Source organism: Gouania willdenowi, chromosome 2, assembly GCF_900634775.1.
Source record: "Gouania willdenowi chromosome 2, fGouWil2.1, whole genome shotgun sequence".
NCBI classification, from domain to species: domain Eukaryota; kingdom Metazoa; phylum Chordata; class Actinopteri; order Blenniiformes; family Gobiesocidae; genus Gouania; species Gouania willdenowi.
This window is the reverse complement of record NC_041045.1, coordinates 5,699,699-5,801,916: the sequence shown is the minus strand read 5'-3', so window position 1 is coordinate 5,801,916 and position 102,218 is coordinate 5,699,699. Positions and strand designations below refer to the sequence as shown.

General features: G+C 39.2%; 4 protein-coding genes across 18 annotated transcripts; all 4 read left to right on the top strand.

The window, feature by feature from the left end:
* Nucleotides 1-1,100: 1,100 nt before the first annotated feature.
* On the top strand, nt 1,101-72,664 carry LOC114476067 (muscleblind-like protein 2a). Of its 15 annotated transcripts, none has more exons than XM_028467387.1 (10): nt 3,026-4,177; nt 9,678-10,530; nt 29,424-29,588; nt 30,901-31,104; nt 33,464-33,694; nt 36,645-36,698; nt 37,032-37,182; nt 38,956-38,991; nt 39,898-39,950; nt 45,113-45,970. In XM_028467387.1, exons 2-10 carry the CDS (start codon nt 10,357-10,359, stop codon nt 45,125-45,127), a joined length of 1,083 nt encoding a protein of 360 aa, XP_028323188.1. In that variant the 5' UTR covers nt 3,026-4,177; nt 9,678-10,356; the 3' UTR covers nt 45,128-45,970. The 15 variants fall into 15 exon arrangements, 13 of the variants coding, with proteins under 13 accessions (XP_028323134.1, XP_028323145.1, XP_028323188.1 ...); XR_003675524.1 differs by lacking the exon at nt 39,898-39,950 and adding an exon at nt 72,628-72,664 and having other exon boundaries at nt 3,027-4,177; nt 45,113-45,315; XR_003675525.1 differs by lacking the exon at nt 39,898-39,950 and adding an exon at nt 63,937-63,958 and having other exon boundaries at nt 3,027-4,177; nt 45,113-45,315.
* On the top strand, nt 49,474-62,129 carry LOC114476142 (ras-related protein Rap-2a-like). Its single transcript, XM_028467443.1, has 2 exons — nt 49,474-50,109; nt 61,265-62,129. The coding sequence occupies exons 1-2, from the start codon at nt 49,796-49,798 to the stop codon at nt 61,500-61,502; spliced, it is 552 nt and encodes a 183-aa protein (XP_028323244.1). The 5' UTR covers nt 49,474-49,795; the 3' UTR covers nt 61,503-62,129.
* Nucleotides 63,457-72,911, top strand: mrpl39 (mitochondrial ribosomal protein L39). Its single transcript, XM_028467433.1, has 11 exons — nt 63,457-63,520; nt 63,612-63,662; nt 64,678-64,884; nt 66,384-66,523; nt 67,691-67,790; nt 67,866-67,933; nt 68,020-68,132; nt 69,209-69,274; nt 69,356-69,509; nt 70,972-71,019; nt 72,785-72,911. The coding sequence occupies exons 2-11, from the start codon at nt 63,626-63,628 to the stop codon at nt 72,833-72,835; spliced, it is 984 nt and encodes a 327-aa protein (XP_028323234.1). The 5' UTR covers nt 63,457-63,520; nt 63,612-63,625; the 3' UTR covers nt 72,836-72,911.
* A 2,136-nt stretch (nt 72,912-75,047) lies between these two features.
* LOC114476060 (junctional adhesion molecule B-like) lies at nt 75,048-91,256 on the top strand. The gene is given in 11 exon segments (XM_028467316.1): nt 75,048-75,472; nt 75,475-75,561; nt 82,245-82,310; nt 82,448-82,558; nt 83,811-83,960; nt 84,898-85,085; nt 85,776-85,878; nt 85,963-86,070; nt 86,184-86,196; nt 90,956-90,989; nt 91,075-91,256. Coding segments are annotated over 11 exon segments (1,323 nt in total). The 5' UTR covers nt 75,048; the 3' UTR covers nt 91,114-91,256.
* Nucleotides 91,257-102,218: the final 10,962 nt, after the last annotated feature.

The window sequence follows — 102,218 nt, the reverse complement described above, 5'->3', positions numbered from 1 at the left end:
AGTTGTACAGTGTACAGTTTTAATTCTAAACAGTAAAGAACATACCGATCAACTGTATATTAGGAATCACACAAGTTTGAGGAGTTGTTTGAGGAATTTACAAAATGTAGTTCACGATATGTCACACAATAATGGGCTTGTGATGATTATGTTTTTGGAAAAGGAAAAAAGACAAAAAGAATTGTTGTATGAACGTTCCTACACATGTATTATCAAACTATAGTAAAAAAACAAAAAAAAAAAAAAAAACAAAAAAAAAAACAGAACAACCACACAAAATGAGACAAAAATATACAAATTGACAGAAAAATATACAAAATGACAACTAAAGTACAATAAGCAACTCCACACAATAACAAAATAACAACAAACACACACAAAATGAGAGAAAATTACACAAAACAACAGTAAAAATACACAAAACGACAGAAGAATATACAAAGTGATTCCAAAACACACAATACAACAACAAGCGCACACAAAATGAGACAAATATATATAAAACGACAACTAAAATAAACTAAATGACTGCAAAAAAAAAAAAACTCAAGGTCACAACAAACACACACAATAATGGTCTTGCGATAAGGATATTTTTGAAAAAGGAAAAAAAAAAAAAAGACCAAAAAATGGTTGTTTTAACTCTAGGTTTAACCTTTTTTTTTGTATGTATGAACACTCCTACACACATATCATCAAACCATAGTAAAAAAAAAAAAAAAAAAGCTTTAATAAAGTCAGCTGAAGGCTACTTTGACTGACAGATTTTTCATAACTCTGTGGCTACATCTTTCCCTGAGGGAGATTCACTGTTGTTTCCTTGGTAACAGCTACTCTCCCGCCTCCATTCCGCCCCGTCACTAGACTGTACCACTTTCACTCCTGGGTGAGTTTACACTATGTTTACCAATTATATCTCAATTAAAATGCAAAAAATTATAAAAGTAGCATTGGTACGTCGTCAAAAAAATAGGCTAATTAATGCATATTACACGTTAACTGTCACAACAGTTGCATAAATAGTAATTAATGTGTTAAGAAATGTGTAATAACCCCGACGGCCGAGCTAACTTAACATTTCCTTGAACTGTCAAAATCGCTTGTTGCTTCCTACCCTGGCCTTAAAAGTAGTTAGCGAGCTAGCGTGTGAAGACTGGCAAGCAGTGGGGACACGTCTCACGGCGTTAAAACCACCGACACGCAGCCAAAGTTTGCCATTGAATACGAAAGGCTTTGGGTGCATTAGCTCTCTGGAGGAGCCGAGGTGCGAGAGCCGCGCTGTGCGGGAAAGAGCTGGCGACGTCGGAGGTGCAGCTGGACGTGACACTCCGTCATCAGGTAAGAGACAGGTCGTTAGCTTACTAGCAGGTGTAGCCCTGACGCCCAGCTAGTTTTTAAACAGCTGGAAGCGACTGATATTTCAATGTCAACACTAACCGCACATGTCTGGGTTTGCTGTGTGCGAGATGGAGAAGCACATCTGCTATAAATCAATCACTGATTCAATGCTGCTGCCTCCATGTGCTTTAGTGCATGATGGTGATGATGATGATGCTGCAGCTTCTTCTTATGAACATGTAATAATAATAACCTGATGAGAGCTTTGCTGCTGGGTGTAGCTTTATTATTAACTCGTCTTTTGTGCGTAAATGGCCAAATGTCGTCACCAAACTGCGTGTTATGTGTATTTCCCAGCATTTGAAAGGCAGATACAATTTGAATTGTAGTCACGATTAATGGATTGTTGGGCCCAATTGCTAACAAAATAAAGCAGCTTCAATGAGACATAAGTGGAAGCACATTTTCACATCTGCTGCAGCTAAGTGAAAGGCTTTTCACCTGGGTGAGTGTAATAAGTTGTAATTAGGTGATTTGCTGGGTCAGCTGTGATGACATCATGTCTGTGAAGAAGTAGCATCTGAGAGGAGAATTACACCCTTGGGGTATCCACTTAAATGAATCCTTCGAACAAAAAAGGGATGAAATGAGAGATTGATCAGTATCAGTAAAATATAATTCAAAAAATTGTAATCTCTGCATTTGATAAACATCACATCGACCCTTCCTGGAATACAGCTTGCTTCTAATTTCCTGCAGCTCTCCTTAAAGAATCAGTACGAGTTTGATTACAGCTAATAATAGAAAAAAACACAGCTGTCTTTTTATCGATCCATCTTCGCCGCCTGTTTTCTGAGCTCTGATATATCAGACAGTATTCTGTGCTGGTTGTAGAGTTTCTACACATTGGTCTGCTATTTCTCTTATTCGATTAGGGGTTGTTTAAGCACGCTCCAAAGATGTAGAATCTGATGTGTGTTCGTCAGGGGTCAAACAGGACAGGGATAATGCGAGGGGAGGGAAGGAAGTGGCTCGGCTTTTGTTTGTTTTCCTGTTGGACAAATCTATTTTGGAGCTAGGCTACTCGAGGTCTGCAGAGGAGGGCTTGTTATCGACATTTACTAAGTAATGTGTTCATTTGAAAGGTATGTGCCACCAAATGACAGATTGATGATGAGCCTTATCCGTCCTGAATGATTCATCGTATGAAGTCGTGTTTTTTTTCTTCCAGTCAGTCCTCATCCTGGACTCATCTTCTGGGATTGAGTCTTTGGAGCATTCCGGTAATCTTTTGCATCTACAATTGAGCCACTTCAGTCTACTTTCAATGAAGGTGTATGGCTACACTTTTGCTTTTTTAATGGAGCCTGACAACCCCTGCCTACTTTTTCATCAGCTGAGCTTGAGTCCCTGCCTGTGTTTTTTTCCTACAGGTGCCCTGATTCCTTAAATTACGTCACTGTTTAATGTCCTTAATGTCAGAATGGTCACTCTGGAATCACCCCCGACTCTTTAGTTCCATGTTGCTTTGAGAGCACGAGCAGGTGTGGTTATTAGGTATGTTTTGTCATTAAACTGCCTGGCACGTTTATTCTCATTGATGTCAACGAAACGCCCAGGCTGCCACGTCATTCCCAACCATTGTGTGAGACAGAGGGAGCAAGGAAGGGAGGGGTTTGAGGGGGGGAGGCTGAAAGAGAAAAAAGGGAGAGACAGTACAGCTGTTGTATTGAATATGGATCGAAAAGTCATGAAGCTGGATCTCTGACTCATCAGTTCTGTGACGCTTTGGTTTTCACGGCTCACATGAAGTCAACCAGTGTGTCGTCATCGGGAAGGGCGGATGGATGGATGGATGGAGATCTCCTGATTTCTATCCATCATCGTATTTTATTTCCCTGTTCAAATGTTCACAAATTGGATGTTGTAATGTGCATGTGATTTTCTGCTCTGTCAAACAAGAGCATTTGGTTGATAAGGTCCTTAGAGATCTGTGGGAAAGCAAGCAAGCAAGCAAGCATGCAGGTGAGGGTTTGAGTTGGAGCCAGACTGAGTTTAGAGGACAGATTCTGAAGGGAGGTCGAGGAGAATCAGGAGAGGGAGGAGGTGTTGCGCTTCTTCTTCCTGGGGGGGATGGTGTTAAATATGATGACAGAACATAGACAAGGACAGGGCTGATGGCATGCAACTGCAGCATCACTTTTCAAGATCACCTCTGGAGAAAGATCTTGACCATTTCAAAAACCCAAGACTCTCTGTTTTTGTGAGCTTTTTTCCTTTTTGAAAAGCAGCTCCAGTGATGAAGGCAGAATGCAAAGAAACTAATGTGTATTGAAATTGGGGAAATACCTTTTAGGATCAGCATTTAGGGGTGGTTACTGTAAGCTGCCCCATCATTTAGTCTGCTGTCCTCCAATAGGGAACCTCAGAAAGCTGTGATTCAATGTAGCTGTTTTTTGATTGGCTGGAGCTGTTAAGGGGCAGGGCCATTTCAAAGCCTAGTGGGCAGGAAGAGGCTGGATTTAGGGGTGGAGGGTTGCTGCTGCTGCTGCTGCTCCTGCTGCTGGTGGAAGCGTTTCACTCAGATAGTTGGAGTAGCCGTGCTTCAGCTTCCTGCCCGCCACCTTACCACGAGAGAGATAGAGACTCGTAGAGAAAATCCTTGTCAAGGCATGGACCTCCGGCTGCAGCAGTCGGCAGCTGGTGAGGAATGACAACAGCTCACATGGTCATTAACTCCAGTCAGTGAGCCTGAAGCAGGGCTCAGAGTCACAGGAGCACTGGGAGCCTCCAGACAGACAGAGGCACACATCAGAGCGACGGGATCCTGTGAAACCAGGTGGGAACCAGTCATCATGTTAGCTTTCTGTTTCTCTTTTCTGCTTGAGTTTTTTTTCTTCTCCAGAGTTTTGCTGCAGTGTGCTGCATACCAGCCTGTCTGGATGGGGGGTGGGGGGTGGGGAAGGGGGGAACTGGACAGAATGTTGTATCTGAACTAGAGATAGGAGTTTGAAAACCATAAAAAAATGACATTTTCAATGTGACTTCAGGATAGCAACGTTCAATCCAGCTTCTAGTTTCGTTATGGACTTTCTTTTTTCAAATCCAGAGAAAGAGCAACTTGCCCTTTTCTCTGTGCAAATATCAGGAGCTCTCCTTTTTGCCACATGGGCTCCATATTCTTAACTTGCGTGAGAAAAACACATGATGTGTCAATGCTGTAGTTTTCCATGTGGTTTCTCCCAACTCTTGGTGTCGAAGTCCCAATAAACCCATCCAAGGTTTTAGAATGGTGTTTTTATGTATAGACACAAATAACTATAAGATTACAGCTGTAAGGTCCATCTGATATTTAACCTTTTAAGTGAAATAATGTTGACACCTCACCAGCTTTCCACTGTCTGTCTCAATTTAGCTTTGCAGTCTGGACCAAACTGGGTGGGATTGAGCGTAGGACATCATTAGGTGCTTCGGAAAAGGCCAGAGTAGTTTGGTACGTCTGGCTTCTGATCAAACAAGAGTGGGCGTTATCCGAAATTAAACATCAGTTCAGCCCTTCCTGTCGAGAGGAGAATGGGGTGAATTCTTGTAAGCCAGAAATTCCCCTTTTGGGAAAATGCTCCCATGTTAATAGTACTGATGATATTAAACAGATTTAATAGGTTTTTCAGGACAGAAAGAGATCCTTGGATCACTCTTTTGACCTCAGATTTTCTGATTCCAAAAAATGTAAAAAGCCGCATCTCCAATCACACGGCTGCGCTGGGTTTTGTGCAAAACGCGAGGGAGATTTGGCGGTAATTAAATTTATATTATATATATATATATATATATATATATATATATATATATATATATTAACATGACGTGGTAATGGAGATTTCCTGAAGCAGAATTTTGGAAATCTTGAAACTGATAACAGATTTAGTAGGTTTCTCAGGGCAGAAGTCTAATCATTTGTTCACTCATTCAAGATCTTTTACCACACTGAGACTTGGACTTTAAAAAGTTGCTGTAACTGCAAACAAACGCATCGATGAGGAGACAAGAGGAAAAACCTTGCCTGAATATCAGCACCAAGGTTAGTCGGGTCACTGCGATCTAGGTAAAGCTATTATGATATGGGCCACGCCCACCTGCTGACTTGACAAAGAGGTTTCGTGTCGCTCTCAGTAGCTTATTGCTGATATATCCCCAGCTCAGCTCGCTCACCCGTTCTTATCGCTAATGGTACTTGATGTTATTAAACTTAAGTGTCCATACTAGCTTACACCAAAGACAATTTTATAATCATCTCAGCCTGCTTAGCATTAAATTCAAATTAGGCTATAGGTTACTAAACTGTCTTGCTCAGTTCCTGTCTGGGCAATGCAAACGAACATTTTCCACACTGGTGAGTGGTGATGTCATTACCTGCACTGCTATTGGTTTTTTAGAATAGGGACATTTTGATAAAGCCTTGACTATAAGGCTCTCTCATGTTCCATGAGTCACTGGAAAGAAAACATTTTCCTATTTCCACTCTGCAATGAGCCTTTCTTTCCCCAGCCTTGAAAAACATTGACCACTTGTTCCTCTTTTCCATGCAAATGACTGTACAAATGGTGTTTGCTGGCCTTAAAGGGTAATAAATGGAAATGTAGGTACTGAGATGCCTCACTTAGACGCTTGCCTCTGATATTCATTCAGGTTTTTCGGTTGGTTTTTTTTTTTTTTTTTTGCTTGCAACACCTGCCATATGCCCCAGGAGACACTTTCCACAAGCCGATGGCCAATAGGAATCAGGTAGCTTATCACCAGTGTTGAACAAATACAAGCAGCTAAGGTAAACTGCCCCATGCAGCCAGAGCACAAAGATACCAGACTAATGGGTTACATACGTGGTATTCAGAGGTCACGCCAATGACTTTCACTATAGACGCCCCCAGTCCCGCTGAGTCTCATTCAATTAAGCAGGCTGACCAAGATAATGCCCCTGTCAGCTGGCCTCTGTAAGCGTTGGTAATCCATAAAGTCTAGCACTGTGATGATTTTCTTCACATCTCTGTCCTGCTTTGACGGGTCAACCTGTCTGCCTACTGTTTGTACATGACACAGAGGGGACAAAGTCTTGACTGATGCGTGACCTCACAGTGTAGCAGTGTGGAGCAACCAAACCAAATAGAACTGATAGCTGGTGTATTTCTCTGGCACACATATTCCTTTTCATGCCAAAGTAGCTGAATGATTCTATCCTGCACCAATCCAAGTTCAGAGAGGAATTTCCATACCGGAGCCAAACTCAGGTTTGAATTGGCTCCAAGGCAGGATTGACCCTGGGATGGTATTCAGAGGATTTAGTGCTAGGTAGACAATATACATCCCCGCATGAGAGAGGTAATCAGAACATGCTGCGTGGCCCTTTCCTACCTGCTGACCATCCGTCGCTTCATCCTTTCATATCAGCAGCCTTGTGTAAATGAAACCATGCTGCAGTGAAGCTAACCTGTTCTATGCACGCCTCACTTGTAAAGCAGTTCTAAGCCCCAGTGAGTTTGAATTCCTCGCACTCGTTTCAAGGTAATGTTGCTAAGTGACAGTTGTAACACTTATCCCACCAGGATGACAGTCCATTTTACAGCAGGGGCTTTACTTTGCTCAGCTTTGGGTGAGGAAAATGACTCGAGGTGTCACTTTTATGTAGTCTACGATGTTGTACGTACATGTTTCCACTGTGAGTACATGTATAATTTTTAATTATCCACCACCTCCATGTGGGTCAATTTGGTTTAGACTTAAAAAGGGCTTGAATGAAGACCAATGAGTTTAAGATTCATTGATGACCCTAAAGTGCTTGACACACATGCAAAGCTGCTAAAGACGATCATTTTTTATCAGATGAAGATGTAGCGAGACATTCAATTTTAGCTGGATTCTGATGTTTCCATGGAAGCCACAGGTTCTGCTGCAACTTTCAGAAATCGCAGTAGGAATAAAGTATTAACACTTCTTTGTAGCTGTCTATGGGACTCCACATCCCACAATGCAATGTGCAAAACATTTCCAGCAATGTCAATAAACTGAGCTTTTGCAGTATAGTTAAAAACTAAATTTTGAGCACCAATTTTAACCCTGAACATCTTTGTTTTTTGAGAAAATGACCCTTTAATTTATTTATCTACAATATGTGTTTATCTGATTATATTTTTTGTCTCCAGCAGCATTAAATAACATCTTTACTGTTGTCATCCTTTTGGTATGATTCAAGATGTGTCAGTCTCATTTTTCATAAAAGTGTCACCCATTGCCTACTCTGAAGTAGGTTAGCTTGATCCCAGACTTCTAAAAATAAGATGAGATTAATTGTTTAAGGTCCGATCTGACATGATTCTTACCTGATTGTCTCCCCTGTCACGCTCTCCCTCGGGGTAGATGATATGAAATTGAATCCTGCCTTTCCTGAGCATGAGTATGATCAGCCAAGGAAGCATCTGATCTCATTTCACATGATCAGTGTTTAAGTAGGGCAAAATGATTATTGGATTGTATTAGGGAGGCATTATAATTACCGGTTTTATCCCAAAATGACAAGATTCTCCTACTTTTAGACGCATGTTCTATATACTACACTCCTTATTCCTAGATTATAATTTATTCATTAAAAAATTTTTTTTATTGGTTATTAGATCAGTAGTGTTTTTGAACAGTGTAGGGTTTATTGCTTACGTACCAGTACTTCCAAATGCACCTTTGGTCCAAAGGATAATGGCACTCTGGAAGCGTTTAAAAGTCAAACTTCGCAAAGGATTTGGTCTTCTATAAACAAGTCTCAGCGTGCCATGATTACAAAGTAAAGCCTGCCTCAAGCGGTGGGTCAAGGTGATGGATTTGTAGGATTTTCTGAAGGTATGTTCAAATATGAAACTGTAAAAGGGTAATCTTTAAACCAGAGCTCTTTTTTTTTTTTTTTTTTTTTTTTTTTTACAACCCCTTTTTTCCTCCTGTCTCTGTCTGTTTCCTTATTCCCACCCCCAGTTAGCAGCAAAACATTTCCAGATGTGCTTCATGAAAGAGCTCCCTGCACAGTAGCTTGGAAGTGATTCTCGTATGCTCAAGCTAAAGGTCACTTCCTCCTAATTTTGGTCTTCTGACTGTCCTTTCCCGTCAGACAGCCATCAGACACTCGTGATGTGGCAGGGAATATACATTCTTCTCACAAATGTAAATTAACCAGCAGAAGTCAATGAGGTAGTGTTGCAGTACCACATTTTGAAGGTCTTGGTCGTGTTTTGAACTCGCAATTTTCTGTTAAGACCAGTTGAGACCAGCACTGATCTGCTATTCTCTTCACCTTCATTAATGTGATAATATGGCGCAGCACTTGGAATTATTCCTAATTAGTTAATGTTGATATGAGTTAGCATTAGCTCACTGATTGGTCCTGCTTTCTAGTGCCTTAAGTGTTGATACATACTAAAATTCTTCTTCTCATCAGAAATAATACCTCTGAACACTTACTTTAGGTCTCATTCACCTGACCAACAAACATCATTATTTAAAATAATTCTACATAATATAATAATAATTTTTTGCAAGAATTTAGCGGAACAAATTGGTCAAGATTTGAGATGTTGCATACACCTTGTTTTTGTCTGCCAAATGTATTTCAAATGAAAGAAAGCATGCTCTTTAACTTTTCAACCTTGCCATAGTTTTTAAAATGGATTCTTATGGTCTTGGTCTTGTCTCAGTCTCTGTGCATTTCTGGTCTGAAATAGGGTGGACATGAGCGCAACACTGGGAGACTGTTAAGGATGGTAGCACACTGGGCAGCATCATAATCATGTGTGCCATTAGCATATGCTTCTCTCCTTCTCTCTCTGGTAACTGGACTGCTGCCTGAAATAAATACAGTGCTTATTTGAATGCTTTTCTATTGGGAAGGTTTTACCTCTGGTTTAAGTCACTATTGGGCACATTGGACCCCCCGGGTTTTTTCCCCAGCCTATCTCTGACTGCGTGTTCACTGTCTGAAAGTACAGAGCCCTTTGCAGTATACACACTAATTCAATATGTTTGAAAGCCAGTGGGCTTTTAGTCACCTCGAACAGGCTCACAACAATAACTCTGGGACGTGCACTCAAAGTGGCTTTTAAATGACCCCATAAGTGCCTTTTTCTGGTGTATTATAGCTAAACTCTCTCAAGCAGTATGTAGTATGTGCACTGTTCTAGCTTGAAGTGCATAAGCAAACCCTGTCAACGTTGTTGAAGAGTGTTTGCTAAATTGTTGCCTGTCAAATTCTGCGTGTAGTTGCCTTGCTGTTAAATTAATCTTTTTGTTTCTCTTCTCTATTTCAGATCACGAGAGAAAGTGCCTTGTGAGACATTATCCTGTTTGAAGATACCAGAGTGTTGTTCCGCTTTCCTCCACACCCATGAATCCCTGCCCTTTGGTTTGACTTTAACTCTTCCCTGTCTGGAAGTGAGGTGCTGCACCACTGGAAAAGCGTGCCCAAGCTCAGACTACAGAATGCAATAGAAAGCCTTTGTTTTCCCAACGTGTGCCGTATCTCAGAATAGCTGCAGTTTTGCATTCGCGCACACAAAGGCATCATCCCTCATCCCGGGGACACTTTGGGGGCGTCGGTACAAGCGGTCGAGCTCTTCTGAGCATGTCCCCCATGCTCTGACAGAGGTCTGCGAGTCGCTGATTGATGAACAATTAGCTGTTTGAATAAGCAACTCGACACAATAACACAGTAGTGCAGTTCCATGCTCATGTCAACGAGACATTGCCAGTCCATTACCTTGGCTTCCCTCCCTGCAAGGACAAAGCTCACCTACTGACCTGAAACCGAACATTTAAAGCCACATGTTCCATTAGTCTCAGACGCTGCATGCTTTATTTTATTTTTTACCATTTTCCCTTTTTTTGAAAAACTGGAACACACTGAAACTCCTCCTCAGAGAATTGCCTTCTCCTTCTAAAAACTAAGTGGCTACACTCCGCCCCGGCTCTGCAGCGTACGCTGTTGACATGGCTCTAAATATTGCCTCCATACGGGACACAAAATGGCTGACTCTGGAAGTGTGCCGGCAGTTTCAGAGGGGGACTTGCTCGCGCAGCGATGAAGAATGCAAATTTGCTCATCCTCCCAAGAGCTGCCAGGTGGACAACGGGAGGGTGATCGCCTGCTTCGACTCGTTAAAGGTAAGAACACTACGTTGCCACCGCTTCGATACCACATGGTGTGCAAGTGTAGGTTGTCTGCTCAAATTAGCATGTGTGTCAGGTCTCCATGCCACACTGCAGTTAGGAGACTAGTCTGACCTTGGAATTTAAAGGCCAGTGAGCTCTGCTGTCATGGTAACTGTGGTCACAGATGTGTATGCGTGCATGTGTCTTAGTTCCTCTGGTGTTACTGGGCCTTTACTCGTCCATCATCTCTACTTGAACATCTGATCGCCTTGAGTGGTGCCAGGCTTTCTATTCCTGGATGGATGTACAAATGACAGTCTAAGTTTGTTTTGGTTCTTGTATGGACAAGAGAGGAAAATGTTTGTTTTTTTTTTGCAGTAAAAGTTAAACATTTTAAAGATTTCGATGCCTACACATTTTTATTGTAGTTTTATGCACATTAATAAATTCACGTAAGTGTCTCAAATTGTTTGTTTTGTGCAACCTTGTAAACTCGACTGTCGCGTAAACTCTTCTATCTTTTTAAAGCCAGTTTTCTCATTTTCTCATCATGTTGTAGTTTACATGCTACTGTGTTTTGGATGTTGCTCCACCCTACAAGATATTCAGGACAATGTGATGTTTCCAACATGGTGGAAACAGTTTGGGCCTTCTCGTCCAACAGCCGTGCTTGACCTCATAAATGGTCTACAAACTGAATGGGCATAAATTACCACAAAAAGACTCATCATCAACATCTGATCTATTAGAGCTCATAAGGACATGCGACATACTGAAGTATATGGATTTTAAACAGTTTCTCTTTATTAGTCCAAATACTTTAGTCCACATAGTGCATATCTTTAACAATAGGTTTTTACACTTGATCTATCTTTATTTATAACAAAAACAGTCATGACAGTGATAAATAGCTTAAGAACCCAGAGCAGAACATTTCCAAATGTTACTGTGAGTTATTTGTCTTTTTTTCAAGTTGTTGCACTTGTTTTGTATCCAAAGTTTTTAAAAATTGTTCTAAACACGGTTAGCACAAGTCTTGGTGCCATTAGTAGCTACCGACTTGATTTGCTCCAAGGCGTGCATAATCTCACCGTTGTGCACTGAGTAACACCCTGTCCCAGCTGTCAGATTTCGTGATATGTCCTGCTATTGCACTTTTATGAGCAAACAGCTGACTCTTAACAGGAAGGGATTTGGTGTGGCTCCGTGCTCATGGAGAGCTAACTTTCAGCCTCTGCAGATGCAGTCGGGGCTTCACTGACTGTTCCAACAAAGCACCTCTGGCTAAACAAAGCCAATAAAAAGACCTTGCATGAGTGCCACATTTCAAATGAGTGACATTTCATTTACAAACACTCTGGGGCATTCCCCCGGCAACTCGTAAACAATCTGTACCTGTGCCATTTCACACAATCAAGCAGCTTTTAGAGCCTGCAGGAAGTGCCTTAAGGAAATCACGGTGAAGAACTTGAAGGTCTTTTTGTCTCAGCTTGCCCATGTCTGTCATATTTAGGGTTATTTATTTACTATTCAATTTATGAAATTGTAAGATATTAGCATATCTAAGATTACAATTTTTGTAACCGATTTGGTTAATAATAAATGGATCAGTGACTGCTGACGATCGTTCCCTTTCCTTTTTTAAAAAAATATCACATGATCAAGCCTTTTCTAACATCCCACACGATGGAATAAGTAATAAAAGTATCTCTGACTCATGCTGATATCATATCAGATCGACAGCAGTATCATCCAATCCTTAAGGCAGAAATATCGGTATTGTATCAGAAGTGAAAAAGTTGGATCGGGACACCTCTAATTATAGCACCTTCTGGCGCTCCGAAATGTAGACTTCGTTTTCTGCCCGTTTCTGAATTATTTCCGCTAACCCTCGTGACCAGTAGGGTCATATTTTCTGTCTGGTGAAGGGTGTGTCAAGACTTTGTCCTAAACAGGAGCTGGACTAATTGCCAGGACAGAAATTTAGGGCACATGTTCTTTCCTTCCGTTACTCCAGCAGTGTCTAAAGGAGAATACAGGATTCTCTGTATTTTAAACACTCACCCACCCCCTTTGCTCACAGGCTCTCCTCGTGACAGTCAAGAGAGTGTATGTGTTCTAATGCTTAAGAAAATGTTTCACTCCACGGCCGGCTGATTTTCACCCCATTACATCCATATCATCTTTCTGGCTCTTATTCGATAGAGGTCATCTAGCCAAGGTTGAGTGCCGCTTTAGGGGCATCTGGGCCAATGACGAGTACTGTCCTTTTCATAAATGCCCGAAAGGTAAAGCTCCAGGAAGGAAATGTAACTGTTGTCGTGTTTGTCTGCCAGTGGTAAACAGTGCTGCCACTTTGGTGGAGGAGCTGTTATTCTTGTCAGGATGGAGTTGAGATTGAGAAACTCTGCTTGTAATCACAAATGTTTCTGTTGATTTTTGTCAAGTGTTATCATAAATCCTACCCCCAAAGGCAAAATAAGAAACTCATCTGTATTTTCTGTACTGGGGTGTGCTTTGGATATATGCTGCTAAATCACTGTGACCTTTGGTCAACCCTTTCCTGACAGATATTGCTGCAGTGTATTTCACACTCTTAGATGTTTTTCAACTTAAGTTACGAAGTGGCTCCCTTCACCCGTAGTAGGAACACGTTTATCTTTCAGGGAATAAATGTAATTGGAAGGCTTGATTTAGTGGCTGCTAGACTTAGAAAGAACCATCAGGTTTTCAGCGTTCCCTCCAGAAGGCTGTCAAGTCATCCCAGCTCAGTAGCAGGAACATGCGTGGCAACGTTCGGGAATTGAATAGGGGTACCTGCTTGACTGTTCGCTCCTGCTCTTCTATGTTAACGCTTACCGCATCCCAACACCTCGCTGCTCTCAGCATTTCTATAGTGTAATGTCTAGGAGCTTATTTTTGTCCCCTCAAAAATAGTCTCTCCATGCTGCGTTTGTCATCTCTCAAAATAGGACAAGCTGCTTTATCTCTGTCCAACTCAATTTCTGTTGGTAGGCATAGGGTTACCTCCAAAATGTCATTCGTTTTCATTGAGACAGCACTCTGAGATGTGACAGTGTTGACCTCTGAGGTAGCAGTGAGAGCAATTCAGGTGTGTCAACAGATTTGTCTGGCTTATGCTTTAGTTTTTTCTCACATGAGACAGGTTGCTGTTTGGTCATGCTGCTGTAAAAGGTTTGGCAAAAAGGGAGAACTGTTGACATTCTGGACATCTTTGTGTCTCTGGTTAGAGTCAATAGTCAAGCCTCCAACCAGTGTTAACTTTTACAACCCAAGTTGATTTAGTCTTTCTTATGACATGTTTTTAATTCTTATTTTAATCCTCAGACTTGTTTTCAGTTTAGGTCTAGTTTCAGTCCAATTCCACTTTAGTCAGCGAAGAAGTTGGTTAATTAAAGACTGCTCATTTGTAATTTTAGATATCCAAAATTCCATTTGACTGGGCAAAATCACGTTATAGTCAGATATCTTGAACTTCAATTTTGTCTTGTTAAAATGGCGTTTGAGATATCTTAATTAGAGTTTTGACCAGGCGAAATGACAAATTTACAGAGCTCTTTAACATTTATTTTATTTAATCAAATGTAGTTACAGATATCTATAATGATGTACTTCACACTCACGAATGGGAAAATGACATATCTGGTCAAAATGATATTAGAGCTATCTCTGTTACATTGACTAGTCAAAATGACCTTATAGACATCTGTAATGTTAGTTCCACATGGGCGTTTTTGTATTTGGAGCCTTTTTATTGGTCGTGCTGTCATTGTTTGCAGTTTTTCCTAATCTATTTTAGTTGTGTGAAGAAGTTCTGTCAAAAAACATGGCTAATAATCCAGGATGTGTTATTCTTTTACCCAGCGCCACAACAACATTTTTAACCTAATGTAAAACTAGAGAGCGGCGTTGAATCAGTAGAGGCAGCACCAGCTGCTTCACAAATCAAAATCGTTTTCATCGAGTATCCTGGATACTTGTTGCTCTGTGACCAATGGAAACTGTGACTGAGAGGGGGAAGGAAAGGGTGGGAGGAAATGAGCGGTAATACCCACCTTAATGGAGTAAATGAAATTACATTGGTCATGTGATCATGTCACACTGACTATGCCGCTGCTTCTGTAGATGCCTATCTCTATTTGTTCTTTTCACTGCTAACACTGAACACATTGACAATATCAGTCTTTGTGTCTGAAATGATTGCCTCAATGAATTTTGAATGCTTTGCTTTGTGCTCGATCCTAAAAACCGCAAAACAAGCATTCCAGTTCTAGGACCTGAGCATGAGGACATCCTCTTTGCTTTCAGAGCAGACACAAGATAATACTTCCTGTTTAAATTTTCTCCCGTATCTGTGTGCACTAATCACATTCAACCATCTGACCATCACGGCTGACTGAGAGTCAGCCATCTAACAGGTAAGGAGAGAGGGGGTTGCGATCATGTGGCAGCAAGTTGTCAAAAAGAAAGTTGTGAAGCAAGCGAGACAATAGAGACAACTTTCAGGTGTGCAGCGTGTTGTATCATTTCAATCGCCTGCTCAATGCCTTCCCCTTGGTGTGAGGTGCCCTGGTTTACCCTCTTCTGGTATGGCCACTGCCTCAAAAGAGATCATTGTAAATGGTTTTTCGTAGTGAGGGGCATTGGATGTTAAAAACCAGGGAATAGATCAAATAAAAGGGTGAAAAAAGGGATTCAAGAGAAAAATGCAAAGAAATAATAGCGTTGATTCACCCTTTCCGTCTTTGTGACTATATTTAAAGGAATCTTTGCATACCTTTGTTGCACATAAAATTTCTGCCCGTATCCTTCAACGTCATCCTTTCTCTTGTTTTAAAAGATGTGCTCAGCGACATTCCTCAGCGTAATCCTCCTGAACTGGGCCACACCCTGGGCAGAGCAAACATTCGTAGGGGAATGTGCGCGGCACGGCGGGAGCCCACGTTCCCCCGGGGTCATTCACTCAAACACAATGAGGCACTGACTTGGGTGTAATGCGGGGGCGGCAGTGGACGCGGCACGCTTTGATGAGACCCCAACCTCTGCCGCTCCTCAAACAGGCCTCCTGTAGGCGTGCACGCTCTGTCTTTCCAGTGTAAACCATGCCAAAATATATTTGATCCATGTGATTTCACATCCCCAGCCCTTCAGTTGAGCTCGACGTGATATCTGCAGGAGAGAGAAGAAAAACGGAATAGTTCACCAACCTTTGATTCTGATTGTTAGTTAAATAATACATAGAAAAAGCACAAAATTATCTATTATTGTTTAAAAACGCTCTTTACTGAACTCAAGGGTTCATTTCCAGGGACAACTAAGGCCAAGTGTTATGTTGATTGAATGGTGCAAACCATTCAATCACAACCCAACACTTTGTGTTATTCAATCATAGAGGCTCCGATTTTACGTTTCAAAATTTCCCCGATTCCGTTTCGGATTTAACCCATTCCTGTCTGTTTACCCTTTTCCATTTTGTTTAGTTTCATCAGCTTTCCCTATTCTGATACTTTCTTAATACTGTTAATTGACTTGTACCTATTGTTATTAATTTCATAATTCTCCGCTGTATTTGCGTCCAAGGCAATGCTGAAATCACGCAAAATTTTGCACAAGATTTGATGTCTGTCTGTTTCTACAAATTAGGTCACACGTTTTTCAGTGGAAAATTGCACATAAATGCGTCGGTAAGGGGGGGTGGACTCCCTCATATTGTCCCAATAAATGCATGTGAGGCTCTATTCCTTGTCATGTTGCAATTACTGCTTGATTTTGTTCTTAAAAATTACTGAAATTATTACAAAAATACTAATGATATTGGCATTTCCATTTCAGGACGTGAATTCCCTTGTTTCCTGTCTGTTCTCTGCGATCATCCGAACTTTATAAGTGACATCTCTAAATAGCTGTTTTGTATATAAATTGATCATGTGCTTGTTACATTCCTGCTATTGATCGCTGCAATTGATGAATGTACTGTAGGTTGAAGTTGGCGTGCTAACTAGGCCATTGGTTTGACCCACATCAGTGTGTCCCTGTGCACGATCCTCATATTCCAGCACTAGTGTGTCCATTTTACTATTATTTCTGATAACAGAGCTAAAATACAGTAACACACGTTATTTATGCGAGAATCACTCATTTTGTACCTTGAGGCGTGAAATTTGGTTTATTATTTTGCTTTTTAACATCTTCAGTTAGTTCTTTTTTCTTTTTCTTTTTTTTTGTTTAAAGGCATACAGCCTATTGAGAATAGCATGGCACATTAGCATTTTTGTGTCTGGAAGAAAGACTATTTGAGATATTATGGAGAAAATTTTCATGTATGATGTCAGAAATGGAGGTTTTGCTGTACCGTTTGGGTTTGAAGTCACCGCTGTTGTTTTTCAGCTTGTATAGTGGGTGTTCTTCTGCAACATGACGGAAAGACTGAGTGCTGAAAATCTGCCCATCTGCCGCACCAGTATTTCACCTGGTCTCTGTCCACCCACAACCTCTGAGTCATCCTCGGTTTTCATCGCTCGCTGCTGCCCACAGTGCTGAGTGCGGTTTGTCTCTGTTAAAAGGGGGTGAAAAAAAGGACCCTCCATCTTAAATCAACCCTACAGAATCAATGCCATTCTCACATATGAGGATATCAAAGCCAGCTGGACTCAAAGCGCCTCCATCGCTGCAGCAGTTTGCTGCCGGTGTACACCTCTGCAGTGAAGCTGAAGGCAGATCTATGGCGATGCTGCCTGTGTGCTTGACCTTTAGTATTAGTCTCATTAATTATTGATGCACCATTTTATCATCGCGCAGAGCTCAGTTTGCCTTAGGGCCAGCATCTAAATATCTTTTCGTTTTTGCCGATGTCATTTCATTCAAAAGTGTTTGTCATTCTTGGTAAAACGTTGCCCTCTGCGTGTTTCCCTCTTTCCTGCCGTCTGTTGGCTGCAGTATGTTTCTCGTATTGCAGTATATCGAAGCATATGGCCTTAGCTGAAACAGAATCTAATCATTGCTCTAAAAATGTGTTGATTGCTTCCCCTCAGGCTTTTTAACATTCTCCTCTGATTAGGGCGAAAAGGACAAACTTCCAAAGATGCTCCGCTCTTCCCGTCCTGCTGCTCTCAGCTTATCGGCACACACACCTAGGGAGCTACAGTTAGACTGACAGGCCCAGCTGTCTCCCAGGGGCCAGCCTTTATAATGAGACAGGGATCTTCTTAATTGGCTCCATCTAATGAGGCAACAGAAATGCAATCTGTAGGGGCCCGACTCCAAAATTGGATCACTTCGCTGTCTTTTTTTTCTTTTTTGGGGGGGTCTAAATGGCTATTGGTCTGTGTCTGACATGCTGTTGCGAGGCAGGCCTGCGATGTAGTCCCATGTGAAGACACTTGTGCACTGAAAATGTCACAGCGCTACATGTCGGTATGTCAGTGTGACGAATGATGCTGCTTATAAATTGAGGAGTGTAAGCTGACAACGGCTGGGATGAGCTTGTCATAAAAAAGAACGTCAATCTATCATACGCAGTGTAAACTTTGCCTTTAGTCTCTTTTGTTTCTTATTCTGATTGTTTTCATGCGTACAAGTGTTTTTCTTTCAATCTTACTGTTGTTGGCATTTTTTGGCCACACAAGAAGGAGAGTGATTTGCTTTTTCCCGGTATTCCCTTGTGATAGGACCTCACTCCTCGAGATATTCAATTTCATCCAGATTTGGATCTTTTCGTGTAAACCCCAAAATAAATTTACACCGTTATTTTGCTGCAACTTTTAGTGAAAACACCAGAAATGTGATGGGCAGTCAGTCTGGCTTTGGGAGTTTTTGGTGCAAACACAAGAAATCACGGTAAGAATGAAGTAAAATCACTTCTATGCAGCCGTCTAAGGGACTCCACATCCCACAATGCAATGTGCAGAGCTATTCCGACAATGACAAAAAACAGTGTTTACAGTGGAAATCAAAACAAACTTTTCATGTAAACTTTTCATGTAAACTAATAAAAAAAAAATGGTTGAAAGTCACTAAAAATATGGTTATAGAATCTTTTTCAATTATTGAGTAAATAAATTTTCTTTTGACAAGTTTGCCAATAATTTGACATTAGGTTTATTTACACAAAATAAGAAGAAATACTTATTTATATATTATATAATATATATATTATGAGTGTGACTAATGCTTTCTTTGCTTTTCTCCAAAACCTGATGTTTTAGAGGCTAATTTGTAATTATCACTATCCAGGACGAGGTGCTCCACAACATTAAGACGTGCACTGAACCTTTCACAACTCAATCTCTTGGAAAGATTGTCTTTTTTGTGTGTGTTTTTCTAAGAAATGGCTCATCCTAATACACAAAAAGGCAAAAGCACTCGCAAGTACACAATAGACAATTTATTTAAAGTTAATGAAGCCTTCCTCTCAAACATTAGGCTTTAACAGGCTGCACCATGGCTGCAAATGGGGGCTAATCTAATAGATCGTGGATTGGAGTCGATAGTTTTTATATTTGTGAATGAAAGGCCTGATAATAACAGGGATGCTTTGGGATATTGATGCCACTTCATAAATCAGGGCTTTGTTTGTAGTGCTTGTTTTGTTCAACAGAGCATCTAAGTCATACAGCTTGTTAAAGAATGAAAATTTGTTTGTATTCGCTCTATTATTTCTGTTTAAATGATGCAACCAATCCAAAGCTTTTTGCCATTTCCGATCGGGTCCAAACACAAATTTGATTTGTATTCTTTTAAATGTTTGAAGGTATTCTTGGCATCACACCTCTGCCCCTTTCACTTGGCCTGTGGGGTGGCCATACCACAAAGGTCAACGTGAGGTCAAAAGCTCTGCATATCTGTGTGTGTGTGGGTTCGTGCATGCAAAGTTCATGGACGAAAGTGAGACGCTCAAATTCCCACCCAGCAGATGCCTGTGCCAGTGACCCATGGCGACAGGTGGGGGACATTAATTGGCAGCGCGCAGAGCTGGCTGACCCCATGGAGGGTGAGAGACTGAAGGTGTGACAGGAGGACAAATGCAGCAATACCGTACAAAACAAGCAGGAGAATAACATAACATGGGTGACGTTAATAAAAATCAAACCACAGTTCAGATTGTGACTTACTCTGGGTTTGTTGATCTCATATCTTTGAGCAAAGGCCAGTGTTCAGGATAACCAAGCTGGAGCCCTCAGCAGTACCTTACCTCAACATCTCCAGCCCTTTTCATCATCTCCATGTGGGATTGGATGCTCTTCAGCTCAGCCTCAGAGGCCTCAACACCCGAGCCAACAAACAACAATGCTAATCCAGTCCCCTTTGGTTGCATATGAAACAAAATGTAATTGCACAATCCACCATGTGGGCACTGTCAACATTTGTGTAGACTGTTACACACCTGTGTATGAAAAGGTGGACAATAGCTAAATCCGACCAGTCACTAGGTAAGGATATACAAGAGACTTATGCACTACTGCTGCAGCTCTTTTTCTCTTCAACCAAAGCCCTCAAGGGTTTACGATTCCAGCTTGCATTCCTGAAGAATTGAAAATAACATTGCATGTTACAGTTTAAATTGGTAAGCTTTTATTACCCCCTCTGAAAGAAAAAATTTGACGCTGCGATACTACTTTTACAGAACAAGTACAAGTATTCAGATTTGTGTTCTCTCTGATGCAAATACAGTGCTCTGATTGATTCCCAGGTGAATAAACAGTTTATAATTTTTGTCACTGCTCGACTCGTACAGTTTGTGTTTTTAGGTAAACACAATCGCACATTATTTTTGCTACACTGTATTTCTTCTACAAGCTGCTTGTCAAGGTACTGTACCACTCTGGTCCGTTACCACAGCAACTAGCTGCACTAACAGAAGCCAGTCACTAGTTAAATTGGTCCCCATTTAAACCATAACACCAGCTGCCCCTTGTCTTAGTAAGTTCAAAACCGGGGTGTGAAACACATTCTGTACTTTTTTATTGTCAGCAAAGCTTTAATCTCTGAACTGGGGAGTAAGCAGCCATACGACACTTGTGCTGGTATCTGCTGAGTGTGTTCGAAAGAGGCTTTGATGAACAGATCTGCTTTCTCCCTTCCATCCCATTATCCACCTTTATCTGTTTTATGGATTTACACCACTCCTCCACGCGCTCTGACGTGTGGTCGATCGCATCAGCTGTGGAAGAAGATGTCACCTCACCTTTTTTTTTTTATTTCTTTGGTTTTCTCGTGCTGCTTATTTCCGCTCACCTGCCGGTGGAGCAGGTTTGAGCTATTTTTGTTCCACTGTGGTGTGACTTCAGCTTTGATCCCTGTCGAGTGAGTGAAGTTGTAAAACAAGGACTATTGGTTATCTGCTGTTTATTTCTCTTGGGGCTGTGACACACTTTTTTCCAAACTAGGCCATCAATACCCACTAACCTATTTCAATGCCATTTTTGGCTGCTATAGCCAGTTGAAGTCAACCACACTGCAGGACTGGCTTTTATATCCTTATTAGCATCTAAAATGGCAGGTTGTTGAAAGCAGACGGAGACGTGGCACTGTCACAACCAAGGCTGGTCCCCTCTCTAACTCTGTTTGTGTGCGCAGATTAAATGAGCTCTAAAGGGTGGGTTTCATGTCTCAGCAGGTCACAGATGATCAGATTAACTCAAGCAGGGCTCCAGCCTCCAGATGGATTAGCAGTGGAGACCAGGACCAGGTGCTGCACAGCAGTGCCTTTCAGAGCTTGCTTTGAACGCTCCCCTTCTCAAAAGGTGGAGACGAGTACCTCGGGCGTTAGCTGAAGACCGATCGCCAAGTTTGGTTATATTTAATTACCCTTGGATTATTTTTTGGATAAAACCCATCACTTTGGAGACAGTGGGTTTAAACACTAATTGCAGAAGTAGAAAAGAAGAGTTTGTACCCTGTTAACAATTTTCTGTAGAAGAAAAAAACACTTAAAAATCAAAAGACCGTCCCTTTGCAGAATAGGAGTACTTTTATGATTATGAAAGCTTGCAGCGCACAGTTGGTCCCTTGTACAATACTAAGTTCTTAATAATACACATTTGCTTGAAAAAACACCAATTATTCATGCATGTCATTACCTACAGGTGCTGGCATTGTTGCGTGCAGTGCATTCTGGGGGTAATGACGAATAAGAGTTGTCACTTGACAAAAGAGCTGCTTGTTTTGGGGCACTTTTGACAGGTGGTTTGAAAATTTTTTTTAGTACTATCTTCTGTTCACACTAGTCTTATTAATTATTTAATTCAATTCAATTCAACTTTATTTGTATATTTAAATAAATGATACAAAAAAACTTTGCTTTACAAGTTTTATTTTTAAAACCACAAGAGGTATGATTATTCGCGCAAATGCTAAAGCCATTAGCCAGTATTTCAATTTAAGATATTTGAGTTCGTTATGATTCCTATTTTTCGTAAAACAATATAAACTATTGTTTGATTATTTTACCAGTAAAGAGGAGTGGACCTTATAATTACCTTCACCAAGAGGGGAATATTTTTACTGGTTCTTGTTTGTTTTGTCTTTTACCATGATTAGGTCAAACAACCATTTACCAATTTTAAACACTGACAAATTTGCCTTTATGCATTTTAATGTATTGCAAACAAAACACATTTTTGCATTTGTGACCACCGTTTTGTCAGATACTGTGTGGATTTCTGCTTGCGCTGGTAAGCTAACAGGCATCGCTGTTAAAACCGCTCATTCCAATCCCCACATCATTTTGTCATCTTTAATTGTTGTTTTTCTGCCATTGTGATCACCTGAATAAGTTCATGCAGCCCAAAAACTAGAAAAACCAAATAGTCACTTAGATTATTTTTGACAAGACATCCATCCAGCCTGAGTGTTCACCCATGATGCTTTGCTCTTATCTCTTGTATTTTCCAATAAGCATCTGATAAGTGATTCAAGCTGCATGGTTTAACCAGGTTTATGGCGATAAAACCATCATGTGATTTGCAGCTGATGCGTAACTATTTCCTACAAATGAACGGAATGATGAACTAGTTTTATTCTAAACAAAGTAAATGAGTCCTGTGTGCATGTCTCCTCCTCACTGGCGGTATTTACATTTAGGGCATGTTGCACAGAGGCTTACAAAGACAAACGAGCAAGAGACAAAACAAGACACTTTGTCTCGTCTTGCTGTGGATCTCTTTCTCTGTATTTTTTCCACTCCTTGGGCAATCTTGGGCGTGTTCGCTGCTCTAGCACTCCTTCATCTGAGGGATTACAGTCAGCAAAACAAAGGTGCATAATTATAGCTGAGACAACACACTCCTGTGTGTCTGCTTGGTGTGTGTGTGTCCTGGAGTTGGGGGTAAAAAACATCTTTGTACAGTAATTTACTAATTTACCTAATTGCTGCCATTTTCTTGTTTGTAATCAGTCCAAACTTTTAAAATTGTGTAATGTGTTGAAATAACAGCCGAGTGATGCTAACTGAGTTAGAAGGTTCTGTTGCTGCCCCATTTTGCCACAGACCCATTAGTTCAGAGTTCCATTAGTGGCAAAAAAAACAAGACGTGCTCCTTAAGAGGGAATGTTCTCCTTGTGTTCAGATAAAGGAACTCCTGTTCATGTGTATCCAGAGGTGAGCTACTCTACCAGGTGCTGGGATCAATGGGTCGGCTTTTTTTCCAGTCACGTGAGCACCGGAGTGCCTGTCCTGTCCGTGTCCCATGGCGGGAACTTACATTAAAGTGGTTTTCTCCAGTAGTGGTTACAGTCTGTAGGAAAAGGAAAAAAAAAAAAAAAACTTTTTGGCACACAAACGTAGAAACGAGAGGAAAGAGAAGTGCTTTTCATGTTGCTTCAGAAAAGACTCAATGTGCTCAACGCCGGGGATTCAGAAGAAATCAACTGGAGCTGAGACTGCTGTCAAAGGAAAATTCTCGTGCAACTTCCTGAAACGCATCATTTCACTGACACTTCCAATTGGTGCTACCATCCTAAAAATAGTTTTTCAATGTAGATATTAATAGAATACTACCGTTTGTCAATGGCACACACACACACACACACACACACACACAAAAAGGCAATAGTAATGCATTCCCTGCAAGATATAAATGGCCAGAAATGATAGAAAGTAGAACCTCAAACCTCAACTCGACTTTTTTTCTCGGTCAGATGGGATACACTGTGTTTGTGGGCGAAGGTGTAAGGGGATTACACGTATCACAGGCTTCCTGTCAGAAAGATTTATGTCAGTTTCTCAAAGCAGTTTTTCTTCTTTTACACCAAGGACAATTGGACACAGAGCAAAGTGGACTCAACTACAGTTTCTGGAGTTGTTCACAAGTAGTTTTTATTGTTAATAGGAAGAATTATTAGTCACAGTTGTGGAAATCCCTTCCAGTCTTGGTCTGGGCTCAACCAATTGTCGGCCTTGTTTTTTCCAGATAACTGCTTGTCGATACTGCCATTTCCTCAGTTATTGATCACGTCACTGAGCGCTGTGTTAGCATTACAGAGACATCAGAAGAGCCACGATCGAGGCAACAGAGGCTTAATGGAGAAATGCATGCACGCACGCACTTCTCGGACACCACCTAATTTGTCAATATTGCCGTGTTGATGTGGGAAAGGAACGCAGTGGCCCAATTTTCGCAGATGTGCTCTGGATAAGTACAAAGGCGCGACTTTTCCAATAACGTGTGTCGGAAAGCACAGCAGTGATAAAGGCCAGCCTGCAGTGTCCTTTATGAGAACGTTTATGGCTCCTCTGTCGACTGCAGCCTATAGGCAGTCGCCACTCTGTGAGGATAGAGCTGCCATTGAGGGCAAAATGCAAATGTTACAGTGGTGAACGGAGGGGCCCACAAGTGAAGCGCTATTCTGCAGAGGGGGAGGAAGACAGGCTCTCTGTGTCTGTGCCACCCACAGACACACAACGGTCATCACTCCGGTCATTCAGAGGCTCTGATGAAGGAGACGTGGGGGTGGTCATGGAAGGGGTTTGATGAAGATGCCAGGGTGAAGCTGAGGAGAGGGGATGCTGATGTCAGCTATGCGTGAACCAATGGAACCAACGGTGGTTTGAGTTTAATACATCTAAGAAGAAGTGGAGTCATCGCTACTTTGTGTAAAATAATTGAAAACAAACAAAACAGTATTTTAAAAAAGTCAAACACGAAGTCAACGTCTCAAACTGACTTAAAAGCCAAAGAGGAAAAAAATGTTTGAAGAAGATTTAAAAACTGGAAGTGATTTAGCATGTATCTATATTTTCAGGGCTACGACTTAATGTGTGGTCATCTCTCATCTTCTCCTTTATCTTTGGAACAGCTAGTATTAACTGATCTGATTTTCCAAACTGATACAAGTTATAAAGGAAAAGTCAAAAAAGAAAAGTTGCAATTTTTAAATCACAAGCCATAGAATCAACAGACGCAAAACTGAATTTTGTGGAGACAGATGGCAAGTAAAACAAACCAGTGCCATTGAGGACCGTAAAAGCATGAAGTTACTTAGAAATACAGAAAAGTACAAAAACAATACACAAAATGACGACCATCCTGGAACAGCTTTAATGTGAAACACAAATGTATTAACATTTTGACGTAATAATACAGTATAAATTTGTAAAACAGTCGGTGCTGCTGATTCGAAGCCCGTTCCAGGAGGGATGAAAGGTCTGCTTGTCGGTACGAGTGGCTGTTTGTATATCGTAGTTAGTGCTTGTTTTACACACTGATACTTGGAGGTAATTATCCAATCTGAATCAAAGCAGTCATTAGTCTACCCCGACACGTGGATTACAGTGATTGTGCACGTAGGAGCACCTCTAATTTAAGAAGGTGGTTAGTGATGAACGCTTGCAAAATGTATAATTGGCCAGTGTAGAAGTGGCCACACACCAGTGTTATGTCAAGAACTGCTCCATGCCATTTACTGTGTGTGTGTGTGTGTGTGTGCGTGTGCGTGTGTGTGTGTGTTTTCATCATTTCTTCTGCTTAGAATTCTCAAGTCTGACATCTTTAAACTACTGCCTAAGCTCATGACTATTAATCATTCTAATTCCTCGCCAAATGGACTATAATTGCAACATCGCTATTGCTGTGTCCTTCTTGTAATTAGCCTTCTCACATTTTGTTAAAGCAAGAATAACTTCTGCATCAAAGCAGACGGTAAATGGAAATTTTACTTCAAGCCAACCAAAAGCAAAAGCTAAAGAGGCGGAGTCCCCTGAATGCACTATTGTACTGATAGTCTCTTGTTGACAAACAGGCTTTGTCCGTGTCAGTTTAGATAATGATGCTGATATTATTGAGATTTGTGACTGAGTCATGTATGTTTTTTTTTTGTTATTTATTTAGAACATCATTTGCATGTTCTCCTTTTACTTGAGTAGATTTTATTATTGACGATTATTGATGGATTCTTAAATTTCCAAGCATTAAATATGATTCCAGAGGCTGAAAACCCAATGATACTTCCTTATTTGAAAAACACAATACAATATTGAAGGTGCTGTGTGGTATTGCTCAAAACAGAAGTCAAATAATTTTTACAGCTGATTGATGTTAAGTGGAAGATCCACAATGAAGTCTATTTATTCTATTCTAATCAAAAATCAAAAAGATAATCGTTAATAATCAAAAATCGGTTTGTAATCGAATCAACGCTTCAATAATCACAATAAAATCAAGACATTGGGCCGATTAACCCCAAAGAGATTCACACTTTATTTTTCTTATGAATATAAAAAAAAATCACTTTGTTCTGAAAAACGTGCACTTTGACGAGATCGCACGGAAGCCTTGGTTTCATCATCGTTTTTCAGTGTACGACTTTCTATCACCATGGCAGCTATAAGTGAAAGTACTTTATCCAGCTCTTAACTAGACAAGGTTAATTAAGCCTCATTTGTGCAAAGACTGGACACAATTGAACAATATATCATTAGTACATCGGTAAGAAAACGCTTTCGAACCAAGTTTGACAAAATGAAATGTGTTCCAGCGTGACACTCGAGTAGCTTCTCCACGAGTTCCATCATCAGTTAAAATGAGAAAGCATAATGATGAGCGAAGGTGAAGAAGCAGACGTCAATCACTATTGTGAGTTCCATAGCTCCATGTGACTGACAAGGTGTGCACAGTGAGTCAATTGTATGCATCTGCACCCGTGTGGGTCTGTGATCTCGGCGGGACTCTGTGGCGTTCCAGGCCTGGTTTTGGGATGCTGTCCAGAGCTCAGCTTCAGCACCAGCCGCCTTCTCGCTCACACACGGTCACACCCACCCACTCGCTTCTCTCCTGCACGCGTACGCGCACGGTCACTCACTGCCTACACACCAACATTTACCACTTTTGACAAATTTATGAAGCTCCAATTAGTCTTTCCCTTTCTGTGGGTTTTCCATTATTCCTCCAGTCTGGACTGGGATAACCAGAGCTCTCTGTGTGTGTGTGTGTGTGTGTGTGTGTGTGTGTGTGTGTGTGTGTGTGTGTGTGTGTGTGTGTGTGTGTGTGTGTGTGTGTGTGTGTGTGTGTGTGTGTGTGTGTGTGTGTGCGTGTGTGTGTGTGCGTGTGTGCGTGTGCGTGTGCGCGTGGGAGTTGGTGAGGCTTGTTATGTTGAAGAGATTTTTGCAATGCTACGTGTGGGAAGGTGTCACTTAGAGCGTGTGAGCCATGCTGCAGGAGGGAGAGTGTATCATTAAAAGCCTTGACAACAGGTTGATGTCATCTGTCTGATTTGGCTCAAAGCTGTTTTCATGCAACATATTTACAACAAGGTCTACTTTCTATCTTTGAGTTAATATTTTAATAATTTCAATGTTGAGTGACATCATGTTATGCTTTCCTGGGTCTTAAATTTGCCAAAAAAAAAGTAATCGCAGCAACAAGAATCCATAAATCCATGCAGTAGGTACAAATGTATGGGGATCCCTATTTTTTCATATAAACACTTAAAAATGCACAATCCACATCTGATTCAGATACAATGTGGTGGAGTAATTGAACAACAAATCCAGCATAACTGAGTCCAATTTCATGAAAATCAATCAATTACAAACAGAGATATGAATTTTTGAAATTTCACAAATGATGAGAGATAGGGATGGTTCGATTTGTCATACTGATCCAGAATCAGTATATTCATCCGGAGTCCCTCCAAAATTTTATAGGATCTTGCATGGCATAAGGTCTGTATTTGGTAAAAAATGTCAAAACTCATTAAAACTACTAGATAATATAGAATATTAACTCCTTGTTCTCACATTCTCAACTCTGTCGTCAATAAGAGTCGCGATGAACTGCTTTGATGAGTTTTTCCCTTTGTGAAATCTATGAGCGGCGGGTTGTTTACACTCAGGGCCAGGCTGATACCTTGAGCTGCGCTTGATTAAAAAGGTTCCCCACTGTTTGCTCGCCCAACCGTTGGGGAGAAACAAAGTCCAGTCGACTCCAGCAGCCTCTGTGTCATCTTCAAATCCCTGCTAGGTGGCGAGTGACGCTCGTATCTCACAATCCTTTGTGTGAGCATCCATATCATACCTTTTTGTTCTTCTGCGTCACACAACCACCCCCCCCCCGAGGGATGTGTTCCAGTTAGGTGCTTCACAAAGAGTAAGAATAATCTACTACTGGATCCATGCGCTGCTGCAGAGACAAGACATCACAAACACTAATAATTATAACTTGTACACAGACCAACGTTTAGAAAACAGTACTTGGATGGAGGAAAGTGTTTCTGTCAAATGTCCAATAGATGCATAGATAGATGTCATTTTACAAAGTAATACAACACATTTGTAGCAGCTTGGAATAGTGTTACGACATATACAAATGGAATAACAATAAAATAATAAATTAAAACACAAATATTTACTTGAGAAGAGGTTAAAGGTATTTATGCATAAAAGGTCAAGTAAAACAGTGCAAAGGCTACATGGTGCAACTGCGCAATGAATGTTTTTGTTTGTAATTCAACAGAAATAAAAAATAAAAGGCTTGTTAGATGTAAAAAGATAAATAAAAGAACTTAAAAGTGTATGATTAGTGAATGAAAATTAAAAAAATCGAAATAATAATAAATACATAATTAAATATCATAACTAATCATTTTAATATAATATATTATAATGATACATTCTTGTCATGTAATTAATATTAGAATTAATTATTAATTAATTGAATTTAATATTATGAAATATTGTATTATTACAATGATATTTACGTAATTTTTGACATTAAAAAAGCTTTTTCTCTTTCAATATTATTAATTTGAATACATTTGCAAGAATCCAGCTGCATATATTTTTTAGTTTTTTTGTCCTTCAGTTTGCACGCTACTTTCTCTGATGTTAATAGTCGAGACTTTGATGCACGTAAACGCCCTTCAATGTCTTCATGAGTCGTTGCCTCTTCAGTCCAGACCGTGCTACATGTAACATCACAGACTTTGTACACAACAGATTGTTTTCTGTCCTTGCATCAGCAAGCAGGAATGCTACAGGGACAAATCTCAGCATGATTTCACTTAATGTCTCTTTCCCGTCGCTGATGTTCTACCTTTTGTTCCTTTCTCCTGACCTCCTTCTCTCCCCACTTTAAGACCTGAAATCGGCCTCCTATTGTTTGCCATTAGCCGCTTTGGTTGACAGTGTAATTGCCTTCATCCTCTGGACTCTGAGTAAACCTGACCCCGCCTGCTGTGTATTTGCATTTCAACACGATCCGTCCATCAAAACGCTGCAGAGTTCCAGTGACTGCGTCATCATTGCAGCCCTGATCTTTATGTTTTGCTCGAAATGTCGGTGAGGGAGCGTGTTAACAAGATAACTACTCGCTAGTCAGACACATCCAAACTGAGCCTTGAGTCATCCCCCGTGTAATTATAGTAATAATGTTTTTTTTGTTATTTTTCAGGGTCGCTGCACACGAGAGAACTGCAAGTACCTCCACCCACCTGCTCACCTGAAGACACAACTGGAGATCAACGGGCGAAACAATTTGATCCAGCAGAAGACGGCTGCTGCCATGCTGGCTCAGCAGATGCAGTTCATGATCCCAGGCACCACCATGCAGCCTGTGGTTAGTGTGTCCCTTCATCTTCTACTGGTTACTAGTCACAGCGTGTTAATGATGCGACACCTGCACTTTCATAAAAACAAAAATTCATCCCCCTCACATTTTACAGAGGGATTCATTGTTAAAACGTATTGGCTCAGTTAGATTGATTGAATGGCGATCAAGCCAATCACAGCCAGCCATTTGATGAAGCTGGCGTTCCAAGAGGGTAAACAAAGAGTTAAAAGCAATAAGTGTAAGTAAAGTGACAAAAAATTAGTAAAAGGTGGGAAAAAACAGTGGCAAGAAAAGATTGAAAAGTGACTAAAATGGGCCAAAAGCAGTCAAAAGTGGGCAAAAAAATTATAAAGAGAAGAAACAGGTGGGATGTAATGCTTAAATGAGCAAAATGTGGCAAACAATAGTGGAAAAAGGCAAAAATGTGGAACAAAAACAGGCTAAATGTTGGGGAAAAAGGAAATGATTGTTATTTATTGGGCAAAAGGAAGCTTACTTGGATGAAAAGTGGCAAAAAATGGTTAAAGAATGGACAAAAATTACATAAAAGTGTCTAAAAGAACTTGCCAAAAATTAGGAGAAAGGGATGTTTATTGGCAAAAGTTGACAAAAAAGTGTCAATTTTTTTTGAAAACTGGGCAAAAATGGGTCAAAAGAAGTTGCAAAATGGCCCAATAAAAAGGTAAAGGTTTTAAAAGTTTCCTTTTTTTATGGTTTTCTGGGGTAATAATAGTTACAATTAAGACATAAAGAGCCACATGTTGAGTATCACTGAGTTAGTAACCGCTTTATCATGGTTTTGGACAACAAAATCATTTTAATAAACTAAATTGGGAGTTAATGGTGGCCCAACCTTAGAACACCCTCACTTTTAAAATTGCTGCTTTACTCCTGACTGTGGGTCCTGTTTATCAGCGTAGATACATTAGGAGAATTTTTAACGCCCTGGAGCAGATCATAAATGTCATGTTACTGGTATTAAAGCCCGCAGCTCCCAGTCAGCAGACGCACGGGGCAGCTGCTGGGTGTGAGAGAGTGTAAAACTTTAAAGAACTTGCATAGTCGGCAAAATGATCCCAGGGTACAAAAAGGTTGTCGGGAACTTCTCTGCATAGCAGCGTCTGTGTTTTTTTGTTTCTTTTTTATGCTGCTGCATTCCTTGCTGCTTTGATCAGCGTTGTGCTTACACCAGTGCGTCTCAAGCCAGGGGTGCAACACTGCAGCGATCAGGACTGAAGTCGGTTATTGTAGAGGAAAGCATCAGCGATGACATCAGCGTAGTCGCTTATAATCAGGCTTTTTTTTCTTCAATCCGCAGCAGACGTTTCCCGTCAGCCAAGGCCTTGGTTCCAGCACAGGCTTGAGCTACGCCCCCTACCTGACGCCGATGTCCCACAGCATGGGCCTGGTGCCCACCGACATCCTGCCCAGCACGCCCGTAATCGTCCCCGGGAGCCCACCTGTGTCTATGAGCGTAGGCTCCTCCTCCAATCAGAAGCTTCTACGCACCGACAAACTGGAGGTAAACGGTGATGTTTTTCTTACCATTTATTTTGCTTTTCACGAGTATAAATTTCTTTTGTGCTTAAGTTGATGTGAAAAATGCCTCTTAATTAGGAATTGACGCTAACATTTATTCTGTGATTTCCCACCTGAGCGTCTCACCTCGCACTGTTTCTCACGTTTCCTCGAGCATCATTTAGAGGAATAATTACAGCTTCTGTCTGAGGCGTGGTACAGAAAGAATAATAAATAATAAAAAAAAGAAGTGAATATAGTGATGTAAATTGGCTTTAGCTCAACAGAAACTGGTACTTGCCAGACAGACGCACTGAGACTGGGACGGTTACAACAACTTGAGCCAGCTCCATCTGGCCCCTGCTAAACAGCTCGCTGATCGTGAACGAGGGCGCACTGAGGAGGAGAAGGAGCCTTTTTCTTTTTTACATACCCTCTACATTTATAAAGATAAACAATAATCGCCCTGAAACCTGGAGGAGATGCGTAGGTGTGCGCCTGTGTGTGTTTTTCAGCGGGAGAGCGATCACTTAGCAACTGAATGAACCTTCCTCTAATGAAACAGTATCCCTCTGAGACACTCACTCCCACACGGAGGCGTCATGTGTGTGCACACGTGTGCATCATAACTGTGCTTTATGCCAGTGTCAATCTGTGTGTGTGTGTGTGTGTGTGTGTGTGTGTGTGTGTGTCAGTTTCTGTGGGCGAGTCGGGCAGATGCCCCTTTGATTAGATCTCTGATGGGCACATAGAAAACCACAATTTCTACTATTTGCATTGTGATTTTGAATTTTAGTCCACAGTCCGTTCTCCCAGTTTCTTTTATCGACGCTGAAATTCGTTGTAGTGTAAGTCCGTGTGTGTAGCTGATGCGTGAGTGCGATCTGTAGTCGCATCACATCTCACAGCGTAGGCTTTAGCAGACTTTATATCCTCCAATTTAAAGATCTGCTTTCTTCCGAACGTGTGTGAAATATACTCACAACCTTGAGGCAAAATGTCACTGAAAGCGTCTTTCTCAAGCACAGTTCAATGTATGTGAATATTTCATGAACTGAATGAGACAAGAAAAGGTTCTTTTGATTATTTGATTTGCTCCCTGAAAGAATAGACTAAAAGGGCGACCGTGGTTCAGGTGGTAGAGGGTCGTCTTCTGATCGAGAGTTTGGGGGTTCGATCCCAGTACCTGACTATGTGTCGAAGTGTCCTTGGGCAAGACACTGAACCCTAAGTTGCTCCCAGTGGTCGACTAGCACCTTGCATGGCAGTCCTGTCCCATTGGTGTGTGAATGTGAGAGTGATTGGGTGAATGAGCTGATATTTAAAGCGCTTTGAGACTACTTCAGTGTGGTGATAAAGCGCTATATAAAATCAAGTCCATTTACCATTTTAAAAAAATGCAAAGGAAGACACAAAAGTAACACAGATCTACAAATCCTGTGAGTAACGTAACATAAAGTTAATGGAACAGGATGACGTGCAACGAAGGAGCACTAAAATGTCAGATTGAGTTCCTATTTCAGAATCCTGACCTGACATTTTATGCAAACCCTTATTGGCTGAATTCTCCAAAATGGCGATGACCACAAATAAAGGGATATTATGTGCGTTTGAGGCTTAAAGTTTCCCTCTAAAGGACTAAATAAAGGTGGTCTACTTACAGATGAAAGGTACAATTTCTCTTTAAACAGTGTAGGCCTCATTGATCAATACATCAAAGGTCATTTGCTCGAAACAAAAAAATGTAAAAGGTTGAAATTGCCCCTGGATAGTTTGATTTGATACCCACTGTAAAGTGGATATCAAATGCCCTGTAGGCAGATGCATAGAAGTGTTTTTACTTCATTCTTACTTTGATTTATTCCCCATCATATCAACTTATTCTGCAAGACTTTCAATTTCAGCCGGATTCAGATCTTCCCTTAGAACCCCCCCCCCCCAAAAAAAAAAAAAAAAAAAAAGAAACATCCGTCATTGTTTTGCCACAACTTTTAGTTTGTGAAAACACAAGAAATGTGTTGGGAAGTCCGTCTTTTGGACTCTACATCCCACAATGCAATGCCCAAACTTTTCATTGTAAATAAAGTGTTTACAGTGGAGATCAAAACAAACTTTCAAGTGGTAATTTCCACCTTGTACCTCATTTTTCCAAGCAAATGATTTTTGATTTATTGATAAATAATTATTGTCTAGAAGAATAAACATATGTATGCTGTTCTAAATTTTTGAATTTCGGATTTGTTCAGGTATGAGCCAGTGTTTCAGCAATTTCACTCTATTTTCTGACTTTCTTTGTTGTAAAAGCCATATTTCTTCCACCGTGTGTGTGTGTCTTTGTGTACGTATGAATCACCCACACATAGGTTTGCCGTGAATTCCAGCGAGGTAACTGCGCCCGCGGCGAGACGGACTGCCGCTTCGCCCACCCGAGCGACAGCCCCATGATCGACACCAGCGACAACACAGTCACCGTCTGCATGGACTACATCAAGAGCCGCTGCTCCCGCGAGAAGTGCAAGTACTTCCACCCGCCGGCCCACCTGCAGGCCAAGATCAAGGCCGCCCAGCACCAGGCCAACCAGTCTGCAGCCATGGTGAGCGCACAGCACTCACACTACACACTATGTCTAAGACCAAGTGTTTTTCTGTTCTAACCATATCTGCATCAAACTAACCAAGAGTAGGACTTATAGATATTGTAGTGAAATAAAAAAGAGGAGCTTAGATGTTTAACTTTATTATTCAGGAGGAAGTTTTTGGTAACACTTTACTTGAAGTTTTATACAGAAGGCTGACATTACGCTGTTATCTGTTGTTAGCATGAATAATATGTAATGAAGGCCGTCATTAAGTGTTGTTTGCTAAATATGACACCTTTGGAGCTATGTTGGCGTTTTTTGGGTTAGGTAGAGGGATATAGTGGGGTTGGGGGTTGGGGGTTGGGGTGATTTAGGATTAGGGCATATGTGTCAAACTCAAGGCCCAGGGGCCAAATCCGGCCCTTCAGACCATCTGATTCGGACAAAATCTCCCCAAATTAAATAAAATGTAGTCAAAAAATCAGTCAAAGGACATTTAAGTCACTTATTGCTTAGATATTGTTGATGCCTTCCATACTTTGTCAAGTTTATAACTGGAAGTACAAACTTGGGCACAATAATCTTAATGTTTTCCTGTTTAAAACATGCGCCCCACATGTGATCAAACTGTTCTGTATTTGGCCCTTCAACTAAAATGAGTTTGACACCTCTCGGTTAGGGTTACAAACAACAATGACAGCCTTTAATACACCTTAAATAATGCTAATGTCAACCTTATGTCTAAAACTTCCAGTAAAGTGTTACCAAGTTTTCTTTGCTACTTGAATAAATGTGGCTGATGACACATAAATGTGGAGCACTGTTTTATTATTGCACACAACACCTGTGCTGGTGTGTTCCAGCAGACTCAATACAATAGGCAACCCAAAGAGAAAGGCCTGCTGTGTACAATAAACAGTGCTTTAGCCATACCCTAAACACATCAGCCCAATGCCCCAAGAGCAATTTGTTGTTACCTCGTCGCAGTCCTTTTTTTTTTTTTTTTTCTCTCCTCCCAATGCCCTTGGTTTACACAGAGACAATGCGTCGGCTCCCCCCGCCTGCCTCTCCCTCCACTCCACTGCTCTCAATGATAAGTGCAGTTCTCTGTAAATCAGTGCAAATTGAATCTGGAATGGATGAGGATGCAGCATCGTAGGTGAGGGAGGCATGTGTGTGTGTGTGTCTTTCTTCTCAGAAGGGTCGCAGTGCTGTGGCACCATGCGCACATCCCATCACCACTGCTCGTTCCTATTGGGTCGTAGAATTGCTGGTGAGGGCAGTTTGATGTTTGATCAGGGAACACGTGCTGAAATTCCCCCCAGTGACCTTACAGCGCTGTTTTCTTAAAGGCGCAGCGAGCGTGTCCTAAGCTCCTCCTATAACCCAGTTCATCATCTCGCCAGAGCAGGAGAGGAAGAGGGTTAACCTTCATTCTCTTTTGGCTTTGTTTTTTCTCGCCAAGGAGGTCATATATTCATTTATTTATTTATTTGTCTGTAAACAGATTTTTACAGTTTTAACCAAAGATAGACCTTTACGCCAGTGTTTTTCAACCTTGGGGTCGCTTGAAATTTAAATGGGGTCACATGAAATGTCTAGTAATTGATAAACAAAAATACATATTTTTAAACATAGTTATTCATTAAAACACAACGCAGAATCTTAAATAACTATTTCATACTTTCCCTTTAAAAAATATATATATAAATATATATAAATATAGTAAAATAAATGAAGAAGGTCGCCAGAAATAGGGTCACCATCCAAAAAGGATGGGAACCATTACATTTTGGATGGGCTGTGGATCAAAAATACTGATTCTGGATCAGTTTGAAATATTGAAAAATCCCTCTCTCATCATTGGCGAAATTTCAAAATGTTTTACCTCTGTTTTTCATTGACTGATTTTTATGAACTTTGACACGGTGTAGTATTTGAGGAACCAACCTGACATAACTGAGTTTTATCCGCATCGGGTCTGGATTGCGCATTTCATCGCCATTTAAAAAAATCATTTTACCATGATCAGGATCACTGATCCAGATAACTGACTGGAAAAGAGAAGTTTTGGCGCTCTTGTTCCACATATTTCCCCTTTAAAAAAAAAAAAAAAAAACAGAATCCAAATCATATTCAGTGCAGATCAGGTTCCATGTTATCCCGAACAGTTACTGAAGGCAGATCCTGTTGCTGAGATTGTCTTGCCGTGCCACATTCTGTGTTGCTTGCCATGCTGTGGTCTCCTCCCTCATCGAATGCAGCCATCTTTGCTTTCCATGTCACTGGTCATTCTTCATCTGAACTAACCTCAAAGGCTCTTAACACCACGCAATGCATTGTATGCTCTGTAGGGAGAAATACTGCTAAAGAAAAAAACCCCACAGACGTGAAGCAAAAGGCTTGTGCATGGAACCATTCAATCACTTCCATGTCATTTTTTTTGTTCCTCTCAGCAAAAACATCCATTCTAAAGAAGAGTATTGAACATAAATAGAGATTATGTATGTTACTAGTGCAATAAGAGGCTAATGAGGGTTGTATTGGTTGACATTAGGAATAAACAGAGTTCCACGTGCCACCGTACCAAGTTGACAGCAATAATATTACTGCTACTGTAACATTGTTTACTGCTTTTTCTTCAGATAGAGTTTTGAAATGTCGCTCTAAAGCACATCTCAGACAGTAGATGCCCGCATTTGCTTCTGTACTAATTCAACAAGTAGCAAAATGTATCTCCAGAGTAAACGCAGAACAGACCTTTGTTTATGTGCATGCCTATTGTTTTGTATGTGGTATACTTGCATTCAGATTATTTTTTGTTTTTTGTTTTTTTTCCTTCTCACCTACCCACAATGCAATGCTGTCCCCCTTGACGCACCTCTGCTTGCTGTTACCTGTATGTTAATACGCTTGAATCCCATTGGCCCACTGCCATCATGTGCTCGCTGCCTGCTAATTAAAGACTCAGTCGACTGCCAAAGCAATGAAGCGACCCCTCGAGGCAACTTTAGACCTGGTACTTTGACCTTTCACCTTTTGCTTTGCATGTAGCTTCTTTAATTGTACTGTAGCCACTCACAACATTGAATTTGACTTGGTTATCATTTGTAGTAATGAATGTTTTGAATGTATTTGATTTAATGTAAGGTTAATTAACTGCAGCTGTCTTTCTATTTTCATTAAACTGATTCTGTATTTCTCTTGCAATGCTGTAGCTTCATTATCCATGTGGTAGTTAATGCAAGTTTCCTTTAAGCCTTATTGTGCTGTGGCATAGATAAACACTTTAAAAGTTCTCTTTGTGGGAGTATGAGTGTTTTGAAGCTGTTGTGTTTCTTTGTGTGGCCAGGCGTTCCCACATGGCGTCCTCCAGCCCTTACCAAAGAGACCAGCACTCGAGAAGAGCAACGGCGTGAGCTCCCTGTTCAACCCCAGTGTTTTGCACTACCAGCAGGCGCTGGCCAACGCGCCGCTCCAACAGCCCGCGTTCTTTCCCACAGGTGAGAGTCTACCGCAGCAGTACGCGCAGATCAGAAGGGCTGATAGGTATGCGGAGCACGCACGCAGACGCACAGCGAGAGTGCCTTTTTGGAATTTAACATGCTGATACACTCCCGAGCCCATCCCTAATCTTTGATCCCCTGCTTGCTGATATAAACGTAATTGCTGCCAGGTGGATAGGCAGCGCGCGCTTTGATCCCAGCAATGGAAGCTACAATACATTAGCAGCACCTCAATATGATACACCTGCCAGCGTAAGAAGCCCGACAAACGCCGCCTAATGAGGTTTTTGGTCCGCTTTGAATCAACAGAAGATAAAAATGATGTGTGTAAAGAATTTATTGTGGTTTTATTGTAGCTTTAAGTGTTTAATCGTAACTTATTCATCATAAAAATTTAAATCTGCAGATGAAGACATAGTGTAGGCCTCATAGATCAATAAATAAAAGATGTAAACGGTTGAAACTGCCGCTCAAAGGTTTGATTTTTATAACTGAAAAGATTTAATTAAAAAAATTGAATAGACAAATAATTTTTCCATAAATAAACATGGATATATAATATTTATGTTTAACTAATATTGCATATAATGTACATATGATAATAAGAAAAGGATCAATTAGGGAATCAGGGAGATTGTCAGTACTTACATACTTTTCTATCTATTTATATTTGATATTAATAAATAAACAGTATAAAAACTTTTAAAGTCAGTTAAAGCTGTTGGAGGCCATCATTTTTGATCAGATAAAGACATAGTGTAGGCCTCATAGATCAATAAATCAAAGATCATTTACAAAAGAGTGAAATTGCCGTTGAAAGTTTGTTTTTATCTCCACTGTAAACACTCTTGACATTGTTGGAAAAGTTTCATGCATTGCATTGTGGGATGTGGAGTCCCTTCCTCCTTGTCTGACGAAGAAACACAAAAAAACGCTTCTATGCATCCGTCTACGGGACTCCACATCTCAACTTTTAATGAAAATTATTACGACTTAATTCTCATCTGAAACTGACGGTGTATAAGCTGAACTGGTGATGAATTTACCTGGTGACACATCACGGCAGAAGCATCTTCAATGTCGTGCGGGATTTCAGGCAAAACTTGAGGGTGATTTGTCAGTTGGCGGTAAATAAAGGTTTCATAAATAAACTTTTGGGAGCATATCACACATTTCCATTGGATTTTTACTGTTAAACAGATGGCCGAGGGTTAGCATCGTGGCAAATGTCACTGAAGCATATAAAATGTAAAGTTAATAACAGTAGCTGACTCTATTAACCATATTTCGCATGTCTGGTATGATTTCAGGAAATTTGGTAGTCATCTAAACGTGGAAAATTGGAGACCCTATTTGTGTGGTGTCAGTAAAAATCTAAAATATCAACAAGTCCACAGCTTTTATTTTGAGAAGCTTGTTTCAGAAGTGGAGTAAAAATAATCACTAACACATATTTATTAATCACAAGCGCATGTATTGGTGAGGAGGAATCTTCTAATCATCACCAGTGTAAAGGACGGGAAGGTTTAGGGTGCACTGGCACTAATAACACTTGGATTGCCCTGCTTGCTGTAGCTACGCTGTCATGGCCAGTGTATCAGCACAGCCCAGCCTTGAAGCCTTTGTTTTTTTGGATTTGTGTTTGTCTAACCTTGTTGTTCTCCCTCATCATTATTAACCCATTGATTTCCTCCTCTCTCTCTCTCTCTCTTTCTCTCTCTGTCTGTCTGTCTCCCTCCTCATCTGTTTCTCTCTGCATGAACCAAACAGGGTCAGTCTTGTGCATGACTCCTGCTAGCAGTCTTGGTAGGTCCTGACGTATGTTTGCTCACACACACACACACACACACACACACTCTCATACAGACATGTTGTGCACTGGGTAGGATTCTTTATACAGGGAGAGTGTTTCCTGTGCAGCCCTTACAGGTGACACCAAATGTAACCTCGTTAACAGGTTTTTTTTTAATTTGACGTAATTGCTTCATTGCATCTCGGATGTGGGAAAAACCTGGAAGACTGTGTCACCTGGAAGAGCTGGAAACGCTCCTCCCTACTGACTCTCTGCTCATTTATGAGGGCAGCGTGCATTCAGAGCCGCAGACGGAGCTTCTGTCTGTTTACTGTGCTTGTCCACCAGGAAATTTAAATCAGTTTCCCTGAGAAATTAAACTTTCTAAAATCGTCCCCAGTTTGAAAGTCCAAGTTCTCATTGATTCCAATTGGCGTCCCGTGCTCTTTATCTTCTCTGGGAATAGTAGCAAACTGATTTTTTTCGTATAAATTTCCTCACATGTGATTGTAATGGGCTTCTCTCCTCTTGTTTTGTTTTGTTTTGTTTGTTTGTTGTTGTTTTTGTTGTCGTTTTTTCCTCTCCCACGCTCTCCTTCCTTTTCTTTCTTTCCGTCCCTCTTTGCTTTGCACTGTGAATGGTTGCATGCCATCTGCCGGCCCTAACGACGGCTCGCTGACATCCGCCACCATCGACAACCACAATATAAAATGACACCGCCACCCCCACCCCCCCCCTCCACCTCCACTAACGCCCACGCCACCGCTGTTTCCATGGTTACCGTGACGCTCCACCTACCTGTACGTTGCTGGCTCCTCTTCCCCCTTCTCCACCCTCCCCTCCCTCCTCCCCCCCTTCCTTCTTCCTCCCCTCTAAAGTCCCAATGATGTACAGTGCTGCGCCTGCTACTGTCTCTGCAGCAACAACTCCTGCTACAAGTGTCCCCTACGCAGCAACAGCACCAACCAATCAGGTTTGCTCCTTTTAAAGCTTTCTTTCATCAGTCCCCGGAGCTCTGAATAAGTGCTGCTACAACCTGCAGCTGAGCCAGAGCCCACACGCACACACACGCACACACACTTCTGCATAAACACACTACACGTGTGCGAGTGGGTTCCAGACACGCAGCCAGCCAGCACTTCTTCAGAGCTCCCACATTGGCAAGTAGTAGTTGTGTTGTTGTGTTGTTGTGTTGCACTGTTTCCTTGGTTTTTTTGTGTTTGCATGTCGTCGTTTCTTAATTTTCACGTGTCTTGTCGTCGAGTGAGCTTTCCCTCATCAGCAGCAGTTCTGGGCAAGGTTGGGGTCAATTATAATTGGTAATTCATTACATTTATGACGTGATTAGAATTGTAATCGTAATTGAAAAATGTGTTGCTGTCGTAATGATTAATTAGTTCTAATAATTGATTTTGTAATTGTAATTGGTATCGTAATTCAATAAAAACTGTCATTTGCAATTTAATTAAATGCAAAACTGGGGAACTATGTTACAGTTCTATGGTGTACACATACGTAGTTAATGATAATTATTATAATAAGTGTCATATCAAGTATTACAACTACCTGTCAGTTCTCTTCAGGATCATTTTACTATAAAAAAAAAGGAAATAAATAAAGAATTAAATCGAGGCTAAACTGACAGAAAAAACACTCATACCACAAATATTGATGCCAATAGTTTCATGGATAAGGAAGCTTAACAAGGTCACCAAGATAAGAAAAGCTAATTAGATGATAAATAAAAAGTTTTAGTGTATCTAACAGCTGATTTAAGACATGAGTGAAACTGACAGAAAGCTAACACAAGAGGAAGTTTACATTAAATTCATTAAAGGCTCATTAACTGTGATTGGACTTTAGTCATTTAGAATGTAATTTATAATTGACTTTCAGGGGGGAAATAATAATTGTAATTTTAATTGTAGAAATACCCGTCACTGTAATTGTAATTGAGTTGCAATTGGACATGGATAATTGAAGACTTAATTTTTAAAAACAAAAAAATGAGTGACCCCAACCCTGGTTCCGGGGGCATCAAATGTGCTGCTTTGCGTGTTCTGCAAACATACAAAACCCACCATCGCCTGGTCAATGGACGCTCTTTCGCACACTTTTCCTGAATCTTGAGGTTAAATCATGTGAGGAAGCTGATATATAGACTCGGGTGTGGCAGCAGAAAGAAGAAAAAAAAAAGGTCTAAAAATGGCTTGTGATTGGCAGCTGTGGGGAAGCTGGGTCAGGCTGGGATGCCAGAGTGAGGCTCTGGTGGCCTGCTTTAAGCCTGGAGATCTGAAGCACAATGCTGGCGGCGCTGGGCCTCGCGCAGCTGGCGATCATTCGCTGTAGTTTCTGCGCCGAGGTGCCTCGAGGACGTGCGTTTGAATAGATGAGCGACGATCCACAGGTGGAAACGTCCCGCTGCTTCCAGGAGATTCTTCCACAGCAGAAATACCTCTGATCTTTATGTATTCATTATGGGCTTCTTTTTAAATCTGAACTAAAGATTATTTCTTCTTAATGGGTCCAAATCTTTCATGTTTTAAACCTGGTTTGGGGTCTTTGTGTCCCCCGTAAGCGGGCGGGGCCACGCATGTGTCAAACTCAAGGCCCCGGGTTCAAATCCGGCCCTTTAGAGCATCATGTTCGACCCACAGAACACAGTAAAAATGAATTATTGTGTAAATTACCAAATAATTTCAGTTGTCGATATCTCAAATTCACAAATTCAATGAAACTCCACAATATTTTTTGGGGCTCAAGGTTTTCCCATGCTTACTGTAGCCTATATCACATGAATGCAGTCATTTTTTATTGCAAATTATGGAAATAAATCTAAATTTCTTGCAATTTCTCACAAATAAATCCACTAAATTACACCAAAATTGGTTACAAAATCAAGAATTTTTCAAGACAATATCCTGGAGGGACTGATATTGATAAATAGAGGACAAAAATGTTAAAATTCCTCTTTCTCCCCCCCAAAAAAAATCTGAGACCCATTTGAGATCAAACTGGTCCGTATTTGGCCCCTGGACTAAAATGACTTTTGGCACTCCTGTCATAGAGCGTCAGTAGCAGCAGGAGGCTGGGCTGCTCTTTAAAGATGCATGTGGGACAAGGAGCACGAGGAACACTGACGTCAGTCCCCTCGCTGTCTGTCTCCGTCCCCCCCGCCTCCTCCTACGTAAATATCCCTCCAGGTTGGACACGGTTAAGCCTTCTGATCGTCAGCTGCACTGCACACAGTATGTTCCCTTGTTCACAGCATTCATCCGAGAGCTGTTTATTTTTTTTAGAATTATAGACACATGAGCTAGAAAATATCTTTTTCTTCATTAAAGCCTGGGTGGTTGCAGACACGTTAAAAGGTTCAGTCTGGTCAACATGTGACCCTGGGAAGCAGTAACCTGTCGTCATCATTACAAGCAGGAATCAACAACATCCTCCTTGTGTCCCAGCACGTCTGCCAACACTGGGCTGTGAGGCTACAGCGCCATCTGCTGGTGGAAGATTTAATATTGCTGATATCAAGCATAGTTGAGCTCTACTAGTGCTCAATATAGGAGTGCATGTACTCAATATGGGTTTACTAGTATTACTAGTAAGCACTGTATACTAATAACGGAGTGAGGGAAAAAAATCTAATTCAGGCTTTTCATTGACTTTCAAAAACATTACAACCAACCAGGGTGCTGGATTAAATCATAATACGTCCTACTTCATCAGCATTACTTCTACTAGTACTATTAGTGAACTTTATTACAGTGTTTTCCAACCTTGGGGTCACCTGAATTGTCTATTAATTGATAAAAATGAAAAAATGACTAATTGAAAACATTTTTTTTTGTCAAACTAAAACATGAAACACAATGTAAAACAACTGTATTCTTTAGTTTCATTATCTCAAATACAAATTGAGTTCAATAAAGAAAAGAGGAACTAGAAAAATACAAACGTTAAATACAGTATGAAAATAACTGAGCTGGATCTTGTCACTTTGTGCACTAATCCTGACTACTTTGTATTTGTTACACAGTATAACAAGCACGATAAAAAATTATATATAGGTTATTATAGGAAAAAAAAAGTGGGTCATGATTCAAAAAAGGTTGTAAACTACTGCTTTACTAGTACTACCAAGTACTAAACTATAAAATATGTATTTTAACAGTCAAGATTTTTAGTTGATCAAATCAAAATCGTCCTCTAGTAGACGGTTTTGTATAACTAGTAATAATAGTAGACTTAAAATACGTTGCTAAACTTTATTATTAATACTCGTGACAAAATTGTCTACTACTAGACGATTTTATGCTTTGCGACTGATGTTAAATTCATGCTCAGACTTCTTGTCCTTTGAGATGGAGGCTTCCTGTCGTTGCTTTTATCGCAGGTACTGAAATTGACAAACAGCGTCGCTAATCGGTCAGTCCATTAGGACGATGGCTTAATATTCCGTAACACTTTTAAACCCCATCCACCATTTATCGTCTCCCCGACAGCTCCAGGTTTGCATCACTGCCTCTAATCCAAAGTCCTGCAAAAAAAACAACACGAAAAAACACCACGGACAGTCGTCAGTCACGGCGCGGTTTCACCTAAAGCTGTGGTCGATGGCCTGCAAACAAGAACAAACAGAAACATGTCTCATTCAGTTAGAAATGTTTTTCCTGCCGCCGTAAAAAAAAAAATGAGGTCAACACAGGAGTTGAGCACTGAGCCTCCATTGTTGCTGCTGTTGAGTTTAATCTGCATTAATTGGGGACCAGCAGCCTAACTAATAAATCACTAATTCATGTATTGGAATATTACACTGAGCTTTGTTTTTAGGCAGTGTATCGTAACCAGTAACCCAGTAACAGGCTGGGACTTAAACCCAGAACATTTCTCTGTATTTATTTCCCAGTGTGTAGAGCTGAAACAAAAGAATATGTTCAGTCTTAAAGAGTCAGGTGGAGCTAAAGATCTAGCATGTTCCTTTTCTTTATGTGTGGCTCAATGACGTGTGCCTACATTTTCTGTCCAACTGTATTTCTTTCTGTTAAAATAAGCTTTAAATGCATAAAAGGATGCAATATATGTAGTAGCTTTTGTATATATGCGCTGACTTTGAACATGTCTCAAACATCTTTAAAATTAGTGGTTGGGAACCTTTTTTGGATCGTGACCCTATTTTAATTTCACAAAATTTTTGGCAACCCCAAATGCATTACTGTGTTTAAAATATAGAGAAGAAAAAAAAGTAATCAGTTTTTGTTGTTTTTTTTTATCAATTACTATTACTATAAACTCTTAAAACAATAAATAAATAAATAAAATCTACCCTATTTTACATGATTAAAAATGAATTTACGGTATTTCTATTTTTACTTCCACTTTAAAATTCATGCAAACAGGTTTGGGGTCAATTACATTTTTCAGTTACAATTATGTTTTCAATTATCCACGTTCAATTACGATTAAATTATGATTACAGTTACCAGCATTAATGGGTCATAAATTATCTGTAAAATACATTAAAAACAAAATCATCTAACTTATTTCCAATCTATTGGTTACCTTGTTAGGCTTCCTAATCAATGAAAATAGAGGTTTTACTATTTGATTAAATGGTCAAATGTGGGAAAGCTTGATATGAAACATGTGTTAATAATAATTTACTACATGTGTGTAGAACTGCACACAGAACTGTAACATGGTTCCCCAGTTTTGCGATTATATAGAATTTTCATGGCAATAACACTTACAAAGTCAAAAGCAATTTAAAAAAAAAATTACAAATACAATAAAGCCATAATCGTAATTATCCAAATACAATTATAATTGACCCCAACCCTGCATGCAAACTTTGTCTGATCACGCCCATTTAATGAAAAACCTCATACGTCATCGACCCATATTCTCCCGTGCCCGAACAACTAGGCGGTTTCCCTCCATTGCATTCCCAAAAGTGTTGATACGTGCATGTTTTCACAGCCGTATGGAAAGCCTTCAACTACCCGACATAAAGAGTTGCATTCATGTTCATGGAATAGGGTTGGATAAATGTAAAGATCAATCACTGCTAGATATGGTCGAGGCTCACTCTTCAGAAATGTGTAACTCTTCTTTCCTCTCGCTGTTTCTCTGCAGATTATCCTGAAATAAGTGTCTGGAATGGAGCGGAGTGTGTAGAAGCGGCACTAGGAAACCCAAAACAGTCCCTGTGTAAATACTACCTTGCCTCTCCTGTAGAGGTCCAGCAACCTGCATGTTAAGAGTGTAACACTTCCATTTAACCGTAAGAACTGAAGTGCCAGTGTAACACACACACACACACACACACACACACACACATATATACTGTATGTATCAATAGGAAAAAAAGCTATTAACAAGTCAGAGATATTCATATGTATAGTGCATACATAGCAGACTCACTGTAGAAGTCATTTTAACAACCCAAAGCACCCTGGACTCCAAACTGCGTATTTATTCATCAAAACCTCAACACAAAGTGCGTCCTGTTGTTTGGGGAACACAAAAAGAAATGGACGGTGTTAAGTTGCCACGTTGGAGACAAGTCGATCCTCCTTTCTCCCGCCAAAACATCATCAGAGGAATGCCAGGCTTCGTTTTTCCAACATCGTCCCCAAATGTTCACACGATTGTGATTGATGGATCGACGCCGTCGAGGGTCCCAAAAGCTCGGCTCGTTGCCAAGGGCTCCACTGAAGGTTCGCTCTGGACATGCCAAGCCCTGCGTGTGCATGACAGACTGAGACTCCAGGGGTTAAATGAAGTGCTAAGACTTAAAAACAAAACAAAACATTAAAAAATAATGTTTAAAAAAAAAAAAACAGTGCGTTTGACGACCTTCGTCAAGCAAAACGATGACTTGAACTTGGACCGGAGGGCTATCTGTGAGCTTCGGGTGTCCCCCCCCCCCTCCACCGTCACCGATAATCCTGTTCCACGTTAGAAAAACTGTAGAAGTGCCTAAAAAAAAAACAACAACAACAAACAAAGCTCACTGACGACATCAAGAGTGAATTGCTGAAGTGACAGATGCAGCACACTGGCTGTCAGGAGACGCAAAGACTTTTTCTCTGGAGCGATTTTAGCTTCTTTTTTTTTTTCTCATTTTGAATGTTTTTTTTTTTGGTTCGTGACGTTGGAAAAAAGAAACTCAAGGATCCGACAAAATCAAAACGAGCTTTTGCAGAATGTTTGGTGACTTTGACGTCGTTTCTTACCACGGTTTGGAGTAGTTTACACGCGGAATGTGAGCAAGAAAAGTGTATTGTAAACCTGTAATGTATGTAAAGTGTCTCCTCTTTTATTCGAGTTTATAGAAAATGTATTGAAATGTATCAGTTATTTAAAATTTGTGTTGTTCGTTCGCCCCCCCCCACCCCCACCTCACAAATTAATCGACTCTTTTTAGCCAACATAGTAAAACTGTATTTTTTTTTTATTTTTTTTTAAATTTTTGGTTAGGAGTGTGTTATAATAGGCCATACGAAACAATTATTTCATTTTTTCTAAATTTTAATGTAATTTCATGGTGCTTGAATAACATTGACAATCCACAATCACACCTTTTTCTTTTATTTTGTTGAATCTGATCGTGGTCAGATTGAAATGTGCGTGCTGTTTGTGGACGGTGGTCGTTTTTGTTGTAATTTATCTTTACGTTGGTTGATCTTTGGTCAGATTTTAGTCCGATACGATGTTCTTTCTTGTAAACTCTTTTGAAATGAATGTAATTTATTCAGCCGCGCTGCGTACGGCACGGGACGGTTTTAAGATGGGGGCGGGGCTTGATGGAAAAAGCTACTGGACCTTTTTTTTCCTTTTTTTTTTAAGCCATTGCGTCACGGTTGCGGTAACGAGCGTAGTGAGAGTTGAAGTTGTTTGTGTTGTTTGGAGGGAGGAGGGGAGGGGGTGAAAAACAAGTTTATGAATAGATTAAATTTTACCAAAAAACAAAAAAAAAAAAAGTTCTGATAAAGATGAAAAAAGTTGTACTTTTCACTCTAGTCTGATAGTGTTTCATAAGGATATGGAGCCGTTGCCATGACTAAAGTTGGGTATTTTTGTAAATGACATTGTTAATTAGATTTTTGTTTTTTGTTTAGTTTTTTTCTTTCTTTGCTAGAACACTGTACACCAGACCTGATGTTTGCATTAGCCAATAACAGCCTCTATAGAGCTGTGAGTGTAACATTTAGAGATTTAAACTCATTAATGTTCTATAAATTACATCTATGGATAAATATATATATATATATATATGAATATAAGGACTAAATATTCTATGAAATAATATGTTCTCCCCCCGACCACGGACCTTTAGGTGCCACACTGTAGACTCTAGGGTTGCACTTTTCCTATTTAATGTTTTTTAATCTTCTTTTACGAATGTGTTGAGCTACTCGGAAGTTTCAAACTCTTAAATTAGAACTGCATTATTAACGTGCAGTGACTCCTTTCTTTCCCGCGCCCCACACTTTGGGAACCACTGCCCACCACTGTGTGTGCGTGCGTGTGTGTGTGTGTGCGCGTGCGTGTGTGTGTGCGTGTGGGGTTAATTTTTTGCGACTGAGTGAGATCAATGTCAGCACTTTCTGAGCAGGCTCAGCTTATCCAAACACTTTGCCTTATCTTGAGCCCATCGTGCTTAAGGCGACAAGTTTTTAGGGAGCGCTTATGAATGAAAATTTACTACAAAACGAAACCTCTCCTCTCAAATATTTCACATATTTATATTAGCGATCATTTTTAAATGGCTTTTTTTTTTGAAAGTGTGCATCAGGAGGCACCTGGAATTCACAGCGTTGTCCATCAGAGGGCGCTACACTAAAGATACTAAAGGCTATGAGTACAGATATAAACTAAGAAGACCCTCTTTGGATTTGAGTTTGAGTGTATTCTTTTTTCAATGTATTTGTTTTGCATATACTTTGTGCTATTTTCTGTTTCTATAGTCAAAAGTTTCTTTGGTTTAAGCAGAATAGTGTAAAATCTATTGAAAGGAAGAAATAAAGAAAATCAAAGGACAACATTTACGGCCTGAAGTCTTTGAATTTGTGTCAATCATTGTTCACTCATTTTCTCCCTGTCAGGTGAAAAAGAAAGACGCACTTTTTCTTTTTATTAATCCCACCGTCATTATCAAAATACACAAAATGACTAAAAACATTAAAAAATGCAGGGAAAATACACAAAATGGCAACAAACAACAACATAAATACAGAAAAATTAATGTTCAGATGGGTTATTGTTAACGTTAATGGCTTTGAACGTATTTGGCTGCTCTTTTATTTTTATTTTATTATTTTTATTTGTCTGCTGTTTTTCCTTTGAGTAAATGTTTGTTTAATTGATCTATGAGGCCTGAACTTTGATTTTATTTAATAAAAATGGTATCATGTATCAAATTGAGCAGATTAATTCATTATAAATAATAAAGCAATATTTGTATTTTTTTATTTTTATTTTTTTTAGTTTAAACATTTTTTGAGAGTCTCAGCTCACAGATTAAAATATGGTTTAACTTTACTGAATTTACATTTATGTATAAATATTTTTGGCCATATTCAATGTCGTCAATATTGAATTTGGAATGTGATCATTCTTTACAAAGGTAAGTGTTGCTAATTATTTTAAATAAGACATTCTTTAGCTTTGGGATCTATAGGGAATTTTATGTCGCTGCATCATATTTTCTTAATATTTTGACATTCCAGTAAATTTAGTCATCTTAAGAGAAATTTGTTTGTCCATTTTTATCTACAAATGGGCTGTTTTGAAAGGACAGAGAATATAAATGGGGGAAATTGCTGGTTTATAATATAAAACCCTTCAAGGTACATACCAGGTAGGGTTGGGCGATATATCGAGATTCAACATGTATCGAGTTTTCTATTTGGGCGATATATAGAAAATTATAATATCGCCTATATATCGATATGTATTTTTTAAATAACTTATTTTGTTTTAAAATACTTGTCTTAGGAGTCGTTGCTTTTTTTTTTTTTTTAAAGGATTTTTTTGGCTCTAGTGGCCTTTATATGACAGTTGCTTGACAGGAAGGGGGTGAGAGAGAGCAGGGAATGACATGCAGGAAAGGGTCCCAGGCCGGGAATCGAACCTGGACCCGCTGCAGGTGAGGAACTACAGCCTCCGTACTTTTACTACTTCTCAGACTAGCATAAAAAAGCTCAGAAGGATTTCTGAGTGCGTTCTCCTGAATAAACCACACTACAGAACTCACTCACATGTGCTGTCCTTTTATAGAAGGAAAAAGCCAAAAGTGCCACATTTTGTGCAACTGTTAAATAAATGTGCCTGTGTGGCACTTTGCATCAGAATTCCCCTTTTCAGCCCAGGATCATTAAAATAGGATCGTTTTGGGGTTTCTGACACGTTTGGTGTTTATTCTCATTGTGGCACTAAGCAGCCTCCATACTGCAGGAAACGGCGCCCCCTGGTGGCCGGGCTGACTCCATAGGCGTGGATTGCCATCACTGCTCTTCGCCTTTAACTCCCCTGAACCCCGCTGAGCACAGATGTAGTCCCTGCCTTTCTGTCTTTTGTCGGCACAGTGGAAGATGTGCCATCTTGCTGCATCTAATAATAGCCATCTTTATTTTTTACCACCCGGATGCCTTATTATTGCATTATGGATGCCTTTGGAACAGATAGCGTGGGAATCTTCCAGCAGTAGAGGCATCTTCTCCATCCTTGGTGCAGCAGCAGCAGCAGCAGCGGTGTGAGGTGAGGATCCTCCACAGGGTCATGCGTCTCCTCTGGCGGGTCTGAGCGCTCACGATGCGGGAGTACAAGGTGGTGGTGCTGGGCAGCGGCGGGGTGGGTAAATCCGCCCTCACCGTGCAGTTTGTCACCGGCACGTTCATAGAGAAGTACGATCCGACCATTGAAGATTTCTACCGGAAGGAGATCGAGGTGGATTCGTCTCCGTCCGTGCTGGAGATCCTGGACACGGCCGGTACCGAGCAGTTCGCCTCCATGAGGGACCTGTACATCAGGAACGGCCAGGGCTTCATCCTGGTCTACAGCCTGGTCAACCAGCAAAGTTTTCAGGACATCAAGCCCATGAGAGACCAGATCATCAGGGTCAAACGGTGAGAGGAGGTTTTCATTTTTCACTTATTTTTTTTAGTCATTATAGTCTTTTGACTTAGTCGTTTTAGTCCAAATTTCGTCATCTAGATTATTTCAGTTGTAATTTTCACAGGGGTCCTCAACTGTTCTCACCTAGGGACCCACATTTTGCCAGTCATTACATTTTTTTTTTTTTTTTTTTTTTTTTTTTTTTTTTTAGTATTGTCATGTGCAACCTGCATTTCACATCATGCCTGTCAAAAGAAAATAAAAACAAAGGTTTCTTTCAAAATAAAAGACAAGTCCAACATGAGATACATTAAGTATTTATTTATTTATTTATTTTTGATCAGCTGTCCACTACCCACCTGTTGAGAATCTGAGCTGTACAATACCAACTATAATTTCATCCCATCCATCTATTTTTCGTGGGGGTCTGCTGGTGCCTACAGTATATCCAGCTCTCACTGGGCATTAGGTGGGGGTACACCCTAGACAGGGTGCTAGCCCATCATCCCATGTGAAGAAGTAATAGTTTCATAGATTTTTTACATAGTTTTTGTTCATGTATTGTTTTTTTTTAACTAGTCATAGTCTTGTTATTGTCACTTTGACAAAAACAATGATTAAATTATTTGCTTGATATGTGATGAAAACTAAATCTTTTAATTGACTACATGTGATAAATAAAAGTGTAGAATAAAAATCCAGAGGAGGAGTGCCCCCTGGCTCCATACCAGGACCTTATAATTTGTCTGTCTTTTACTTTGAAATCCTCTGTCCTCACAAAGGAAAATGAAATGTTTCGGTCCAAATTTAGTCATCAGGATTATTTCTGTAATAATCTCATTGTAGTCGACTAAATATTTACTATACCAACTATAATTTTGTGGAATGAATAGTTTTTCGTTCTTGTATTTTTTCCAGCTAGTAATAGTGTGTCTGACAAAAACTAAACTTGTTTTTTTAAATGACTACATGTGATAAAATCCAACCCAGAGGAGGAGTTCCCCCTGGATCCCCATCAGGACCTTTAAAAGTCTTCTGCCTTTTACTTTGAAATCCTCTGTCCTCCTTCGTGCGAAGCTGCGATCCTTCATGTGTTCTTGGTTAAAGCTCCACCTGCAGCTCACCTGTCACCCTTCAAACCCACTAACCTCCCACATTCTCCCACTCCTTGGGTGACTCTCACGCTTAAACCAACCCGGGGACGGCCTTTGATCGTGACTCAACAAATCCTCTGAGCTCATCACAGCTGGAATTACTTGAATGTTTCCTTCAGGGGACACACATTGTAACCCCTTTTTTTTTTTTTTACTGTTTTTGTTGCCAAACAACACACCTTTATGTAGATGAGTTGACTTTTGACAGTTAGCTGTGTGAATTTGAAGGTTTGGGCTTGGTAAAGACATTTAGAAACATACTGTGCTTGTTTTCTATGATGCTGGGGGGTTAAATAAGGAGACGCCACTCTTTGTGTCTGCTCATTAAATATGGAAGAGCAGCGCGGGATGGTGAGCCCAGCGTCACACTGAAGCCTGCTCTCTGTATCCATGGGAAAAATCCTCACATCAGCACCTTTAAAGCTCCACAATTATCACAAAAAAAGAGGTCGTCTTACTTTGAAATAAGGGAAGAATGAGTGGAGGGGATCAGATCCAGCTCCGACTCATGCACTCGAGTCGAGTCATATTAGTGGGAACAAAGACAATCCGGTGACTCCACACCTTTAGATCAACAGGGATTAAAACCACCTCCAGGCTCTTCCTGTACATCCATACATGTTTGAAGCATTTGTTTCTCACGCTCTGGGATTGTTCTGGGTGTGCACGTGTAAAGGAAACAAAGAGAAGGGTTCATATGTTTTAATTTAAGAGGCTTCGCTTGCTTCCACTGTAATTCCTCCCAGTAATAGTGGCCCCGTAGCTGGGAGAAATGGGTAACAAATGTGTTCTGTTGAGTTATTAGCCTCTCAGTTGTTTGCTTATACAGATCCTGGGGGTGTACGTCTCCAACCGTCAGCGGCTGGTTTTCATTAGCTGTCTTCAGGAGATGGACCCCCACTCCTCCTGAGAGCTTTGCTGAGCCAGCAGCACACACACAAAAAAAAAAAAAAAATAGAAAAATTAAAAAAAAAAAAAAAAAAAAACATCCAGTGCGAGTGCCCACTCACCACAACTTAATGAGATTGTGTTGGGTCGGAAGCCAGGAAGCTTCCATTAAGGCTGCGGCTTTTAACCAGTCCAGCTTTAGGACCCAACATCAACCTCAAAAACCAGTTCTAGCTCCAAGCATGGAGGTGTCATTATTATTATTATTATTATTATTATTATTATTATTATTATTATTATTATTATGATACAACCATGTGTGCCTCCATGGGTTTTTCTAATTTAAGTATTTCCACACCCGGACTTTTATTACCAGGAGTTGCACAATATGTGAAACATGTGACCACCTTTTAGTCTCTTTGAGGGAGACATAGGCAACTAGCTGCTAGGGCTGCACGATTATGGCCAAAATGTGTATCACGATTATTTTGAACAATACTGTAATCACAGTTATTTATCATGTTATGGATACAAATCTGTTTTTATTGCATTACTTTAGTGTAAGTTTACAATGCAAAATGAACCTTTGAATAACAATTATACTAAAAAACAAAACAAATTAACCCAAGATTTAAAAATGTAGCAAAGGCTAACTGAATAAATGCACTCTTACAGCGTGCAGAGCCCGTATTATAAATGTAAATATTGCCAATGATCAATATCATTTCAAATCCAAAATTGTGATCACGATGAAAATTCGCTTATATCTGTGCAGCTCTACTAGCCGCCCAGGGGCCACATGTGGCACTGGGTCTAATTTTGTGTGGTCCCCAAAGTAAACAAACAAAATTACAAAAAAATGCACAAAACATTTTTATTTTATTTTTTTAAATGAGAGAACATATACAAACAAACAACAAACACATACAAGAATAAAAACCTTTTGTCCTTTCCTGTCATAGTCCTCCGATTGTTCATTATTTTAAGTTAAGGGCGGGGCAATTTCCTTAAATTGCAGACAGTTTGAAGAAGAAATAGGGTTAGTGGCAAGTCTTAAATGGACTAATTTAGAGCACAATATGCTTTAAAATAAAGATACATCCATATAAATAATATTTTCATATCGTATATTAGAAAATATGATAAATATGCATCAAAATCAAATGTCCTCAAGCTCATTTTCAGTGGGCCGAGGATGTTTATTGGGCCCACTGAAAATGAGTTTGCAACCCACTTTTGGGTCCTGACCCACAAGTTGAGAACCCTCATGGGAGGAAGATTTCAATACCAAAGGCATGGAGTTAAAATAATGCCTAAACCTAAAATAAACAAACTCATCTTCGTTAGCAAATACTAAAGATAATAATTCACAGAACAAATGCATTTTGCTTTGCAAATAAGAAACATACCCATCAACAAACACATCGTGTTTTACACATGTAAAGAAACACGACTTCAAGTATTAAAAAAAATGTGCTATAAGGACATTTTCTGTACATGAAGACATGTTTACACACACACAAGATATTTGTGTGGAAAAATAGGGACACAAGTCATGTGACTGTCATAGTTTTTTGTACTTTAAGGATCTTATTTCATCATTTTGGATGATGTGATTTTTCTCTCATGATAAAAATATAAGAAAATATGTCAACCTGTCCATTTAAGACAATGGCCTAAATCAATATTTTATAACTGTAACTCAAATTAGAAATTTAATAGCATTTTATTTTCTTGAATAAATGATTTATGAATGTTTTGAATTCAAATTTTATACGAATAAATTTATTTATTTTTCTTTTACACTTTTTGAGAAGAAATCTGTTAAAAAAATCATTTTGAATCAATAAAAAAAATGCAATCATCATAATCATGATAATGATAATATAATGAGCCAGACATGAAAGTTTCAATAAATATTACAAATACATTTATGAATTTCAAATATATTTCAAGATAAACTGAATTCATTATTATTTTTTAATGGATTTTCAAACAATCTATTACATTTTTAATTCAAAATGATCATTGAATATGAATACAAATGAATGCATTTAAATGTTGAATTAATTAAAATACTTAGTTGTGAGCTGGGTTATCTCGACTGAAAGTTCCAAAAGTAATAATGAATGAATGAATGAATATGTGATTTATTATGATGAGAAATAGCTCTTTGGGTATTATAGGACTCAGTTTGTGCTCCACACATGGGTGTGACTCTCTCATGCTGTCAGTGAGATCATCTCTAATCTAATCATCTCTGCATGTGGAGCGTTCCTCTTCCGGCTCCGGAGGACGAGGCACCTTCAAAGCGTTGATCTGTGTTTTCATGCTGCACTGATGCTGTGTCTAATGGCAGGAGGTGAGCGTCACGCGCCGCTGGCTGCAAATGGGATGGAGAGGTCCAAAACTACGTATCCCAGGGGGCACTTTGGTACAAAGCAGCACAGATGAAACCCTCCGTCCCTCCTCAGGGTTAGAAAAACCCAGAATCTGGAGTTCCCCCACATACGGATGTTTATCACAGAGGAAACTATGGTGCCGTGGGAGTAAATAACGCTGCAGAACAGAAGATTGTATCGTCCTAATCGACTCGTCTGACCAAACAGGTTAAATGATAGCAGCTGTTAACGTTTAAAGTCAGATTTCAAAAATGTATTTATGAACACAAAAATCCAGAAATTCACAAATTGCATCCAGATAGATGTTGGTACTTGAATTTAGTTTGGGATTTTGGTCTTGCCCATTGGAGTTATGTCATTTAGGGTTGTGTCCGTTGGTACTTTTTGTCCATTGGGAATTTGTCCGCTAGAATTTTTGTCCGTCAGATTTTATTCGTTGTTGTTTTGTCCGTTGTTCATTTTTGTCCATTAGGATTTTGTCTGTTAGGGTTTTCTTTCATTAGGTTTTGGTCCATTGGGATAATTTCTGTTGAGATTTTGTTCTTTGGGATTTTGTCCATACATGTTTTATTCATTGGGATTTTGTTTGTTGTAGGTTTGTCCGTTGGTCATTTTTGTCCCTTAGGATTTTTGTCTGTTGGGGTTTTTTTTTTCATTGGGTTTTGGCCCTTTGGGATATTTTGTTCTTTAGGATTTTGTCCATTCAGTTTGTGTCCGTTGGGATTTTGTCCGATTGCGTAAGCATTTTCCACTTTTCTGACTTAAGTTTGTCCTCTTTCCATCTCCACACGCCTCCATTGCCATGAATGAATAAACCTTACTAGGGATGTAACGATTCACTCAACTCACGATACGATTCGATTCAAGATTTATTCTACAAAATGGAACTGTAGACAAATGATGACTGAAAAATATTCCTTTATTTTTTTCGGGAAAAAAACTAAAAAATACTGTATTATTTTCCTTTATATTTCATTGTCAAAAGAATCCCTGGATAAACTATTCAAAACAATGCAATTTAACTAAAAATAAATTCAGAATGAAATAAATAAAGGAATAATACAAATGAAGAAGAAGCCTGTTAATTTAAATTCTGGTTCTATAGTAAACAATGCAAAACTACATAATAGTTCCTTTTCTTTTAAAAAGTGCAAATGAAAATGTATTTTGTGCCTTAACAATTGGACTTTAAAAAAACAGTCATTCCATTGTATTTACATCAGATATTTGGACCAGCAGAGGGCGCTGGTAACCCAGTGATTGGTTGGCATGCAGATATTCTAGCAGTGAAGAAGAGATGCTATGCGCTAGCAGACAAAGCTAATAGAAAAAAGTGACTTTTACAGATATTCACGTAATATTACAGATATTCTTTCGGTGCTAAAGGGGTAAGGAATCATTTATGAACATGTTTAAGAGTAGTAGGCGATTCTGCCCGCCGCCTACGCTTCTGGACAGGAGAAGGATAAATAGATAACTAGAGCCCTCTGCTGTTTAAAAGTACTGCGATTCAATTTTCAGAGTATCGATATGAACCGTGACACCTATGAATCGATTTTAACTGCCTTACGATTAATCGTTGCATCCCTAAACTTTACTGATTCCTTTACGAATTTGAAGCTTTCTTATGTATATCTATGACTGTCGGATGCTTCATGCTCTCATTATATGGGGAGTAAAGACAGATCAGATCCATCGCTGTTAGGTCTGGCTCTCAAACCTTTGCCCTCTCTGTGGATTGTTATCTCCTCCTAACAGCAGTAATGAGGCACTCTGTCGTAGGTTGCTCGTTGGTTTGATGTGCGGCACTAAAAGTATGTGGAGGATCAGAGATGGACGTGAAGCTATGGGCAGTTCTCGCTCTCTGTACTTTTCTTATCACTGTTATATAGGGGCTGTGTGTTCTGTGTGGGTGCTATAGGTTGATAGATGCTCTACTGTCCTTTCAGGCCTGCCTGGTAATTAACAACAGATACATTGAGCTGAGAGCCTTGGCGTTGGCTGAGACTGTTGTTTGTCGCTGCTGTGGGGCTCGTGAAAAAGGCCGAGTGATGTCACTGCAGCTGTTTAGCGCCGCAGGTAGCTTTAATAGGTCTACTGTACTCTGAACCCCCGTTGCTTTGTGTGTGGGAGGCTAAACAAGCAGAGCGTCACGTGTTTTACATCTGTAATGATGAGCCTAGGGACAGGCAAGTGTGTATGGTTTCAGCTGCTGACCACCCGCTGTTCTCTGCAGCACAAACGCCTTCGTGGATTCTTTCCCACAAACAAAAAGATGCAAATTCATAAAGCCTGGATTTTTGCTCCCATTCACACGGTGCAGATCATCTCCATTGTTCCTCATCACCATCGCTGTGTGGGAGGAAGCATCGATTATTATAGCTTTTATGGTATTAGTGGGATTTTACCATCACATTTGGTTGATGTAGCTGTTCAAACTGACACACTTTTTTTTTTTTTTTTAATCATTTTAGCTTTTATGCATTTACGCTTTTTTAACATTTCAGCTTTTAGCATATTTGCTTATGAGCTTTTTAGCATTTTTTGAATTTCAGTTTTTTTTTAGCATATTGGTATTTTAGCTTTTTAATATTTTAACTTTTTTTATTTATTTATTTAGCATTTTAGCTTTTTATTTATTTATATATATATCTATATATATCTATATCTATATATATATATAGATATATATTTTTTTTTTAGCATATTAGCTTTTAGCATTTCAGGTTTTTTTTTATAGCATATTAGCACTTTAGCTTTTTTTTATAGCATATTAGCATTTTAGCTTTTAAGTATTTTAACTTTTTAGCATTTTAGCATATTAGCTTTTAGCATTTCAGCTTTTTTCAGCTTTTTGGCAATTTAGCTTTTTAGCATTTCAGTTTTTTTTTTTTTTTTTGCATATTACTAATTTAGCATTTTAGATTTTTAGTATTGTAGCTTTTTAGCATTTTAGCATAGTAGCTTTTTAGCCTTTTAACTATTTAGCATTTTAGCTTTTTAGTATTTTTTGCTTTTTACTATTCTAGCTTCTGTGTCTTGGTTCGATTGCTTTGTTCTACTCTGAACCTTCCCGTCTGTATGTTCTTCACATGCTTTGCTGGCTTTCCACACAGTGTTCCCATCCTTCCCAGTCCGCACATGTGGTTTCCATTATCACATACAAGCTGACTCACTCCCATAGTCCCACGTTAGCTAAACGGATTCATATCATGTGTTGTTGGTACACTCACTAGCTGTAACGTTGACGAGGAAATAAACTTGGAAATGTCAGAACAAGGTGTTACTGATAGAGACTGGAATCTTACTGGTGTGTATTACTGGTGTTGTTGGATACTGTTGCCTCTGAGTGGAATTGACCACATCATATCAATTAGGGACGTAGTTTTTTGGTGATATATACGATAAGCTAATATTGCAGAAAGATACATTTTTCTTTTCCGATTTGAATCAATACTAATATATACATAGACCCCTCCCCCTACAGCTAATTTTAGGTCACGTTACATATAACTGCATGAAAATTTACGGGTTAAAAGTAGGTGGTTGCACATTTTATGTTATTTTTATGAGTTTTGAAACAACCTTTATTGGAAACACGTTCATAGCACAATTATACTTTGTTGACATTTAGAAATATCGTTTTTTTTTTGGTGAAAATCTGTAAAGGAAACCCAGCTAGTTTGTGTGTTTTTGGAATTTTTTGTGCATTTTTTAGCATTTTGCTGTCGATTTGTGTCTTTTGGGAGTTTTTTTTGTCTATTATGTCAGACCATATATTCATTCCAACGTCTTCAAATACATTTTTTGGGGGTTTGTTTTGGGGGCACGCTGTTCCTCTGACGCCACAACAAACTCCCCGGCTGTATACGCCTCTCGCCCTGTGTCTTTGTATAGTTTCTCCCTCCTGCCAGGCTGTCATATTGCATTTTCCTCGTGGTTTCTCCTCGTTCACACCTCACACCCTTTAGGCTCCAAGCGTATCCTAACGTGGAGGCCAGTGGATGTGCTTGTCCCGCTGAGGTCAGCTGTGTGTGTCACGTGTGTGTGTGTGTGGAAATGTCACGCTGCAGGAGAGGTGGTGGCATTTGAACCAAAACTCTTCAAAGCACTCACAGAACTTCACCCACTTCCTCCCATGGCCTCTCCACGCCCCCCACCCACCCCACCCTTCCAGCTGAGCGGGCCCCAGCAACAGGCCACCAATTTGTAGATAAGAGCCCGTTTCTCCTCAGCACCGTCGGATCAATACGCCCCAGCCCTGGAAAGCACTTAGGAATGACTGATAGTCCAGGCTATTAGGTGGTCTGTGCCCATTACCCATAGTGAGAACATATACCCACTGTAACATGCTTTCTGTAGTTATTACACACACACACACACATCTCGCAGAAAGAGCAAAACAAACTGTAAAAGTTCCCAAAAGTGAAGCAAATTCTTGGTTGGTCAATTACATTTTTCAATTACAATTACGTTCTCAATGACTAACGTTCACATTAAATGAAGCCTGAAATAAATAACCCCCGTAAAGCTTGTGTTAGCTTTCTGTTAGCATCATCGATATCGGTTATTATTGATCATCCAATTTGTTTCTCATCTCGTTCGGCTTTCCACTCAATGAAAACATTGCTATTAATATTTTTGTACATTTTAATATCTAAACTCAGTTACACTTTAATTACGATCACATTACCTATTACGCAATTACAATAATATTTTACCACAACCCTGGTGACATCCAATGGAAAATGTGTAAAAACACAGATATAAACACAACATAACTAAATAATATAAGACAAGGGATCAAAATTTCAGCTTTTATTTCCAGGTATTTACTTCTGGACCAATAGGAGCTTCGATTTTTGATATTTTAGTGTCATATTTGTGCTTGATTTTGATAAAAGAGACAAAACGGGGAGAAAAACGACTTTGATTGCTTTATCTGTTTCAGAACGTGAATTCTCCGCAATCATGGAAAATCCCTAGATTTGACCTCATTGCTGGATATTTACTACAAACAATCTAATTAGAAAGAATAAAGAAGAATATCAGGAATTGCTGTCCGGATTTATTACTATCGTGATTTTGGGAAGCCACGGAGCAAAGATAGTGATTGTGCCACCCAGTGTTAGCAATGCTCCAGACACCCCAGGAACATTTCCAAGCTCCGGCACTGCACAGAGGATTTGGTTTCAAAGCTCAACCTGAGGCGGTCGTTTTTTAGGCCCAAAACCAACGTTCGTGTCCCCCACTGTGTGAGAGCAGCACATTAGCTTCATTCAATTATTCAATAACTTATTCCATTACTCTCCCCCAGCCTGGTTTTCTTGTATTGACGGCTCGTGGGAAGAGGACCGAGGCTCGTCAGCCGCACGCTGGGGAAGGAAAGCTTTTGATCCTTTAAGACACGCTTAGTGCACGATGGAATAATGCAAAGAGGAGGGAAGCTAATGATTTCAACATTAGGAAGCTATTACATGTGCGAGCGTGCGAGCCATGCCAACACATGTCTATAATAGAGCATCACTGTGCAGGAAAGATGAAGCTTCTCTTATTCTGGGAGTAATGGGAGCCTCATGGGAAGCCACTTTCCTCACATGATGTGTGTCACGCGTTGGGTTTTCAGTTCATCTCTCCTTGATTTTCTTAGATGTTCACATTCAAGATTATTTGATGCTTCTGGTCGTGTTTTGTTATTATTTGGTTGTCGATGTGCATTCTTGGTTCTTAGCTCTAAGTTTGTTTTGTGTGTAATTCTATTTCTACCTTCTACGCTTTTCACTGTGCATGTGATTAAGCTAATTTTGTCTCCGCTCAGGTGTTCCTCATCTCCTGATTGCCTTCCTTCACTATCTAAGGAGTGATTTTCCAGTCATTTTGTATGCTCTTTGAATGTTACCCCTGCTTTTATTCTCACGTTTGGTTCCACTTTAAATGGAGGACATACTTTGAAAACAATTATTCAATAAAACCAGCTGTTAATTAATTTCTTCAATACAATAATTTTGAAATGTATTTTTTTCCCCAGTAATATTTTGTATTGCATGCTTTGAAAGCAGCTACATTGTTAATTAAAATCTAGTTGTTTAAAGTAAAATAAAGTAATGCATTATAAAATTAGCTTTTTAATGTTTCCTTCAGCATTGATTTTACACCCATTGTCTGCAGATTAACGTTTTCAAAAGCTAGAAATTACTCATTGATATTGCTGAGATGTTTCTTCCTATATCCTGTATATATATTAGTTTTAATAACTTTGTTCTTTAACAGCTCCCACTTTGGCCAGTATTCATCCATGTTACGTCACATTTTGTGCGAGACAAATTGTGTGTAAATGCGTGATATTTTCCCAAAACATGCACGTGAGGAAATATTCAGTGCCAATAATGCAATTCCTGCTTGATTTTGACCAAAAATAACAAAAATAAATGCAATTTTTGAATATTTTCCCATCCGTTTTCAGTGATCACCTAAATGTGGAGGTCCTAAATAACACAAATGCTCTATTTTTCTAATTTCTCTTTTCTCATTTTCAAGTTCAATGCCAAATTTGAGAATTTTATTTGTCATTTTTCTGATTCAAACACTCGATAATTAGGCAAGCAAAACAACAAAAGACCAAAACTGGGAATATATGTGTTATTATGTGATGGTTTTACTGGTTTTTAGGTTTGCATGCAGGTGTAGAAGCTTCATTTCCCTCTCTGATCTCTCTCTAACAGGTACCAGCAGGTGCCTGTGGTGCTGGTAGGAAACAAGGTGGACCTGGAGGAGGAGAGGGAGGTCTCTCCCAGTGAGGGCCAGGCGTTGGCCGAGGACTGGGGCTGCCCCTTCATGGAGACGTCTGCCAAGAGCAAGACCATGGTGGACGAGCTGTTCGCAGAGATCGTGCGTCAGATGGACTTCTGTCCTCTCCCGGACCGAAGGGACAGCTGCTGCCCTGCCTGTAGCGTCCAGTAGCCTAAGACGGAGCCGGGATGGAGATGGTTTACCAGAGAGAATGTTCAAAGGACAAAGCATTCATCCTCAGAAGACCTTGAAACAACACTCGACCTCTGAAGTCCAGTCAGGAAACCATTTCCAGGGTTTCCCAAAGGCAGCATGGTGCCAAAAACCATCGTGGAGGACTGTCGTGCTAAACGCTTCATCCTGTCCTCCGCTTCCTCCATCCGTGTTGGTCATTTGTTGCACTTTTGAAGACTTTCTTACTGTGTGAGATCCGATCAAAGCAGTGTCACTGTGAGGGGCGTCATCCTGGAGCAGCAACCCCCTCCTCTCTATGAATGAATGACGAGATGAACGAATGTCTGTAAAGGGAAGCTGCACCTTTGGGGGGCGGGGAGGGGGGTACGATCGCAGACGTTGACTTCTGTGCATGTAGTACAATCAACTCACCCAAAGAAAGCGCGTCAGCGATCGGATCGGCTGTATGAATGCTCGTCTTTACACTTTTATGGATGAAACGATTGCCTTGTTACATTGTACGACGTGAACTTCGGTGTCAGTGTGTGTGTAGCTTATCTGAGGATCACATTGGATGTGTTAGAGCTCAGAAACACTTATTTTCAAGCAGAAATAAATCTTTAAGCACAAGACGTGTCCTGTGTGTTCTCTGCTCTCATGCATGCTGCTCTAAATGTGTGCAATCTGGCACTATTACAACAAGTGCTAAACCTGATTTATGATGTTTGCTGCTTTTGCAGCGTTCCCCGCTTCCTGCCTCCATCGGCTCTGATTGAGTGTTGAAGAAACCTGCAAGCATTTCTCAAATCTCATGAACACAACTTTACGTTTTTGTACAATCATGTAGCTCCTCGGCACATTGAGCTCATTTGTGGACATGTTTTATTATATTCATTTTCAGAGTAGGCTGAACTCTTTTTTCAGGACACTGTACTCAGACAACTGGTGGCCACATGCGGCCCTTAATTTATTTTATTGGGGCCCCCAAAGCTAATATTGAAAATCGCTCCAAAAACACACAATATTACAGAAAAATACAAAAAGGAGAACCAAAGTGACGACAAAAATAGACATAACTAAGCCAAAAATACAAAAGGGGAGTACACAAACCAACAAATATGAGAATAATATACAAAATGACAACAAAAATACACAAAAAGACTCCAAAAACACAAATGACAATGTCATAAACCAGAAATGAGAGGAAAAATGTACTAATTAACAACTAAAATACACAAAACAGTTCAAAAACACACAGAACAACAACAAAAACAGACAAAACTTTAATAAAACTATACAAAAATGACAGGAATATTTATAAAATGAGAATAAATATGTAGAAAAAGAACAAAAAATGTACATAATGACAACAAAAACAGAAGAAACTCATAAACACAGAAGTGAGCGAAAAATAAACAAAATTACAACTATAATACGCAAAACACTCCAAAAACACACAAAACACTTCAAAAATATACAAAACACTCCAAAAACACACAGAACAACAAAAAACAGACAGAATTTTAATTAAACTATTCATTAATGTCAGGGAAATATATACAATGACAACATATATGTACAAAAAGGACAGGAAAATGTAGACAATGACAACAAAAACACACAAAACACTCCAAAACAACATCATAAACAAATACTTATTACTAATAAGTAATAAAAATATACAAAATTACAACTATAATACACAAAACACTCCAAAAAGAGATAAAATAACAAAAATGCGCAGCGCTTTGACAAAGCTATACAAAAAGGACAGGGAAATAAATATATATAAAGACAGGAAAATGCACAAAGCAACAAAAAAAAAATGAACCTAAACTAAAAGTGTGTAATTGATGTATTTTTGTTGTTGCCCATCCCTAGATATGATCATCTTTAACTAGCTTTAAAACTGTTGCAAACAGCGCCCTCTGCTGTCAGAAACTGTACGACATTGAGCGGAAGTGTCTGCGCGCTGTTTCCGGTTCCTCCTCGAAAGTTAACCCACACAGGAACAGGCATGGCGTCCTTCAACCTTTGCTCTGTCTGACAGGAGGGCATCAGTAGCTCTCATGTGTTTGACTTAAGTCTTTTTCTTTGTTGCTGCAGAGGCTTGTAACGGGATGGCGAGCAGCAACGCGTGTCGAGTCTTTCAGCGCCGTAAGTCATTAGCTTCATTAGCATGTGAGCTAGCAAGGATGAGTTAACCGTCAGCAGCGAATTGACAAATACCACCTTAGTTTGTGTCTCAACAAGCTTGTAACCATTGGCCAGAATATATAAGTATATAGATATATAAATGCATTTATAGGAGTGGACAAAACACATTTTTACACATTTACATTAGAGACTTTTAATTAGTTGCACAGACACATGCAGGCTATTTCAGTTTAGAAATGTGGTCAATGGTTTAAATAAAAAAATAAAAACTCACACACACACACACACACACACACGTATATATATTTATTTTTCTTTTTTTTCTTTAAACAGTGGTTTCAGAATCCATGTTTAAAGTGTAAAAAAAAGCAACGAGTGGGATGTGTTTATTCACATTTATTATTGGTAAATTGATATAATAGAAATAATAAATCATTGTAAAATGTGGAGCAAAATGTAATATACAAAGACTCTGAAAGCCATTAGAAAATATTCATACATAGTTTTAAATGTTGTTTTAAATCTTGTTTCATTCATTCTATACCAATACACATTCAAAACACAGGAATTCGTTAATAAATTGAATCTAAAATAGTTTGTATCCAATCTAATAAGTACTATATAATTGTTGTATTTTTTAACTTTTTTCTATTGCTGTTTTTTGCAATGCTTATTCATTTTATTACTAATTTGAATTTTATAGCTCGATGATATATCTCCATATTTTTATTTATTTATTTTTCATTGTATGTATTTATTCATGTCTATTATTTTGTTTAATTTTGGTAGAAAGGATTGTTGGTCAAACACACAAATATTAAGTTAATTCACTGCGTAATTAAATATGATAAACAGCTGCAAAACACAGTCAACTCAGATACAGAGCATACACGTTGGTAAAGCAGCTGTTACAGAGGAATGCAGCCTTTGCACGCTTTCTGGGAATGACATATGAATATAAATGGAATGTAAGATGAGGGATCATGTGGTAATAGGTCTCCACGTTCGTCCCCAGGTTTTGCAAAGACTGCTACTGCTCTGCGGTCGTCGCTGGTCGAGGCTCGTATCCAGAGAAACGCCGTGTTCTCCAGAGAGCAGGCCAGGCAAAAAGCGCTGTATCCCCGCATTGAGAAGATCGAGGTGTCCTTGCGAGGCCCGGGTCTGGATGGAACGCTGCTCATTATGAACCGAGGGATGTCCACGCCGCTCAGCTGCGCCAAGCGTAAGTAACGGGTCACCTGTTCACACCATGAACCAGGATTGGGGTCAATTACATTTATCAGTTACAATTATTAGTCAATAACAACTAAATTCTGATTAAAGTTATGAGCATTTTTTCCAATTACAATTGAATTTCAATAGTTTTGTTATCCTCAGAAAGTCAATTACATTTATGTTCTCAATTACTCAGCCTGAAATAAATAACCTAATAAAAGTGAACCTTCCTCTTGTGTTAGCTTTCTGTTAGCATCTCTTATAATAACAGGTCCTAAATCAGCTGTAAAATACACTAAAAACTAATATTTATCACTAACTTCTGTCCTATCTCTTGGTTACTTTGTTTGCCTTTCCAATCTATGAAAATATAGGTTTTTAATATTTTTGGTGTGGGCGTCTGAGCCTTTTTTGTGTTACTAAACCCCTGGATTTAATTTTTTTTAAATGGTAAAATGTGCGAAAGCTTGATATGAAATATATTTTTATTAATTAATTACATATGTGTAGAACTGTAACATGGTTCCCTTAGTTTTGCATTAAATTATAATTGACATTTTTTATAGAATTTCATGGCAAGTATAATTAAGTCAAATATCTGAACTAGGGATGTAACGATTAATCGTAAGGCAGTTAAAAATTGATTCATAGGTATAACGGTTGACATCGATATTCTGAAAATTGAATCGCAGTACTTTTTTTAAACAGCAATATATATTTATCCCTCTCTTGTTTAACAGTGTAGGCTGTGGGCGGAATCTGCTACTACTTTCTTTCTGGCCGCCTTCTACTCTTAAACATGTTCATAAACGATTCCTTACCCCTTTAGCACCGAAAGAATATCTGCAATATTACGTGAATATCTGTAAAAGTCACGTTTTTCACTGCTAGAATAACTACATCCCAACCGACCACTGGGTTACCAGCACCCTCTGCTGGTCCAAACAAATATCTGACGTAAATACAATGTAATGACTGTTTTTTTTTAAGTCCAATTGTTAAGGCACAAAAACCATTTTTATTTGCACTTTTAAAAAGAAAAAGAACTATTATGCAGTTTTGCATTATTTACTATAGAACCAGAATTTAACTTAATAGGCTTCTTCATTTGTATTATTCCTTTATTTATTTTATTCAAGATTTATTTTTAGTTAAATTGCATTGTTTTGAATAGTTTATCAAAGGATTTTTTTGACAATGAAAAATAAAAGGAAAGTAGTACAGTATTTTGTAGTTTTTTTCCCAAAAAAAATAAAGGAATATTTTTCAGTCATTATTTGTCTACAGTCCCATTTTGTTAAATAAATCGTGAGAGAATCGTATCGTTACATCCCTAATTTGAACTCAATTACAATTTTATTACGATTACGAGAGCAATAAAAAAAATTTTAAATTGCAATTATAAATATGCCATAATTGTAATTATCAATTACAACTTAAGTTGCGCCAAACCCTGCCATGAACCAAATCCCAGTTTAATTCCCACGCTTGGTGTTGTTACGTCAGATCTGACGGAGCATCATGTGACCAACTCTGGCCTGGCCCTGGTGGACGGAGAACCGTGGCCCCTCAACCAACCCCTCACCCACTCCTGCTCGCTCACTCTGCTCACGTTCAGAGACAAAGACCCGACGCTGCTCAACCAGGTACGACACAGAGCCGGAACATTTGTGTCACACCTAAGCAGAGTCTCAAAATGTTCCAAATGTCATCCCAGGCTTTACCCATTTCTGTTCCACCTTCTTTCCCTGTTTGAATTACTTTCCCGCAGATGAAACTTCCTGAAATCATATTTATTAATCTTACATGTCAAAGTCAAAGTAATCTTTATTGTCGATTCCACTCTATGTACAAGACATACTCTAATGGGGTTACTTGATAGAGAGAGGAAAATTAACCAGTAAAACCATTAAAAATGTTGGGTTTTATGTTTATTTTTAGTTAAAAACGATAATCATACTAAATATTCCCAGGAACTTACAAAACGATAACAAAAACACACAAAATATAGATAAAAATACACTGAATAATAAAAACAGACAAAATAAATAACAACAAAATACACAAAATTACACCAAAAACACGCAAAATTATAAAGATTATCCTTATTAGAATGTTCTAATGTAGTCGGACAAAGGAGGTACTTGGATTGAGAAATAAGAGAAAAAGGGGTATTTTAGCCAAAAAAGTTTGAGAACTACTGATGGAGAGGATTTTGTTTTACAAATACAGAGTAGCCAGAATTAGTGCACAAAGTGATGAGATGCAGCACCTCAGATATTTATATTGTACAGAAAACACATGATATTTATTGTGTGATGTATTCATTTGAAAAATTATAATTAAAAAAAAATTTAATAATATAATTTTGAGCAGTTTTTTTTTTTAACTCAAATGTTTTTATTAGTAGACATTTCAGGCGACCCCACATGGGGTCCCGACCCCAAGGTTGAAAAATTCTGAGCTAAACATCTTTGTATGATCACTACTCGATCTGGTGCACGTAGCGAGAGATTTAGAATGAGATTGTGGGCAGAATTGAATGTATTTGTTCATTTGGTTTTTTTTTTTTTTTTTACAGTTTTTAGACATTCAGTCACTGTTTTCCAGTGAGAAATTGTGTGTAAATGTATGATATTGTCCCAAAACATGCATGTGAGGCTTTTTTTTTTTACATCATTTTAAATGAAAAGGGGGAAATTTAAAAAAAAAAAAAAAAAAGGGGGTCAGATTGATTTTCCCGGATCAGAATGTGAATTCAGGTTTTTCACCTTGGCCCTACATGAGGTCCTAAGTATGTTTCTGCTCATCAGGTCTACTGGCGTTCCTGTGCAGCCCTCCTGGGTCAGGTTCTGGAGACGGCGTTCAAGGACGACTACACCGTGGATCTCCTCAGCTCACCAGAAGTACCAGGTAAAGCAGCGCCCTCTCCTCCTCACGTCTGCGCCGGAAACAAGTTTATATCAGACACCGTTTTCTTTCCTGCAGTCACCTCGGGCGCCTTCTGCTGTGACGTGGCCCTCGACCCTCGCCTGGACTCGTGGACGCCCTCCGAGGTGCGTGTGGGCAGGTGTTCAGGCGGGGCTTCCTGCGTAACTTCGACGGGAGCACTTGTTGACCTTGTGACGGTTTGTGTCGTTAGGAGACGTTGCGTTCGCTGACCAGAGCAGCCCACCAGCTGATCCAACAAGACCTGGCCTGGGAGCCCCTAGAGGTGCTGCCCTCAGTCGCACTGGAGGTCTTCTCACACAGCAGGTAGGAGATCACACACCACATGAGGGTCACCATGAGGGGTGTGCATTGCCATAAATCTTACCATACAACACACAGTACAATATATCCCAATACTAAACGATACGATATACATCAACAATGTGTTGCGATATCAAAAATTCTAAATGTCACTTTTACAAGTACAAGATGCTATGAAATACAATTTATTTCATTTTATTTTTTACTTGCTAGAAGAAGTAAATGGTAACTAACTGTAATTCAAGTACCAATATCAAAACAAACTGGTATGTTTATCAAACTGTCAAATTAATTTTTGCTTCAACAACAAATTCTGAGTATGTTAAGTTCCTAAATTATTTTAAAAAAAAGTAACGGTAACACTTGACTGGACATTTTATACATGATGCTGAAATTATGCTGTCATTATTATTACATGACGCCTGTCATTATTATGAATAAGGGGTCATTCGTTACCCTAACCCCACTAGATCCCTCCACCTAACCCAAAAAATGCCAACATAGCTCCAAAGGTGTCATAATTTAGCTTTCTTGACACCTTAAGATAAGATATCCTTTATTTGTCCCACAAAGGGGAAATGAGCAGAGTGTCAGCAGCAGATAAATAGGAATATTATATATATATATATATATATATATATATATATATATATATATGGGCTTGTGCACAGTACATATACATGTTGCAAGAAAGGAAATTGCACAATAAAAACTGAATATATACATATACACACCAAATTATTCATGCTAATGCTAATGTCAGCCTTATGTATAAAACTTCAAATAAAGTATTACCAAAGTAACCACATGCATCTCTAAAAGTGCCCAGTATGTTTTATGAAAATAAAGTGCTATCAACTTCCAAACTAAAATGCATCTTATCTGGTTCACTGACATTTTTTTAAAAAGTTTTTTTTTGTTAAAAAAACTTGATTTAAAAACACAATGTGGCCCTATTTTGGATTGATACAATAATCACGCTGTAAAATATCGGGCTATATCGCAGAATTGATATTTTCTCACACCTCTCGTCGACCATGCAGGCCCATGTTCTCTCTCTGAAGCATTGTGTGTCTCAGGTGTAAACAGGAAGAGGTGGAGCAGAAAGCAGCAAAAAGTCCTAAAGGCACCGTCACGCTCTACAGGTGACGTACTCCGTCCTCACCCTGTGGCTGGCAGCTTTACATTGCCTTTTCTGTTCCTGACTGACGGCTTTTGCTCTGTAGATGTGGGGACCACGTGCTGCTCAGCAGTGGCCCCCTGGTGGCCAGGACTGGCCTGTGCTCCCAGTATGACGTGACGGCCGTGCACAGCCTGGGACAGGGAGCGTGGGGGCTCCACCGGCGCGTGCAGGGACTCTCTTTGCCTTTCCAGCTGCATGTAGGAACCAGTAACTCTGAATCCACTACACATATTTTTGTAACACATTAAATATAAATAGTTTGGAATGTAAAAAATGTGTTTTGCAACATAAAAAAAAGAGCAAGCTAACGTTTTAGCTCCTCTGCTTTGCAACGTGTCAGTAAACCAGTGTTGTGATAAATCCTACTGAAGTAGAAGTACTGTTACATGATTGAAATTGTACTCAAGTACAAGTAAGTCATACTTAAAAGTACACGTAACTAACTTGTAGCTCAAATAAATGGGTATTAGTTACATTCTTGCCACGGTTCCCTTGCATATAGCTAACATCTCATGTATCAACTTAAAAATGAAGACCAAATCTTACAAAACTGGAACTTAATTTATTTTCCACAAAGGCATCTGTATAAAATAAAAGAATTGTCCAATTGAAAAATTATTTCAAAAATAAAATAACACCAATGAATTCAATTAAAATGAAAAAGAACATCCTCAGGCTCCAAGTATAACTACATTTATTAACTCTAAAACAGAAAAAATTAACTCCATTCAATGATGTTTTACATTACGTTTAATCTGATTGGTCGGTTATGATCTGATGCATGACATGGGACCTTTAAGTACGGGTAAAATGACTGATTTAGAAATATACTTAAAAAAAGAGTACAAGTACCCACAAAAGCAACTCCATTATAGTAATGTGAGTAGGGGGGTCACTGGTTCTGACATAAATGGTAGTAATCAGACCGTTTGGTGATTTGACTCTTTTCCAATGGCTCCCAATAGCTTTAAAAAAGATATTGAAATTTTTTTTTACAGAGGTTATTAATGATTATTGACAAATAAAATCATGATCACGACATTAATCTCAGTATTATATAGTTTAATACAATATTGTTTTATTTGATATTTAAATGTTTTTGTTTATTTATTATTTCCATATGTAACAATATTTAAGGTAATATTGTGTTCAATTTGGCCCTGATGATAAAAATGTATAGTATTTTGAGAAAGTGTATGCAGTTTAATTTTTTTGAAAGTACCAGTTTAAGCACCGGAACCGTTTTTAAAAAAAAAAAAAATACAGAGTAGGCAAAACCAACCGATACCCAACCCTAAATGTGACTACTCGTAATCCATTACTTTCACCTCTGCGTTCAACTTACCAAGTTTAGTTATTTTCAAATTATTCCACAAAATCTCCCCAAATTAAACAAAAATTGGTGAAAAAAATCAATCAATCAAATGATAATTATCTATCACTTATTGCTTAGATATTGTTGATGCCTTTTATACTATACCTATACTAAGTGCAAACTGGGGCACATTAATGTTGAGGTTGTTTATTTTTCTGCCTAAAATGAGAATAAATGAGAATAACCTGAATCGATTAAAGTGTAATAAGCTAAACATGTATTTTGTGTTCTAAAAAGCACTCGGCGTGTGACTGACACGTTGTTTGTCCCCTCCCTCGCCGCAGGCTCATCACACAGTGTGGAGGAAGCTGAGGCAGCGGGCAGAGGAGTTGGTAAGAACAGCAAACATCAAACACCCGTTCAACCGCAGTGACATCAAAACCGCAGCGTTCTGGGCTATCGTTTCGCTTTAGATTCACATCCAATTTACGGCTTGTTTGCCTTCGAGTCAGCCTGCTCTTTGGCTGCAGTCGCCGCAGCCCCACCCCACCCCCCCACCTTGCACATTTCTCCAAGTAGCCAGAGGTTAGGATTTAACACCGCTCTTTTTATAGCTTCACTTTATTTTTTTGGCAGAGAGCGGAGACGGTCTCGCTCACTTAGCTGTAATCTGAAGGAAAAACTGGTCAGGACATCAAATGAAAAAAACACTCTTAAGATCCAAGGAAGGAGGTATTTTTAAATCTCCCCAAGTTCAGCGCTCTCACTTCAGACTCGACGACACTTGGAGTGACGCGACGCACAATCTGCATAACCGAGATTGACTGGAGCTCCAAAGGAGACGTGTGCATTCAAACTAGGCTGCGAGTTTAATTTTGGATGGAGCTTCTAAGCGAGCCTCTCCCGCATCACTGATTATGTAACCCAAAAAAAAAAAAAACCCAAAAACAAAGCAATGCAATCATTAATAGACACACTTGATTTGGCAGATAATGACTTCCTGTGTTCAGTCAGTGGCTTATTTCGTTTCACTCAGTCACCGCACCTTTGGAGGTTTTGAGTTGGATTTAAATTTAAAATCAATTCAACCAATATTATGACACATTTTTACTAAGTATTTTTAAACTATTAACAAGTGAATAGTGATCAAAGATTGTTCTGAGAAATGTTAAACCAGTCGTTTTGCTGCGCCCATCTTTGAAGAATGAAGAAGAGACTATTGTACTTCAAATCTCATCAAAATAAGATCAAATTTGCAATGATGACGTCAGGCCCCCAGTTTGAAAACGTCGTGAGACACTGGTAGGGCGTCACCAGATAATTTATAATCAATTTGAGCCAATTTTTGCTTATTTTCACCATTTATCTGCAACTTGCCGTATTTTAATCTATTTTCATCACTTTTTCTTGCCATATTTTTGCTCCTTTTAATGAATTTTCACTTCTCCTTCAAATTTCAATCTCAAGACATTTTCGGCACTTATTTACCCTTTCCACCACTTTTCCCACAGGTCGCATAAGTTGACCCATTATTGTCACTTTTAACCTCTTCACCATATTTCATGCTTAGTTTTTGTCCAATGTAACCACATTCATGATATGTCATGCACATTACTTGCCAGTTTAAAGTACTTGTTCCCACTAATTGTTCCAATATTGAGGCTTTTTACCACTTTTTCTGTCCATTTTTGCCCACTCTAATTTGCAACTTTTAACCAATTTTTAAAATCCTATTTCACCACCTCTTAAATGTCCAACTTAAAGAGCTGCAGAGCTGCTTTCCTGTTGAGTCACGTCTCTTCTTTTCACGCACGGCCTCGACACTGTTTTCGTTTTGTAACTAAAGGGGTTTTTGTTGCTGGTGAAATGTTTGGTCCGTGCCAACCTTCGCCACTGAAAGCAGCGAGGCGTGGGTGAGCGAGCCGGCTGCAGGCGGCAGGGAGGCATGTCCTCCATCTGCCTCCAGCTGGCGCCAAAAATCACCCCACCCACCCACCCACACACACACACACACACACACACACACACACACACACACACACACACACACACACATTTACGCCCTACACCCGTAATGCTGAGAACACACTTGCTAAACAAACAACAGGGTACATTCATCCTCAAACTCGCCCTGTCTCCTCCCCCTTCTCCTCACAGGTGGATGTATCAGCAGCTGAGAAAGAAGCCACGCCTCCAGTCAACGAGTAACCACCTCCATGTATCTTCAGCTTGTTTGATTTTACTGTTTGTTCAATAAATGTGTCAAACCAACGCACAAATCACAGTCTGCCTTTCGTGAAGTCACTCCTCTGTCCCTCAGGCTGAATGTGAGAAGGAGCAAATGCCCTGGTAAACCACGAGCGTCCGAGGCATCTGCAGCTTTCACAACAAACGCAGCGTGCGCGTGTGTTGCGAGTGCACGTTGGTTGAAGGTCAGGCGGCGGTGCAGCTGCTTCACCCCGTCACTCCTCAGACAGGTGCACTTTCAATCCTCCCAGTGTGTTCGGCAAGTGTGACAACGTGTGAGCAATCTCCAGGAGGCAGCTTTGGCTTTTTTGTTTTTTTCTTTTTCTGCACGATTTGATACGTCGTCGTCGGACTGGAGCACGTGCAGATCTGTAGCTGTACGGTTTAAATCACATGTGGATGGTGTTTAAAATTTTCCGCTGAATTAGGAAATTCAGGGCTGTCAAACTCAACTTTTTTCAGGGGCCAAATAAGAAGCAGTTTGATCTCTAGTGGGCCACAGATTCTATGTGGGAAAACGAGTTATTACAACATTATTGTGCCTTAGTTTGCACTTCTACGTACACAACAAACACAATATGTAAGAAACCGACCATATCCAAGTGAGACATCAGTCCCAACAGGCTCTCCACTTTAAATTTCCTAGATTTTGTGAACAGCTTTTATTTAATTAGAGGAAAATTGAGTAATTTTGTAAGAATTTTGAATTTTTTTCCACCCGTTCAACATTAAAAATGACTACAATTATGAATTTAAAACATCAGGGAAAACAGTGAGCCCCTGAAAATATTATTGAGTTTCATTTACACAATGATTCATGTTTTCTCTGTCATTTTTATTTTCTCCTGCGAGCCCAATTGGATGCTTCAAAGGGCTGGATTTGGCCTCTGGACCATGAGTTTGACACGTGATTTGAATTGATGAACAACAGACAGCTGGTAATGTAATATTCCTTTTCATTGAGCCTCTAACTTGCTGTAAACCCACAAGTCGTCATCCAGACAACTGGAAAAGGGAGTGAGGAACCCCAGTGATGCAGCTGCTGCTCCTACTCTACTACAGCCCACCCCTCCTCCCCCCAGCCTGTCATACCCTGGCAGAGAGCAAGGCACACTCCCCCAGCAGCAGCAGCACAGTTGATGTTTGAACCAGTGCCCTGTTGCCCTGAGTTCCTCACTGCTGCTCTTCAAACGTGATTAACGTTGAATAACTACTGAATCGTTGAATTTCTAATGTCTTTGTGTCTTTTTCTTAATGCTGACGAGCCGATGCAGGAACCAACAGGATTCTTTGGAAATGTATTTCTTTGTAAAAGCTTTCCTTCGCATTTGTTATGTTTGCACTTAACGGCTACAAATAATTTACAACAAATGCTCACATTCAGGTGAATATGAATGAAATATGCATTTTTAAATAGCTGAGCAAAGTAAAAATAGCTCGGGATCGCTGAAAACTTGGAGTTAGTTTGAGCTACTGCAGCTCAGTCTGATTGAGTGCTCAATCCCTACCAAAATAAAAGCACGGTGTAAAAAATGGGTTGCAACCCAAAATCATTAGCTGTTAAAAAAACCCTGTTTTTAACAGCTAATGATTAATCATAGTGTTACAGTTGATAAAAAAAAAAAATAGGGCTGTCAATGGATTAAAAAAAAAAATACTACCGGTATTTAATAGCACAGTTTTTCATATTGAAATGCGATTAATCGCATTTTTCTACTAAAGACTGAAGCTTGTAATAGATATTAGTTTATGGAAAATTGTGTAGTTAATGTAGAATGAATACACAAAGTATATTTAAATTCAAAGACCATTTTAATAACTTAAAAGAGGAAAAAAAAAGACTCCTATTTTTTGTTTGTTGTAATTGAACATGTAATTGTTTTTAAATGTAGTAATTGAGAACGTAACTGTTATTGACTTTCAGTGAGAAAAAAAAATCTAATTGGGGAAAAAATTCCGGTCATTAGAATCGAAATTGTGTTGTAATTGAATATGTAATTGAAATTGAAATTGAGTCATTTAGAATGTAACTAATTGACTTTCAGAGGGAAAATAATAATTGTAATTTTAATTGGGAAAAAATGCCCGTCACTGTAATTGTGTTGTAATTGAACATGTGTAATTGAAGACGTAATTGGAATTTAGTGTAATTGACCCCAACCCTGGTAAGTGTTATGAGTGAGGTCCGGTGGGTGCCACACCTTGTCGGTAACACGCGCTCCCGCTCCACGCTGACAGTGCAGTGCGCGTGTTGGACACGGCGCTGCGCTCTTTGGCGCTGTAGCCGTATCTCTCCCCCCTCCCTCCCTCCCTCCCCACTCCACCATCTCCACCTCACCACAGCCTGCCTGGAGGAGTGCAGAGCGGGACTGATCATTTGCGATCGGAACACGCTCCGGTCGCCTCTCTTCTGGAGGAGCCGCTCCACCGGGAATCCGCACCGACGCTTCCCCGTCCTCCGTGCGTGCGGCGCCGGGCTGGTCCGGTCGGGTCGCACCCACACACATCCACCCACCCACCATCCATCCTTCCACCCGCGGTCATTCCCTGGAAGCTGGATGAATTATTGGAGAGTTGTGAACAAGTGTGTGAAGACCGCCGGGCACCGGGATCTGCCTCTGCGCTCATGTGGACGACCATGGAGGGGACGTCTCTGTATCTGCCCATTGTTATGGTACTGATGCAATGTGAGTGGAAACTATTCTACTTCTCCATCTGTGTGTGATGACTTTTCCCCTCTACTTCCTGCACCTTTTGTATTTATCCAGATTCTCTTTTTAAACATGTTTTTCTTTGTCTTTATACCTCATACCCTTTCCTTAGAGTCGTTATGTGAAGCTCATGTGAGGTGGACACACTTAAACAAGTGTGAGACTGGCAGGGTGCCACCTCAGGGTGTGGGTGGATCATCAGTGACACCCGCTTTTTTTTTTCTTTTTCTTTTTTTTTTTCTTTGGCAGATCTGCTCATGAGATCATCAGTGAATTAAAGCTGTGTGTGTGTGTGTGTGTGTCGTGCACAATGGATGTGAGGAGACAGTGAGCGTGATCACCACCTGTCAGACCAACAGGTCACAAAGGTCGCAGAGGTGTGTGTGTTGTCAGTGCGTGTGTGATGGGTCACTTTCTCCCAGTCACTGCCTGCCTGTGGATTTTAGCTCCAAGAGGAAATGTTCCTGGAGTGTTTTTTTGTGCCAAGAAACCCACACCCCTCCTCCACCTCAACCTCCTCCTCCTCCTTGTCCTCCTCCTCCCTCAGATTACCTCTTTCTGCTACTCACACAGCCTGTGTCTGCCTGGGACAGCTGTTGCTGCTGTGTTACAGTCACACAGATAGGCTTTGTTTGAGTTGGACACGCACACACGCACACACACACACACACACGCGCACACACACACACACACACACACACACACACACACACACACACACACACACACACACACACACACACACACACACACACACACACACACACACAGAGGCTTCGTCCTGTTTTTTATAGTGTTTTTTTGTGATTTCCCCCTCCATCCTTGCAGCATTGAAACGTGCGTGCCATCCACGTTATCTGTGTCACGCAGCCAGAAAGGATATTTCCTTTGGGTCCATTTCTCATTTGCTCCCAATTAATTTGAATAAGTGCCTTAATTAGGACTGCCCATGCTTTTGACCTCAGCAAAGCTTTGGAAACACCTCAATCTCTGGAAACTTTCTGGACTACACACATCAGTGTGTTGAAAGCCTCGTGCAGGAACGTGCACGGCCTTCGATGTTCTCGTGTGTTTTTTTATATTTTGCATCTTTCCGCGTTGATGCTATTGTTAGATGTTTCAGGGCTTCAAAGCATCAACAAGCATTTTTAATTACCGCTGTGGCAGATCTGACGCCCAAGCTGCAGGACCACCAGAGACCCACGTCATGCTTTTCAGGACCCTCGTCCCAGTTTGCGGCTCATGCTTGTTATACTAATCTATTTGATCTGGTAAATCCTGTTATTGACTTATATAGGCCACCAGTTCGAGTTTCGTGACTCGGGCTTCCTGAGAGTGAGTGACCAGTCCTTAGATAGGGTGTTTCTGATAAGTAGAGCAGAACCACAACCATTGATGCTTTAACCAAGTCACAACCCTGCACTTTAACTTGTTTTGTTTAGTCACCTCCAAGATTGATAAACTACATATTTTTGGGGCTGATTTTGAGCAGATCTAAAAACTAGTTTTTTAACGTCAATTATGAAGGAAAATGGTCAAATGTGATCTTTTTATTGCATTTCAAATGCTAGGTTTAAAGCTAGGCCCCATAGATCAATAAATCCAAGGTCATTTGCTTGGAAAACACAATGTTAAAGATGGAAATTGCTGCTCGAAAGTTATTTGTTTTCATCTCCACTGTAAACACTCGGTTTATTGACATGGTCGGAAAAGTTTCACGCATTGCATTGTGGGATGTGGAGTCCTATATACGGATCTCGCAGAAGTGTTTTTACTTCATTCTTATTATTATTTCTTGTGTGTTTGCCCCAAAGAACTCTGACAAAGTGACTTCTCAACACATTCTGGTGTTTTCACTCAAAGTTGGAGCAAAACAATGGCAGATGTTTATTTTGGGGCTTACACGGAACGATCCTAATCTGGGCGAAAATGAATGTCTCACAGAATGAGGTGACATCACGGGGAATACTGGGAACAAACTAGAACAAAAAGGGTGTCAAGACACACTGTCCACCTTGTCTGGTGAAAAACACAAGAACTCACAGTAAGAATGAAGGAAAATCACTTAAAAGCGTCCGTCTATGGGACTCCACATCCCATAATGCAATGTGCGAAAGTTTTCTGACAAGGGAGTGTACATTGCTGTATATACTTCCATCTTTTTTTGAGCAAATAATCTTGGATTCATTGATCTGTGAGTCCTACACTTTATCTGATTAAAAAAATTACAGAGTGGCTTTACGTACGTAGCTGTACGGACAAACCCCGGTGCTATTTTAGGGTTAGTCCATAACTTAGGTTAGGGTTAGGGATCTACGTATTAATAGCAAACAGAAGTACTGGCCAATGAGGGGCACTCACGTGAACTAAACTGGCCAATGAGGGGCGCTACGTACGGATAGCCACTGCCAAAGATGTATCCTCTCCAGCAGCTTTAATTAGTTTGTACGTATTTCAAAAATGCAGATTTGCGTTCGGAGTTTTCTCCGCAGCTGTAGCGCTAGAAAAAGTCGCGTAATGCGCTTTCCATGAATAGTGTGACATGTACATTGTGTGCGCGTGTGTCAGAGTTTCAGAAATAATCTATTTCCCAGTGTTTGCTCATCTGTTTTCACACTTCTGCCACTCTAAGTAGGCAAAACAAAGGCATGTGTGTCTCCATCTGTCTCCATGTGTGCTTCTACTTTCACTTTCTCCTAATATTGACAAGGCTTCATAACTGGCGTGGCAAACTCGACGTAATTTGATCAAAACTTTAATATGCCCTAGTTTGTACTCCACTGAAAAAGCCATGATTAGCAACCTGCTATACACCTCTGTTGGAATGCCTTTGTGAAGTAAAATAAATGCTAATGCTAATGCTAAAACTCTCCACTCTATTCTGTCAGTGTTTGAAATATCTGGCTAGGATATAAACGGTAGATTTAGATATTGAGTTTATTTTACTTCACTGGTGTTTTAGTTTAAGAGGCAACCATTTTTAACGAGAGACCAATTTCCAGAGTCTGCTTTTACATTAAATCCTCGTATTAGCTCCTTAATGTCATAAAGGGCAGATTATAAAATATATTTTGTAACATAAAAGGGAAATATTTGTGCTTTTGTTATAAGATTGTTTGCATTCATTCAAGAAGCTCTTTTGAGTTGAAGAAAGATGGAAAGAAAACTCTGTGACTTCTGCAGTATCATATACAGACTTTGAAGGGACAGGTTTTAAGTCATTAAGATTTTTATCGAGTAAATATATTACAATTATAGTCGACTAAAATATAAATATACATGTCGTTTTTTTAAAAGATTGAATTACTATTAATCAACCAGATATGGGATCGTATTAATGGTTGTAAATACACACGAACAGATTTGATGCGATCAATCAAGACCACATGATCACAATCAACTTACTTCCTATTGGTTGACTCATCGGCTTGTCCCGCCTTCCAAAACAAATACGTAGTTCTGGTTGGTTGTCGTTGTCCCATGTGAACATTATAGTTTTGACTTTATTGGGTATCAAAAATATGAATATATTTTGGTAGTTTTTCGTTCACAATGCTAGCTCTTTGAAATAATCGTGCTGTGAGGGATTAGCCACTTGCTAGCTGCTAACAGGTCACATCCTGTAGTTCTGAACAGATTGCACTGCCAAACGTTTGATAGTGATGAGCCTTTTTTCCTGATCATCTTCTTTTTTGTATTTCGTTACTTTAATACCCTTGAAACCCAATTTCACATCAGATAGACCCCTGATTATTGAAACCGAGATGTTTCTGTGGGGATTACAGGGTTGTCCTGTACATCGGGAAGCCTGCTGCATGTGACGTTTGGATGTAGTACATGAACCGAAACAGAGGCGCATAATTGAAATGACATCCACGGCTCAGTGGGTCAACCCGTGGATGCTGGCAGGCTTAGGTCTGTGAGCGCCACTCACGCACACTCTGGACTTCCTGGAGTGCACAGAAAGAAAAAAAAACTCGCCTCTGTGTTACCATTAGCCACCATGCTAATGTAAAAGGATTGGAACAGGCCATGTGTTCATCGTCCATCTTTATTTGTTTGAAGCCAGTGTAGGTTGATAGTGGAAACATGACGCACAGTCACTGCTTATTTTTTAGGAGTTTTAGTTTTAGTGTGTGTGTGTGTGTAAGTGAGGCACACTCAGGGCGTGTGCGTCGTCGTCAGCCCTGCCTCATTTCCTTTGGCTCAAAGAGACACCCTTCAAGGTGGCGCCGGCCCGCGTCTCACACTATGTGACAAGAGCGTCTCCCATTCACAGAGCTGCTGTCGTACAGGATCTCCTCGGGCTTCAATCCCACTCTTTCTTTTATTCATGCATCTCCGGGTCTCTTGTCCGCTCCTCCCTTTCCATTTATATTCTATTCTTAGGGCTGCTCATCTCTCCTTGATCGCTTCTTGTCCCCCTTTAATCCCATTGTATCTCCCTCCCTCTCCTTGTTCATCCCTGGGTGAGACATAGCTTCTCCGATGGTGTGGAGGGAGTCGAGCCAACGCTAGGACTCAAATTATGTTGTAGCTCTGCAAAGGTGTCAAGGAAAGCGAGAGCTTATAGAGGAGAAAGCTTGTACTGTGAAGTCACGAGGGTCAAAGTGGGAGCAAAGCGACGCTGGTGGAAAGTGAGGCAACTCCACGAGTGGCTCTTAAAACGCCCCTCGGCATTATTTTCGTAGGAGGCATTTGGTTTGAACGTTGGGCATCATCCTGTTGCCGTCCACCCTTCCTGCCTTTTGCCTGGCCTACATTGTTCCTCTGGCTACGGAGGGGAAACTCTATTCCACAAACAATGGAAACACATGGAACGCTACAGACAAACAGGAAAAAGGACATTTGAATTCAGACGTGAACTTTGCAGGAACAATCTCAGGAAGACACTTGTGTGTGTGTGTGTGTGTGTGTGTGTGTGACGTCTTCATTATACCAAATTAGAAGTTTGTCAGAAGTTTTTTTTTATTTTTTATAGCCCTTAATGTTCCGACTTGGCACCCCCCGGGGCTCGCTCTGCATTTATTATGCATATTCAAAAATGCATGCCTCCCAGTCTCAAACACAGTTTTTTTTCCTTTGCCTCTTAATTTGCAGAGGTTTTGAGGGATGTTTTCGTCCCGCGTGTTCACAGAAAACTAAAAATAATGCTGGGAGAGGGAGCAGGCCTGAAAAAACAGTTTATTTATAATGTTAAACACAAGCCACAGTTTATAACTGAAGTGTATTTTATTCTTATATTCCTGCCTTTATTTCCAAGAATATTAGAAACAAAAAAAGGTGCATTTGATTCTGCTCAGACGAGCCCCCTAGTGGCTATGTAAATGCATGGTTTGCATATAGCCAGAAACGGCTCTGGTTTAGGGAGAGGTGGCTTCAAATTGGGACTTGGAAAAATTAATCATTGAAAAAAAGGAAATTTAAAAAAAACTCATTCAAACCACACACACACATATATATATATATATATATATATATATATATATATATATATATATATATATATATATATATACCTGTATATATATATGTGTGTATATGTATATATTTCTTTTAAATATATATGTAAATAAAAAATAATGATAAAATGTGAAACCTTTTTTTTTTTTTAAAAATTTAAATTCCCAAAAACCCTAAAATAAAATAAAATAAAAAATGTGTTAAAAATTAATTGAAATCTTATATACTTATATTTTTAAAAATATGTAAAAAAAAAAAAATTAGAAATAATATTTGAAACATTTAAAAATATATATATTTTCTATTCCCAAAAACCCTTAAAAAACGACTTTGTTAAAAATGAAATAAAACCATATATAATTATATTTTTAAAAATAAAAATAAAATATGTAAATAAAAATGAAATGCAACATTTCTTAAAATTGTTTCAATTTTCCCAAACCCTAAGAACAATTAAAATAATCTGGATTTTTTTTAATTTTTAAAATGTTTTTTTATAGATAAGTTTTTTTTATACTTTGTAAAAAACAGTTTTGATATAAAAAAAAAAACAAAAAAGAATGTAACCACTTTCCCAGGGTGTTAATCCATGAGTTAAAAAGGATGAAACATTTTTAAATAAATAAATTTTTGGTGCATTTATCAAATTTCTAACCATCGCCTCACTTACGTGAGACTGTGATTGTTCTGTTTGGATCCCATGGTGTAGGCTTACCCTCTGCTCCAGTGTCCTTTAGCACTGACTATAGTCAGTGTTAGGCAGTCAGTCAGTGATGCTCCATGGCAGCGATCCAGCTCCACTACGGATCAAGGCCTCACTGGTTCCTTATGTTTGGTATCAGTTGCATCCAGACGGTGCGAGTGTAGTCGTCCGCCTTCAGTTAAATCCTTCCATCAACAAGAGGTTAATCTGGTGTAGGCACGACTGAGATGATTGTGACCTCATCCTAACCTGCGTCTAAATAAACATACGTCAGTCTGATCCTTAACCCTGGAGGATTAAAGCAGAGGCGGGAGTAAATCCTGCCTTCACTCTCCGACTCCTTCTCCTTCATTAAGCATTCTCCTCTCATAGTTTTAGCGGACGACTTGCTGCTATTCACCTTGTCCCCCCCCCCCCTTCCCCCAATAGAAGACAAGTGATATTACATTAGAAACTTCTCACCCTTTATCCATTCAAATCTCCTTTCCACCAGGTGCCCCATGTGCTCCCGTAACCGTGACAACCAGCAAACATAAAGTGGAGGTGCGGGAGAGTTCAGGTGAGGAAGAGAGAAGCTACTTTTGCCATCTTCTGTTTCCCTCTGACAGAAGCTATAAATAGACCCAGCCACTTCAAAAAAAAAAAAATGCAACAGATCCTTGTCTACAGCGTAATAAATATCTCATGGTTTTGCAGACGCAGTGCTGTCCTGCATGTTCCGCACCGAGAGGGACCAGAGCCCTCGCATCGAGTGGAAGAAGAAGGGCAAAGACGTCTCCTTCGTCTACTACGACGGACACTTCAGAGGTGAGAAGGCGGCGGCGCATGCCATCGCCTTGGCGACCAACGTTGGCTTTGTTTTAATCAGATTGACCGTCGCAGCTGGAGGGGGAGTGGATGAGGAGTGATCGCCCACGGTTTAATCCAGAGGTGTCAAACTCCTCCCGGTCACACAATCCCAATCCCAGTAACACTACTTGTTATAGAATATAATAGATACAGTTTACAGAGGTGTAAAGAGTACATTGCATTATTCTTTCACCCCACGCTTCGTGTGGAGGAAATCAAGTACCCATAAAAGCAACTCAATTACAGTAACTTTATTATTTATTAAAAAAGACAGAAACTAAAGCCTTTATTTTCTCTTGTTTGAAAGGTAACATGTTTTTATTGAATATATTTAAGAATTAGAAGGTTTTCTCAGTTTTAAGGGGTGGTTTGGGTCCTGGTTCAGCCCTTTTTTCAACTCCCACATGTAGAAATTGAATATGTCACTATATAGTATACTTAATGTAATCCATTAATTATCAGGGAGAATATATAGTAAATAATGCCCCTTTTTAAATTACATTAAATTGAATTAAAATAAGAATAATTGTGTAGGTATAAGTTTATTATTCTGACATCCAGCAGTAACTGTTATGGTCTTTGTTGTCTTTTTTTGTTCCCTGAGGACACATTTAATAGCCATCACGCTCTGCCATTACTGCAAATAGTGACTAATGATGTGATTTCCATTGATGCACAAAGAGCAGATAAACAAACTAATGTCGTATTTGTCCCCTTTTCAAACACTACACTGTGATATGAAGCCCTTTTTTTTTTACATTTTTAACCTGTGATCTTCTATTAATATGTAAATAAACTCGCAATCATTATTAAAAATGTTTGATAATAGTATGAAAATGATACAAAATAATACAAAAAAAAAAAACCAAAACAAAATAACACAAAATCACAGAAAAACACACCAAACAACAGCAACAGTACACAATTTTTTTTCAGGAAATTACAGAAAATCACACAAAATGACTCAAAAATCACACAAAATTAGAGAAACATGTTACAATAATTATTTAAATTGTTTAATAAAACCAGAAAAGAGAGTCTTTTGGAGGTTGGAGAGGATGTGTGATGCTCCACTTAATTGCAGCTGCTTCAAACACTTTTGGCACACTGTGTGTTTTAAGCAGCATTGTATGTGTGTGTGTGATTTATTCATGCTGCTCAGCCAGAGAAACATCGTTTCTGGTGCCTGACCTTCTGTTTGTGTTCCCAGGTACGTTTGAGGGCCGCGCCAGCATCGAGGGAGCCACGGTGACGCTGCACGGCGTGACTCAGGAGGATGCTGGAGAGTACCGCTGTGAGATCAGTGCGCCCTTAGACGCCGTCAGCCTCGGCGAGACCAACGTCACGCTCAAAGTTTTGGGTACAAACCAGTGGAAATATTTTTTTTACATTAGTCATTTTGTGTAATTCTGTTATTTTTGTGTATTTTTTTTATCATCCTTTTGTGTATTCTTCTGTAATTTCTTGAGTAATTTTGTATAGTGTTGCTGTTGTTTTGTGTATTTTTCTGTCAGTTTGTGTTTTTTGTGCCATTTATTTATTTATTTATTTTTTTCGTATTGCTGTATGGTTATTTTTTGTGTATTTTTATCATCTTTTTTGTATTTTTCTGTAGGGTCATGCGATTTTGGAGTAATTTTTTGTCGTTTTGTGTATTTTACCCTCATTTTGTGTGTTTTAGGAGTCATTTTGTTTTATTTTGATTGTTGCATTGTTATTTTTGTGTATTTTTATCATCCCTTTGTGTATTTTTCTGTAAGTTAATGTGTATTTGGTGTATTTTTCTGTAATTTCGTATGTATTTGGAGTTATTTTCTGTAGTGTTGCTGTTGTTTTATGTATTTTACTGTCATTTTGTGGTTTTTTTTTATTGTTGAATTGTTATTTTTGTATTCTTTTATCATCCTTTTGTGTATGTTTATGGTGTTTCATGTGTAATTGGAGGAATTTTGTGTATTTTTCTGTAATTTTGTGTGTATTTGTTATAATTTAGTGTGGTGTTGCTGTTGTTTTGTGTATTTTTTTGCCATTTTGTGCATTTACTTTGTGGACCAAACAAAACTAGTTGTTTGTTGGTCTGCTAGAGCTTCATTTGACCGAATTTAGAGAACCAATATCTGTGTTCCTGTAAATATCAGACGTCAGTTTTCCATTGCTTTATCAATTTGTTGAATCCGAACTTGTAGATTATTCAACCTTCTGACCTGTCCCATCCCATAACTCGACTGATTGGTTGTCGGAACAATAATGACGATGGTGTGCAGAAATAACGCGTTCTTCTCCTCGTCCTCCTGCAGTGCCCCCCCACACACCGGCCTGTGAAATCCCCAGTTCAGCAGTGACGGGCTCTGTGGTGCAGCTGCGCTGTAGGGACCAGCAGAGCATCCCACCTGCCACATACTCCTGGTTCAAAGACAACCGTCCAATCAGCATGCCGCGTCACGCCAACGCCACCTATCAGATCGACTTCCACACAGGAGTGCTGGTAAGACGCCGATCACAGGACGGATGTACAAATGTGCAGACACATTATTCTGTTATTTAATTAATTTATATTGTTACGGCTTTTAGTTTAATTTTTAGATGTAGTTTAATTTAATTTAAATACCATTAATTTAATTCGCCACAGCTAGTAGGGAACAGCCAAAAGAAAATCTCTAGATTCATTTTTTTTTTTATTTTGGAAACATGGAGTCATATCGAGCGTGACTCTTTTTTATGTTAGTTTAGTGAGTCCTGTCTCTTCCCTGCGGGAGTTTTATTTTATTCAGTTATTAATTTATTAATTTATTTATTTATTTATTTATTTATTTATTTATTTATTTATTTATTTATTTAATTTATTTATTTATTTATTTATTTATTTATTCATTTTATTTCATTTCATTTCATTTCATTTCATTTCATTTCATTTTATTTTATTTTATTTTATTTTTTTTAATTTAATTTAATTTAATTTTTTTTAATTTTATTTTATTTTGAAAACATGGAGTCATATCGAGCATGGCTTCACCTTGGTGTTAGTTGAGTGAGTCTCGTTTCTCCCCTGCAGGAGTTTTATTTTATTTATAATATTAATATATTTGTCTTTATTTATTCTTTTATTGGATTTTATTTTATTTTGAAAACATGGAGTCATATTTTCAGTTGAGTGCATCTCATCTCTTCCTTGCAGGAGTTTAAATCTGTAGCCAAAGAAGACTCGGGCCGCTATAGCTGCCTGGCATCCAACGGCGTGGGTTTGCCAAAGATGTGTGAGGGCAAGCAAATGACCGTGGGTGTGTTTGGACGCCACCAGACACCATCAGCTCCCGGTGCGACTCCCTCACGCTCACTCTTTTACTCTTTTTCTGTCTTTGTAGAGGATGTGAACATCAACGTGATGGTGGTGGTGGTGGTGGTGCTGCTGCTGCTGGCGGTGACCTGCGGCTGCGGCGGCCTCGTCCTGCACCGGAACGGCTTCTTCACCCGTGAGTTGTGCGCTCTGCGTGTGATGGGACTGTGCACACCGAAACACTAACAGTCTGCTCTTTCTGTGTCCAAACCCCCCCCCCCCCCCCGCCACCCGACCCACCGTCAACAGGACACAGAGGAAGGTAGGCCTGCACGAGCACTGAGATGAGGCTGCTTTAGGAATCATGCACGGGCTTGTGCAGTGTGCATGATGCAAAGTCTGGTTAGGCTCTGACAGAGTAACCTATTCACTCATTTATGGCCCCTACCATACCAATAAACAAATAGACGCACTTTACTAACCACTCATAACTGCTCGCTGTCTCTTATCTCAGGCTGTACAGGAGCAGAATAATAGCAGAGTTAGAACTGCGCCCGCTGGGACGTAAAACAGCGTGGTTTGTTTTTGGCTCGAGGCCGCGGAAGTTTGGTGTTTTCCTGCACCAGGGGTAACCTCGGTCAATGGTAGAAAGCAGTATGAAAGTCACTTCCTTTTGCTTATACTCCTGTGGGAAAACACCAAACTTCCGCGGCCTCGGGAGGACGATATCTTTCCGCTGACACCTCATTTGACCAGATCCGAGCATTTTTAGATTTTTCCCAATATTCGTAACATATTCGGACTCAGGCAGATCAGACCTTTTCCGCTGACACCTTGTTTGGCCCAATTCGAGCATTTTTTGTTAAATAATAACCATTGAATAACAATGGCGGCCATCTTGAAAAATGGGCGCCATATTGAATTTTTGAGTGGCCAATGCCTTTTTCCAAAATATAGGCTCTTAGAGAGTTTTTTTTGTTTTTTTTTTTAAAGGATTTTTTTGGCTCTAGTGGCCTTTATATGACAGTTGCTTGACAGGAAAGGGGTCAGAGAGAGCAGGGAATGACACGCAGGAAAGGGTCCCAGGCCGGGAATCGAACCTGGACCCGCTGCAGGTGAGGAACTAAGGCCTCTGTACATGGGGCGGGCGCTCAACCCACTGAGCTAAACACCGCCCTTTAGAGAGTGTCTTTGCCAAATGTCATGCTTTTATACCAAAATGAACGATTTTTTTTTTTTTTTTACTAATCTGCTGCACTAGTCAGTATTTAGTGGAAAGAATAAAGAGGTTTTTTGTGTGTTTTTGTTGTGTTGTGTATTTTTTATTTTACTTTTGTAAATGATTTCTCATTTTGTGTGTGTTTACTGTTGTTTGTTGTGTTATTGTAGCCCCTTTGTTTTTTTGTATATTTTTTGTAGTCATCTTTTGTGTTTTTGAAGTAATTGGTTGTTTTTACTTGTCTTTTGTGTATTTTCCTGTAATCTTGTATGTTTTTATAGCTTCATTTTGTGTATTTATTTTTGGGGCCTCAGAATATTAATCAGAGGGCGACATTATCTATATTCATTTCAGCATTTAGAAAAAAGACCAATCTTAGCATTAACACAGGAAATAACAAAGTTTTTTTTGTGTGTGTGTGTGTGTGTGTGTGTTTTGTGTATTTTTGTAGTCCTTGTGTGTAATTTTGTTTACGTTTGTTGTTGTTTTGTGTGTTTTCTTGGGTCATTTTGTGGATTTTGATACATTTTTGTATATTTTTTTGTAGTCCTCTCTTGTGTTTTAGTTGTAATTTGTTTTGTTTGTGTATTTCTTTGCAATTTTGCGTGTTTTTATGAAGCACAAAGCACAAAATTTCATTCTAGGGCCTCATGTGGCCCCTGGGCTGCCAGTTTCCCATGTCTAAACAGTATAAATGGCGCTAACCTGGTTAAGTACAGGCAGTATATTAATCCCACTCTGACCACTGACGGAGGAGGAGGAGGAGGAGGAGGAGGAGGAGGAGGTTTCACTCGGGGCTGTGTGTCTGCATCTGTGTGCTGAGTCAGGCCTGTCTGTTAATCAGACCAAGGAAGGAATCGCAGGCAATTAAAGCGATCTGTAATCTACAGCAGATCATGCTAGGGGATGAGGGTGTTGTGTAAGCCATCGCTGCTGGACACACAGTTACAGTATGTGTGTGTGTGTGTGTGTGTGTGAGGAGGCTGGGATGGCTCATACGCATGTCCTCACTCACCCAGCGTTATTTCATTACCAGCTCGTTACCGCTCCCAGCTTTGATGGAGAGTCACAACAAGCTCTCTCCTTGAAGCTGCGCGTCAGGTTAAAAGTATGATGCTCGTCAGTGTCCACCTTCTATTTATAGATTATTATAGAGCCCGCTTCTTCCCTAAGACTCCAAGGCAATGTGACAGGATTTCTGATGCACTGATGGCTCGTAATAGTGCTGAACAGGACCCAAAAACATCCTTTTTGTTTTGTTTTAAATTCAATGTTCTAGCCCAGTGTTGCTTAATTAGGGGGTACTCAAAAATATGTTTATTTTTAGATAAAAATGATTATCAAACTAATAATTAACAGCAACAGAGAAAAATATACTGAATAATAAAAAACAAACAAACAACAAAATGACACCAAAAACACACACACTAGGAGAGAAAAATACTTACTATTACCAGCGACACACAAAACGACAAGGAAGACACACTAAATGAGAGAAAGACACACGCGATCGCTACAAAATACACAAAAATAGCAGAGAAACATACAAAGCAACTCCAAAAACACACACGCTGAGAGAGAATAGTTTAAACAATACCAAAAAACACAACAATAACACACAAAATAAGAGAAAAATTTAATGAATCATAAAAAGACCAGACAAACAACAAACAAAATATGCAAAATGATGCCAAAAACACTCACACACACACACACTAAGAAAGAAAAATACTTACTATTACCAGCGACACACATAACAACAACTAAGACACTTAATAAGAGAAAGACACACATGATCACTAAAAAATAGTGGAGAAACATACAAAAGGACAAAAGAAACAACCAAACGACAGCAAAAGCTGAGAACAATAACACATGAAATAAGATAAAAAAAATATACTGAATAATAATAATGTTGTAGCTCATAAAATACCAGATATGGCCGATTGTGACTCACTGTCGCTGTCACTCATTAGATTCATACCAGACGTGCATGTTTTATATCTGCAGCACCTTTAGCTAATCCACACCCTCGCAGGGAGAACATGCAAGCTCACAGAGATGCACCCTGTGTGAATTCAATCTCATCTTAAAGTATTTTCAGGCATTCATTTATTTATTCTTTTATTGAAGAAGGCAAGGTCCACCACCTCAAAAAGTAAAAGAGAGAAATTGTGCCTTACTAATATTTATAACAATATATTTTTGTGATGTATAAAATAATGTCATTGGCCCAATAAGGAGCCCACCTCCTCTTCTAATGGAGGATTGTTAGTTTGCTGCATGTGATCAGCTGCATGTCTTGCTGACGTGTCGACGATCTTTCATGCAGAGGGCCGGCGTCTGCGGCCGTGCGAGCGTCCGGGGTTTGTGCTGTTGATTTGTTGCTGCTCGTTGCATTCCTTAAGTAAGCTGAGCCAACCGACACACTGATGTTTAGCCGCGGTTGTTGGGCCAATTCTCCAAAGATGACATTGATTGGTCGCCTCCTAAAAAAAAAAAAAAACCAAAAACTGTTTGAAATCAGGTGCATTGCTCAGCTTTTTTAAGTCGGTGAGTGCTTAACTTAATACAAGAATGCTTTTTATACCCAAACCTTTGACATTTCGGTAACACCTTACTTGAAGTTTTATATATAAGGCTGACATTACGCTGTCATCATCTGTCATTAGCATAAATAAGCTGTCATTAAGTGACATTTGCTAAATTGTGACACCTTTGGAGCTATGTTGGCCATTTTTGGGTTAGGTGGAGGGTTAGATAAGGTTTGGGTTAGTGCTGGCGTGTCAAACTCATTTTAATTCAGTGGCCAAATATGGATTATGGATTTCTTTTGTGTGGGAAAAAGGGCAAATTCAACATTAATGTGCCCTGGTTTGCACTTCCAAGTATAAATTATACATACATGATAAAGTGCAGGATCTTCATTTAAATTTCCCTGATTTTGGGGAATTTTGGGCAATTTTTGTATAATATTTTGAGGAAAATTTGACAGATTTTTGAAAAATTAGAACTTTCAACAATTTGAGATTAAAAATGGCTGCCGTAATGTGATATAAGAACTAGAAAAGTAAGCTCGGCAGATATTGTGGATTGTTTTTATTTTTTGTATTGGTCATTTACAAAATGTTATATTTATTTAACGTCATTTTTATTTCCTCGAGCGGTTTTTAGGGCTGGATCTGACACTTGTGGGTTGGGGTATCGAAGGCTTAGGGGTTAGGGTAACAAACAACACTTAATGACAGCCTTTATGACACCTTATTCATACTAATGACAGGTGTCGTGTCATAATAATAACAGCGTGATGTCAGCCTTTATGTATAAAACTTTAAGTAAAAATTTACCGACAATAATATGATAATAACGCATGCTTGTGCACACTACAGTGAGATGCTGACAGCTTGAAACCGGCAGATATACATGCACGCCTGCAGATGCATCTCCGACCTTTTTTACGTAAAAAATATTAAAGTTCAAACTCCCCCCCCCCCCCCCAAAACAGGTCATTTTGGATCTCCCAGGGTCACGGTGCAGCCCACATCAGCAGCCAAACCCTGCACAGAACAGAAGACATGTGAGTGAGACAGAGAACCCAACCCTTAAGTGATAACCCAGGTGAAGACGTCACGTTGCTTTTTTGTGAGGATTAGGAGTCGATTAGGGAGATTTAGAGGTGCTGGTAAGAAGATTTGGGACGCCAAAGGTGCTTCTGGATGAGTTTGTCTGTGCTTATTTCTTTAGCAAGCTGTCCATGTCCTCACTGAAGTCACGACACACACACACACACACACACACGCGCGCTAAGGGATCAGTCGGACTGTAGATCTCTAAATCTAAGATCTCTGTGTTTATCTTCAAGGTCTAATGTCAACTACATCCCTCCGCCCCAAGAAGTAAGTGTCCCGATGTGTGATTAATCCTCTTCAAGTAAAATCCCAGCCCAGGTTGACCTTTGCCCCCTGTGCTCCCTTCCCTCAGCCGCAGGATTTCAAACACACACAGTCCTTCATGCTCTGAGAAGCTGGCCTTCCGTCACTGCATCCCTACATCGTGCCAACCCCGGATTTGGGACACACTCAGCGAAGTCGTGATCTTCCACTTCTCATTCTATCTTCTTGCTTTTTTTGGCTTCTTTTTCATCGACTGTCATTGGAATTAAGTACAAACTCTTGGTACACTGCTGCCCTCTGGTGGTCAGATGGTAAATTGTTTGATTCTCACCCGCAGGCTTTATTTTACTTTTCTCACCAAAGAAGAATTATTCCATGTTTCCCATGTCAGAGCGTTTTGGATTTCAAATACAACTTACCTCAGTTAGTATTAGTGTGGGGGCGCCCGACCCCAATCCATCCTAATGTGCCTGCATGGTCTGATAGATATATATCTACTGTATACCTCGTGCCTTTTTGATTTGTCTCATATTTATATCTATGGCTCTCACTCGTTTGTAAAGAACTTGCCTTACTCTTTACTGTCTTTATCTTTTCTTATTATTTTCTTTTTGTGCCACGTATCAAACGGAGCGACTTGTTTGGTTTTTTCTTTGACTGATGTATCAGTATTAAAATTATTTTCTATTCAAATACTCGCCAATGTGTCTTATTTACACCTTTCACGTTTCTGTACACGGTGAAAGCCTCACCTCAATTCTTTGGGGTTTTACATCATTTTTTGGGCGTTTTTTTTTGTGCCTTTTTTATGCCTTACTATAACCTTACCTCCATTGTATGCATTTGAAATTTTTAGACATTTTTTATGCCTTTTTACAGCCTTCGCATTTTTATCTTTTCGCCCTTTGTTATGCCTTACTATAACCTTACCTCCATTATTAGGCGTTTGAAATGTTTTTGCCTTTTTTTATGCCTTTCTATAGCCTGACTTCCATTTTTAGGCATTTTACATTTTTTCGCCTTTTTTATTGCCTTACTGTAGCCTCACCTCTATTTTTCGAAATTGGAAAAATGTTCGTCCCTTTTTATGTCTTACTATAGCCTTACCTCTATTGTATGCGTTGGAAATTTGAGACCTTTTTTATGTTTTTCTATAGCCTTACCTCTATTTTTAGGAGTTTGAAATTTTTTTGGGACTTTTTTCTGTGCTACTATAGCCTACCTCCAATTTAATGTATAGTCAGAGGAGGGCATTAAAAGACTGTTCGGTTTGCAGTTTCTCTCTCGAGGCTCCAACAGATGTGATGTGTTTGTTGTGATGGAAGGAAAAAAAGGACCAGAATTAACAAGATGATACAACATTTAGTAAAAGGAAAACTACTTTAAATAGGGGCCTGTCAACTCAAGATTGGCCACCAGGGGGAACTATTTGTACAGTAAATGTAAATTTCACTTGAAGTGTTAGTTAAGCTAAGACCATTAAAAACTAGGGCAAATATGATGAGCACACTTAAACTCACCTATATGATATATATTGTTATTTTTGGATTTATTTTTCAATATCTTCTATTTAATTTTTTTATGTATTTTATTCAATCATAGAATATTCTTGTTTTAAAAGGTTAATTATATGTAATCTATTGGTTTATAATAAATGGGTCTGTTTTTTTTTTTTTTAAATAATCAAGCCTTTTCTAACATTCCACACCACAAAATAAATAATAAAAGTTTATTAGTCAATACTCAAGACTGCAATATCGGTATCGTATTGAAAGTGAAAAAGTTGTATCAGGACATCCCTAATATTTATATTACCTTTATTGAACAAGGAAAGTCATTAAAAGACAAGCTGTCATTGCAATAAATACAAAGGATTGCATTTCTAATAATATACATATTTATTAATATTTTAATTATTATTTAGTTTATATTAATAATTTGTTGCTTACTTTTTATTAATAATTAATTAAATTAATTATTAAAATTAAAAATAAAATTACTAAAATGTGTGAATAACCTCTGAAATTAAAGAAAAGCTAATGTTATGTAAATATGATGAAAACCAGATATTTTGTTGTAGATAAAAAATGTTAAAACACTGATAACGTGAATGATGATTATCAAATATTAGCTTCATAAATTCATCCCTGCCTCATAAGGTTAAAATCAAACAATGAGAATAAAGTATAATCAATAAAAATCCCTAAGGCTTTTTAAGCCTTTTTGTCTTTTTCGTGTAGTTTTTATAACAATGAATGGATAATAGATAGATATTTGTGTATATCGGTATTTGTTGTAATTTTTTATTTTTTAGAGTAATTTTGTGTTTTTCTGGAATTTGGTGTATTTCTTAGTAATATTATATATTCTTGTTTTTATTTTTGGGTGTTTTTGTTTTCATTTTGGGTGACTTATAAGTTTGTTTGAGTATATTTATCATCATTTTGTGTTTTTAGACTTATTTTTTGTGTGTTCTGATATTTTGCATGACTTTATTATCATTTTGTGTATTTTTGTTATTTTTATAATTTTTTTTGTTTATTGTTTTTGGAGTTATTGTATATTTTTGTTTCATTGTTATAGTTTTTGGTGTGATTTCGGTTGTTTTTGTACAAAATAAAATACAAAAATAATTCAAGAAATGCACCAAATAACAAAAAACTCTAAAAACACACAATATGACGACAAAAAAAATCACAAAATTTCAGAAAAAAAGCACATAATTCCAAAAATACACAAAAATGGAAAAATACTCAAAATCACACGCACAAAACACCAACACACAAAATTACTCCAAAAACACACAAAATGACACAAATACATTAGATAATTCTGAAAATACACAAAATGACTCCAGAAACACACAAAGCAACACAAAAAGACACAAAAAACCTTTGTTCTTTCCTGTATTAATGCTAATATTCAAAATTCGGACCCAAATAGTAATAATGTGGCTCGTAGATTTATGATTAAAGTTGCCCATCTCTGTGTTTTCTTTAACAATATGTGAGCATATTTTCAGTTGAAATATGCAGAATTGTGTGGCTGAATTTGAATTGTGTATTTGTTTTATAATATTTGGAATAAAATCTGTTTACAAACAGCTTTAAAACACAATAAATCAAACATTTACTTTGGGTCAAACAGCTTATTTCCACAAATCTGTAAATGCATGCTTGCATTGCACCTTAGGAAACGTATATGAATTGTTTAGAAACAACATAATAATTTAATATTAATCTTAAAGAATATATAATGAGATCAAATCCCCTTTGTGACCAACATTTTTTTTAAAAACCAATGATAACTCTTAAACCTTAAAGCCTAAAGTTAAAATTTAAATTAACCACACGCAGTTCTTTGTAAGGAGTTTTCCATCGGTCTGTGGGAGAGTCTGTAGTATGCACCTTTAGAGGCTGCAGTCTGACATGGGTTCAAATCCTACAGTATCTTATTATTTGATGTTTTAAAGTGAAAACCTCAAACCTAAAACTCAAATACGCCACGAACACCATCCTTGTGATGTGTGCCCCATGGGTCAGTGGGAAAGTCTGCTGGACTCACTGCAGTGGCTGTAGACTAGCAAGGGTTTGAATCCCAGTTTGCACCCTAATTACTATCTTAATGTGCAATTGTTTTAAAGTGACAAGCCCAAAACTAAAACTCAAATACGCCACAAGTCTTTCCATCTGTTGTGGACTCCGTGGGTCAGTGGGAAAGTCTGTAGTACATGCTGCAGTTGGTTGATGGTTCAAATCCCTGTCAGTACATAAGTTAATGTTCAATGTTTTAAAACTTAAAGCCAAAAACTAAAACTCAAATACGCTACGAGCCTTTCCATCTGTCGTGAACTCCATGGGTCAGTGGGAAAGTCTGTAGTACACAGTTCTGTGGCTGCAGATGAGCAGGGGTTCAAGTCCCTCTCTGTGGCATCCACTCCTCAAAAAAAAAAATTTTAAGCTTAAAGCCCAAAACTAAAACTCAAATACGCCACGAAAACGTTCCTTGTATCGGGTACTCCACGGGTGAGTGGAAGAGTCAACAGTACATGGTTCAGTGGCTGTAGGGCATTGGGGGTTCAAGTCCCGCTCTGTGGCTTCCAATCCTCAAAAATAAAAATCCAATATTTTGAAGCTTAAAGCCCAAAACTAAAACTCAAATACGCCACGAAAACATTCCTTGTATCTGGAACTCCACGGGTGAGTGGAAGCGTCTGCAGTACACGGTTCCGTGGCTGTAGGGCGTTGGGGGTTCAACTCCCGCTCTGTGGCATCCAATCCTCCAAAAAAAAAATTCTGATATTTTGAAGCTTAAAGCCCAAAACTAAAACTCAAATACGCCACGAAAACGTTCCTTGTATCGGGTACTCCATGGGTGAGTGGAAGAGTCTGCAGTACACGGTTCAGTGGCTGTTGGGAGTTGGGGGTTCAAGTCCCGCTCTGTGGCATCCAATCCTCCAAAAAAAAAAATGCCAATATTTTGAAGCTTAAAGCCCAAAACTAAAACTCAAATACGCCACGAAAACATTCCTTGTATTGGGTACTCCACGGGTGAGTGGAAGAGTCTGCAGTACACGGTTCAGTGGCTGTAGGGAGTTGGGGGTTCAAGTCCCACTCTGTGGCATCCAATCCTCAAAAAAAAAAAATGCCAATCTTTTGAAGCTTAAAGCCCAAAACTAAAACTCAAATACGCCACGAAAACATTTCTTGTATCGGGTACTCCACGGGTGAGTGGAAGAGTCTGCAGTACACGGTTCAGTGGCTGTGGGCTTGCGGGGGTTCGAATCCCAGTCAGTACCTGGAAAAAATCAAAAGTGACGAAGGCTAAATGAGGATGTGATCAGGAAGAAAATACCTGAAAAGGTCTGATCACAAAGGACTGGGGCACCAGTAAAAGGAGTGTGTTGACAGAACAGGTGGAGATGAGTACAAGAAAAGTACCACAGATAAAAAAAAAAAAAAAAAAAAAATAACTTTGCACCGAGAAGTGGTTCTGGTATGAAAGGTTCTTGGTGGCATGATGGTGTGTCTGTCGCACATAAGCTGTGTGTTGTGAAGGTTGCAGGTTCGAATCCTCCCCATGCCAAGACCTGGAAAGATCACAAAAATGATGAGAGAGTCAGAAGCTAAGAATACAAGGCAGGTTGAAAGGGGCAGCACGAAGAAGTCTTTACTTGTGCTACCTCTGTCACCCTGCCTTGTATTCTCAGCTTCTGACTCTCTCATCATTTTCGTGATCTTTCCAGGTCTTGGCATGGGGAGGATTCAAACCTGCAACCTTCTCAACACACAGCTTATGTGCGACAGACACACCATCAAGAACCTTTCATACCAGAACCACTTCTCAGTGCAAATTTATTCTTTTTTTTTTTTTTTGTTTTATCTGTGGTACTTTTCTTGTACTCATCTCCACCTGTTCCGTCAACACACTTCTTTTACTGGTGCGCCAGTCCTTTGTGATCAGACCTTTTCAGGTATTTTCTTCCTGATCACATCCTCATTTAGCCTTCGTCACTTTTGATTTTTTCCAGGTACTGACTGGGATTCGAACCCCCGCAAGCCCACAGCCACTGAACCGTGTACTGCAGACTCTTCCACTCACCCGTGGAGTACCCGATACAAGGAATGTTTTCGTGGCGTATTTGAGTTTTAGTTTTGGGCTTTATGCTTCAAAATATTGGATTTTTTTTTTGGAGGATTGGATGCCACCGAGCTGGACTTGAACCCCCAACACACTACAGCCACGGAACCGTGTACTGCAGACTCTTCCACTCACCCGTGGAGTACCCGATGTAAGGAATGTTTTCGTGGCGTATTTGAGTTTTAGTTTTGAGCTTTAAGCTTCAAAATACTTGATTTTTTTTTTTTGAGGACTGGATGCCATAGAGCGGGACTCGAACCCCCAACGCCCTACAGCCACTGAACCGTGTACTGCAGACGCTTCCACTCGCCCGTGGAGTACCAGATACAAGGAATGTTTTCGTGGCGTATTTGAGTTTTAGTTTTGGGCTTTAAGCTTCAAAATATTGGATTTTTTTTTTGGAGGATTGGATGCCACAGAGCTGGACTTGAACCCCCAACACCCTACAGCCACGGAACCGTGTACTGCAGACTCTTCCACTCACCCGTGGAGTACCCGATACAAGGAACGTTTTCGTGGCGTATTTGAGTTTTAGTTTTGAGCTTTAAGCTTCAAAATACTTGATTTTTTTTTTTTGAGGACTGGATGCCACAGAGCGGGACTTGAACCCCCAACGCCCTAGAGCCACGGAACCGTGTACTGCAGACGCTTCCACTCACCCGTGGAGTATCCGATACAAGGAATGTTTTTGTGGCGTATTTGAGTTTTAGTTTTGGGCTTTAAGCTTCAAAATATTCAATTTTTTTTTTTTGAGGACTGGATGTCACAGAGAGGGACTTGAACCCCCACCGCCCTACAGCCACAGAACTGTGTACTGCAGACGCTTCCACTCACCCGTGGAGTACCAGATACAAGGACTGATTTCGTGGCGTATTTGAGTTTTAGTTTTGGGCTTTAAGCTTCAAAATATTGGATTATTATTTTTGAGGATTGGATGCCACAGAGCGGGACTTGAACCCCCAATGTCCTACAGCCACTGAACCGTGTACTGCAGACTCTTCCACTCACCCATGGCGTTTACAACAGATAGAAAGGCTCGTAGCGTATTTGAGTTTTAGTTTTTGGCTTTAAGTTTTAAAATATTGAACATTAACTTATGTACTGACAGGGATTTGAACCACAAACCACCTGCAGCATGTACTACAGACTTTCCCACTGACCCACGGAGTCCACAACAGATAGGAAGACTTGTGGCGTATTTGAGTTTTAGTTTTGGGCTTGTCACTTTAAAACAATTGCACATTAAGATAATAAGGGTGCAAACTGGGATTCAAACCCTTGCTAGTCTACAGCCACTGCAGTGAGTCCAGCAGACTTTCCCACTGACCCATGGGGCACACAACACAGGGATGGTGTTCGTGGCGTATTTGAGTTTTAGGTTTGGGGTTTTCACTTTAAAACATCAAATATTAAGCTACTGTGGGATTTGAACCCATGTCAGACTGTAGCCTCTAAAGGTGCATACTACAGACTCTCCCACAGACCCATGGGAAACTCCTTTACTGAACTGCGTGTGGTTAATTTAAATTTTAACTTTAGGCTTTAAGGTTTAAGAGTTATCATTGGTTTTTAAAAGAAATGTTGGTCACAATGGGGATTTGATCTCATTATATATTCTTTAAGATTAATATTAAATTATTATGTTGTTTCTAAACAATTCATATACGTTTCCTAAGGTGCAATGCAAGCATGCATTTACAGATTTGTGGAAATAAGCTGTTTGACCCAAAGTAAATGTTTAATTTATTGTGTATTAAAGCTGTTTGTAAACAGATTTTATTCCAAATATTATAAAACAAATACACAATTCAAATTCAGCCACACAATTCTGCATATTTCAACTGAAAATATGCTCACATATTGTTAAAGAAAACACAGAGATGGGCAACTTTAATCATAAATCTACGAGCCACATTATTACTATTTGGGTCCGAATTTTGAATATTAGCATTAATACAGGAAAGAACAAAGGTTTTTTGTGTCTTTTTGTGTTGCTCTGTGTGTTTCTGGAGTCATTTTGTGTATTTTCAGAATTATCTAATGTATTTGTGTCATTTTGTGTGTTTTTGGAGTAATTTTGTGTGTTGGTGTTGTTTTGTGCGTGTGATTTTGGAGTGATTTTGAGTATTTTTCCATTTTTGTGTATTTTTGGAATTATGTGTTTTTTCCTATTTGCTGTTTTCTGATAAAGGTACCGCTTCTATTTTTGACCCTGTAATCCTGCCACTGTGACGCGATGCAGAAGAAGCATGGACTTCCTTTTACGTGTGACTCGACACTTTCTTGTACCCAGATAGTTTTGTTTTTGTTCTGCAGTTTGTATAGTAGATTGTTTTTTTGCTTCAATGTGTTAGAGAAAAAGAGAAAAAAAAACATGTAAAATTATATATGAATATATTTTTGCAAACGGCTGCATTTGCTCGCTAATGTATTGCATCAGCGCCCTGAGTATACGCCTGCAGACTGGTATATTTTGCTACACGATCACATAGTTGTACTGACACTGGTGTGACTTCTACCCTCAGATACTGTATGTGTGCCTTCTGTTCATTTTAACTGATACAATAAACTATTTTACTCCTACTTTTTCCTCCAAGAAACTTCATCTAACTTCACTTAAGTCCTTAAAATGTCCAAACTGAGGCTGTGTTTGAAATCACATACTAACATACTACTGATACTAAATCTGACGTCTAAATGAGTATGTAGTGCGTTCAGATTAGATATTTAGTTTTTCAAAATAGCTGTTGAAAACCACACACATAATCTTTTTAAAAACATAAATCTATATAATTTCATGTACAACATGCATTACACAGCATGTCTGTCAAAAAAAAGTTTCTTTCAAAATTAAAGACAAGTCCAACTTGAAAGACATTAAGTACTTATTTATTTTTGACCAGCTGTCCGCGATCCACCCAGTACAGGTCCGTGACCCAACCCACCAGTTGAGAATTGCTGTTCTATATCATTGTTAAAAATGTGTGAACATTAAAAACATCCAAATGTAAATGTTAAATATAAATGTAAAATTAAAATGCAAATGTTAAATGTAAATGTGACTCTAATTATTACATTTTAATCTAAATGTTAAGTGTAAATCTGAATGTTAAATGCTAATCTAAATGCTAAATGTAAATGTTAAATCTAAATCCAAATGTTAAATGTAAATCTAAATGTTAAATGTAAATCTAAATGTTGAATGTAAATCTAAATGTTAGATGTAATGTTAAATATAAATGTAAATCTAAATGTTGAATCTAAAAGTTAAATGTAAATGTAAATCTAAATGTTGAATGAAAATTTGATGGATAGATATTTGTGTATATCGGTATTTGTTGTAATTTTTTAGTTTTTAGAGTAATTTTGTGTTTTTCTGGACTTTGGTGTATTTCTTAGTAATATTATATATTCTTGTTTTTATTTTTGGGTGTTTTTGTTTTCATTTTGGGTGACTTATAAGTTTGTTTGAGTATATTTATCATCATTTTGTGTTTTTAGACTTATTTTTTGTGTGTTCTGATATTTTGCATGACTTTATTGTCATTTTGTGTATTTTTGTTATTTTTATAATTTTTTTTGTTTATTGTTTTTGGAGTTATTGTATATTTTTGTTTCATTGTTATAGTTTTTGGTGTGATTTCGGTTGTTTTTGTACAAAATAAAATACAAAAATAATTCAAGAAATGCACCAAATAACAAAAAACTCTAAAAACACACAATATGACGACAAAAAAAAATCACAAAATTTCAGAAAAAAAGCACATAATTCCAAAAATACACAAAAATGGAAAAATACTCAAAATCACACGCACAAAACAACACCAACACACAAAATTACTCCAAAAACACACAAAATGACACAAATACATTAGATAATTCTGAAAATACACAAAATGACTCCAGAAACACACAAAGCAACACAAAAAGACACAAAAAACCTTTGTTCTTTCCTGCATTAATGCTAATATTCAAAATTCGGACCCAAATAGTAATAATGTGGCTCGTAGATTTATGATTAAAGTTGCCCATCTCTGTGTTTTCTTTAACAATATGTGAGCATATTTTCAGTTGAAATATGCAGAATTGTGTGGCTGAATTTGAATTGTGTATTTGTTTTATAATATTTGGAATAAAATCTGTTTACAAACAGCTTTAAAACACAATAAATCAAACATTTACTTTGGGTCAAACAGCTTATTTCCACAAATCTGTAAATGCATGCTTGCATTGCACCTTAGGAAACGTATATGAATTGTTTAGAAACAACATAATAATTTAATATTAATCTAAAAGAATATATAATGAGATCAAATCCCCTTTGTGACCAACATTTTTTTTAAAAACCACTGATAACTCTTAAACCTTAAAGCCTGAAGTTAAAATTTAAATTAACCACACGCAGTTCTTTGTAAGGAGTTTTCCATGGGTCTGTGGGAGAGTCTGTAGTATGCACCTTTAGAGGCTGCAGTCTGACATGGGTTCAAATCCCACAGTATCTTATTATTTGATGTTTTAAAGTGAAAACCTCAAACCTCAAACCCAAATACGCCACGAACACCATCCTTGTGATGTGTGCCCCATGGGTCAGTGGGAAAGTCTGCTGGACTCACTGCAGTGGCTGTAGACTAGCAAGGGTTTGAATCCCAGTTTGCACCCTTATTACTATCTTAATGTGCAATTGTTTTAAAGCGACAAGCCCAAAACTAAAACTCAAATACGCCACAAGTCTTTCCATCTGTTGTGGACTCCGTGAGTCAGTGGGAAAGTCTGTAGTACATGCTGCAGGTGGTTGTTTGTTCATATCCCTGTCAGTACATAAGTTAATGTTCAATGTTTTAAAACTTAAAGCCAAAAACTAAAACTCAAATACGCTACGAGCCTTTCCATCTGTCGTGAACTCCATGGTAGTGGGAAAGTCTTAGTCAACAGGTTCTGTGCTGCAGATGAGCAGGGTTCAAGTCCCTCTCTGTGGCATCCAATCCTCAAAAAAAAAATTTTAGCTTAAAGCCAAAACTAAACTCCAAATACGCCACGAAAACATTCCTTGTTATCGGTTACTCCACGGTGAGTGGAAGAGTCTACAGTACATGGTTCAGTGGCTGCAGGGCATTGGGGGGTTCAAGTCCCGCTCTGTGGCTTCCATCCTCAAAACTAAAAAACTCCAATATTTTGAAATCTTAAAGCCCCAAACTAAAACTCAAAATACGCCACGAAAACATTCCTTGTATCTGGACTCCACGGGTGAGTGGAAGCGTCTGCAGTACACGGTTCCGTGGCTGTAGGGCGTTAGGGGGTTCAAGTCCCGCTCTGTGGCATCCAATTCCTCCAAAAAAAAAATTCTGATATTTTGAAGCGTAAAGCCCAAAACTAAAACTCAAATACGCCACGAAAAACATTCCTTGTATCGGTTACTCCATGGGTGAGTGGAAGAGTCTGCAGTACACGGTTCAGTGGCTGTTGGGAGTTGGGGTTTCAAGTCCCACTCTGTGGCATCCAATCCTCACAAAAAAAAATGCCAATCTTTTGAAGGTTAAAGCCCAAAACTAAAACTCAAATACGCCACGAAAACAATTCCTTGTATCGGGTACT

Excerpts from the sequence above, each read along its gene's own strand:
- LOC114476067 (XM_028467333.1), top strand. The coding sequence starts at position 10,357 with ATGGCTCTAAATATTGCCTCCATACGGGACACAAAATGGCTGACTCTG. Across the intron at positions 33,695-36,644 it reads CCAACCAGTCTGCAGCCATG|ACTCAGTCGACTGCCAAAGC; the intron begins GTGAGCGCACAG and ends TGCTAATTAAAG. Across the intron at positions 37,183-38,955 it reads GCCCGCGTTCTTTCCCACAG|GGTCAGTCTTGTGCATGACT; the intron begins GTGAGAGTCTAC and ends TGAACCAAACAG.
- LOC114476142 (XM_028467443.1), top strand. The coding sequence starts at position 49,796 with ATGCGGGAGTACAAGGTGGTGGTGCTGGGCAGCGGCGGGGTGGGTAAA. Across the intron at positions 50,110-61,264 it reads CAGATCATCAGGGTCAAACG|GTACCAGCAGGTGCCTGTGG; the intron begins GTGAGAGGAGGT and ends TCTCTCTAACAG.
- mrpl39 (XM_028467433.1), top strand. The coding sequence starts at position 63,626 with ATGGCGAGCAGCAACGCGTGTCGAGTCTTTCAGCGCC. Across the intron at positions 63,663-64,677 it reads GTGTCGAGTCTTTCAGCGCC|GTTTTGCAAAGACTGCTACT; the intron begins GTAAGTCATTAG and ends GTTCGTCCCCAG. Across the intron at positions 67,934-68,019 it reads ACTCGTGGACGCCCTCCGAG|GAGACGTTGCGTTCGCTGAC; the intron begins GTGCGTGTGGGC and ends TTGTGTCGTTAG.